At 43.2% G+C, this 144,179-nt stretch overlaps 2 protein-coding genes across 2 annotated transcripts in view; one reads left to right on the top strand and one right to left on the bottom strand.

Annotated features, from left to right (window-relative positions):
* SMIM13 (small integral membrane protein 13) overlaps nucleotides 1-14,462 on the bottom strand; it is a 16,504-nt gene extending 2,042 nt beyond the window's left edge. The window contains exons 1-2 of the mRNA XM_050941679.1: nucleotides 14,069-14,462; nucleotides 1-1,745 (exon numbers count right to left, since the gene is read on the bottom strand). The exon at nucleotides 1-1,745 is cut by the window's left edge and continues 2,042 nt beyond it. Of these exons, the coding sequence (XP_050797636.1) occupies nucleotides 1,552-1,745; nucleotides 14,069-14,144 (270 nt within the window). The 5' untranslated portion in view covers nucleotides 14,145-14,462 and the 3' untranslated portion in view covers nucleotides 1-1,551. The remainder of the gene's footprint in view (nucleotides 1,746-14,068) is intronic.
* Nucleotides 14,463-42,594: 28,132 nt separating this feature from the next.
* ELOVL2 (ELOVL fatty acid elongase 2) lies at nucleotides 42,595-130,195 on the top strand. Its single transcript, XM_050941643.1, has 8 exons — nucleotides 42,595-42,733; nucleotides 83,876-83,939; nucleotides 92,295-92,482; nucleotides 108,938-109,015; nucleotides 110,583-110,754; nucleotides 118,431-118,555; nucleotides 122,731-122,865; nucleotides 129,293-130,195. Exons 1-8 carry the CDS (start codon nucleotides 42,731-42,733, stop codon nucleotides 129,419-129,421), a joined length of 894 nt encoding a protein of 297 aa, XP_050797600.1. The 5' UTR covers nucleotides 42,595-42,730; the 3' UTR covers nucleotides 129,422-130,195.
* The last annotated feature ends 13,984 nt before the right edge of the window (nucleotides 130,196-144,179 follow it).

Here is a 144,179-nt window from a genome sequence, read left to right as displayed (position 1 = left end):
GAAGAATGTTTGTCAGCTGTTTGTCATACATTTCAGTGAATACTGTCATCTTCAAATCCTAACACATTAGCTTTCAAACAATATCCACAGGTAAATTAGAATATAAAGGTAGTAAAAATGTGCTCTTCTCCCAGACATAGGAGTCTATTCTAGCAAAGAGCTAAGCATTGCTATTGTCACTAGAGGTTCAAGAGAGTTTATCCACCAATGTAGGTTTCATAGTTGGTAGTTTTAAGACATTTTCCTGTACAGCAGAATCTGAATGCAGGGAAAACCATTAAGAAGAAACTAAACAAATCAACAAATGCATCCAAAGTTTATGAAAGGAAGTCAGATGAGCTTGTCCCAAAACAGACAGACACAGACACTGTTCTTTTTGTAGCTTCATCCCCCTACATACCACTTCAGAGGCAGCACCTGCTTATTCTTCCTTTTTTGACACATATCAAACACTAGTTTAAAGTTGCAAGATTGCTGCAATGTGGGATTTAATTTTGCTTGAAGTATAATGCAAAAAAAAATAATAATAAATTAAAGGATGTTCACCTGGAGTACAATTCAGGTAATGAAGAACTGGGAGAATCTGCTAAACTGCTGATAAAACAAGTAACCACCACCAAACATGAGGTACTAAACACATTGCTACAACACTATTAAAGTGGTGTCCACCAAATTGGTCACAATTTCTTCATAATAAGTGGCATCAGAAAAAAAATCTGGTACCAAATACCTGATGTAAAAACGTTTACATTCTAAACTGAGTTAGAACTGTGCTTGCCACTTTAGGATACTGAACAGTGAAGATACTTAACCCACACTGCACCTTCCCATCTCCAGTAAAAATGGAGTTAGAGGTTCAGATGACAAAAACACAGAAGCCTAGCAGAACAGTTTTACCTGTAACCCTTCTTGTGTCAAAACCAGGAAACCGGGTACGGTCACCTGATTATGTTTTTCTTTAAGGAGATAGTTACAACCTCCACATGTGTATCTAGTACTAATTCTCTCACGTATAGAAAAGGTTACTAAACCTCATTTTAGAATACCGTGCAAGCAGGATATCCTTTGAACATCTTTCAAGTTTACATGCACTGACAAATTGAAGAATATATATATTTATACAGCTGAATGAAATACAGAAATAAAATTAAATTTTACTACAACTAGTTGCAGTGCTGTGAAATAAAAATAAGTTAGCAACCATTTCAAGTCTGAGATGCTTACCATGTTCAGACTAATGGAAAGGCTAGGCCTATGGACCAGGAAACAGAATCCGTTTGCAAGGGTGAGAGCTACAGCAGCTCAGCCTTTTTCAGGCTGAGAGATTCTCCCCCTACCTTATTTTTTCTAGTTCTATATGGCTTACCATTAAAGCCCTTCCTGAACCGCCACTAAAGTAGTGTATATCTGAAATCCAAAAGTAAAAGGTTCACAGATATTTGGTTTTTTGGAGTCCATTGTTTTCAGTAAAACCAAACTGCTGAATCACACAGTGCAGCAGAAGTGTTTAATCTGTTCATAGGTCACTAATGAATGCCCAGAGGACTCTTTTTAAGTTGCTTCTTCTGCTGGTGCCCTTCTTTGCCGTGCTGATTTCTGTCTACCTCTCTGTGGAGTGGGTGGAGTCTCCTGTTCAGCTTCAGACTCTGAAGGCTCATTATCCCCCTGCTGGGATCCTGTGTCTCCTATCAACTCTCTCAGGAACTTGAATTTAGATAAAAACAGTTGCCACACCACATACCAACCTATGGGAGACAAAAAACAAAGTTACTTGTTTGTTATACAATAATTTTTCGAACATACAAAAACTCAGGCTACAAAAAGTGCATTCATCAACAGCTTACCAGCACTCAGAAAAGGATTACCCCTTTCCAAACATTTTAAAGTGATCTACAGTTCTCAATTTGATTCAACTGGTAGAACCTTTGTCTCTGGACCAGAAGAGGCCAAGTTCAAATTCCAGATTAGGATTTGATCTCCCTATGAATGTTAATATGTCAGCATAGCAAGAGGGGGTAATGAATATTGCACAATTATGGGTATCATCCTTTGAGTGTTAAAATGAGGTTCCTTCTCCTTTCTTGACTGACCATGGTGCTTTTTCATTGTAAAAAGATACGCCAAGCATTTCCAGCCTAAACTTGCTCACTCAATAAATAAACTAGAATTTAGATTTAGTATAAAGCACAGCTCTGTTCTAGAATCAGATTGACAAGGTTTTCATTCTTCTAGCACTCAAAAATATTCTGAAGTGATACTTCAACTGGAAGAGGTGATCTCTTCAGTTCAAAAGTCTTGCTTAAATAAGGTACTACCTCATTTACCCTTCCAAGATTCCATTACAGAAAAGTTAAAATGATCAGGGAACACAATTTAGTATTGCACAGCTCCTCCCACCCCCACCTCCATATACAGGGAAGGGACTATAAAAGGCAATTTAAAACATGTGCTGTTTAATCAGAACACCACTTTACAGTAGCAAGTCTTCATTTTTAATGCCCTGCACAGCCTATCCCCAATCTACCCATTATCTTGTCTCTATTCATATACTTCAATTGCAAGCTCTCTGAGGAAGTGACTGTCTCTTTGTTATGCATTTGCAAAGTGTCCAGAACAATGGGGCCCCAATGACTGGGACTCTTAAATGCTACCATCATAATTAAGGCTGCAAGTTTGTCAGAGGTCACAGAAGTCATGGATTCCGTGACTTTCCATGACCGCCGTGAATTCTGCAGCAGTCAGTACACCTGGCTCCGGGGTAGCTCAGGTAGCCCTTGTGGCAGTCATACCGGCAGTTGCTGGGGCAGTCTCAGGAGACCGCCCCACCCGCAGCAGAAGAGTTTGGGTGTGGGACGGGGGTGGGGCACGGGACGGGGTGAGGCGGGCTCTGGGCAGCCCTTACCTGGGGGGCTTCCCGGAAGCAGCAACCTTCCCCTGGCTCAGCTGCTAGGCAGAGGCATGGCCAGGCAGCTCTGCGTGCTGCCTCTGCCTGCAGGCACCACCCTCGCAGCTCCCATTGGCCGCAGTTCCCAGCCTACAGGAGCTGCGAAGCCAGCGCTCTGGGCAGAGGCTGCCTCAGTCTCCTGCCTCCTGCCACACGCAAACTCTGCTGCTGCTGGGGAGGTGCAGAACCAGGTAGGGAGCATTCTGGCCCCGCCAACTCACCCCCACAAGCACACGGGCCGCCCTCCCCCAGTCCCACCCACCCCCAAGTTTTAGTCAGGAGGTATTTTTAGTAAACGTTATGGACACTGGTTTGAAAAATTATGCTATAGAAAAGTGTTATTTGTTATATTAGAAATGTTAGTTTATCCTGCTTAGAGTTAATCATTAATACTTTGACTCCTGTCATAAACTGGGAAAATCCTGTCAATTCCAAATTCAAGTCACTGGCCTATATGAATTTTAATTACCTTTAAAAATCTTGTTTGCCCAGAACTAGCGGAACCAGTCCTGATTATTTATTTTAGGTGTCACCAGAGAATGATAATAGACATCCTTTAAACGTGGACAATAACACAAGAGTCATCAAGGAAGATGACAACAATACACAGACATCTAGAGAAACAGTGACTGTGAAAGATGATAGTTCTCTCTCTCTCTCTCTGAAAAGGTAGATTTTAAAAAGATTATTTTTTGTGCCCTAAGATCATGCATACCACAACTGGCTCTACAGACTCTGTAGTTAAATCCTATTTCCCTCACTAGCCCAATTCTTATAGAAAAGCAATCAAACAATGCAAACGCATGTTAGTTTTTACTCACAGGGGAGGGGGGGAGAGAGAGAGAGAGAGAGAACACTAAGTGTGTCAAATGGAAACAGAAAATTAACAGCAATATACATATTGCTAGGATTAAAACTGTACTCATTGCTACTAGTTTTCTATTTTCATATACATTTAATATACAAGAATGAAACTCAGAATTTTACAATTAAAGAAAACCTATGAAGCAGCTATGAATCTCCAATTCTAATAGTCCTCATTCTTGCCACTAAATCAGACAGATTTAATTTTTTTTACAAGATGTAATATACTTTATTAGACCTTACAAAAGCATATATAAAGAGAAAACAGATAACAAATTATCTATTTTTTTCCCCCTAGAAGCCCTTCAAAGAAAGCCAATTCACACCATAAAGAGTACAGTTTTAATTCTAGGGACAGCACAAAACAAGACATCAAAATATTTAGCATCTTCCACAAAATAGCATAGGGTGCTTTAGAACAGCTCATTTAAAAGATGAACGAAAAGTACTGAAATGTATTTAATACCCTAGATTACCAGCAAAGTGGAGCACTGAGCACATCACTTGGTATTACACAATAAGTGTTCCTTTTATCTTTGCGAATTGGGCCATTCATCATATAAATGACCATTGGTATATCTACAAAACTCTCAAGTTTAAGACAAGAATTTGGACATATTAGATAACCAGCCAATTCAGACCTCACTGGGCAACTAAGAATTTACGGTCAGCTAAGTATACTGAATCACTATACAGATTTAAAAAGCAGCGCAGGATTTTACAGAAAGCCAATGTCATGATGCTAAAGAAATGGCCAATTTGAAATCTAGTCATTTATATTAAAAAAGTTAGAAATACTTTGAGGTACGACACTTGCTCCCAACTGCCACTGCCAATTGTGGAGGTTTTATAGCCATTTTCTTCTCCCACAGGTTCTCTCCCCTTGTTGCTGTGTAAAAGGCCCTCTTAAACATGTAAAACTGACTGACTATACAGGGGAAACCCTGAAAGTGTCCCCACATAATGTAATCAAAGTGGATAAAGCCTTTTTCATTAATTGCTTTCAGTCACAGTCTAAGTTCTGATTTAAGGAAGTGTTATCTGAAGCAATACTAAATAAAAAGACTCAAAGAAGAGTGATTTTTAATTGTGTCTCTTTAAAAACATAGGTGTTATACTGGAATTGCTGAATGCTTGTAAGGACACAAACTGCTCCTTAGATATAATGTGGTCAGGATGAAAATTGACAGTCAAATCAGATTATGGAAAAAAACACAGAGGCCCATCAGCATTTTCAAGTATCTCACTGAGAATGGTCTCAATCTGGCAATATTATGTTGATGGTACAAAGATAGCCTAGTGACAGATTTTAGGTATTTCATCCTTATAATTCAAACATGTATCTCCAGACTACTGATACTTGGGAATATTAAGAGCATTATCAAATGATAATCACCATTCATCAATGGTGGGCAGCCTGCGGCCCACAGACTGCACATGGCCATCAGGGTAAGACATTGACATTCCACAGGCATGGCTCCCCGCAGCTCCCAGTGGCTGCAGTTCGCTGTTCCTGCCCAACAGGAGCTGAGAGAAGCAGCAGACAGCAAGTCCCTACAGCTCACTGCTCCAGTCCCAATCCATTCCCCTTGACTGGGGCTGGTTGAAGAGCCTTATGCCTGTCTGGCAATGAGAAACAGCTGCCAGCCATATTAGCCAAGGGCTATAAAGGCTGGCAGGAGGGAAGCCAGAGAGGAAGAAAAGAGAAAGGCTAGGCACAGAGGTGCCGGGGCCTCGGCCTCTAGACTGCTGCTGGCAAAGTTTGACTGTGAAAAACCTGTACATAGATAGCAAGGTGGTGGTGGGAAACAGCTATAAATAAAGAGCACTGGTGTCTACACCAATCTGAGGGAAGTAGGGGCAGAAACCAGAGGGGCCCACTACGACTCGCTAAATATGGGGGCTTGTCTGCGATCTCAAGCCAGCACAAGAGTTTGGCGACCTGGAGATGGAGGTGTCCCTGCAATGGCTAGTGAAGCAGCAGCAGGAGATGCAAAAGGTGCTGCAAGCCTTCTAGCAATCCCACCAGCTAGAGAGGCAGGCCTCACTCACCTGGCAAGTGGAGCAACAGAAAACCAAGGTAGATAAAAATCAATTATTTAAAATAATAATAATAATAATTTTTAATTTAAATCAGATTTTGATAAAATGCTTTTTGAGGAAGAATCTATCTAAAGATAGCTTTAATTCAGATACATTATAGTTCAAAGAATATTACATGAATATACATCATGGAATAGGAATTATTAATTCTATAGTATTAGACAGTATATTCATGTAATAGTTAAGGAAAGTTTTGTAAATGAGTTCCAATAGCTCATGGATTAGGGACCCAATCCTATGGGATTCCAGGGGCTTCTGTATAGAAAGATTAACCTAAATAATCTAGCTACCCAATCGGACTCAGTGCTAAGTCTAGAAGATACCATCAGAGATGCTTAATTTTACAGCTCTCAAACTGTGGATTTGTGTCTCCAGAGGTAACATGCTTTAACAGCAAAAATATTTTTAAAGAAATAAATAAGAGGTGAGAAATAATAGATCTCAAGCCTATTGTCCCTCTGCAAATTTGTGTACACAGTCAATCCCTTACCTCTCTCTAAAAGTGCAAAGTTTCAAAAAGTTCAATGAATAGAAGATTGTTGGGGGCGGAACAGATCTGGACAACGAGAAGTCTGCCTGTCCCTCCCTTCTCACATTTATCTCCAGTAGCAACAAAAGTGAAACTGTTTGAGCAGCATATCCCAGAAGTCTTGAGGTCTTTCTGAGTATAGCCTTCATTCACTTGAGATCTACCATACCATTCTCTCACTAGAAGGGAAAATCTATAATGGCAGCAGGCCATAAATGAGACACAGTTTGAGAATATTTTAATGAAGTTCCTCTACCTGTGAAGAATATGTATTAAGGTTATAACAACCAACAAGAATGCACTTTTATGTAGAAATCCATGATTAAATGAAGTCTTACTGACTAGTGATTTAAATAATGATTTAAATCAAATCCACCCTGACGAAAACCCTGCAGGACTTTATAAGGGAGCAGGCCAATGTGCAGCAGCAGCTCTTCCAGAGACTGGGGAGTCCCATGAGGCGTGATGATGCCTACGCGATGGGATTGGATCTGTGTAAGATGGGCCCTGCAGATGACCTGGATGTCTTCCTCTGTACCTTTGAGAGGGTAACCCTGGATGCGGATGGGACTGGGTAACCTTGGCCCTACGGTTGGCTCCCTATCTGACCAGCGAGGCTCAAGTGGCTTATATGGTGCCGAGCAACGACCAGGCCAAAGATTATGAGGCAGTGAAGGTGGCCATCCTAGACTGTGTAGGCCATCCTAGACTGTGTAGGGCAAAATACAGACAGAAGTTTGCGGCACTAAGCCTTCGCCCAAAAGCTGACCCACTGGGCCACTTGTTGGTTGCAGCCAGATACCCAAATGGTGGGGGAAATCCAGGACCAAGTGATCCTGGAGCAGTTTTTACAGGGCCTCCCTGAGAACTTGTGAGTCTGGATCAGACGACACCAGCCGGACACCATGGAGGCCGCAGTTAAGTTAATTAAGGAGTATGCGGAGGCGGACTTCCCCCAAAAGGAGGGTCAGACATGCTGGGAGATGGAGTGGGAGAAAAGACCCTGAGAAAACCCCCCACCCCCAGAAAGGGCCTGGAAAGGAAGAAAGAGGAGTCCAGGCGAGCCCCCAGTCACCCCATACAGCTTGTACTGGCAGTATGGGGGCCAGGACATAAGAGGGGGGACTGCTCAGAGATGGAATGCAGCCTAGCTGAATTTTGCAGCTGGACTAATGTTGGAGGGAGGGGGAAAGGACAAGGACTAGCCACCATTCTGGGACTAGCCAACAAGGGGCGGTAGCTTCATTGCTGGGAAAGTGTCTGCTGCCAAAGAAGCACTGTCCACACCAGCACTTTTTGTTGTTAAAACTTTTTTTTTTGGGGGGGGGGGGCGTGTTTCACACCTCTGAACAACAAAAGTTTTGATGACAAAAGTGCTGTGTAGACATAGCCATAGTCTCTGTGCCTGATCCCAATTTTACAGATGGGGAGTAGATACAGAAAGACCAATAGCAGTGCCCTCCCTCGCAGCAGTGTTGTGAGAATAAATGTTAAAGAATTGTGAAGGGCTCAAATACTATGGTAACATAGGCCACGTACATGCAATAGACATAGTATGTGTGGCTTGGCTCCACAGGGTTCTTTGAGCTTGATTTTTCCCTCAGTGCAACTTTTCAAATACAGTTCAGGACTATTTCATTCCCAAAAGGAAAAGAATTTATCCCCTTGCTAGCCCCTCTTTACAAACACGTTTCAAAGACAACTTCAAAGGAAAGGGCATTTTCTTTTTAACTGTCCTGAGAAAGCCTAAGAGACCTAAACCAATATTGTCTATGTCTACATTAGAGAACTTACAGTACAAATGACCTTGGTATCCATGCAGTGGCGCTGCTATAAGATCTCTTGTGTTGCCTTTCTATGCCAATGGGAGGGAGCTCTCCCATCAATATAATTAAACCACCCCCAATGAGTGGTGGTAACTTCTCCCGCTCCCTAGCACTATGCACAGCTGGCATTTATGCAGGCAAAACTTATGTCACTCGGGGGGCGGGGGGGCATTTCCACACCCCCGAGCGACGTATGTTTAGCCAACGTAAGTGGTAGTGTAGAAATGGCCTCAGACTTCGACGGTCTGCGAAATTGAAGAGTTATGAAACAACTGAATGCAGCATTAAAGAACAGCTTGTGTCTTAAGAGCGTTCCTGTCTACAACTGAATTCAGCCTTCTGAAATAGGGGACTTCTGTGTACTCTCTCAATGTTTGTTAAGTCTGTTTTGGGGTTGGGTTTTTTTTAGGCAAGATGTAAGTCAAACCACATCCTGCTAGTCAAAAGTTCACTATAAATTTTCAGCACATATCAGAATGTACCTCTTTGCAATCACAGTGTAGCTCAATGTGTGCCTATTGTGAGAAAATAAATCAAGTACAGACAACAAATGCCCAAGTTAGTAATATCAGAGTTCAGCTTTCCTGACACTTCATCCTAACCTCACTTCCTGGACTGTTTGACATGAGTTGCTGTTATAGGGTAAGTGTTAAACGAAACTGTATGATGGGGTACATTATGGCACAAAGAACATATGCAAAGAGACACGAAGTTTTGGATTCCTGGATTGAAGCTCCACCCAAGACTCCTCATTTGGAACTATGGGGCTTGAATTTGAAGGGTCGTCTGTCTCATACCAGTGTACCAGTGTACCAAATCAGTGTAAAGGCTATGTTTATTTGCAAATCACCAAGATTTAATAGTCACCAACCAATGAGAATCAACCCTTTTTTTTTTTTTTTTGGAAAATAACTAAAAATTACAAAAGCAAAACAAGATTAAAATTGATTTAAAGCAAGATTTCCTGAACAATACCACCCCCCAAAAATATCCCCAGACCAAACCCCACAGCCCCACACCAAAACAAACCCCACAATTTTAGACACGTGATCTTAGCAATGAATGCTAAATATCATTTTTCACTCTGCTCTTCCAACATCATTATGATAAATAATTGATACTGTATTTTTTAACAACTTATAGGAGATGACTGAAAAATTCTAAAGCGTTTGTAATGGAAAAAAAGATTCAGCAAAAGTTTTCCTGATGTTTTGCATACATAGCTAACTCTGCAATTTGAATCTACATGTATTCTCCCTTCCCCAGGCCATGCACGCTATGGTTTTGTATGTGAATTAAAAGTATTGAAAAAGGGCCTAGAATAGTTTTAACATCCCAGCTTCCCCACCAACTTTGCTCTGACAGAAAAAGGTTTCTCCTTTACTAATGGCGTCTAGTCCAGGGGTTTCAAACTCAAATGACCACAAGGGCCACATGAGGTCTAGTGCACTGACCTGGGGGCCACATCACCGACACCCCCACTCTTGCTACCCCTGGCCCCACCCCACTCCACCCCTTCCATGAGGCCCCGCCTCTTCTCATTCCTTCCCCGCCCCTTTCCATCCCCTTCCCCAAAGTCCCCACCCCAGCGCTGCCCCTTCCCTGTCACCAGGGGGTGCAAGAGGGGTGCAGGGTGTGGCAGGGGCTCAGGGCAGGGAGTTGGCATGTGGGGTGAAAGAGAAGTGAGGGGTATGGCAGAGGGTCGGGGTGCAGCAGGTGACTCGGCAGGGAGTGCAGGACAAGTGTGGGGTGTGGCAGGGGGCTCAGGGCAGGGAGCTGGGTGCAGGAGGGATGTGGGGTGCATCAGGGGGCTCAGGGCAGGGAGTTGGTGTGTGGGGTGCAAGAGGGGTGAGGGGTGCAGCAAGGAGTTGGGGTGCAGGATACAGCAGGAGGCTCAGGGCAGGGAGTTGGGTGCAGGAGGAGTGTGGGGGGCAGCAGAGGGCTCAATGCAGGAAGTTGGGGTGCAGGAAGGGTGTGGGGTGCAAGCTGCAACCCAGTGCCACTTACCTAGAGTGGCTCCGGGGTGGCAGCGGCACGCATTGGGGGCCAGGGCAGGATTCTGGCCCCGTGCCGCTCCAGGAAGCAGCCGGAACCACGGCCACTGGGGGAGCGGGGGTGGGCACAGGGCTCCGCTGCTGCTCCTCCAGGTACCTCCCATGAAGCTCCCATTGGCTGCGGTTCCCTGTTCCTGGCCAATGGGAGCTGTAGGGGCAGTACCTTGAAGCGAGGCAACACAGGAACCCTCTGCCTCCTTCCCCCCGCCCTACTCTAGCCCGAAGGGACGTGCTGCCAGCTGCTTAAGGGAGAAGCGCAGGGCTCGCAGCAACACGGGAGGCAATCCTGCAGGCCAGATTCAGCCCACGGGCTGTAGTTTGCCCACTCCTGGCCTGGTGGTAGGCCGAGGAGTGGGGGGGCGCAGGGAGCTTGGCAGGCCGCACAGAAGAGCCCTGCAGGCCACATGCAGCCCACGGGGAGCATGTTTGAGATCCCTGGTCTAGTCACTACCTGACTCAAGTGAAATGGAAATAAGTTAGCTTTATTACTACTATTACAACAATTGATATGGCAACTAGCATTGTGGCATGTAGGCAAATTGGGCCCAAACCGGTACAATTGAAATCAATGAGAGTTTTAACATTAACTTCAGTGGCAGTAGGGTTAGGTCCCTTCTGAGAAGAATTAATCTACTGCTGAAGACTTAACACTCACAGAGAAAGAATTATAGCAAGAGGCAATACAAATATTTAGACTATTTGCCAACACAATGCACTTGGAAAGAGTGCCCGGTAAATCATTTTTCACTCAAGAAAACAGTTATTACCAAAGACTCTTCTACAGTAACTCCCCAGTTAACGTCCTTTCGCTTAACACTGTTTCAATCTTAAGCACCTGTTCAATTACAGAACATGCTCCATTTAAAGTTGTGCAATGCTTCGCTATAATGGCACTGGGCTGCCTGCTTTGTCCACATTGGCAGCCCCCATCAACTCCCCTAGGCCCTCCTCCCCACCTCCCACCTGCAGACCAGCGCCTTCCCCCTCCTCCTCCTGCTCAAAGCAATCAGCTGGCTTGCTGTGTTCAGGAGGGAGTGGGGAGGAGCGAGGACTTGGCATGAAGGCTCCCCCTTCTTCTCCTGCCTCCCGAACGCTGCAAACCAGCTGATTGCTGTGGGCAGGAGGCGGGAGAGGGAGAGGGAGTCTGTGTGCTGAGTCCTCGCTCCTCCCCCATGAACATCGCAAGCCAGCTGATTGCCACAGGCAGGAGGGAGGGGGAAGGAGCGAGAACGCTGCGTACCTCTCCCCTCCCTCCGGCTTGCAGTGTTAAGGAGGCAGGGGGGAGCCTGCGTGCGTGTCCTCACACCTCCCCTCTGCCTCCTGCAGGGCAGCTGATTGCTGCGGGCAATAGACAGGGGAGGGAGGGGGTAGGAGTGAGGATGCGGCATGCAGAGTAGGGCGGGGGAAGAAAAGGCAGATTAAGGGGGGGGGCTTAGGGGAAAGGGAGGCATGGGCAGATCAAAGGTTGAGCCTCACGCCCCTGGTGCTTGCAGAGTAGGGGAAACTGCTGCTGCGCAACGTGCTTCTCCTAGCCTACAGTACCTTCAGCCTCCTTACCTGCCTCATTGTCTCCAGTGCCAGTGGGCTGTGCCTGTGTGGGGTAAGGCTAGGGCACCTCCCAACTATAGTACTGTACTGTATGGCAAAAAAAATTTCCCTGGAACCTAACCCTTCCATTTACATTCATTCTTATGGGGAAATTGGATTCGCTTAACATTGTTTCGCTTAAAGTCGCATTTTTCAGGAACATAACTACAACATTAAGTGAGGAGTTACTGTACTTATGTTACTAGAAAACTCAGAGTCCAATCCTGCCACCATTCAAACACAAGTACCCTTACTCTTGTGTGAAGTCTTGGCAGGACAGGGCTCTAAAACAGTGATTTTCAAACTTTGGGTCACGACCCAGTACTGGGAGGTGGAATGCAATGCACTGGGTCTTGCTCAGCCATTAAAATCTAGTAGTCCCTACCTGTTCTGACACAATGCTGCGCCCTGGAAGCGGCCAGCAGCAGCTCCAGCTTCTAGGCAGGGGGGCCACAGGGCACTGGCTCTGCTGTGGGGGGTGGGGCCTGCGGGTGAGGGTCATGCAGAGTCACTTCTGCCTAGGAATCAGACCTGCTGCTGGCCGCTTCCAGGGCGCAGTGCAGTCCGCGGTGCCAGGACAGGTGGGAAAGCCTTTCTTATCATCCTTGCTGCACTGCTGACCAGGAATCACCTGAGGTAAGCCTGCACCCCAACCCCGCACTTCAATCCCCTATCCCAGCCCTGAACCCCCCAACCCAGAGCCCCCTCCTCCACCCCAAACTTCTCATCCTCAGCCCCACCCCAGAGCCTACACCCCCAGCCCAGAGCCCTAACCCCCCTCCTGCAACCCAACCCCCTGCCCCAGCCCAGAGCCCCCTCTCACACCCTGAACCCCTCATTCCCAGGCCCACCCTGCAGCCCTCACTCCAGCACTCTAACCCTCTTCCCTAGCCCTGAGCCCCCTCTCACACTCCAAACCCCTCATCCCCAGGTCTGCTGGGTCACAGGCATCAACAATTTTCTTCAACTGGGTCACCAGAAAAAAAAGTTTGAAAAATACTGCTCTAAAACTTCCTGTACTATAAGTTCAACACAGTTAAGTACTGTGGGATTTTTAACACCTGTCAAGTTCAAAAAAACCAGCTCACAAGTTATTATTTTATTATCCTTACCAACAAATGATCTGTCCGGATGGAAAGCTGTCACCTAAATATGTAAATAGCCTGTGTAACCTGCATTGCCTGTACATATAGTGAGAGACAGGATAAAGATATGCCTGACTCCTAAGACAATGAAAAGAACAGCTTCCTGCTCCGGGTACACTTTCAATATAGTGAAACAACTACGAAGTCACTGACAACTCTAATTCTCTGTCTATAACCCGTTTCCAAATTATTAAAACATTCGTTAAATTCAGTCAAAATTTTACTTAAGATGAGGAAGCTCCTGTCCTTTCAGCATTTTTAATCAATGTAATACATCATTTTATTTTCTGACTAAGGTAAACAGCATTTACACACAGAATTTAATAAGACTCCTAAGTTCTTACTACCTGTTATATATGGGGAGAGAGAGAGGAGGATGCTGGTGTAGCCTTCTGCCTGAATATTATAGAACAATCCTATTCTTTCAACATCACTCGTTGCATGCTTTTTAGTAAGGTCTGCACTCCAATCAACGTTTCCCATGGCAGTGTAAAGAAAATGAGGAAGCTGACCAGATTGCATTTTACAGAGCATCCACAATTCTACTTTTGGTTTCTTTGATTTTTTAAAATACAACAGCCACCTATAGAGTATCCTTAAGTGCCTATCTTTATGGGACCCCATAAAGGTCCTTCCTTTAGTCTCAAATTAAACTCAAATTGGTTTTTTTGGTTGTTTTTAATTTAAAAAGCTGTCTTTAGTAGGAGGCTTTTTCAGTCATTCATTGGTATTTCTATTGCTCTCAATACTGTCCTATCAGCAGTGCATAACTGTTCAGCAGCACGTTCCCCCAAAGGCTGTGAACTTCAGATCAGTGTAGTGAATTCAGCTCGGGGAACATTTCAAGGCTCAAATGTTTGAAAACAAGCGAAGAGGGCGCTGTGGGCGAGACCCTCAACAGGGCACCATGTTCCTCCCCCTTCCCTTCCCCGGGGAGGCCGAAGAGGACTCCGCGGGGAGGGATCGGGGCAGCCCGGGACAGGGACACACACACAGGGCTACGGGTGTGTACTCACCGCACAGCATGAAGAGGAGCACACAGGCCAGGGTGGCCACGATCACCAGCAGCGTCAGCCCGACGCTCTGCCACATCTCGGCTGGCCGGAGCGGAAGGCGCTGGGCGCTGTTAGCCGCAGGGAGGGCGCAGCAGCATCCCCGCGGCGCATGGAGCGGGGAGACCGGCCGCACGCGCTGCACCGGAGGAGGAATCCAGGCAGGGGGCTGAGGCTGGTTATGAGCCGCCCCCAGGGCTCAGGACGGCGGGGCCAGGCCGGGGATGGGGGAGGGGCAGGCACAGATTTAGGACCGGGGGGGGGTGGCGGCACAGAGACCCCGGGGGCACAGCGAGGGGGAGGAGGAAGCGCCCGGCCGCCTCCTCAGACCCGCCGGCGAGGAGGAAGAGCAGCTGGCACCGCGCTCCGCTGCCGGCTGCCTCTGGAGGGAGCCGCAGCCCCGCGCCCCGCCCCGCCCCGCCGCGCCGGAGGCGGGGCTGCGAACCCCCAATGGCAAAGGCTGAGCGGCGCCGGCAGCTTTTCTCCCTGACAACCCGGCGCGAGAGCACCCCAGTCCACGGGCGGCACGCGGCAGGCTGCGTAGTAACGCGTCACTGTGACGCCAGCCAGCAGCGCAGGGCACGCTGGGACTTGGAGTGTAACGAACTGCTGCTGTTGCCCATGTGAACTACGGCTCCCAGCGTGGCCTGTTCGGTTGAGGGTAACGTTTCCCCCGGGGCGGGCGTAGGGTGCCAGCTGTCCCCATTGCATAGGGACAGTCCCGATTTTTAGGTCTTTTTCTTACATAGGCTCCTATTACCCCATCCTGATTTTTCACATTTGCTGTCTGGTCACCCTAGAAGGGACCTCAGGAGGTTCTAGTCCAACCCCCTGCTCAAAGCAGGACCAATTCCCAACTAAATCATCCCAGCCAGGGCTTTGTCAAGCCGGGACCTCTAAAACCTCTAAAAACCACCACCTCCCTAGGTAACCCGTTCCAGTGCTTCACCACCCTCCTAGTGAAAACGTTTTTCCTAATATCCAACCTAAACCTCCCCCACTGCAACTTGAGACCATTACTCCTTGTTCTGTCATCTGGTCAGGACCAGCGCTAGTGTTTTTAGCGCCCTAGGCACTCGGCCATTTCGCCGCCCTGTGCACTGGTCTGCGGCTCCGGTGGAGCTGCTGCAGCTGTGCCTGCGGTAGGTCCACTGGAGCCGTGGGAGCAGCGGACCGTCCGCAGGCACGACTGCGGCAGGTCCACCAGAGCCGCCTGCCGCCCCTCCCCCCCAGCAAAATGCCACCCCCCCAATAATCCTGGCGCCCTAGGCAATTGCCTAGGCCGCCTAAATGGAAGCGCCGGCCCTGCATCTGGTAACACTGAGAACAGTCTGATCCATCCTCTTTGGAACCCCCTTTCAGGTAGTTGAAAGCAGCTATCAAATCCCCCCTCATTCTTCTCTTCTGCAGACTAAATAACCCCAGCTCCCTCAGCCTCTTCTTGTAAGTCATGTGCCCCAGCAGGGCTGCCCAGAGGATTCAGAGGGCCTGGGGTAGGGCCAGGTCTTTGGTGGCCATTCATCAGCGGGTCCTTCTCAGCGGGAAGGACCCACCACTGAATATAGTTGAACGATGAAGCGGCGCCAGTAGAGCAGCCTAAGTGCTGCAGATCGCCGCTTTTTTTTTTCTATGCCATTTGCGGCGCTTGTACTCATGGATGGCGCTCTGAGGCATCGGCAGCACTTCAGTGGTGGGTCCTTCACTCGCTCCGAGTCTTCCGCTGCACTGAAGGACCCACTTCCCTTGATCTGCTGGCAGTGCTCCTACTAATACAGCCCAATATGCCATTGGCATCTTGGCAACGAGGGCACACTGCTGTCTCATATCCAGTTTCTCAACCACTGCAATCCCCAGGTCCTTTTCTGCAGAACTGCTGCTTAGTCAGTCAGTCCCTAGTCTGTAGCAGTGCATGGGATTCTTCCTTCCTAAGTGCAGGACTCTGCACTTGTCCTTGTTGAACCGCATCAGATTTCTCTTGGCCCAATCCTCCAATTTGTCTAGGTCACTCTGGACCCTATCCCTACCCTCCAGCCTATCTATCTCTCCCCCCAGCTTAATGTCATCTGCAAACTTACAGATCATGAATAAAGATGCTGAACAAAACCAACCCCAGGACCGACCCCTGTGGCACGCCGCTTGATACCAGCTGCCAACTAAACATTGAGCCGTTGATGAGCCTGACAATCTAGCCAGCTTTCTATCCACTTTATAATCCATACTTTATCTTGCTGGCAAGAATTCTGTGGGAGACCGTATCAAAAGCTTTGCCAAAGTCAAGATAGATCACATCCACCGCTTTCCCCATATCCACAGAGCCAGTTATCTCATCATAGAAGGCAATCAGGTTGGTCAGGCATGACTTGACCTTGGTGAATCCATGCTGACTGTTCCTGATCACCTTCCTCTCCTCCAAGTGCTTCAAAATGGATTCCTGGAGGACCTGCTTCATGATTTTGCTGGGTACTGAAGTGAGGCTGACTGGTCTGTAGTTCCCCGGGTTCTCTTTCTTCCCTTTTTTAAATATGGGCACTATATTTGCCTTTTTCCAATCATCCAGGAATTCCCCAGATCACCACGAATTTTCAAAGATAATGGCCAATGGCTCTGCAATCACATCAGCCAACTCCCTCAGCAGCCTTGGATGCATTAGAGCCAGAACCAGACCCATGGACTTGTGCATGTCCAGCTTTTCTAAATAGTCCTTAACCTGTTCTTTCACCACTGAGGGCTACCCACCTCCTCCCCATACTGTGTTGCCCAGTGCAGCAGTCTGGGAGCTGACCTTGTCTGTGAAGACTGAGGCAAAAAAAGCACTGAGTACTTCAGCTTTTTCCACATCATCTGTTACTGGGTTGCCTCCCCCATTCAGTAAGGGTCCCACACTTTCCCTGACTTTCTTCTTGTTCCTTCTTGTTGTGTCTCTGATGTCCTAGCACTGGCTCCTCGCTCTGGCTCAGCCTTCCCCTCACAGTGTGCCTAGCATTAGTGCTGCACCAAGCGGCCTTCACCCTTCTAGTAATGCAATACACCCCTACCCTCATTCACACTCACACTGCAATGCATCCCACCTCACTCCTCACACTGCAATGCACCCTGCCCCTCATTCACACTCACACTACAATGCACCCCCACCCCTCATTCACACTCACACTGCAATGCACCCCTCCTTACCCCTCACACTCACACTGCAATGCACCCGTTATAGTATAATTCCCCACTCTGAACCTTAGCGTCCAAAAGATGGGGTACCAGCATGAATTCCTCTAAGCTCAATTACCAGCTTAGGACCTGTAGCGCTGCCACCAACCAGGAATTCCAGTGCCTGGTACACTCTGGTCCCCCCAAAACCTTGCCCGGGGACCCCCAAAACCCAGACCCTCTGGATCTTAACACAAGGAAAGTAAACCCTTTCCCTCACCGTTGCCTCTCCCAGGCTTCCCCTCCCTGGGTTACCCTGGAAGATCACTGTGATTCAAACTCCTTGAATCTTAAACAGAGAGGAAAATCCACCTTCCCCCCTCCTTCTCTCTCCCCCTCCCAGACTCTCCCTGAGAGAGACAGTAATCCTAACACAGAGAGAAATTAACCTCTCTCTCCCCCTTCCCTCCTTTCTCCCCACCAATTCCCTGGTGGATCCAGACCCAGTCCCCTGGGGTCTCACCAGAATAAAAAAACAATCAGGTTCTTAAACAAGAAAAGCTTTTAATTAAAGAAAGAAAAAACAGTAAAAATTATCTTTGTAAATTTAAGATGGAATATGTTACAGGGTCTTTTGGCTGTAGACACTGGGAACACCCTCCCAGCCGAAGTATACAAGTACAAATTAAAATTCTTTCAGCCAAATACAAATTTGCAAATAAAGAAAACAAACATAAGCCTAACTCGCCGTATCTACCTAGTACTCACTATTCTCAATTTATAAGAGCCTGTATCAGAGAGATTGGAGAGAAACCTGGTTGCACGTCTGGTCCCTCTGAGCCCCCAGAGTGAACAACAACCAAAAACTAACAGCACACACAAAAACTTCCCTCCCTCAAGATTTGAAAGTATCCTGTCCCCTGATTGGTCCTCTGGTCAGGTGACAGCCAGGCTCACTGATCTTGTTAACCCTTTCCAGGCAAAAGAGATATGAAGTACTTCTGTTCTATTAACTCTTACTTATCTGTTTATGACAACTCCCACCTATGGTGACCAGGTGTCCATTATTGGACTGGAACACCCAGTCAAAAAGGAATCCTGACAGCACCGGTCAGCACCACTGACTGGGCCATTGAATGTTTGGTTTGCGGTACCACAGCAGGGCTGGCAGGCTTAGGGGTGGAGAGTTATATGGGCCTGTGGTGCCTGTGCTCCAGCAATAGTCACGGCCTGAGGGCTCAGCTCCACCAACGTTTGGGGCTGGGTCTCTCCCCCGGCCCCGCCCGCCACCCCCGCGTACCTCCCCTGGAGCATTTTCTAGCCCCACCTGCCACCCCTGAGCAATTTAAAAGGGCCTGGGGGCCCCCAGCTGCCGCTGCCACCACCAGCAGTCCTAAAGCGGCTTCCTGGCCAGCCTCGCACTGTGCCGCTCCTGGTAGCGTCTGGAACGGCCCTACTGCCCTGGAGAGAGGGGTGTGTGTCTCCACATGCTGCCCGCACCCCGAGCGCCGACTCCACAGCTCCCGTTGGCCAGGAACTAAGGCCAATAGCTGCGGGGATGGTGTGTGCGGGCAGCGGTGCATGGAGACTACCTGATCCCCCCCACCTAAGAGCCACTGCCAGAGGGGTGTGCAGGTTGCTTTTGGGAGCTGCCTGAGGTAAGCGCTGAACCCCTTCACTCTTTCCCACACTTCTGCCCCAGCTCAGAGCCTGCACCCTGCACTCAAACTCCCTCCCAGAGCCTGCACACCTCCAATACCCAAAATCCCTGCCACAGCCTTAGGCAGGTGTGGGGGAGGGCGGGACTTGAATCTGTTCTGGGCACCATCAAAAATTATACAAACCTGCAGCCCTTGGCAGGCTCCCTGCTAGTTCCATGTGGCTCCCGGGTCAGGAAACAGCCAGCATGTCCGACTCCTAGCCTTAGGGGCTGCCGGGGGGTCCTCGTGCTGCCCCACTCACAGGCGCTGCTCCCATTGGCTGGGTCAGGGCAGAGGAGGAACTAGTGCCACTTGCGAGTGCTCAGCAGGTGGCTGTTGAGGGGTTGTGTGGCGCGCCCCTCTCCTGCTGGTTCCCGGCCCTCTTGTGCTTCTCGTGTGGCTGGGCTCGAGCTGCAGCACGTGCCCTGCTGTGAACCGCAGTCTGTCGTCCCCTTGCTGGCACCCAGGAGTTGGAGGTATTTTTATCCCCTGCTCCGAGTGCTGGGAATGGGGCTGCACCCCCATCTCCCTCATTACATCCCTCCCCATCCCAACCCCCTGCACCCCAATCCTCTTGTCATTGCATCCCTCCCCTGTCCCATCCCATCCTGCCCCCCCACACCTACCCATCCCAGCTCTTTACAGCACTCTCCCACCCATCCTCTCCACCTCCCAGAGCCACCACCCCCATGTGTCTCACCCCTGCACCTCATTCACCTCCATACACTGCTGCACTCCCATTATGTCCCTACACGCCCATGCCCCCCACATCCTCATGCACCTGTAGCCTTCTGCCTCCCGCTGCATCCTCATCCACCCCACACACAACCCACACCACCTCCTTTCTCCTTCACTGCCCCCCCTCACCTCCACCCTGCTCTCATGCTTGGCCTCTTTCCCTCTCCACCCTTTCTTCCACCCCACCTTCCTGCCTTCCTGGGTGGGTGATTTAGGCAGCCCCTGGAAAAGTGTATGAAAAAGTGTCTCTGTGTAGGTGTAAGCGGGGGAATGGTCCCGCTATTGTGGGGAACTTTCCTGGCTTCTGCACTACTCTGCTGAAGTGGGCTAGCGAAAGGATCTGAGTCCTCGCTCCCACTTCCTTTACCCAGAGGCCTCCCTGCCCTTGAGGGCTCCCCTTCCACTCTCTTGTCTGGCAGAGTCCTCGTAACCCCAGCAAGGCTGGGCCCAGGATTCCTGGGGGGCTCAACCCCCAACCCTGCTGTGGTCACCCAGAACAGGGGCTAGGGTGTCCCCACTCCGGGTACTCTCTTTGCACTGCACACCTCCCTGACTCACTGATCACATCATACAATTTAAAGCAAATACAAGTTATTTAATTAACAAACAATTTAAAAAAAAGAATACGGAAAAATGGGAAAGGTTAAAGGAAAACACATCACCCCGCTCTGTGGCAGGGACCATCACAAACAGTGTCGCTGGACATCAGAGCACTTCACAGTCTGTTCCTTGTAGGTCCCAGGCCTCCTTCTCAGGCCCTGGCTGTGCTGCAAGGACGCTGCGGGTTGGACACTTGCTCTGGCGGTGGTCACACGCTCCCTCAGGCTCTGGGTGGCAGGACCCTTCTCCCCAGTGTCACCCCCGCTCTGTCAGGGTTACGATCCCCCTCCAAGTCTGATCTGCAGAGACTCTTGGCTGAGGCGTCTCCCTGTGCTGGGCCCACTGCCCAGGGTCCCCTTGCTCTCCCCAGCTGCTCACCGCACCCAGCTCCGGACTGCTCCAGCCCCAGCTCCACACTGCCTCAGCACAGCTGCTGCTGCTGCTGCTCTGCCTTCAGCTCCCTGGGCTGCTTCTCTGGCCTCTCTGGCTCCAGTTGCTACAGGTCTGCTCCCAGGGCAGGTCTGCTCTGCAGGCTGCTTCTGTGACTCTCTCTCAGCTCTCACCTGCTTCCTGGGCTGCTTGTCTGGCCCCTCTGGCTCTGGTGGCAGCAGCTCCCCTCCCAGGGCAGGTCTCTCTCTCTGGGCTGTGCTCTGGCTTTTTGGGTTGCAGATCTGCTCCTAGCAGCTTAGCTTGGCCCGTGCTCTCTCCTTAGCTCAGCCCCACTCTGTCTGACCGAGGCAATTCCAGCTCCCATGGAGGATGGGACCCACCCTGGCCTTCTGTCTCCTTGATTTGCCTTCCCGCCCTGTCAGTCAGGCTGACCTGGAGCACTGGCCTCTCGCCATTGTTCCTGGGGACTGTCAGTCTCAGGGTCCTGATTTGCCATCGATCCCTCCCCTTTTAGTGCTGGGAGCTAGCAATCAAACACCCCTACTGAAAGTTAGTAAAGGGATAACAGTCCCCTTACATAGGCAAGTATGTGCATGCATTGTATGTGTATAAGGGACTGTGTCTTTGTGTAGGGAGGTGCATGTATTGCCACATGTGCATATACTGTGTGAATAAAATTTGCAGCCTAACTCTTTGACTTTTATTCCTTTTGCTGGCTTGCACACACAAAAATGATGACCTAAAACATGTGTATATTCATTTCATAACAAGTTTTTAAAAGAGAAAGGAACTCTAAAGGAAATGTATTACTTCTTTAAAAGTGAATGTTGATGACTAGTAATTGCAGAAGAGCCAATGTATCATACATATCTCCCCACCTTTGTGTAACTACATTATCAACTCTTTGTTACAGACTCTCTCTTTTTACGTGTATGTCCAGCACCCTGGAACCCTGATCTTAGTTGGGGTCTCTAGGCACTAAACAACAATTGTAATAATAAATAATGTGGAAGTATATGTGTTAGTGCATGCTAGATGTGTACACATGAATATACATGTGTATCTGCATGTAGGTGTGGGAGTCAGTTTCTACAGATTTATTTATATAGGTATCTGCACAGGTGTGCATTTCTGTGGTTGTGCTCTGTGGATTTGTATTTGGGCTTCAGGAGTGGGCGTTTAATGAACCCATTACAGCTGTGATCTTGTGTGGTCCTAATTCCATACATAAAATTACAATAACTTTAGTGAACAGAAAACATGGAGCTGGTTACAAAAAATGGAAAGGGAAGCGGAAGGAAAGAATCATGAAAACCTTTGTGAAATTTCATTTTTTAAAAAATTCCCGTTTTGGACTATTTTGCTGCCAGCTCTAGCCTCCTATAACAAATAAAACCTGAACTTAGCTAATACATCCGTCAAACCAATAAATGTGCCCGTTTGGGCCTTGCAGTGAAAATGAGCATGTGAGAGAGGGTGGAGGAGAGCAAGCAACAGAGGGAGGGGGGATGGAGTGAGTGGAGGTGGGAGAAGCTCAGGTGGAGCGGGGGCAAGGGTGTTTGGTTTTCTGGAATTAGAAAGTTGGCAACCCTACCCCCACCCTCGCTCACACTGAATCCACTCTTCATCTCTCACTGAGTCACATAGCAATGCACCCCACCCTCTCACTCCCACTGCAATCCACCTCCATGCCTTCATTCCCACTTCCACTGCAATCCACCCCCACCCCTGACATACACGACGCAAACCACTCTCATCTCTCATACACACACTCCACTCCACATACCCCCCTTGTGCGTGCACACACATACACACACACTGCAATCCAAACACACACCTCACTCACACATACCAATCTACACACACTTCTCACTCATGTACACACACGCCTCACATACATTGCAATCCATATGCATCCCTAATTCTCACACACTGTCCCTGTGTAACACTAAAGCTGAGGGCTGGAAAGTTATTCACTGAAGGAAGGAGGAAAAAATGGGTGGTGGTGGTGGTGGGGCAGGGGTTTGCATTAAACAACCATAGCCATAGAATGGAATGTGGAGCAAAGTGAGGGTTTGATGAATGGTTAGTGTTTTTGCAGAACACAAGGGACAGCTGAGGGTATTCAAATACAGCCCCAGAAGCACTTCACAAACAGACAGCAAAGCCATGGTTGGTGCCAGCCCCTGAACACAGAGTGGATCGCTTCTTTCAGTTGCCTCATTACTGTTTTGCTTCTGCAGTAATTTATACCAAGGTTTGTTAAGGACAGAGGTTATCTGATCTCTGATTAATGTTCTTCCAATTGTCCCTCTCCCTCCGGCCTCCCATATCTTCTCTATAATGTGACAGCAAAGTCGGTTTGGTTCAGCTGTCACAGCACTTTTATTTCTGTGCCAGCAGGATATAGGTGAATTCAAATTCCACAGGATCAGGGTTTTTGGCTCCTTCCACCATAGTCACTAAAGTGAAATATCAGGCAACTCTTTCCCTGCAGAGAAACTCTAGAAGAAAACTGTAGTTATAAACAAGGGTAAGGGAGGAGGTGATATGTTCCAGTAACTGAAGCACTGACCTAGGAGTTAGGAGACCTGGGTTATAGTACTGGATCTGCCTCTGACTTGCTAGGTGACCTTGAGCAAGTCATCTTTGCCTCATTTCTTCAACCATAGAATACGCCAAGACCCTCCTTTGTAGATCGTGTTGAAATCTATGAATGCATATACTTAAAGTATTATTAAATGACCGAACATTTGCCTGTCTGAATTGCACACTGATAGAATTATTATCCAGGAAGATGCCACTGTTACAATCTCAGGGTGAAACATAAGAACGGCCATACCGGGTCAGACCAAAGGTCCATCTAGCCCAGTATCTGTCTACCGACAGTGGCCAATGCCAGGTGCCCCAGAGGGAGTGAACCTAACAGGCAATGGTCAAGTGATCACTCTCCTGCCATCCATCTCCATCCCCTGACAAACAGAAGCTAGGGACACCATTCCTTACCCAACCTGGCTAATAGCCATTTATGGACTTAAGCACCATGAATTTATCCAGTTCTCTTTTAAACGCTGTTATAGTCCTAGCCTTCACAACCCCCTCAGGTAAGGAGTTCCACAAGTTGACTGTGCACTGTGTGAAGAAGAACTTCCTTTTATTTGTTTTAAACCTGCTGCCTATTAATTTCATTTGGTGACCCCTAGTTCTTGTATTATGGGAATAAGTAAATAACTTTTCCTTATCCACTTTCTCCACATCACTCATGATTTTATATACCTCTATCATATCTCCCCTTAGTCTCCTATTTTCCAAGCTGAGGAGTCCTAGCCTCTTTAATCTTTCCTCATATGGGACCCTCTCCAAACCCCTAATCATTTTAGTTGCCCTTTTCTGAACCTTTTCTAGTGCCAGTATATCTTTTTTGAGATGAGGAGACGACATCTGTACACAGCATTCAAGATGTGAGCGTACCATGGATTTATGTAAGGGCAATAATATATTCTCAGTCTTATTCTTTAGCCCCTCTTTAATGATTCCTAACATCCTGTTTGGTTTTTTTGCCGCCTCTGCACACTGCGTGGACATCTTCAGAGAACTGTCCACGATGACTCCAAGATCTTTTTCCTGACTCGTTGTAGCTAAATTAGCCCCCATCATATAGTATGTATAGTTGGAGTTATTTTTTCCAATGTGCATTACTTTACATTTATCCACATTACATTTCATTTGCCATTTTGTTGCCCAGTCACTTAGCTTTGTGAGATCTTTTTGAAGTTCTTCACAGTCTGCTTTGGTCTTAACTATCTTGAGCAGTTTAGTATCAACTGCAAACTTTGCCACCTCACTTTTTACCCCTTTCTCCAGATCATTTATGAATATATTGAATAGGAAAATCATCCTTTCCTCTCTTTCACAACAGCTAAAGCTTCTTCATGTCCTGATTATTAGCTCTCAATCTTTTTCTCTCTGGCCATTCCACAATCCATATAACCACTTTCCCGTCCATTCTCTGGGGTTGGCTCTTACTTCACATCAAGTTTGAACTTCTTATGCTTCCTTTTCAAGTCGTGCATAACTCCACTGCTGCCTACCTTCCCAATCTAGTATTTTGGTACATCTCACCCCTCCCACTTTGCCTTGCCAACACGTGCCTTAATGCACATTTTCTCAGCTTTTTCCACCAATGACTTTGTACTTTCCCCCCCGCCAACTCCTAGTCCTCAAATTCCCAATTCTAGCCCACTAGCCACTCCTCACACTTCATTCATGAGTCTTCCTTAAGCATCTCTTCTTCCCCAATGCTAAAAAAAAGGCAATAACAGCTACCATTTATATATAAAAAATCCACCTGAACCTATAAGGACCTTACTGATATAAACCTTACTGATATAAACTTTGTCCTTCCACCATCATACTGTCTTTCTGTTTGTACCATAGAGTACCTGGCACACTCCTGGGGCTATTAAAATATTTTGCACTTGTATAGTGTTTTTCAAACAATCTCAAAGTGCTATACTAACATTAGTTTAATTAATCCATACATCCTCCTGCGGAGGTATTATTAAAGGGCCAATTTGTTTGGAACAATGTTTTACATTTTGGAGTGATATAACACTCAGTAACTGTGGCAGCAAGAACGCAGTTCCAGGAAATAAAATGAAAGACCAAAGCAGTTCATAGCATGCCTCCTCAGGTTGCACCACACAGATGGATAAGTTTATAATTAACATCTGTTCAACTTGAAAAATGAACTGCATTTCCTTAAAGCACCCTCCATGCTAGAGGGGAGAATATGAAGTGCACAGACATCAAACTGGAATGTAAAGCAACTGCAAAGGTAATTGCTCTTAAAAGAAAGCTGGGAAAGACTAGCTTAGCTTGTGAGCCATTGCAGCAGGAATGTCTGCCAACAATCAACAGTTCTCAAACACAGACGTTCTAAGCCTTTTGGTAGTTAACATCTCTGCCAGGCTACAATGCAAGCAACATGAGAGTAAGACTGCTACATGAACTGAACTGAAAAGAAAATTTAGTCTGAATATCAGGGGGAAAGGCTTCCCTGTTGCAGTCTATTAATTGCAAAGTCCCTCACCAGACTTCTAAGGATACTAAGTAGTCATGGGATTCATAGACTCATATTTAAGGCCAGAAGGGACCATTATGATCATCATTCTTGTCTGATCTCCTGCACATCACAGGCTGCAGAACCTCACCTACCCACTCCTGTAATAGACCATCACCTCTGGCTGAGTTACTGAAACCTTCAAATGATGATTTAAAGACTTCAAATCAGGGGTGTCGGAATGGGAGGGCAGGGAGCCAAGACCCCCCTACTAGGGTTGCCAACTTTCTACTTGCACAAAACTGAACACCCTTGCCCTGCCCCTGCCCCACCCCTTCTCTAAGGCCCCACCCTGCTCATTCCATCCCTCCTCCCTCTGTTGCTTGTTCTCCCCACCCTCACTCGCTCATTTTCACTGGCCTGGCTCAGGAGGCTAAGGTGGGAGAGGGGGCTCCGGACTAGAGCAGGAGGTTGGAGAGTGTAGGGAGAGTGAGGGCTCTGGATGGGGTTGCGGGCTCTGATGTGGGGCTGTGATGAGGGATTTTGGGTGCAGGAGGGGGCTTCAGGCTGAGACAGAGGCGTTTAGAGGCAGGAGGGAGATCAGGACTGGGGCAGGGGGTTGGGGGATGGTGGGGAGTGAAGGCTCCGGCTGAGGGTGCGGGCTCTGGGGTGGGGCTGGGAATGAGAGATTTAGTGTGTAGGAGGGTGCTCTGGGCTGGGCCTGAGGAATTCAGAGGGCTGAGGGGATCAGGGCTAGGGCAGGGGGGTGGAGCATTGGGAGGCAAGGGCTACGGCTGCGGGCTCTGGGGTGGGGTTGGGGATGAGGGATTTGGGGTGCAGGAGGGTGCTTTGTGCTGGAATCAATGGGTTTGGAGGATGGGAGGGGGATCAGGGCTGGGGCCCAGGAGGGGGTGAAGGGTGCAGGCTCCAGGCAGCGCTTACCTCAAGCAGCTCCTGGAAGCAGGAGCATATCCCTCCCTCTGGCTCCTACATGGAGGGGCAGACAGGTGGAGGGGGGACCTGCCGGCTGCTTCCCAGGAGTTGCATGGTGTGGAGGCTAGCAGGGAGCCAGCCAGCCCCACTGCGCAGCGTCACCAACCAGACAGTCAACGACCTGGTCAGCGGTGCTGACCAGAGCCGCCAGGATCCCTTTTTGACTGGGTGTTCTGGTCGAAAACTGGACAGCTGGTCACCCTACCCCTCATATTTCTATTACTCCAGTTTCCAAGGTCATCCAGATCTTTTTGTAAGATATGCTGGTCCTTCTCTGTACAGACGCTCCCCTACTTATGCAAGCGTTCCATTCCAGAACACCTTGCATAACTCAAATTTTGCATAAGTTGGAAACATATCTCTTACCGTTAAGCAAAACAAACAAAAAACAACCTCCTATTTCTAGCTTATGGAACTTTTTCTGTAAGTGCAGATTTGTGTAAGTTGGGTCTTACATAACTTGGGGAGCGTCTGTACTGGCAATTCCTCCCAACTTTGTGCCATCTGAAAATTTTATTAGCATATGCCTACTTTTTGTGCTAAGGTCATTAATAAAAATGTTAAATAAGATTGGTGCCAAGATCGATCCCTGAGGAACTCCACTAGTAACCTCCCTCCAGCCTGACACTTCACCATTCAGTATGACCCAGTGTAGTCTCCCCTTTAACCAGTTCTCTATTCACCTTTCAATTCTCATATTAATTGCCATCTTCTCCAATTTAACTAATAATTTCCCATGTAGAACAGTATCAAATGCCTTACTGAAATCCAGATAGATTAGCTCTACTGTATTTCCTTTGTCTAACAAAATCAGTTATCATTTCAAAGAAAGAGATCAGGTTGATCTGGCACAATCTACCTTTAGAAAAAGCCATGTTGTAGTTTATCCCAATTATCATGTAACCTCTGTGTCCTTTACTTGCTTTTTCAGAATTTGTTCCAAGACCTTGCATACAAATGAGGTCAAATGAATGGGCTTTTGGTTGCCCAGATCACCTTTTCTTCCTTACTTAAAAACAGATTCTATATTAGCAATTCTCCAGTCATAGGGTACAACTCCCGAGTTAATGGATTCATTAAAAATCCTTGCTATTAGGCTTGCAATTTCATGTGAGAGTTTCTTTAATTATCTTGGATGGCGATTATCCGAGCCCCCTGATTTGGTCCCATTAATCCATTTGGAATGGCTTACATACAAGGAGAGGCTAAAAGGATTAGGGCCGTTCATCTTAGAAAAGAGACAGCTAAGGGCTTATGATAGAAGTCTATAAAATCATGAATGGTATGGAAAAAGTGAATAGACAAGTGTTATTTACCCTTTCCCACAATACACAAACCATGGATCACCCAACGAAATTAATAGGCAACAAGATAAACAGATAGCTAAGGGTTAATGTCTCTTTCACCTGAAGCACCTGACCAGAGGACCAATCAGGAAACCGGATTTTTTCAACTCTGGGTGGAGGGAAGTTAGTGTCTGAGTCTTTTGTCTGTCTGCCTGTTTTCTCTGAGCTTTGGAGAAGTAGTTTCTACTTTCTAGTCTTCTGTTTCTAAGTGTAAGGACAAAGAGATCAGATAGTAAGTTCTATGGTTTCTTTTCTTTGGTATTTGCATGAATATAAGTGCTGGAGTGCTTTGATTTGTATTCTTTTTGAATAAGGCTGTTTATTCAATATTCTTTTAAGCAATTGACCCTGTATTGTATCATCTTAATACAGAGAGACCATTTGTATGTATTTTTCTTTCTTTTTATATAAAGCTTTCTTTTAAGACCTGTTGGAGTTTTTCTTTACTTCAGGGAAATTGAGTCTGTACTCACCAGGGAATTGGTGGGAGGAAAAAATCAGGGGAGATCTGTGTGTTGGATTTGCTAGCCTGATTTTGCATTCCCTCTGGGGGAATAGGAAAGTGCTTTTGGTTTCCAGGATTGGGAACGGAGAGGGGGAGTCACTCTGTGTAGTTTCACAGAGCTTGTGTCTGTGTATCTCTCCAGGAGCACCTGGAGGGGGGAAGGGAAAAAGGATTATTTCCCTTTGTTGTGAGACTCAAGGGATTTGGGTCTTGGGGTCCCCAGGGAAGGTTTTTCAGAGGGACCAGAGTGCCCCAAAACACTCTAATTTTTTTGGGTGGTGGCAGCAAGTACCAGGTCCAAGCTGGTAACTAAGCTTGGAGGTTTTCATGCTAACCCCCATATTTTGGACGCTAAGGTCCAAATCTGGGACTAAGGTTATGACAGGGCTTATGATAGAAGTCTATAAAATCATGAATGGTATGGAAAAAGTGAATAGACAAGTGTTATTTACCCTTTCCCACAATACACAAACCATGGATCACCCAACGAAATTAATAGGCAACAAGATTAATACAAACAAGAGGAAGTACTTTTTCACACAACATAATTAACCTGTGGAACTTACTGCCATGGGATGTTGTGATGACCAAAAGTATAATCAGGTTAAAAAAAGAACTAGAGAAATTTATGGAGAATAGATGCATCAATGGCTATTTGCCAAGGACAGGGATGCAATCCCATGCTCTGAGCAACCCTAAACATCTCATTGCAGAACCTGGGAGGGAAAGATGGGGTGAATCACTCCAACTGCCCTGTTCTGTACACTCATACCTTGGTACTGGCCACTGTCAGAGACAGGATACCAGGAGATGGGCCATTGGTCTAATTCAGTATAGCAGTACTTATATTTCCTTTTGTCTATTCTTTTGTTTCCTTCCCCTGTCTTTGATTGATACTACTATATCACCTTTTACCTAAGAAATAGACTTTAGATGCTTTCCCTCCCATGCTTCCATTCCATTCCTCCTTCATTGTGTGCTACACTTATCTTTTAAGTATTATCTTTTAGCCTGTAAGCTCTTTGGAACTTTCCTTCACTGTATGTTTTGTACAGAACCTAACACAAAAAGACCCTGATCCTAACTGGGGCCTCTGTGTGCTACCATAATAATGAATACAGTAAAAGCTGTGTTATCTGGCACCTTACCAACCAGAAAGCTCTAGAAAATGGCATTTCTGATATCCATTAAAAATCCAGTTGGCGCGGGGCCGGCAGGCTCCCTACCTGGCTGCGCATGGCTTCCCAGAAGCAGTGACATGTCCCTCCCTTCTGCTCCTAGGCAGAGGAACGGTCAGGGGGGCTCTGTGCGCTGCCCCCACCCCGCCTTGCCCCATCCCAAGCACTGGTTCTGCAGCTCCCATTGGCCAGGAACCATGGCCAATGGAAGCTGTGGGGGCGGTGCCTGTGGGCAGCAGCAGCATGAAGAGACGCCTGGCTGTGCCTCCGCCTAGGAGCAGCAGGGACCTCTTGCTGCTTTTGGGGAGCTGCCCGAGGTAAGCACCACCAGGATCCAGCATCTGAAAACCCCTCATACACCCCAACTCCCTGCCCTGTGCCCCATCCCAGACCCATACTCCCTCCCTCTTAGTTTACTGGAATTTTTGACTCACCAGCACCCCCATTCCGCCATCTGCTGGATAACAAAGCTTTTACTGTAATACCACTGCTGCGAAGAGGTGATGACATTAACTATATCTGCACAGAGCCAGAGTAACTGACTTCTTATACAAGTGAAGTGTTGATGAGTTGGGCAGGTAAAAAAATCCACCTTCAACCCACAGCCAACTTTTTGAAACCTGAGAGTTCTTTTGGCACCCAGATTTATGTCATTAAGATGTGTAAGACATTTTCTGTCTCCACCCACAAGTCAAAGTGGGTTGAGAATGCTCAACGCATCACAAAAGGTGTGCAAAGCCTAAAGAGTAGAAAATGCAATCTTTTATGAGATCAGCTTCAGTTTTTTGGAAACAGAGCAAATTCTTGGCTGGCTTAGACCAAGAAGGTAAAAAAACTTACAGTAAAAAGTAAGAAGAAAAACGTCTTTTGTTTTAATATGCATAGTATCAAACGGTTCAGTTATCTGCAATCTGAGCCACAGACTTTTCCTAGATATTGCTCCATCACTTGTCATGCATTTGTTGCAGTATCTAAAATTAAAATATATACAGTACCATCTTCTTCCAACAGAGGGAGCTAAAACACCAAATTTACATATGAAAAGCAGCAAGCTGCTCTTAAACCAAGTACTCATACAACTACTGCTTCTAGCAGTCATTTACTTTATTTTTATGTTATATATAGCTATGATTTAGCTATATATATATATATCACAGCACGTACAACTTGGAAAAAGCAGCATAGGAGAAACAACAATACAAAAGGGCTGAAGGCGGGGGAAAGTTAGAAGAGAAAATAAATGGTTTAGCGGATTGATAAGGTGCAAAAATTGTTAGCTTTAGATTGCTTGTTCAATTATTTTTACCAGACTTACGTGAAGTAACTTTCAGTTCCCTAAGGAAGCTGATTGTTGCCCCTCTCATTGGTTGCACCGGAGAGATCTAGGTGTCTGTCATGATTGGGGCTCAGCTGTAAAAACAAGCCATGGAACCGTGGCCAGGGATTCAGACAGGGAGAACATTATGAGCACTATCAAAAAACCAGGGAAAGTTCTTCTATTACGATAGTTCTATGAATGAACTTCTAGCATGAAGCGTTATTAGAACTCTCAAGACTATACTAATTTTTTGGGGGGGAGGTTTTATATGTGTGTGTGTGTATATATATATAGATATAGATATAGTTGCATTAAAAGAGCAATAAGGTTGCTGTCATAAACAAATAGTTAAGAGTTAATAGAACAGAAGTACTTCATCTCTCTTTTGCTTGTAAAGGATTAACAAGATCAGTGAGCCTGGCTGTCACCTGACCAGAGAACCAATCAGGGGACAGGATACTTTCAAATCTTGAGGGAGGGAAGTTTGTGTGTGCTGTTAGTTTTAGGTTGTTGTTCCCTCTGGGGGCTCAGAGGGACTAGACGTGCAACCAGTTTTCTCTCCAAACCAGGCTCTTATAAGTTCAGAATAGTAAGTACTAGGTAGATAAGGCGAGTTAGGCTTATGTTTGTTTTCTTTATTTGCAAATGTGTATTTGGCTGGAAGGAGTTCAAATTTGTATTTTGCTGAAAGGATTTTAATTTGTACTTGTATACTTAGGCTGGGAGGGTATTCCCAGTGTCTATAGCTGAAAGACCCTGTACATATTCCATCTTAAATTTACAAAGATAATTTTTACTGTTTTTTCTTTCTTTAATTAAAAGTTTTTCTTGTTTAAGAACCTGTTTGTTTTTTTTTATTCTGATGAGATCCCAGGGGACTGGGTCTGGATTCACCAGGGAATTGGTGGGGAGAAAGGAGGGAAGGGGGAGAGAGAGGCTGATTTCTCTCTGTGTTAGGATTACTTTCTCTCTCAGGGAGAGTCTGGGAGGGGGAGAGAGAAGGAAGGGGGAAGGTGGATTTTCCTCTCTGTTTAAGATTCAAGGAGTTTGAATCACAGTGATCTTCCAGGGTAACCCAGGGAGGGGAAGCCTGGGAGACGCAATGGTGAGGGAAAGGGTTTACTTTCCTTGTGTTAAGATCCAGAGGGTCTGGGTCTTGGGGGTCCCTGGGCAAGGTTTTGGGGGGGACCAGAGTGTACCAGGCACTGGAATTCCTGGTTTGTGGCAGCGCTACAAGTACTAAGCTGGTAATTGAGCTTAGAGGAATTCATGCTGGTACCCCATCTTTTGAATGCTAAGGTTCAGAGTGGGGAATTATACCATGACAGTTGCAAAGTCAAGTGCTCAAAAATTAGAAAATATTAGAATGAAGGTAGCTTGTGCAAGTTTAATTCAGTCCCCTTGTGCGTATGCATGACGACAGTCTTTAATTACATGATCATATTCTATTTTTTCCACAGAAGCCTTCCTCATTTAGTGTTGTTTGACGTGTGTTTGAAACAATTTTGAGCAAGATTTGTTGGGAGTGGCTGGTCACTACAAAAAGTAATTTTCCCTCTGTTGATATTCGCCCCTTCTTGCCAACTGTTGGGAGTGGGCCCCATCTACCCTGATTTACTTGGCCTCATTAGCACTGACCCCCCACTTGGTAAGGCAACTCCCATCTTTTGATGTGCTGTATATTTATACCTGCCTCTGTATTTTTCACTCCATGCAGCTGATGAAGTGAATTATAGCCCATGAAAGCTTATGCCCAAATAAATTTGTTAGCCTCTAAAGTGCCACAAGGACTCCTCATTGTTTTTGCTGACACAGACTAACATGGCTACCCCTCTGAAACCTGTCCTCATAGGGTTGTGATAGCACAAGCGCTTCTAATATATTTTACTGTGGAATATCATTAGAACTAACTTAACTCAAGTGCTAGTCACCATGGTATCTGGGTTTTGTCCCATTACAGCTTTCTGCACGAACTTTTACTTGAGGATAGAAGGTATGTACATTTAGGATTTAAAACAGAGAGAGAAAAGGTAGGTAAAGGTAGAAATTGATCCAATAAACATGTTACCTTATCTGCCTTGTCTCTCTCATATCCTGGGAGATTTAAAACTGGCATTATTGCCTTTTAGGAATATGCAGGGTGACATAATATAAACCTTTCAAGTTGTTCATGCCACTCTCCAGAACCAGTGTCTCATTTTCTTAAGTGCTGGGATTTGTATATTTCAAGAACAGATATGGGCTAACTGATAAAACTTTAATAATAATAAAGAGTAGGATAAATCCTGCAAGCTTGACTCAGGCAGACACTCCTTTGATATCAGTGGGAATTCTGCCTAAGAGCTAAGTGAGGATTATTGAATTTGGCATTATTACATGTTTTAAAATAGTTCTCAGTCAATGTTACACTAAGGGAGGCAGAATGGTCTAGTTGATAGTGCATCCCTCTGGCACTCAGGAAAGCTGAAATCTCTTCCCAGATGGGGTAATAGCCTATTGACAATCTTCAGCAAGTCATTTTGACCCAGATCCTCAAAGATATTTAAGTGACTAAAGGAGATGGGCCACCTCTATAAACTCTCTCAAGGCCAGGGGTGGCACTGGGGTTACACCTCACGAAAGCTTATGTTCAAATACATTTGTTAGTTTCTAAGGGACCAAAAGTACTCCTGTTCTTTTTGCGGATACATACTAACACAGCTGCTAATCTGAAACTTCACCTTGCTTTACCCCAGCTGAGTGCCATCAAGTATGCTTGTTCAGATCAGGGCAAGGAGAAACCAAACACACCAAATTAACATTTACATGTCTCCTTTTAATGAAGCCCTCTGAAAGGAGCACTGGAATGGCAGCTCAAAAGCCCTTGCCACAGGGACCACATTCAGAACTCCAAAACTTAAAAGTCTCTATCTAATCAGGCCAGTCATCGGGAGCTGGCCTGAGACGATGGGTGGTGGTGGTGGTGGTCATGGTCTCATTGCCAATTACACAACTTCCAATCTCCACTCCAGTCAGCTTCCTCTTCTTATCAAAGCAGGCAATCACCTTGATTATATTCAGGCTGTGAACTCCTGGCTGACCATTAAAGGGGTACACGCCTTCACAGTGCCTAATCTCCATTGACAAAAATTTGGAATGTCCAGGACAATCTGTAGCTACTCTGTGTAGTGGGAGAAGGCTAGAAGATTTTCTGCTTGTATCTCCTGAAATTCACTACAAAGTCCCAGTACCTTATATATTAGAGATGATAACTATGGATATTAAAGCCTTTGGGCTCTCCAAGTTTTCAAAGCTGAGCAGTCTGCTACTAAAACAGATTCGCATGTAAAGATGGGTCAAGTTATTAGTAATCATAAAATGAACAGTGATGTCCTTGAGCTTCTCTGCTGTGAGGGCTGTTAGTATGACACTTTTCCTTTGTAGTGTATAGAAACTGCTGATTGAATAATACATGAGCTGCAAAATTATCAATGGCCCTGTACTTTAAACTGGATGGAAATGAACAGGTATATTGCCATTATGAAAAAGAAAAACCAACATCCCCGAAAATGAAGAACAGTATTTATTTATTTGGTCTTAATAATTAACAGTTACTAAGGAGGATCTTCTGTGATGCAATAAATTCCTCAGGCCAGACTGAGACATGCCCTTGTATGAGTGAAGGAAGTGCAAGAATGCTCCACTCCTGTACAGCACCAGCAGAAGTCCAGTAGCAATCCCAGGAATCTCCCCCTCCTGTTACAGTCAGCAAATGGTCCAAGAGGGCATGAGGAGGAGGCAGGCCCAGAGGCCCCACCACACCAGCCAGAATGGGCCTCGAGCACCAAAAAAGCAACCTGCTTCTTCCTCATGAATCGTGCAGAGTGTGCACAATCTATGCTTACTGTGCAGCTCTGGGAGATGGTGTCTGTCTTGAAACAATCTGGATGCTCCCTCATGTCGCTGTGCAGCCATGTAGCCCCTTAAACACTGCTTTATGTACAACTGCACAGATTTAGCCCTTGGCAACTTAAGTTCTGAAAGATGAATGAACAGTTCATTCCTCACCATTGTATTCTTCTGAAATAATATTAGTAGAAACCTACAAAATCCTGGTAATAAGCCAAACCCTGGTTTCTTTATATATGGTAAAACTTCTGGTGACTCAAAAGGGAATTTTCCCCTGTAAATGCAGGATCAGTCCCTCTTAGAGTATTACTATATAAAACTGGACAATTAATGTCAGGTTTATTTATTGTAGGTCTGTGCAGACATGTGCCAGATCTGGTGCCAAATCCAGCAGTCTCTCCTCAGTCTTTACTTGAATTTAATGGGAATTTTATTTGATTAGTAATTGAGGAGGGACTACAGGATTTGGTCCTCCTATTTTACTAATGGAACAAGTCCACTGTTGCTATAAATATTACAAAGGCAGATTAAACTGAGGAAGAATTGAAGGTAAACTCTGCTATTGCTAAAGTATACATTCATGTTCCTCTTGTATTAAAATGAAAAACAAAACCATCCCAAACCCCATGCAATAAAAAACCATTTCTCAGATTTAAAAATGCTCATTGTTTTGAAAATACGCTCATGGCTGTAGATTGGTCTGATGGTTGGCTGTACTCAAGTCATGTTGACCTGAATAGTTTTTCCTACACATATTGGGGAAAAAAAGTAATCACTGCAACAGAGCATATTAAATATCAAAGACTAAGCCCTGTGATGGCTACTGCATATTTTCTTTTTATTCTTTCAGTCCAATATTTTTTGTAGTATCAGTTACAGAAGCTTCATGTAATTGTCTTTCCTCAGAAAATACAGATGTTCAGTATAACCAATGAAAGATATCACTCTTTCCTATTGTAAAACCTGAAGGAGTGGGCTCAGGTAGGGAAGAAAGCTATGAGGATCCATTGCAGCGGGTTAAATTCCTCCCTGGCCAGAGCTGCTATAGGAACAAAGAAGCTGCTCAGTGTGCCCTCCAGCTCCAGGAACCCTGCTCACCAAGATATAATTCTACATGTTGGCAAGGGCACTATGCAGAGCAGTGCAGATTACTCCTTTGTAAACCAGCACACAACATGGTGCGGATAGCATTAGTCAGTTAGTGAACTGGACATATGCCCTAACTGGCAGATAATGGCAACATGGGGCTCCACAAAGGGACTTAGGCATCCCAACACCACGTGTTGCATTGCCTAACTTTTAGGCACCCAGTGAACTCTGCAGCCCCAGGTTTGGTGCCTAGGCACCTGTATACAACACATGGAAGACTTAGGTATCTAAGAATGGGATACACAGAAGTCAGCACACTGGTGGGGAGCCACCTAAACTAGCCAGTAGTCCAGTCCTGGAGGAAGAAGCTGTCTCTGCTTGAGATTCTCAGTTGTGAACCCTGTCCAGGAGTTAGGCACCTAAGTTCTTGGGGTTTTTTTGGCAAGAAATGCCATGGAGGCAGCAGTGTCCTAGCTTATACCCTGTAGCCTGGTGGTTAGGGTACTGAGACTGGGGTTCAATTCCCTCCCAAGAACCAAAGAATAGCCCTACTGGGTCAGATCAATGGTCCATCTAGCCCAGTATCCTGTCTTATGACAGCAGCCAACGCCAGATGCTTCAGAGGCAATGAACAGAACAGGGTAATCATTGAGTGATCCATCCCCTTTCATTCACTCCCAGCTTCTGGCAGTCAGAGGCTAGGGACAGTCAGAGCATAGGAAGCCTGACAATCTTAGCTAACAGCTTTTCATGGACCTAACTTCCATGAACTTATCTAATTCTTTTTTGAACCCAGTTATAGTCTTGGCCTTCACAACATCCTCTGGCAATGAGTTCCACATGTTGGCTGTGCATTACATGCAGAAGTACTTCCTTTTGCTTGTTTTAAACCTGCTGCCTATTAATTTCATTAGTTGACTCCTGGGTCTTGTGTTATGTAAAGGAGTAAATAACACTTCCTTATTCACTTTCTCCACACCAGTCATGATTTTATAGACCTCTATCATATCCCACCTTAGTCATCTCTTTTCCAAACTGAACAGTCCCAGTCTTTGTAATCTCTTCTCATATGGAAGCTGTTCCATGCCCTTCATCATTTTTGTTGCCCTTCTCTGTACTGTTTCCAATTCTAAAATATCTTTTTGGAGATGAGGTAACCAGAACTGCACATAGTATTCAAGATGTGGGCGTACCATGGATTTATATAGTAGCATTATGATATTTACTGTCTTATTATCTATCCCTTTCCTAATGGTTCCTAACATTCTGTTTCTTTTTTTGGCTGCCACTGCCTGATGTAGAGAAGGGAGTTGAATTTGAGGAGAGTGCCCTCATCAATGGACTATGGGATGTTCTCTTATAGGTCTCTCTCAATCTTTCCTGTTGAAGTTGCTCCACTCGGTATAAATAATTAAACTCACGGTGGGCTAGTCTAGTAGTTAGGGCACTCACTTAAGAGGTAAGAGACCCAAGTTCTCTACATCAAGCAGAAAGGGGAATTGAACCCAGGTTTCCCCCAGGCTGAATATTTCCTAACCACTGGGCTAAAGATCATAAGGGAAGCCACCCATTCTGCCTCTCCACTCTGGCCATTGGGTGTGGAATTAGATGTGCTCTGAGAATATCTCCCACCTTGAACCCTGCAGGCAAGAGGCAGGACAATGCCTAGTTTGAAAATCCCATTGGGGTTAGGGTGAGATATGTGTCTATCTCACAAGGCTGTGTGCATGTTCACAGACAGTAACTCAGGCACCTAGGGTGCCTCCAGGGTTAGCTGGCAGCTGAGCAGGGCTTTTGAGGATCTTAGTCATGTCTAAAAGGACTTAAGTGTCTAAGACCAGCTTTTATGGATCTGGGCCATAGTGTACAGAGCAGCAGAAGAGCCAATCCAACGCTCAACAACATTAGAAAGCGAGACAGCCCACTTTTGTGAGGCATGCAAGTATTAGAAGTTTCCTATTCCCTCTTCTCCCTCTAACGCATCCATGCAGCAGAAGGTGAGTTCTAGCTTAGAGTGTGAGGGAGACATTCATTCATTCTCATGTAACATTTAAAGATTTAACATATGTACAACAGCGGATTTTTCTAATGCTTACATCCAGTGAGATATAATTAACAGTACTAGACAGACACTATGTAAATATATGTTCTTATTTTACTTACATAATTTAGCCTTCTAGCCAACTGCGGCCTTGTTTGAACAATACCGTACTGCTGATATGTGTGCAGTTTTATCTGGAGGATTGATTCCTATTTTGTGTTATCTGTAGGATTCAGAAAAGCAGAGTCGAACTCCTAGTATGTGCACCAGTGTACCAATACATAGAGCACGTAGGGTTTTCAGACATGAGGCTATGTCTACACTGCACACCTTACAATGGCATGGCTATGCCACTGCAGCTGAACCATTGTAAGGTGTGTTATGTAGCGACTCTTTATCATCAGGAGACAGCTCTCCCAGCAACAATATAAACCCACCTCCAATGAGGGGCGGTAGCTTCATTGCCAGGAGCATGGCTCCCACCAACAAAGCACTGTCCACTTCAGCACTTTTTGTCCTTAAAACTTTTGTCATTCAGGGGTGTTTTTTCACACCGCTGAGCAATAAAAGTTTTTACGATGAAAGTGCCAGTGTAGCCAAAGCCTAAGACTAAACAGTCTGGGTTACACTGGTATCATTTCAAAAAAATACATCTTGCTTTATTTGGCACAATGGTTCTGGACTCTCACTGACTGTTTGGCCAGCAGGCCCTCTGGTTAGAAGGCAGTCCTGTATTAAAGAATGTGGGTAATGCAGTCCTGCTCAGGCCAGCCATGCAACCATTAGAACCAATGTCCACCAAAGGATACATGGAAACATAAAACATTCCAGAAAACCTACATTTTGTCTTCCACCAGGGCCAGTGTGCTGAAATAAGAGAGTATCTGTTCTTGGGTGATTATAATTCTCTTGAAGTCTTGCTACTTGCTGGAAGGAGAACAGCAACACAGGTATCATGAACATACTCAGCAAATCCTTCTTTAAATTTATATCTTTAGTGGGCCAATTTCTACTTTCAATTTCTCTAAATTTATAGTGGGGTAACTCCATCAACTTCAATTAAATTATTTCAGGTTTAAATTTTAAGTGAGAGCAAACTTCGACCCAGTAATTTTTAGAATACCAAATCTTGGACTAATTACGTAAAATACACACTTGACTGGGATACATTTAAAATACATGTACACTTAGGGAAGCTTTTTCTATTTTAAGAGATTGGTACTTTAAAAAAAAGAGCAGCCAACTCCTTATTCAACTTTTAAAAGTGATAGTAACTTCTATTACTCTTTCAATTGAAGGGAAATTTCAATTATGTTTGCTATGAAAGTGTGATTAATTAATCTGAGACATTACTGATTTAAAACAAAAATCAAGCCATTATTGGAAGTCAAAAAACCCACAATGTTAATGAACATTAATAATTATGTTTCAGCCACAAGCAAGTCAAGAAATTAAAACTGATACTTCTTCATATAGCAAATTTGATATGGCTATATTCTATTAAAAATGCTGAGATTAAACTGGAAGACAGAACCTCTGAATTATGGGGAAATTGCTATCTGGATCACAACTTTGTGGCTCAGGCCCATCTCTAGCACATGTAGCTGAATGAATCACATTCAGCGGTTAGTATGGTGCTTTTGTTAGTCATCTCCCACTTACCCTGGGGCAATCCACCTCCGACAAAAGAGCCAAAGCAGTAACATTATGGAATGAAAAGGCCAATTTTTTGCTTATGTGGCTATTTCTTTGTGACCAAAACAACTGTCTAGAAGTGACCAGTTCTCTCTACAGCGCAAGAGTAACCTCTGCATTTAGTAACTCATCAGGAATCAAGTGAATAATCTAAAGTGAAGATTAATAAAATAAAGCTATCATTTATAAGCTGTCATGGGATAAAAGGGAAGGTCCTTTCATGGACTGAGAACTGGTTAAAAGACAGGGAACAAAGAATAGGAATTAATGGTAAATTCTCAGAATGGAGAGAGGGTAACTAGTGGTGTTCCCCAAGGGTCAGTCCTGGAGAAAGGGGTACACAGTGAGGTGACAAAGTTTGCAGATGATACTAAACTGCTCAAGATAGTTAAGACCAAAAGCAGACTGTGAAGAACTTCAAAAAGATCTCACAAAATTAAGTGGGCAACAAAATGGCAAATGAAATTTAATGTGGATAAATGTAAAGTAATGCACATTGGAAAAAATAACCCCAACTATACATACTATATGATGGGGGCTAATTTACCTACGAGGAGTCAGGAAAAAGATCTTGAAGTCATGGTGGACTGTTCTCTGAAGATGTCCACGCTGTGTGCAGAGGCGGTAAAAAAACCAAACAGGATGTTAGGAATCATTAAAAAGGAGATAGAGAATAAGACTGAAAATATATTATTTCCCTTACATAAATCTTGAATGCTGTGTACTGATGTGGTCTCATCCCAAAAAAGATATACTGGCACTAGAAAAGGTTCAGAAAAGGGCAACTAAAATGATTAGGGGTTTGGAGAGGGTCCTATATGAGGAAAGATTAAAGAGGCTAGGACTCTTCAGCTTGGAAAAGAGGAGACTAAGGGGGGTTATGATAGAGGTATATAAAATCATGAGTGATGTGGATAAGGAAAAGTTATTTACTTATTCCCATAATAAAAGAACTAGGCGTCACCAAATGAAATTAATAGGCAGCAGGTTTAAAACAAATAAAAGGAAGTTCTTCTTCACCCAGCACGCAGTCAACTTGTGGAACTCCTTACCTGAGGAGGTTGTGAAGGCTAGGACTAAAACAACGTTTAAAAGAGAACTGGATAAATTCATGGTGGTAAAGTCCATAAATGGCTATTAGCCAGGATGGATAAGGAATGGTGTCCCTAGCCTCTGTTTGTCAGGGAATGGAGATGGATGGCAGGAGAGGGATCACTTGATCATTGCCTGTTAGGTTCACTCCCTTTGGGGCACCTGGCATTGGCCACTGTCGGTAGACAGATACTGGGCTAGATGGACCTTTGGTCTGACCCGGTAGGGCTGTTTTTATGTTCTTATGAGGGTGAATCTCAATAAGTTGACTCGGTATAGAGAGCATTCAAGAGTATGGCTGGCTAAACAAACTACTTGAGTCTGCAAAGCTGGGCTGGAAGTCACATAAGCACAGGTTTTTGTGTGAGATAACTAGCACTTTCCATTTCTGGACAGGTAGCCAATATTGTGACGATAACCGTCCCAGTACATTTGTCATATCTCTGGATGTGGTTGCAGCAGGATCTATGAAGTGAAGCAGTAACAAACCCATCCCCCCAAAATGTTTGTGGTTTAAAACAGTTGGCTTTCATTTGGCGGAAATGATCAGGTAGGTTCTTGCTTTGGATAATGGTATGAACATATATACTTCAAATACACCTTAATTATGGAGGTTCATTCTGTTGTGTGTGCACCAGGAAAAGCAAAAGAAAGACAAACAGATAATAATAAAAAAAGAAAATCCCTGAGAGCTGGTCAAAATTTTCAGACAAAACATTTCCCGCCCCCCCCCCCCTCAGCAAACTCCATTTTGTCAAAAGTCAAAACTTTCTGCAGGAATGTCAATGTCAATTCAATTTTGTTTCAAAAATAAAGTCAATGAAGCATTTCAATAATCACAAAATATTTATTTTCAGCATTTTCAGAACACTATTTAGATTTTTCATTTTCAAACTCGCTTATGTTTTGAAATGTATTTTGTTTTACATTAAACAGTTTTTAACCTTAAAGTCAAAATAAAAATAAAATATTTCTGTTGACTTAATACCTCTCCAGCAGTGACACTTTCTTGCTTTTGAATACAGGAGATGATCGCAGGCAAGGAGTAACGAATGGTAGCAAAATTATTTTCTTTCTTAATTATTATTTTCTCTTTACGCCTGACACGTTTGTTTCTGTTGGCTTGTGACATTTCCCCTCTGTCGTTTGTGGAAACCTCCTTGCTGTAGTAAAAACTGCAGCACAGATAAGACTGCGCAGTGCCTGTGTTTTGTCGCTCAGATCTCAGCAGCCACAATATTCTTTCCTGCCCGCTAGACTTGCATAGACCTGCTGTGCTGCGTGTTTGTGGTCACCTGCCACCTAAAGGCACCCACGCCCAACCACACACCTGTAGCTGCTTTCCAGTCGCTATAGGCATTAGCCCCCTGCCACCACAGGAGAATTCCCGGGGCTAAAGAGCGTACACGAGACAGGCTGTTATCTACAGCCAAAGGTCACCAGCTTGCAGGCTTTGGCACAACTACGCAGCTGACCACATTTAAGGGGATGCTCTCGTGCACGCTGCTGCTGCTAGGAGCTGTCCTAAAGCAGCCACAATAGCCAGCCACCCTCTTCTGCTTGTGCACCTGCCTGGCCACCCAGCGCTTGCGAGGGGGGTGGGAAAGAACGTTCCCCGGATCCGCCTCCCCTCTGAAGTCAGCAGCTCCCTGCTGCAGGGGGAGGGGGAGGGAGCATGCAGAGGCCAGGGCTCTGCTTAAGCTGGAGGGCGGGGGAAGACAAGGTAGAGAAGGAGCTGAGTGAGAGCGCGGAGCGAGCGGCGGGCGGAAGGGAGCTGGATACCCTGGACAGCGCATTGCTTCTCTCGCCCGCCACAGCGCCCGCCTGGCCACCGCACCCCTCCCGTCCGCAGCATGGTGAGTGAAGGGGCCGGCCCCGCGGTGCTTGGCGAGCCGATGGAGCCCAAAAAGCGGCTGGGAAGGAGGGAGCCGGGCAGCCTCAGCAGCTCGCGGCCGCCGCCGCGCTGCGCTCGCTGCCTCCCATTGTGCGGGCAGGGAAGGGCTGGGGGCGCACCCCCGGCTGCAGCGGGACCCGCTCAGTCCGCGCAGGCAGCGGCTTCACCTCCCCCCTCTCCCCCGGCCCACCCACACCTGGCCCGGCCACTCCGGCCCGTGCCCGCAGCCAGTGGCCACGCGGACCCCCCCGCGGCGCGCTCCTCTCCCCGCACGCCCAGCTGGCAAGGGGCCGGGAGCGCGGGGAACAAAAGGAAATGGCTGGTGTGTGTCTGCAGAGGGGGCACGTGGGGGAAGCGGGCTACACCCCCCCACCCGAGCTGGCAATGTGCAATTCACACCACCCACGACATGGACCTTTCCAGCCTGGGCGGAGCGCCCCCAGCCCCTGCCTAGCTCCCCCTCACGGCACAAGTCAGGGGGCCCAGGACTTCCCCCGGGGCCCCTGCACTAAGCAGCCCGGCGTTGGTCCCCTGCGATTGAAGCTTCTCCTGTGGAGAGGCGGTTAAACTCTTTGGCCTTGATCCACCGCGCCACTGGCACCAGGCGACCCTAAAGCCGGCTTAGCCCTGCCGGATTGCCCCCAGAGGGGAGGATTGCGCGGGTGGGGCGGAGCTCCTGTGCAACCCCCAGCCCCTTCCTGGAGCGAGTTCAGGGAGGATGGCCAGGGGAAGGGCTGCGTGGCTGGGGTATCCCTACTGTCCAGCAACCCTATAGCTGGGGTCTGAGGGAGAGTAAAGGACATTTTAAATACGCTTTCTTCCCCCTCCAAAGTAAGATCCCGGGTCGGATCAGATCAACTCCAAACTGAGGAAGTTTAGATCTGAATTTGGGATCTGAGTTCATCTTAAAATGGAATCAATTAATTGTGCAAGTTAAGTTCCTGGAGCACTCAATGTCTTCATTTCATGTGTAGCTCACTCTAGCCACCCCACTATCCACAGCACTTGAAGGGTTTGTGTATTTAGGTTTCTTGATCTTCATTAGTGGATAGGGCATTAGTGGGATGAGATTCAGAAGACCTGGGTTTAATTCATGGCTCTGCAACTGGCCTATTAGGTGACCATGGAGCAGTCAAGTCCCTCCACATGCTTTGGTTTCCCCAGTGGTTAAATGAGGATAATTGACCTCTTTTTAAAACTTCCTTGAGATCTAAAACTGAAGAGTGCTGTAGAAAACTTGGCATTAGTATTGTGTTATTTATATAGTGTGACTCTCTTCAATTAAGTGTCACAGAGCATTTTAGTTTGTATTTAAACTAGTTTGGATTGAACCTAGAATGCCAACTTGCTTTTGTGGTTTACCTGAAAATGAAAGGCCAGTAAATGTGCTTCATGAATATCTCAGGGTGTGATTTCAGAAGGAGAAACAAAATGAGAAGGAAGACTCAGGCCATGTCTACACTACAAAATTGTGTTGACCTATCTTACATCCACAGCCACAGCAGTTATTAAATTGTTTGTGTCAGCGGTGAATGTCCTTACTAGGAGTGCTTGTATCAATTGTATTGTCAGTATGGGGCATATTGGGATGGGTCCTGAAAGCCAGTAACAGTCAGTGTAAGCAGTGCAGTGTCGACACTATCATTGTGTCGACTTCATTGCATTGACCTTGACTCTATGCCACTCAGGGAGGTGGTATTACTGGATGAGCGTAGTGAGGCACTTATATCAGCGGGAGCCAAATTTAAGTGGAGACACTTTTACCACTAGGTTGAGACAAGACAGCTTATATCAATCTAACCATGTAATGTAGACCAGACCTTAATCACAATGCCAGTAGGTGGTGGTAGGTTTGCATTTAGTTAAAGCCTCAGACCTGCCCCAATAGAGAGTCATTAGTTAACTTAGGGGAGGGAGTCTTCTACCTCAAGGACATTTGGTTAGCTTTTCACCTGTAATGCCTATAAGGCCTAGATTGACAGAAAGGAAAGCTCAGCTTCCCAAAAGTAATCTAACAAAGTTCCTGAAGAGTATTAAAGTGAAAGTCAGTATTTTGGACCTGCACTACTTTGACTGAGAGTCTGTCAAGTGTGTTTTAGTGTTAGAGATTCTATTGTTTGAATATTGCAATGACTTTACTGCCACGGGCCTTTATGAAAAAAAGTGACTGGTTTTATTCATAAAGAAAGGTTAATATAATGCATAGCTTCAATTCCAGTTATATGGATTTCACAGGGTTCACTCTAAAGAAACACAGCAATATAAAAACCTATTAAACTGATTTTACAAAGTTCTTAAACCTAAAACCTCAGTCTCTACTAATTCCATCTTGAAACTGAGTCCTTAATTCCGCATCTTCTTTATTTCCAAGTATTCAGACTAATGTACACACATTATTGATTATTCATGAAGGTATGTTAATACATATTTCTGCATTAATCATGCATAAATACAGTTTTTAGGGGAACAATTTTTTCATGAATATAAACAATAATTTTAACACTCACTTTTGGGATGCAAGAGTGTGAGAACTACAAAGTGAAGCAATTCTTGCACCCATTGCAACTGTGAGGATATTCTTTTAAAAATTTCTACTTTGCATGCATATTCTTCAGAGGAATACAAAGCACTTTAATAACTGTAATGAATTCAGCCCCACAGTAGCCCTGTGAGTTAGGGCACCTATGACCCATTTTACAGATTAGAAGAATGAGCGACAGGGAAGTTCAGTAATTTGTCAAAGGTCTCATCACAAATTTGTGGCATGGTTCAGAACAGAACCTAATCATGTGCTTTATCAACAAGACTGTTTTTCCTCTTCAATGGTATGCATGTTATCTGATAAAAAGCCATCTCACATGCATAAAAATAGTTTGAAAGCAGGTGTTTCAGCCATATGTGAGGTCGGAAAGACAGCCATCACTTTTGAAGGTGTATAGGCCATTGAAATGAGCAAGTTAAAGAAGAACTAACTTGGTTCTCCCTTTGAAAGGTTCATGAATCCAAATGTTGTGTCTTTAAAAATGGTGTCCAAGTGATCCTTTGTGAGTCTTGTTTAAGTTGACCACTTAAGGGCCTGACTGTACCTGACTCAGACCTAGGAAGGTAGGAAGGAAACACACACTATACTTACGGGATGGGTGATAGAGACGGTGCTTGTAAGGTATACTGCTTGGGAGCTGCAGGAGGAATTCCAATTGCAGTACTTACAATAGTGAAGAGCATGGCTTAAAAGCCACAGTCTTGCCACAAATGATTAACCCTTTTCCAACAAAGCTTTTTAAAGGGTATTAGGTCTGATCCTGCTCCCATTGAAGTCAATGGGAATTTTGTCTTTGCCTTTAACAGAAGTAGCATCAGATCCAACATCTGCTATATTTTTAGACACAGATGCATATGCAGCATTCAAAAAGTGGGCCTGATTCACCGTACCATTACTCCAGTTTTGCTGCAGTAACTGTTGAAATCAGCTCCAGTGGAGTAGCATTGTGCCCACAAGACATATATTTGCACATGAAAATGATTATGTATATGGGTGGATATATTTTGCAGTGTCGCCTATGTATAATGAATATGAAATGGAACAGTTTCATTTTCCTTATATTACCCAGATATATTCTTTGGATAAGCTCTTTAGTAAAAGCCAATCTACAATCAAGGATTGTCACAAGATCATTGCATTTCTTCTGCATTGGAGGGATATGGGTGATAATTTCTCAAGGAGGAGGAATAATTTGCCCTCCATACTTGTAGAGTATATAGACATTAGAATCAATAACATACGTTCCTGTAGTTGTGCAGAACAAAATTAAGCCAGTTCCAAATCTCAGTAATGCATTACTTAGAATAACGTGATGATGACTGCAAGTGAGCCTTGTGTCCCAAAGAATACCGTGCAATGTGTAGTGTTGAAAGTATGAAGATAATGATGTACAATACAATTAAAGGCCAGGTGTGCAGAACTGGTGAATCAGGTCACAGGACTCCCACTGAGATTTTCTTGATAATCAAAATTAAACACAGCTGTCTGAACCTGTCAAAGTGCTTCATTTTTTTTCTCATTTGAGAGCTGATTTCAGATCAGTCACATTGGTATAAGTTTAGAGTGACTCCAGTTACATCAGAGCAGTTACTTTGGATTTCCATTAATATAATAGATATCACAGACTGATCCTGAAATTCTTTTCTGGTTCACACAGTGGTTAAATTAACCTTTGAGTGAAAATGAATGGGTCTTTGGATGTCTGGTCATCAGTATACAGAAAGCCAAGCTCTGAGTCCCATGTGTATTTGGTATGTTCCTGTAAGCAAATGTTATCTATTCTTCTGCATCTGTATAGATCTGTAAGAAGGTGTTCCATTTTCATTTCTTGTCACAGAGCTACTTGCATTGCAAAAGGACTCGGCCTAATGATAATGACTGGGGGGAAAAACTCAAAGTAGTATAAAAATTCATCCTTGGGTTTGTATCAAGATGTGGACACATGCAAAATGTAATAAAAATAATTTACTGTGGTTTGCTTTTTCATCAAGAGTGAGAAAAAATTAACTTTAATGGGAGCACGGTCGGAGCAGAAATCTTGCCCGAATAAAAATTCCCACTGGACCAAATTTATTTCTGAAATAAAATATTTATCCCTGGTGTAATTTCAGACTCAACAACTTCAATGGAATTTTTGCCAGAGAAAAGACTGTATGTCATTTGCCATTGACTTCAATGGGGAATAAAAAAAAACTAGGACTTTCCTAAGAAGGTCACTATGTTGGCTAAAATATAACTAGGACTGTTGATCCATATTTTGGTGGTGATGCTGTCTTGCAGACTTCAGATGAGTTAGGGGTATGGTATAGTGCCAATGCTGTAATAGTGAACAGGTGCCTTAAAACAAGTGTGGTAACTCAAATGATAATGACTCAAAGCTAAATGTGCTACCATAGCTAGTCAAAAATCAATGGAGAAAATGGATTATTGCCTAGAGAGTAGTGAGCACTAAAACACTGTTCTTCTGTCTTTTTACACTGGTGTAATCAATTGTTCAGGCCAGCAATTTTATTAGGTGTCCTATTTAGGAAGAAACTTGCAGCCATGCAGCACATGTCTGCTCTCACTTGAGTCTAGTGTCATTGACCTCACCGTTGTTGGGTCAATATGATAGAGCAGAATTTGGCCCACACTGTAGAAAAATGCTTATTTTTTTCCTTTTATTTTGTTGAAGAAGCAAATCTAAATATAGGAGGTCAGCCTACATGATTATGAGGGTCCCTTCTGTCCTTGAAGTCTATGAGTGTTTGAGCTTTTGCTACATTTTGCCTATACTGAACTCTTGGTATGCAGCAAAGGATATACTGGGCCGGATCCTCCTCTAGTATAACTTAGTATAGCCCTAATGACTTCAGGGGATATACGCCAATTTACATCAGTTGAGAATCTGGCCCACAGTCTTGAACTCTGAAGTTGTAATGCTTAGTTGATTTGTCCCTTTCATTTGCTTTGGGTCAACGTTGACATTCACAGAGCAATAGGTGTGTAATTGGGTGGCGTCTTGTAGCACCTTGTGTACACAGAACATGAGTAACACCGTTAAGTCTGAGCATGGGGATGGTTCGCCAGTGCAGAGCTCTACTAGATATGGCCATGGCTGTACCCATCAGGTTGGCAAGATCTGACTCTACAGGAACCACCAGTCATCACCTGGGCTTTTAAAAGAGGCCTAAGAGAATTAGGTGCTCAATTCTGATTGGAATTCAATGGCAATTAGGTGCTTAATTCCCTTATGCGTCATTGAAAATTCCAGCTATCAGGTTTGGGGGTATATGTCAATGGGCAATATGCAAAGCTATTACGTAAGAAAGGCTGCACTGAACATGAGCAGCCTCCTCTCTGTATGCATCAGGAAAATATAAGGAGAACCCAAAAATCTTGTCTCATAATCCATTAATGTTTGTAAAGTGCTTTGAGACACTCTAGTAAAGAGTGCAGCAGAAGGGTAGAGTAGCATGTATTTTATAATGCAATGCCTTGGCCATTTTACCACAATGTGCTGTAAACTGGCCATTACCATGCGCTCTCTGCACATCCCATCTCCATGCACTAGCATTCCTAGGCATTTATACAATGTACCATCAAATGGGAGAATCAGATGGGTTTCTGTTTGGCAGAAACCCGCTATTCACACAGGACCCACGTCAAACAAAGATGTCTCTCTGCCTCAGTAAATCAGAAATAGTCTTTCCGCCCCACCAGTCCTTCCATTCATAGAATCATAGAAGATTAGGGTTGGAAGAGACCTCAGGAGGTCATTTAGTCCAATCCCCTGCTGAAAGCAGGACTAACCCCAGATAAATCATCCCAATCAGGCCAGGCCTTAACCTCTAAGGATGGAGATTCCACCACTTCCCTAGGTGCTTCACCACTCTCCTAATGCACTAGTTTTTCCTAATAGCCAACTAGACCTCTTGCATTGCAACTTGAGACCATTGCTCCTTGTTCTGTCATCTGCTACCACTGGGAACAGCCTAGCTCCACCCTCTTTGGAACTCAAAGTCCAAGACAATGTATCAAGTCTACACAAATTGTTACATAAATGCAATGTATCTTTTACACACTTACACTCAGAAACCACAATGGCATAGGAATATTAATGGGTGAGGATATGTTTGGATATGAAAATTCCTTTCTGAAGTTTAAAAACCATCATATTTTACACTTTACATAGATTTCACAAAGAAAGAGGAAGAGATGATGGCAGAATCAGTACTGAACACATTAAAGAGATTATTTATACTGCCTATCTGCATTATGCATAGAAGCCAGAATTTGGTCCAGTGCTTCTCCGCTGTATTCATAGAATATGCTTTCTCTGGTGGCCAAAAATCTCACTGGTAGTTTTAAAGACATTTTTATATCGACTAACCTCTAGAGTGGCATCTTGACACAAACCCTCAAGGCCATAGGCCCAGTTCTCCAGTGCCTTTATAGCTTGTATAATTATTTACGCAAGTAGAAGTGGTTGTTAAGAGGCTACCACTCTGATCAGCTACCTCACATTGTACAGCTATAAATGGCTACACAAAGATCAAACCAGTGGCGAATAAGGCCACCATGACTTTTAAAAGAGATCTGTGGATATTTTAAAGTGAAATAACTGTAGGGTTGTATGCCAAGTGACTAGATAACCTGAGTGACTGAGATAGTCAGCACAAATTATTTTAAACTTTTTTTTACCTGTTTCATGCCTTCCATCAGAATAGAATGGTATTTCTGATTCTAACGGTTAAAAACACAGCAGTTATTGTAAGGACATGGGTTGCAGTAAATTCTGAGTTTGCTTAAATATAAAGGATCATTTTATTCCCTGGTTTAAGTCTGTTGAAGGCAATGCAGTGACATCAGGGGTGAATTTGGCTTAATGTTTCTTAGAGTCGGGCTCCACTATACAGAATGTTTTATTAATCTGTGCATATAACACTGGTTTAAAAGCTAAGCTGTTGCTAGGCATTTAGAATTAGTTAATAAATCTGATACAGTTGGTGTCTAAAGTATGTGAACAGTGATAGAGTAATACTTGTTAACCGCGAGTCAGGGATTAGTTTGTAAGGGAGCGGAGGCGGGGAAGGAAAGGAAGGTAGGCACCTTGACTGGGATTGGAATTTACTGACCATTTAGAGCCAGGAAACAAAGGTGATGGTTTCTTTTTGGTGGCCTCAGAGGAGGGCAGTAGTAAATCAGAGGATTTCCCTGGCTTCCCATCCTCAAAACAACCCGTCCCTCTATTAACTTGCAGTCAAGTGTTACTTTGTCTCACATACTTCAGACTCCAACTGTATCATATTTAACTAACACTAAATGCCTAGCAACAGCTCAGCTTTAAATCATTTTTTTTGCATATTTCTCCTTGTTGTTTTCATCCTCATTTGCTAAAACTGTGGACCACAGTATTTAACTCAGACTGCCTCTCGGCGAGCTTCTTATGGCTTCCTACCCTGCACTGCACTGCTCTGCACTGCAACTAGGAATTTGATAATTGCCATACAGCAGTGATATATTTAAGAGTTCAGTATCAAATCAAGATTACATAAAATTGTGTAAGTTATTGTTTTTCATCTATTTAGACTAAGACCAGCCAACTGAAAATGGATTAAGGTTATAAAGCCCAGTTGTGTAAGTGTAGGAGCTTTACTCCTACTGTTTGCCAGTGTGGGGACTTGGCCCTAGGACTGCAGCAATAAACTTCTTGAAGTGTCTCCATTTCCTGCTCCAGCCCATGGACCAGCCACCAGTAAAGTGGGGGAGTACAGGTCCACAAGCTGCACCCTTTTAAAGGGTGAAGAAGTAGCTGTGCTGTCATTCTGCTCTTGACTCTTCACTCTCTTTTATGCCATTGGGATTCCATTGAAGTCAATGAAGTCACACCATCGTAAAGTTGGTTTAATAGTATAGAATCACTCCAAATGTGTCAAAATATTGTGCTTTGTAATTTGGGCTCTTTCTCTCCTTCCAAGCCTCTGCTTTGTATATGGTAAGATGGGAGGGCTTGAATCGAACACTGAGCTTCCACTAAGGCTCCATCCATCGCTAGTACTTTTGGAGTTCAGTTGTTGTGGGCACTGGGCAGGAGTGGGAAACTTTTGCAAGTTTCTGTAATTTAGACAAGGCCTTAAAAATGTGTTTAAAAATACAATTTTGTGAGAGATAAGGGTAAGTTATGTTGGACCGTATTATAAGATCTTCTAGTGAATATTGGATGACGCTGGAGCTATTTCAGTTAGAGCTGGTTGGGAACTGAAAATTTTGTTCCACAAGCAATTCCAACATTTTACATGTTCCTCCCGCCCCATTGTAAATCTGAATGAAATGTCAAATTTCAAAATTGATCATGAAATGAAATTTTAGAAAAAAATTGTTTTGGGACAATGTAAACACTGTTTCATTTTAAACTTTTCATTTAATATAAAAGAATTTGAAAAAATAATCAGTGTCTTTATCTTATTTAAATTCTTCATTTCTATTTTTATTTATACAAAATTTCATTGAAAATTACATGGTCCTGTGAAACATTTAGATTTCTGTGGATAGAATTTTTCTGAATGGGGGGAAAAAACATTGTCAGAAAAATTTTAACCAGTTCTAAAAATTCTATAAAGAAATAAACTCTTGTGCAAGTGGTGTCTACTAGACAATGACGTGATCTTTGTGATAATCAGACATATACTTAGCAATGTGTTAATATTGGAAGCTTCTGGTAAAATGTTCTAGAGGTTGCAAAAATAACATGGAATTATAACTTACTAGCCAAGGCAAAAATTATGCTTTTTCAATCAACACATGGGACTACAAACTCTCAAAAACTGGATTTTGTTTGCCTGTGGAATGAGACCAATTGTCAGAAAATGAGAAAGTTCACATGTCCCAGATTTAAAAAATTAGTACATTTGGGATGGCAGATGCTTTATGAGCATTTTACTTATAAGATTAGTGACAAACGTTGAAGAATTTTCAATTGCTAGGAGGAATTTTTCCACTTATACAAAGGAAGACAGTTGTAAAACTGATAGTATATTACAAAGGAGCTGTTGGGGGAATGGTGTGGCAGACTAGATTTTTGGTTTTGTAAAAGTGTGTTGCTTGTCTGTAGTTATTTTTTGTGTGGTATTGTATCATTGTTAAAATAAATAATGGCCAGAAATAGTTCCATTGATAGTGCATGTACTTTCTATGAATTTTATACTTAAAGTTGAGAGTGAGGAAAATTCAGCAAAGCCAGTGGTTTCACTGGTCCTTATAAGTTAAGTTGTCTTCTTGCCTGTGTAAATGGCTAATTCTGTTATCAAGTAACATACAAGCCAGGAAATAGGAGACATGGGCAATGGATACTCCAATACACACAAGAGTAAGTCACATATACTAAAGGGGAAAAAAAACTAGTCTGTATTACTATTGCCATGGAAGAAAGCTATCACATGCAGAGTAAGTAATCTGATTAAGTTACTTTATTTTAAAGGGAAGGGTTGATTTCCTTTAACTCTGTCAATTCTTGTCTTCATTGATGGTGAGATGGTTTCAGTCCAACACTTAGAATAATAGAAGATTAGGATTGGAAGAGACCTCAGGAGGTCATCTAGTCCAACCCCCTGCTCAAAGCAGGGCCAACCCCAACTAAATCATCCCAGCCAGGGCTTTGTCACGCTCGTCCTTTAAAACCTCTAAGGAAGGAGATTCTGCCACCTCCCTAGGTAACCCATTCCAGTGCTTCACCTCCCTCCTAGTGAAATAGTTTTCCCTAATATCCAACCCAGCTTCTTTTCCACTTGCTGCTTTTAGTTTTTATGATACAACAGACCCAAATAAGTGTTTAGAAATAGATTTAAGTCACTACTAGGGCCATTGTCTACACTGATCAGGTAAATAAGAAAATGCTATTTCCTTTTAATAACGGTCAAAAGGCAGATACTGGGATGCTCTGTTACAAGAGTCATCACAGTAGTGTCAGGTGGTTTTAACATAGATTGTTAAACCATGTGTACCATAGACACATCTCTTCATGGCTTGGCAACATGTATTATGATTATGCCTATGTGCTACATATCTACCCTGTACTTACGAGTGACCTGCAAAGGTGGCGGGAGGGAGTGAGTTTATGCCCCTTTCTACTTTTCTATGATAGAAGAAGGCCAGAATGTCTTTTCTTTCTCCCCAGTTTGGTTTATACTTTAAAAATTCAGGTCTCATCTATCCTATTTTTCCTGGAAAATTTTATAGACAGCTGGTCAATTTGATATTCAGACTAGACAACAGGGAGATCTCCCACAAAGCCACAGGATTTGGAGCCCTCCCTCACTGAAAAGCTCTACAAGGAATGGGAAGTTAAGTGCAGATCTTATCAATCTATGGATATGAGTTATGGCTGGCAAGTTGTCCCAGGGCCCAAAGGCACTCATATCCACAGATCCATCTGGAGGTGGCCTCACCAAATGGAGGACAATGAGGAGTATTTAACTTTGGGGACTTGTGCTTTGACTGGACATGAGATATACTAAGGGAGTTTGTTCAGGCTGGGTAGGAGAAGATACTTCCAACTCCTATCTAATCATGGGTTGGGGGGAAGAAGCAAGGAGAAGGGGGCTTGGCAGGAGAGTGCAAAATTCTCAATTACAGGATAAAGAAGCCACATGAAGCAGTGGATTAAAAAAATACACACAATGGAAAGATGCACAGGAAAGTTGGGCAGGAGAAAGGAAGGGAATGGACTGGCCAATGTTAGAGGAGAAGAGCTGGAGGATAGAAGGCACCATGTTTCAGAACACAAACCACGCACAAGAATAGAAAGTCTCTGGCCAGGCCTAAGAGATCTCTGACCCCTGGATTGGAATACTGTGATGTGGGAAACTGAGGCAGGAGAAATGCTTGTAGAGTTTACTTTTTGTATAACTCGGTGTATTTTGTATGTGATTAAATAAAGAGCAATAATTTGTTATATGCTGCACCTACCATGTGGTCCCTTGAAGATGTAAAGCAGGAGGCTCACACATGGGTGGGATTCTGGGAAAGGGTGTGTTTTAGCTACAGGAGGGCCTGAGGAGTCAGCCTGATTTCAGGTGCTTGTAGCTTTCAGTATGGGTGTTGGATAGAAGATCTGAACCCCAAGAGTGTGCCTAGGGACCCCAAGAGGGAAAGTGGCTAGAATCTGTTCAGACTCTGCAGGGCAGGGAAGGGGCTTAGCACCTGGGAACTCAACTTTTGAATCCCATCCCAAAAATCTGATGAGCAGAGATAGTGTAACATTCTGGGGTGCAGTCCAGACCAGCGAGGGGTTGTCACCACCAGCCCTGTAACCTCACATGCCTCAAAATGTTCTGCTGCTGTGGATCTCTTGACTAGATGCTTCCAGCCAGCAGACAAGCGTGAAGTATCCTGAGTTTCTGTGTGCTGTGCAGCTGGGTTGCTGCTTTGACCTAAGCAGCCTGCCTACAACACAACAGCCCCCCTCTAGTCTTTATCATCAGTCACCATCAGTGACCTCAGCACACTCCCAGTTCTGAGTTTTCCCCAAACCATGTATTCTGCTGTTTCTAGCCCTCTCCTGGAACATTTGAGAGCTATTAAAGTCGTTTGTTCCTTTAAAGTTACAGTACCTAGCAGCTTGCTTCATTAAGTAGAGTTAACAGTCACTTTAAATCAAACAGCACTGGTAGGGTGACCAGATCACAACATTAAAATATTGCAACACATTGGGGTGCTGTAAGCCCTGCCCACAGTCCACCTCCACTCCTCCCAGACTCTGGCCCAGGTCCCGCCCCCTCCCTCCTCACCCCCCGCATGCCCTTCCTCATCCCCCCGGTCCCCTACTGGCTTGCTGCATCCCTCCTCAGTCCCCCACCCACCGCTTGCCTGTTCACGCCCCCGCCTGCCACTCACCCCTACGATGCTGACTTCCCCTCTGCCAGGTGGCTGCTCGCCCACCCCCACTTCTTCCCACCCAAGCATCTGTCCTTGCTCCGCCCCCACTCCACCCCCTTCCCCCAAGTCCCCGCCCTTGCCCTGCCTCTTTTCTGTCTCCTCCCCTGAACATGCCACATCCCTGCTCTTCCCCCCCTCCCTCCTGGAAAGCGCTAAGCACCATCTAACAGCTGTTAGGTAGCAGGAAGCACTGGGAGGGGGGAAGAAGCAGGGATGTGGTGCGCTGAGGGGAGAGGAGGAGAAGCAGGCGAGGAGGGGGGAGCTTGGCTGCAATTTTCCCCCATGGGTGCTCCAAGGTTATTTGCTTTCTATTTATAGCTTACATGACATCCTTTTAATACAGCTATGACATCACCGAGCTGGGGTACACTGGACTGGTCAGGCCAGCTAAAACTCACTGCCAGATAGCAGTGAGCCACGGACCCTCTCACACTGGGATGCTGTTAGGATTATAGGGGGCTTGACCAGATCTGTGAAGCACAGCTCCTGGAGTCATGTGATTACATGATACTCAGTTTTCAATTTTTAAAAAGTTTGTTTCTAGCCCTCATGGTTGTGGGGGGAAAGCTGAAAACTGTTGCTCCTAAAGTCTCAAAAATCAGAGGGCAAATACGGAAAACCCAGAAGTATTGGCTTAAAACTCATGATGTGAGATTTTACACTAATCTCATGAGTTTGGAACCTGACTTAAGATTTTTGAATGCTTGGGTTGGGCAATACTGCATTCTCAGCATGGGCCAAGGACTGAACCAGGGGCATTACGTCAGATAAATTTGGGAAGGGGCAAAGTTGCATGAGCATATAGAACATTACATGTGATTATGTTATATCCTGCAAAGCCAAGGGAGAGGGGAGGCAAAAGTGGAGTATACAGACTTAAGAAATGTTGGGTAGGGGGAAGCAAACTAAGTTCTTGGTGCTGGGAGGACAACTGCCCCCCTTGCCCAACAGCAAATGCTTTTGCTGCCTGGAACCTTAATTACTATCTACCCTTACATGTGTTCCACCAGACAACAACAGGCATGTCGATACTGCAAACTTCCCCACTCTACGTCATCTCTGTCTCTGCTACACCTGCTTCTAGACGGCATTTTGGTCAGCACAGGTCTCAACTCTTCCCTTTTCACTCAAAATTCACTGTAGACTAGATTCTGCCATCTTTTTCAGGTTGCGTAATCTGGTCCTAGATGAACAAAATATAGGGGTGAGAAAAGAAAAAAAGCAGTTTCTCTTGTTACATGGTAAAGATTTAAAACTTGTTTGTAGTAAAAGTTATGTTAATAATGAAGTAAGTTCAGTTTAATTAGAATGTGGCTGCATCCAAAACCTGCTGTGAGCTGTAGTTTGTGCCTGATTCAAAAGGATACATGAATTCTTGCATGGAAATATACATGCATCCAATGTAGTCAGGTCTGCAAATCAGTTAACATTTAGATTTCTAACCATATCTGCCCTTGCAAATTATTGTTCTGGTAATTTTATGAATGCAAAAAATAGTTGCTGAGTTAAGGTTTGTTCAGAAATTTTTCCCTTAGCAGAATTATTGACCTGTAGAAAATATCAGTTAGAGGTTTCATTGTAAGGGTCACATACCCATGGTATTTCTGCAACAGAGATTTTTAAGGTGGCTTGTTTGAAAAGGCTATTAAAATACAGGATCATCAAATCTCTCCTGCAGTGCAGCAAAAAAATGGGCCTTAGATATCACCCCTTGCTTAAATGAAGACCTGCTGTACTCTGAGCAGGAACAAGAATCCAAGGCTGTGGTTCACAATGCCCTTTCCTTTTGTCCAAGGGAACATAATTCATCAGTGAAACCCAGGGTTGTGAGTTCAATGCTTGAGGGGGTCATTTGGGGAGTGGTCCTGTTTTGAGCAGGGGGTTGGATTAGATGATCTCCTGAGGTCCCTTCCAACCCTAATAACCTATGAAATGATCTTGTTACATATTTTGGAACAGATCTTCTAATGTGGTCAGCACCTGTCATTCCCATTTGAGTCTCCCAGTTGATGACAGAGGTCAGGATCATCTCAATCTGTGCTTGTGGGACAAGTGACTGTCCCAAGAAAAAGTCAGGATGATGCCCATGATCTTGGGACATGTGGCTACCCTCTTCCCCTTGAACAGCACAGACATCTGCAGAAGTCATAGGGAAACAGCTATAAATAAAAATTACAAAATAAAACATTGGAATCATCTCTGCCCTTGTAGGCATGGACTGAATCATGGTTAATTATAGTTCTTCATGGACTGGCTTCCAAATAACTTTTTGAGCCTTCAGTTTTGTTTACACCTTTATGCTTGCTAAAGTCTGAGAGGAGGAAATTGTTGGGACTTGCAGGAGAGGTATTGGCCACATCTTTTCCTCTCTGGCTCCATAACTATGGAATGACCTCTCTTGATTGGAGAAGAACCATTCAAAAAGATCTCTTAAAGCAAGTTTAAAATCTTAAAAATCAGACTGGCTGTTTCTTTTTAAAGTTGTTCTTCAAAAAATACTTAACCTGTTTTTGTTTTATCATGAAGCATTTAGGCTTCTGTCTTTGACCAAATTCAAACCCCATGTAGGCAGATGCGTCTCCCATAAAATCAATGTGGCTGAACCCATCATATTTCAGTTGAGGTGTGTTAGCATACACCAGGTCTGAACCAGACTCTAAATGCCACCAGCTAGAATGGTGGGGGAGGGAAGAAAGGATTTTACAAACACTTCAAACTTAATTGCTTTTTGATATGTTCACTTGGATTTTCATAAACATTCATGTGAAGAGTGTTATTGTTTGCCAAATGCAGGCGAATGGCTGTTCTCTGCATATATTCACATATGAACCAGGTTGTGATGGATTTGAAGCTGTTCTGTAACTTATGAATATTGTACATTGACCTGGTTATTGAGATGTTTTCTGTATTGCTATATTGATTTCATAGAATGGGAAACTGTCTTGAAAAAAAGTAGGATGGAGAAGAATAGCTCAAGAAAAGCCTCCTCTCTGCAAGCACTTAAGGGTTGTTAAAGGACAATGCCAGGATTACTAACTGAAGAATTTTTTTGCCTCCTCTCCAGCTAGCCTACAAAACTGGTTTGAACCAGGGCAGGAAAAGGCCCATGAACACAGGAGAGATTTAGCAGGTTTAAAAAGACACTGACTCAAGAGAGTAGGTAGTCGTTTAGGGAAGTCAGGCTGATAGACACCCAATGGGTGCTAGTCTGTCTGCCTAAGTTACCATCAGGGAATGATGAGCCTTTAGGTAAGATAGATGTGTGAAGACTGCTGTTTTAAAAGCCATGTTCCTCTAAATGCTTTGTTCCTATTATTAAAATAAACAATACTTTGGTTTTAAGAAGGAAGATCTCTGTATACACCACTGGTTGTGGGCTCCCAAAGAAAAGAACTTTAAGGACATGAATTCAGTGGGACCTGCTGGGTAGGCACAATTTGTTCCAAAGGGTACTGTAACCCAGGGTCTGGTCTAAGAGTGGGAGAATTGTGGAATTCCACCCCAGGAGAGGTAAAGGCATGAGATCTGAGCGGGGTGGGCACTTGGAGCCCAGAAAGGAGACAGAGGTGAGGGTAGCCTTTTAACCATGACAAAGGATATTTGCTACTGATCCTGGGAGTGCTCCCTTCTTCTTCATAATGCTTATCATTCAACTAAAAAATCAGAAAAAATTAATGTAACCAATCACATAGCACCACTAACAAATACTAAATAGTCAAACTAGTTGGTGTATAATCTAGGATATTCATAAAGTGTGTAAGTAAAGGATGTTTGTTCAGAACTTCTTTATATAAACGTGTGGGGGGGAGTTTATGGATAACTAAAGTTAAATTAGTAAAATTGTTAGAATATGTTGAAGTTGGATGAGCTACTTATGAAAAATATATTCTCTTCATTTCAAGTTTAATCATATTAAAACTGCCATCAAGCCTAAAGAGGATCAGAAGTATTTTGTTGCAGAAATGAAGCACTTAGACAAAATATCTGAACAACATTAAATGCATAATTTAATAAAATAGCATTTTGCAACAACAAATACTGGTTTATTGATGCAAGAGTCACATGACCTTCTATTTAGTTTTGTGCCTAGCAAGACAAGTTACTTGTATATTCCATCCATCCATCCATCCATCCATCCATCCATCCAAAGAACATGCAGATCACTCAAAAGCAAAACTGCTCTGGAAGGCATTATTTGCAACTGGTTTTCCAATGAAAGGAATGCCAAAGCCTTGACACACTAATCCCCTTTGAGGTCTATGCCAGCCATTCACTCTCTGCCAGTTTGAAAGCACATTACGTTTTGGAATGATTCTGTCCATGCTGGCAGCAGAACTGTAGGGAACAAGGTTGCTTTACTTGAAGTTGGCTGTGAAAATATACATCTGAGGTAGGAAAAGGAAGAAGCAGAACTTGAAAGACATATGTTGTGAAGTGTCACTTGAGGATTCAAACTAATTCTGCAGAAACAATAACCTCTGCATCTTAGACTGTCTGGCCCCTATTTTTTAAATATATTTAGGAGAAAAAGATGTGGGTTTAAACAGCTTTTCTCAAGCTGCTTGTACAATGAGGTTTTTGGTTCACCTTTAGTTGTGTATGTTTTAAAGGAAACCTGAGAAGGAAAGGGGGAGAGGAAGAAGATGGTGGAGGGGAGGACATGGGTTTACTTTTTTTGCTTCCTTATTGCATAGTAATTGGTTGAAAACTGTTTTCAAAAGAAGTTGTTCTTCCTTGAACCTTCCAAAATATCATAAATGTCCAGTGAACTGCCAAGAATAGCTCTCTCAACATATATTCAATGTAATCAATATATTCAAAATGTAATTTCAATGATATGAGCCACTCTGCTGGCACGGGATAAGACATCACACAAATTCATTTCCTCCTTTTTACTGATTCCTGAAGCCAGTGTCCAAGAGTTTAATCAACACCCAAAAATACTGGAATCTTTCAAACAAACCACACACACACACACACACACACACACACACACACAAAATATGCTGGAGGTAATGTGGAAATGTAGCAAGCTTTAGTCATTTCTGGTGGGATTGTCTAGAGGCCAAAGATTATTATGGCAGAATTACAGATCATTTCAGGTCAAAACTGAGAAGTCTTCCTGAGGACCCACTAGTGAATCTTGTAGGTCTTACTTAGAGATGAGCCTTTCAATAAACACCACACACTTGAATTAGAAAAAGAAAGTGCTACCTTCTATTAGTTCTTGATAAAAGGGAGTTTGGGACATAGCGGTAATGAAGAAACTAATGCTTCAGAGAAAAGCATAACAAGGGAGACCAAAAGCTAACTTCTTTAGGTAGCTAGCTTCCTTTATATGAATTTTCAGGTAAGGTACATCTGTAAAAACCAAAACCTTTAAATATTGTAACTAACAGGATGTTATTTTTAAAACTTCAGTGAAGACAAGCATAAACAGCAGCAAGAAATACAGAATAGATTCATGGCAGTCTCATCTTGGCTTATGCTGTCTATCCACCAAGATCACCTGTAGGTCTATGGGGATGGTCTCTTCTCCCTTCAAATGAGGGATCTGGAAGCTTTGTCACCAGTTCATGTTGCAATTCCCATGTGAGTCCAGCTGCCTCATTGTTTTATCTGTCACATGTGCATCCTGCCATATTGCTGCCTTTTTTTGTATGATTTTGGTGTGCTACCATGTCTCAGATCATGTGTCACAATGTATGTAGCACAGTAAATTTAAATACAAAAAGCAATAGATGACAGCTGCACCTTCCCTCCCCACCAACAACCTCTGAATCCCTAACTCCTGGCCCTACTCTCCTTTAGTAGGGCGTGTGTACCTGTGACAGGTTCTGTCAGCGATAGTGGATGCACACTGACACAGAGACTTTCCTGAGACCATTAACTCATTTCACATGTTGTAGACCACTAAATGACTATCAGACTGGGTTGTTCTGATCTAGTGACTTAGAAGTGAAATTGAAAGGTTTTGTATGTAGTAGGAAATCAATGGTGAAACCTCAGCTGTTCAGCTCTATACCTGAGAGTCCAGGGAGGTCCCAAACACTCCAAATTTCCAGCTCATTTTAGATTTAATCTGTTTCTATAATGAGCAAGACAGGACTTCAGAAAGTTCAGGAAAGACTCTATACATCTAGGCAAGATTTAGATACACCTCTACCCTCAATATAATGCTGTCCTCAGGAGCCAAAAAATCTCACTGCCTTACAGGTGAAACCACATTATATCCAACTTGCTTTGATTCACCAGAGTGCACAGCCCGGCCAGCCCAGAGCACTGCTTTACCGCATTATATCTGAATTCATGTTATATCGGGTCGTGTTATATTGGCGTAGAGGTTTATTGGCAGGAAGTGATTTAGTGAAAAGCAGCAAAGAGAAATAATCCTATCCCTTTAAGGGACAAATAAATATAAACAGACTTCCTCAATTAAAGACCCAAAAAGCAAAGTTACAAAGTATGGCTTGCTTTGGCTGTGGTCCCAAGGTGACACCGTACAGCGTGAGTCAACTCACCAGAATTTCTGAAAGGAAAAAGTAGTGGGGAGGCTGCTTCTCTTCTCAGCTGCACTTCCTTCCTATACAATGTTCTGCTCTTACTTTCTATCACCACACTCAGTCCTCAACCTCCTCTGCCACTCATCTCCTATCTTTGGGGGGGGGGTGGAGGGAAAGGAAGGATTAATTCTTCACAGTTGGCCCTACTCTGCAAATCTCTGCCCTCAGGGCAGACAATTATAGTCTTTCCTGTAGCCAAAAAGAGAGAGGGTTAACCCTTTGCTTGCCAACTTTTGGGGAAGGTCTAAACTGGGTTGACAACCTCTGGCACGTGGCTTGCCAGGGTAAGCACTCTGGCGGGCCGGGACAGTTTGTTTACCTGCCGCGTTGGCAGGTTTGGCTGATTGCGGCTCCCATTGGCTGCAGTTCAATGAGGGTGGCAGGAAGCCACGGCCAGCACATCCCTCGGCCCACGCCGCTTCCTGCAGCCCCCATTGGCCTGGGATGGCAAACCGCAGCCAGCGGGAGCCGCGATCGGCCGAACCTGCCAAAACGGTAGGTAAATAAACTGGCCCGGCCCCCCAAGGTGCTTGCCCTGGCAAGCCACGTGCCAGAGGTTGCCGACCCCTGGTCTAAAACATCCTGTCCCAATCTCATTAGCAGTCCACTGACTCACCTGGTGCCTGTTTAACTAATATCTTAATTATAACAATTTAACCAGAAGAGCTGTGCCCCTTTTCCAGATTTACTTCATTCTGAGTTTTGAAAAGATCTATAAATACTAAGGCCCAAGTACTCTAAGATGTTTAGTTGCCGAGGGATCTGGGGCAAGAGACCCAATCCTGCCACTGGTTCCAGACAGATGGACCCTCACTGATGTCAGTGGTTCTCTGCACTGGTACATGGTCAAGTTACAATAATGCAATAAAAGTTTGTAATCTTAGATCCTCTGGTTTCTCATTTGTATCTTCCCCTTTTCCCAAAATGTATCCTATAATCTAGTTAGTTTTAATAAAATCTCTCTCTTAAAAACTGTTTCACCATTAAATATGTCCAGATCTGTCTGGAAATATGTCTGTTTAGCTAACATTGAGAGGGACATTGCCAAGTGTGATTCTGATAACTCCCAGTAATTATTTTTACAAGCTAAGCATACCTCAATGAACAGTGTTTTACAGTGAACTATAATATTACCTCCTCTAGGCAAATGCAGACATTTATGGATTATTTGTAATGAAACAATCAAATAATAATTGTTTAATGATTACAGCTGAGATCTGGACCCCCTTACTGTGGTCCAAAAAGCCACAATACCACAATGGAGGAAAACGGTCATGCTGGTTAAAAAACTGGCCTGATTTAGAGAGTAAGTGAAGGCATCTATAAAAATTAAATATAAATCAGAACCTAGGAACTGTAAAAAATTGATAATGGAAACAAAGGGACACAAGAAACTATCTATGCCCAGCAGAGTTGAGGATATTAAGAAGGGAGTTTTTTATTTAAATTAGGATTAGTTTTATTTTGTTCCTAACAATGGTATTGGTCCATTGCTATGGAAATAGTAGAATTATCAATAAAGATAAGATGCAGAAAAGGCAGAAGTGTTCAATAAATATTTCTGTTCTGTATTTGGGGGAAAAACAGATGATGATAATTGTGATGGGTTGGACTCACCTGTCCGGCATGCCACTTGATGTGCTGGGATCTCACTGAGCCCACCTGTTCTACCAGCCTGGGTTTCCTCACCCTGTTTATGCTATGCCAGGCCCTCAGGCCTTCTCTAGCACACACACACAGGTAAGGCCATACCCAGCTGTAGACACAGAATGAAGTCAGCTCTGTATGAGAGGATTCAGCTTGAAGTTCACCCAGTACTCACGTGCACACCCTGTTTGGGGAGTAAACCCCAAATAATATTGTTTGCGCTGTACACAAGCTCATAAAAATTGCCCCCTCCACCCAAAGTAGAGAGAGAGTTGCACAGTTTTTGCACCTCATCCCATCCCCCCAGATATGAATTGCACAAACTGGGTTTTGAAATGAACAAGAAAAAAGTTTTACAAAAGGTAAATTTTAAGTTATTATAAGGGATTGCAAACAGAACAAAGCAGATTACTGAGCAAATAAAACAAAACATGCAAACTAAGGTTAATACACTCAAGAAACAAGTGGCAAAATGTAATTTCTCACACTCAGTGTTGTTTTAGGCAAGTTGCAGAGTTTCTGTAGCTTAGAGTTCCAATTTTTTCTCTTTATAGACTGGTCCTCTGTCTCAGCCTGGACTCAACCCTACCTTTCCCTCCAAGTGTTTTACCAGTCTCCCTTCTTGGGCAGTCAGTGGGAGAGAGCCTGAATGCCTTCCTTCCCACCCTTAAATAGAATTTACATAAGGCGGGAAGCCTTTGTTTCCAATGGAAAAGTATCAGCAGTGTCCAAGGTGGTATTTTGTACCAGGTGACCTTATCACCTGACCTTGCAGTGTCAAAGCAACCATGAAACAAGGTTTATTTGCAGTGTCCACAGGAAGGAACTCCAGGGAAGATGGGAGAGCCACATCTTCAAAGACTCATTGTCTAACCCTAAAGCTCATGCTCCAAAACGTCTGTTAGTCTATAAGGTGCCACAGGATTCTTTGCTGTCTAACCCTAATGGTCCATTAAGGCTGATTGCTTACTCTCTGGTGGGCATTTCCCAAGCACATATCCACATAGTCGTAATGGTTACATAGACAATATTCCTAACTTCAGATACAGAAATGATACATGCATACAAATTGGATAAACACATTAAATAAATCATAACCTTTCCAATGATACCTCACACAACCCGTCTTCCATAAAGCATATTTTAGTTATGCCATATTCATATAATAACAATATTTCTATGGAGAATATGGGGGTGTAACATCACAGTAATCACATCATATGATGATGATAATGCTCTTTATATTCCACTAGTATCTTGGGATGATGTTAAACAACAGCTACTAAAGTTAGACATTTTTAAATCAGCAGGTCCAGATAACTTGCACCCAAGAGTTTTAAAAGAGCTGGCTGAAGCATTCACTCTACCATTAATGTTGATTGTCATTGAATCTTGGACATTGGGGAAGTTTCAGAAGCATGAAAAAAGCTAATGTTCCAATATTTAAAAAGGGTAAATGGGATGGCCTGAGTAATCATAAGCCTGTCAGGCTGACATCAATCCCAGGCCAGGTAATGGAGTGGCTAATGCAGGACTCGATTAATAATGAATTCAAGGAGGCTAATATAATTAATGCCAATCAAGATAGGTTAATGGAAAATAGATCCTGTCAAACTAACTTGATATCTTTTTTGTTGAGATCACAGGTTAAGCTGACAAAGGTAATAGCATTGATGTAATACACTTAGACTTCTGTAAGATATTTGACTTGGTACTGTTTGACATTTTGATTAAAAATAACTAGAATGATATAAATAACATGCACACATGAAATGGATTAAAAACTGGCTTAACAGAGAGGTCTCAAAATGTAACTGTAAATGGTGAATCGTCATCAAATGAGTGAGTTTCTAGTGGGATCCGGTGGGGATCAGTTCTTGGCCATATGCTATTTAACATTTTTACTAATGACCTGGAAGACAATAAAAAATCAGGACTGATAAAATGTGCAAACACAAAAACTGAGAGAGTGGTAAATATTGAAGAAAACAGGTCACTGATACAGGGCAACTGGATCGCTTCATTAGCTGGGTGCAAGCAAACAATATGCCTTTTAAAATAGCTAAATGTAAATATATACGCCGACGGACAAAGAAAGTAGGTTATTCTTACAGGATGGGGGAGTCTCTCCTGGAAAGTAGTGGCTCTGAAGAAGATTTGGGGGTAATGGTGGATAATCAGGTGGACATGAGCTTCCAGAGTGACACTATAGCCAAAAAGGCTAATATGATCTTTGGATACATAAACAGGAATTTGGAGAAGGAGTAGAGAGGTTATTTTACCTCTGTATTTGCACTTGTGTGACTGCTGCTGGAATTCTGTATCCAGTTCTGATTCCTGCAATTCAAAAAGGATGTTGATAAATTAGAGAGGGTTCAGAGAAGAGCCATGAGAATGATGAAAGGAAACATGCCTTATAGTGTTGCCTTAGAACAGTGGTTCTCAAAGCCAGTCCGCCGCTTGTTCAGGGAAAGCCCCTGGAGCACCAGACTGGTTTGTTTACCTGCCGCATCCGCAGGTTCGGCTGATTGTGGCTCCCACTGGCCACGGTTCGCTGCTCCAGGCCAATAGAGGCTGCGGGAAGGGCGGCCAGCACATCCCTTAGCCCATGCCTCTTCCTGCAGCCCCCATTGGACTGGAGCAGCAAACCACGGCCAGTGGGAGCCGCGATCGGCCGAACCTGCAGAGGTGTCAGATAAAGAAACTGGCCCAGCCCACCAGGGGCTTTCCCTGAACAAGTGGTGGACTGGCTTTGAGAACCACTGCCTTAGAAAACATGTCTTACAGTGATAAGCTAAATAGAGTGAGCTCCTTGAGTCGAATAAAGAGAAGGTTAAGAAGTGACTTTATCACAGTCTATAAATATCTATATGGGGAACAAATATTTGATAATGGCTCTTGAATCTAGCAGACAAATGTATATCATGATCCAGTGGCTGGAAGTTGAAGCTCAGAATCAAAATATGATGTAAATAATTAACCATTGGAACAGTTTACCAAGCATCATGGTGTATTTTCCATCCATGGCAATTTTGATATTGATTGGATGTATTTCTTAAAGATATCATCTAGGAATTATTTTGGGGAAGATCTATGGACTGAGTTGTACAGGAGGACAGACTAAATGATCAAAGTGGTCCTTTCTATGAATCTGTGAAAACAAATCTTTTTTGGAAATTCTTTAAATTCTGGAGTTCCTGTGATTCTTTCACTTTTAAAATGCACCTAAATATTTTTGAGTAATAACCCTTTGTATAACAAAGTACCAAGTTTCTGTTGCTTCATGTAACCCAAAGCTATTTGTTCATGTTCAGGAAAGTGAACATATTGAGGTAGATTCTGCCTAGTTTACACTCTGTTTAACTTATTGACTCCAGTGGTTTTGCCCAAGATGCATGTCAAGGCAGATTTAGGCCCAGTGGGTGAGATCCTCAAAGGTAGGGGCCTAAATGCCTTTGAGAATCTTACCCAAGGTACTTTGGGGGAAATTAATTGACCCAATTCTATTCTCCATTCATGGATACAAATCCCAAATATGAGTGATTTCAAGTGGAATAAAATGGGACAGAATTTGGCTCAGTAGCTTTAAGACAGGATTAACTGAGGAACTGTTATGGAGTTTGAAAAAGTAGCCAGAAAGCAAACACACACTTGCTACTGCTGGCTGCAGTGTTGCCAGTTCTTGTGGTTTATTACAAGTCTCCTGATACTTGGTGTATTTTAACAGGGGCAGCTCCAGGCCCCAGCATGCCAAGCGCGTGCTTGGGGCGGCAAGCCGCAGGGGGCGCTCTGCCGGCGCCGTGAGGGCGGCAGGCAGGCTGCCTCGGCGTTTTGCCTGCGGAGGGTCCGCTGGTCCCGCGGCTTTGGTTGTCCTCCCACAGGTGTTGCCATCGAAGCCGCAGGACCAGCGGACCCTCCACAGGCAAACTACCGGAGGCAGCCTGCCTGCTGTGCTTGGGGCTGCAAAATCTCTAGAGCCGCCCCTGATTTTTAAAGGCTGAGCTGCTGGCATTATGATGTAACTAAGTGAGAATTTCTGCTTTCATTTTTAAACAAGTTTCTGGCCCTTATGGTTTCAGGGAAAAGCTTGAAAATGTGATCTTGAGTGACGATTAGAGACAAGGAAACCAGAAAGTGACCCCCCCCAAATGTATTATTTTTGTAAAATCTAATGAATTTGGGGACTTGACTTGTTTTCACACCCTTGGGACTGTGACAGTACTGTCAGGGTGAAAGTGAGCCGGTACGAGCTGGTACTCTGTGTTGGGACTCCGCACTTTAATGGCCCTGCCCCTTTTGCCTCCCCTGTCGGGGGCCCTGCCGGTAGGGTCCGTACCAGCAGGGCCACCAACGGTAGGAGGTGGGGGCGGGACAGGCAGCAAAATTAAAGCGCTGCCGCTGCAGCACTTTAAGGATAGTCCTTTGCTACGGCAGCGCTTTAATGTTGCTGCCCCCCTCCATTCGCAGGGCTGCTGATGGGGCGGGGAGAGTGGGGAGGCAGCAATGTTAAAGCGCTGCTGCGGCAAAGGACCCTGCAGCACTTTAACATCCCTGCCCTTTTTGCCCCTCCTGCCCCGCTGATGGACTGGGGTGGTTGGTGTGGGAAAGGGAGCAGCTGCCCTGGGGCCAGCGATTTAAAAGGGCCTGGGGCTCCGGATGCCGCTGCCCCTACCGCAGCAGCGGCGTCCAGAGCTCTGGGCCCTTTAAATCAACACGGGAGCCCCACCCCTTCTGGGGGCCAAACCCACCCTGTACCAGTAAGTGTCCTCAGTTACTTTCAACCCTCAGTACTGTGGTTACTCAGGAAGTGCAAAAAGGGCTCTGTCCTCTAGGACCTACCTGCACAGGACTGTTACTGGTTTCAGTGGGGTTTCTGTGCACAAAGGGTTTGCAGGATCAAGCCACACTGGTGACTTTTTAGAAAACAATGTTTTGTGGGGGAAAAAATGATGGTGATCAGGCTGTAATGCAAGAGTATGGCACATTTGGTGTGCTTCAGGTTTTATTTACACCATTTAATGAGGAAGTAATTCTGTTGACCTTAGTGGATTTGCACAAGTATGAAAGCAGTGTGAAAGTACTACCAGGCCCATTATTATTACTTGTGAATTTAAGTCTTGTCTGTCACAGTATGCATCAGTCCATCCCTCTAGGTTTTTGTATTGCGACCATCACCACAGTAGCTAAGAACCTTGTTTAATTAAATAAGCTTTAAACCTTTCTAATGTGCACATATTAAGTGATGCACATTTCTTGAAATCTTTTATAATGAGGAAAATAAATAGTGCTGAGTAAAATTTAGACTTCAGAACACATGACCAATCATTTTCACAAGTGGGTAGATATAGCAAACAGGAGGTCATGCTGCATGCATTTTAATAAGTACAGTTATTTTCATTACTTTTGGTTAAAATACATTTTTCATGAATCCTGAAGTGAATAAGTTATAAAATAATTGAGTTTGAGACAGAAAAGTAAGGTGTTAATTGCATGTATATTTCCCAGTTTCTCAACATTTTGTTTTTGAAACAGCTCTCATCCAGTTTTAAATTCTTATTATATGGTCCACTGGTTGTTTTCAGTCTATTAACATTGTTTTCTTTCTCCTAGTCATGTCTTTAAGGCTAATTAGCATTGTAGGAGGAGGTGTTAATTAAGCAGCTAGCAATTTGTGTGTGATTAAAGGCTTTTCTGGGTTATTAAAATATTCCAAAAAAAGAAAAAGTCAAATTTAAAACCCAAGTCTTAGGTAGGTGCACAGGGTTAATGCATCATTCTCTGGATTTCTGGACATACGGCCAGATCAAGGTGATACTTTCACAGTGTTCCAGTGCTGGTTGTGTACGTAGAAAGTGACTGCTTTATTGTGAACTCAGCTCATTAACATTTTAATGATTAGGTCTCTGAGCAGTTGCTGTGTAGAGCTTTCTAAATGGTTGCTGAAATTTGTCTCCCATACAGGATAAGGAATAATGAAACATTGTTTAACTACAGTCAGCATAAATTAAAAGTGTGGCAGAAACTTGAAAGAAGCAAGTCCTGACATGGATATATGTTCCGAGGGATTGGAAATTCTAGCCACATCGATTCAGATACTTTTGTCCTCTCCATTGCCATTTGCTTGCAGTAGAAGAACTGTGCCCACAACAGTAGAGCAGGCTGCTTAAGGTCAGAAAAAATTATGCAGTGCTAGCTATGGAGCCAGAGTCAGGGAACATGCGGTAGGAAATCCTTTATGATCCTCCCCAACTGTAACAGGAGGGGTAGTCTCGTGTACATTAATCCTAGTCTTGGGGACATAGTGTTACATTACAGACAGCTGGGACAGCAACCAAAAAACCTAGTTCTTAAACATAGAGTCCCCTTTGTCTCATTGCACTACTAGGAATTGTGGGAAAACTGAAGCTGTTCATTTTTTTTTTAAGGTCATTGTCTAACTAGCATAGGGGTTCTGTGTACAAGCTTAGCATCTACTATGCCTCTTATGTCTGAAATGTGTTGCAGTGAAAGAGTGAGAAAAGATACACACTATGCTAGAACTAATGTGTCCTGTCTCTCCTCCCATCTCTCTTTTTCAAGGTTGAGAGTGAGAAATTAAACCTGGAATCGTGTATGTCAATTTGCAAAAAGTACATTATATTCCATGTGCTTTAATTATTCTATATGATAAAATTATCTCAGCAGCAAGAAAGCCAAATCTCTACATATGTATAAAGGGGGTAAAAAAAACCCACACACAAACCACTTAGACACAATGTAGCATACATAGGAAACTAAGAACACTCCTAATCTTGTTGTTACCCTTTTCTTCCATCTCACCTCTCACACTGTTTATTGCTATTATTCCTTATGTTAAGCCATAATGTAGACTGTGAGCTCCTTGGGGCAGGGACTGTGTGTATTATTTATCATTAAGGCACTAAACACATTTTGGGTGCAACATGCATAAACAGGGAAATATTTTATATTATTATGTTCCAAATGCAATTAATCTGATTCACAACTCTTGAATGAGCAATTAATCTACACTACTTTGACAGAGTTGTTTCTATGTCATACCTCTTTATATGCAGCTGTCTATATTCTGTGTAACGATAACTTCTAAGCACTGTTTCTTCATTTTAGCTAGTTTCATTCTGTTATTAAGCCCAGCTGCTTGAAAACAGATTAAACTTTCTTAAGGCAAATGTAGGTGTATATTCTGATTTTGGTGAGCATGCATAACTCCTAGTGAAGCCAACAAGAGTTGAACATACTCATTCAGAGAAGAATCTAACAAAATTATCCTTTCTGTAAAAACATTGCTGTGATTCTTCAATTGTAGCACAGGTGCCCTTATTTTCCATGCAAGAGCTTTCTCTTATCCAACCTTATTCTAAGCAGGGCGGGTGCCAAAGGACTATTCCTTTCTCTGAGAAAGTGACCCACTAACTCAGGCGGGTGTGACTAGGCAGAATTTTCACCTACCTTTTCATTTTTGACTGTTGTTTCCCCCCATTTAATCCCAATGCAGTGATACACATAGAGACACACTCACAATATGATCACTGACACAGCTATATATAATCACTGATGTTATATTGTTATTCAAAAGTAGTGGTTACAGAGTTTGTTTTTTTTAAGTTAATCATTGCTGCCATTTTCTTGAGAACTGACATGCCACATCTAAGATGCTACCCAGAGAAATTTTCTATAATTACAAATTAAGCTGATGTTCCACTATGAAGTAGGTACAATAGAGTAGGATAACTTTTAAAAGGATTGCATTAATCTGCTTTGGAGCCCATTTCATTTTGCAACGCTAATAATAAGTAAGTGGATAGATGATGAAGATATGCTACTAGGGCTATAAATACTTATTTGACATATATACCATATTAGGCCATAACGATGATACCTTTTCTTTCATTTTATCAAATAATGTCTGAGATTTAAGGCAGATGAGATCCTATTTTGCCTGATGTGACTGCTATGTCTAACGTTAATGATTAATATTTTTCATTTAGTAACTTTAGCAGTAAAACAATAGGAATGGAGAACATCAGTTATACCATATAATTATGTTATACAAATTTAGACACAATAAAAGCAAGAAGCAACAGGAAAGTAATTTTTTCCACATAAAAGAGAAAATATCATCATCTGGTCTTTGAAAAAAAAATCAGTTAGGAAGGTTATACAGTCAGTTAACAGCTAAGACACGTATCTACAAGGATTTAAGGTCTAATTAGATACCAAGAGCAACAGTAAATATTTCATTCACACTCTACTTACATATTATTCAATGAATCAATAGCACAAGAATTCTCTAACTTACTATTTCTAGCATTTAAAAAAATCAGTCGGCTAGTCACATTATAAAACCAATAGTTCTTCCTGCCAAATTTCATCTGACAATGACATGGATAATAAAGTCAAAACTTAGGGTTGATATATTGAATGTGAGGAACTAACACAATCAAATGTTTATAATGGTTCGTGATTGGTTGAGTGAAGTCTGCAAACACAAAGACCTTGTGTCTAGGAATAAGCTTATCTGAACATTGACAGGCAAGTCTCAGTATTCATTCACCAGGTAGATAAAAATATTGCTCTGCTTCTTAGGATCTAGTTCTCCTCTGCCTTGCCTCTTGTATAGTTATTTACACTTGCACAAAATGAGTGTAAAAATAGCTACCAATGTGATTGGTTCACTTCTTACACCCACTTTACACACACTTTTTGCATGTATGGTTGGCTGCACAAGGTGCAAAGGAATGTAAAATCAGGCCCCTTATTATCTGAAGATTTGAACAAATTTTTTTATTACTGACATTGCTCCCTTCTTTAGACATAAATATCAAGATTTTCTTTTGCAGAATGTAGCTCAGATCCATGAGACATGAAAGGCCAAATTCTGCCCTCAGCATACCCACTACAAGACAGTAGTGCTGCATACCTGTAGTGGAAAGTTATAATTTTGCCATTTGTGTTTTAATTAGTGGTTCACAAGTCATCTGCCCATAGCGCACACTCTACTGTACAAGCATGGCCTGCAGTTTCCCAGCTCTGTTAGTGTTGCAATTTAAGTATTGGACTAAGAACATGGGGTATGTAACATGGCAATTCATAACTCACACAAGTTGGGCAGGTTTGAGTTAGCTAACCTAAATACTTTTTTAAGAAAACAGGAGAAGACAAGCACTTTGCATTTTCTCGTTCTCCAACAAGTTGCCGTGTGAACTGTATGTGTGGTTCTAAAAGGAAAACCAGAGGTTTGGGTGGAATTTTACACCTGGTAGTAATTAGTGGATGAAGAAGTTTAAGAGATCTATCTTATGTGATATGTTCATGGCATACTCAGAGCAATTACATAAAAACATAAATGCATGGCAACCTTCCAGAAACAGCAACACTGTTTTAGTTCTTAAAATCCAGAACGTTCACACACAGAGAAAAAGCAGGCCGATACCTAAGGCAGAGAGAGACAACTCACCCCACCTTGCTCTAGGCTGGCCTTTGGCAGACTGACTCTCATCTCACACTTCCTTACAGAGTGTCCTAGGCTGCAAGCAGGGCCAGGAAACCCCCCTTCTGATTAAAAGGGATAGCTTGTGTAACCCTTCTGCCCCTCTGAGTTGGCAGCAACAAGGGCCGAGTTCAGTATCCAGGGGTTCCGTTTCAGTAACACAATGCATAACCGGCTCGAGCCCCCACCCAGTGACCTGGGACACTCACATACCACACCCCCCTGGGCGCCTCTAGGAGGCAATACTTCCCCTCTCGCAAGCACGGAGTCTGAGTGTAGCAAAATCTTTTTAATAAAGGAAGGAATTAATGCGGCATCCCATTGGAGAAACACCACAAACAGGGTTATAACACAAACCATAAACAAAAACCCACCTCCAAGTACGTTTGGCACTGTCCTTTTTCCCCTTAGGGTTTTAAGTCCAATCACCCCAAAGTCCAACAACCCAAAAGTCTCTGGTCAATGCCACCCCAGAGTTTGAAAGTTTATCTGTAGAGGTCCCTCCCCCACAGCCTGGATAGAAAGGGGCACCTTACGTGGTCCAGGGCCAACTGCCCTGCCTCTCCGTGGGTTCTGCTTCCGCCTTCTCCACGAACTGCTCCGCTTTACCAGCCGCTCCACACTGCTCCTCCAGCCGTCCTCAGAAACTGCTGCGCTCCACCAGCTGCTCTGCTCCATGAGCTGCTCCAGTTCTCTCTGCAAACTGCTCGGCTCCGCTCGCTCTGTGGGCCGCTCCACCCGTCCCACAGCTACTCCGCTCTGTCAGCCGCTCTGCTGCCACCAGCTGTCCCGTGATCTGCTCCAGCCATCCCCACAACTGCTCCACTCCGCCAGCCGCTCTGTTCCACAGCATATCTTCAGGCTCCCCCACTAGTTAGCACAGTACTCAGTGCTCTCAGCTCAGTTATTTCAGCTCTTTAGTGATCTCAGCTCTTAGTGGGGGAGCCCCAGTGCAAGTGCACCACTAGCCCAAAGTGATTTCAGCTCAGTAACCTGTATTTAAATTCTTAAGGGAATAAAAAAATCAACTCTCATATTCCACAGTGGAGAGAGGAGGGGGTGCAACTGGTGCTTCTGGCTCCACAAGAAGACTGCACTGCCAAGCACAAACACCTGTCCCCAGCCTCTCTCAATTCTCTGGGTTTTGGAACCCATGTCCCATGTCTAGCCAGTACCACCCAACTGAGGGTGAGCAATTTGTCACCAAGCAGTCCCACAGCTTGGGAGTCTGGGATAGGGTAGGCGTGCCTATGCAAATACACTCTCTGAAATTCTTTCCACCAGATGTCATTGTAGAGCTTATCCTGACTCTGCTTACACTTGTAATTTTGACAGTTTTAAATATACCACATTATCTAATCTGTCTCCATGATTATACCAGGTTAACAACTTTGGTCTTTCAGCAGAGACACAAACCTGAAGTGCTGACCACTTTTAGAAACTAAAGAGCCTATGCTACTTTTAAAAATGTAATATAAATATTAGCAATAATTGGCATTTCTATAGCACTTTCTGGTCAAAGAACCACAAAACACTTAGTCGTCCCAATACCCCTAGTTAGGTTATGTTCCCCCCTTGTGGATGAGGTAAATAAGACATGAAGATTACCTAATTGATCCAGGGACACTAAATCAAGGACTAGCCTCATAGTTCTGGTCAGATTCCAACTTGGGCAACTAAATTATTTAGTCCCGGCTATTTGCAAAACCACCTTTCTCCTCATATGATATCCTTCTGAGCAGCTGAGGAGCTTGAGCTACCCTGCTTTAACTGGCAGAGTGCTACTCATCGGTTATTTTTGTTTTGTGGTTCTGCCTACCTAAATCCCTCCTTTTATTATCCCCAAATTTATTGCACAGTGTTTCCCAGCTACAGAGACCACCCCACCCCTGAAGTCCCTGCTCCTCCTTTTTCTGTAGCTGGAAGCTGCTGTCACTTGCTTCTGCCCTCAGGAGAGGGCCCTTATAGAGCCAACCGGAGGTCAGCCCCAGTACATGCCAGGGAGGAGCTACCTCAGGCTGCAAGGGGAATGGCTTCAAGTGTTTTACGCATTAAAAGGAATTGCTGTACAAGTCACTTAACACATTCAACCATGTTAAAGTAGTAAGTCATTTCTTGAATTTGCTAGTATAAAATTAGCGGTACATGGTGGGACTTTATGAACTCCACTCGTGCAGCTGGAGTATGATTCATTTAATTTGGTTTTATCAGTTCAAAAGGAAGCGATAATTGTGGCAGTTAGTGACCCTCTGCTGTAGCACTGTTGAAACGAAAGCCTGCAACAATGGGAGTATGGTCTGCACGTTGTTGTTGTTTGTTTAAGGTTAGGAAAAGCTCTTGATAGAGTTAAAAAATGGCACAGAAGCACTTATAGTTTGATCTTCATTTTGTGGGACAAGTTTTTAGGGTCAGGAAAGTGGGGAAACTCAAAAGGAGATTTTAAAATGTTTAGGGTTTTTCCTTACATTAGGTTATCATCAGCTGTTGCATATCTCACAAATATGACAGGTTCAATCAAGTGTGAGAGAGAGCGCTCTATCATGACATAAGATTTTGTTCTAGAAAAGCATATAAAAATATATCACTTACTCCTAATAGATTCAGGTCTGTGAAATTAATGAACAAATGTTAGCAGCCTATATGCAGCTCACACCTATCATTAAGGACTAGATGGACCTCTACTGATACTGAGCCCTATACTTTGTAGCTCCCTGCACCTGTGGAGGCTGCTGTATCTAGAGCGAAATTCACATCCCAGCAGTGTTTCAACTGCTGCTCTTCCTCAGAGGTTATTCCAGGAAAAGGGAGGCTTAGCTTCTGAAAGGCATTCCATAGAAATCCTACCAGCAGAGATGATGCATAACTGTTGATAGTGGGGTGGCACAATTGAAAGGTGCTGGCGCTATGCAGTGGGGTTCAGGGAAGGGCACATAGACCCTGGCAGAATTTGGGAGGGGACATGTGAACCTATGTGCCCCCCCATGTATTGACCCCCTTTCCTTAGCCAGCACAGTGAACCCCCCAGCAGAGGGGAGGTTGTGGTCTGCTTGTGCCACTAATGCTTCTCATTGTGTGGCTCCACTTTGAGCCAAAGAGGCTTGTGTCAAGGAGGGTGGTCGCTGCTGCTTCTTTGCCAAAAAAAAACACAAGGACCTTCTTGGATATGCAACATTTATGACCATTTCACACACTGGGGTGAGGGGGTTGGCAGGGAGAAACAGAAGTGTTGAGCTTTTATGATAAATAGTGAGCCATTTGCAGAAGCTAAACTCATGTATACATTCATTCAGTTGCTAGTAGTAAAGGTGCTGGTTTGGTATTTTTACTCCTTTGAGCTTTTCTGTTGTATTAAAGGAAACTGATATATTTCAATCTTTAAGTTACATGGATTTTTTTCTTACTGTCAAAATATGCTGTATTGTTGTGCTATATATATTGTATTATATATATTGAGTTATAGTCAAGGATGGGATCCTGTAGTGCCAGACTCTCAAGAAAACATGAGCCTTGTCCCAATGAAGTTGCACTCTAATTTATGTGATCTTTATGAAGTGGTTGCTACAGAATTTGACTAAATTTTACTACAGCCAACAGCTCTGATGAGTTGTGCTCCCTTCCGCTTACACTGACAGAGGGGCACAAGTATTAGTGGAAACTGGGCTGGGCTGCAGAAGGGGGATGCATGCCTCTTTCCAACAACATGCCTGTTTCAATTCCTTGCTTCTTCTCAAGAGAGGCTGCCACTTGTCCCAAGTTAGTTGATGAGGTTGTTGAATGTCACTGTTCAGGGCAACTGCACCTGCGCTTCCCCCTCATGGTCCAGAAAAGGCTCCAGCTCTCAGGCTTCCAGCTCCCCCACAGTCACCGTGCTTTTGTGGAGACATGTAGCCTGAGGAATGTACATTTCCTTGATACTATGGTGATATTCCCAGCAAAAGACAGACTTCTTTTGCAGGCCTCTTTTGCTTCCCTCCTCAGAGATCGTACACAGTGTGCTTGTCACAGCTAAGTTGCCACACAGCTCTTTCTAAGCAAACACACACATTTATTCTTAAAGTAAAGGCATCACAGAGAAACCATATTAAAAACATACACATGGTAATAAGCTTACCAGAGATCACACCCTCACTCCCACCAGGGCTCTGGTCAGTGATTAGTCCTTGAAACCCTGCACAGAGATTTTTTCCTGTGGTCACAAGTTTTGTTCCAGATCAGTCTAAAACGTTGGCTTGCAGATGTGAAAAGATGCATGAGTCCAATATGCTTACTGTTCTGCCTCTCCAATTCTAATTTAAAAATAGGTATTTGAAATAATGAAGTTGCAAAAGTAGCACCAGTCACTGGAACCCTGTAGCGAATCTGCAGGGATAACATGATTTTGTTTGCACTGATCCAAGGAGCACATTTGCATAGTAAGGCAAGTTTCTAACTCTTCAAGGAAAAGAAGGGACATTTATCAAGAGGAGAGAATACTACTATTTCATCATCATAGACTTTGGTAGCACCTGGACCATTTTAAGAAGGAACACAAGAGTGGGACCATGTGACATAATTAAGAAAACTCATACAGCAAAAAAGAGACTCTGGAGAACAGAGACTAGCAGATGATACAAATTAATTTAAGAAAGAGAAAGCACATCTGAAGATTTATACTAAGAAATCCCTTCCAGCTTGTGCTCCTAGCAGGGAGTGCAATCTTTCAGAATATTTCATGACTGAGGCTGTATAAGTACTCCTTACTCCCCTGAAAAGGCAGTGGACCTTCTCACATAAGTAGGAATTACTCCTCTGACTAACAGTTCTCAGTTCTGGGCCCAGTGTGAGTGGATCAGAGTGCTCCTAAATCTGTTCTTGCTTGCACTAGATGTGATAGGGTTGGTGGCCTGCTTTAAGCACTAGTTTCTTGTGTTTACCAACCTGATGAGACCAACACTGAAAACAAGAACACGTAAAAGATCCCATCCTTGATTAAGTGATACCAGCCAGAGCACCAGGCATTTAATAGAATATTGCTTTCACTGTGAAATGAGCCGGGAGATCAATATACCTTTTGTGGCATTGCTTTAAGACTTGCCATTAAAAGTAGAAACCCAGATTCCTTTACAGCCTACTCTGAGATGCCCACTGACGGGCCAGTAACATCTTGAAAATGGTGGGTCTACTGCATAGGAGGACAAAAGCAACAGATACTTCCCACAAAGAGACTCCCCAAACTGCTTGGAGTATGCTGCACAATGTATCCCTAATATGGGTCTGTATAGCTCACTACAGAGTAGGGGAATATGAGCATAACTCCATATCCAGCAGTAACTTTATGCAGTCCAATTGAACAGGTACCTTGGCCTTATTCCATGCTGGGGTGAGGAATATATTTTCATAATTCCCCCTATTTCCCAGAGGCAAATGCCAGCTTATTCAGGCTTTGCTTAGGCTCAAGGTTGGGCCCAGTATAAAGATTTTAAGGCTCCTGTAAGAGGGCTCAATTTAAGCTGACATAAATGATCAACATTTTTACTTAGATTTTTTCAAAAACTGATCAAGACAGCTGGCTGGTGGCAAAAAGTTGTGTGGCAATGTAATCTCTTCTGAGCTAAAACTGAATGGCACCCTCTGAAAACATAGACAGCAAATCACTAATAATAAATCAAGGTGAATCAAAGCAAGCTCAAATATATTCTGAAATTCAGGCCATATGAAATACTACATCTCTTACAAGGTTATGCTTTTAAATCTAATGCAGCTGAGCAGGAAGAATGGATTATTTTTTGGTAGACGTAAATACATTATGAAACTACTAAACCGCATGAACTAAACCATACATTAGGAAACTCTAAACCAATGCCAGGGTGAGAGGAAAGGGAGCTAGCAACACTAGATGCTGCTCATGATTGTATTTATTAACATCTTACGTAATACCTAACTTGCATAAGAGATAGGAGAAAGCAGAACTAAGACTAACGTTGATAATTAAGCTATCCAATACATGTGTGCTGGTCAATCCTGTTAGACTGCGTCTCATAACTTCAAGAGACAAAATGGGTGAGATAATATCTTTTATTGGACCAACTTCTGTTGGTGAGAGAGACAAGCTTTTGATCTTACCCAGAGCCCTTCTTCAGGTCTGGGAAAGGTGCTCAGTGTGTCACAGCTAAATACAAGATCAAACGGATTGTCCTAAATACTTATGCTAAACATATTCTAAGGGACCATTCAAGGTGAAGTGACAGACAGGTCGAATTTGGATACTTCTATTGAGCATCCATGGCCAAACAGAACCCTTTGAGTTTATATTTGCCCGAGACATAGCTACTTCTATATATTTTTCTTCCAGCTTGCCCTGTCAGAGAGACAGAAAAGGAGTTTCCAATCTAGAGCATTTGATGATACAATGCTTGCAGAACAGATGTTCATTGGCAAAGTGTTCCTATTTTTTATTCTTCTATATAAAAACCTATATTGTATGGACAGTATATGGATTTTTTTGCATAGCTCATGTTGCCTTTATAGTAATACCGATCAGGAAACCAAGGCAACCAGGAGACAGAAGTGTAAATGTAAGGCAAGTATAAGACTGATTTTTCCCCCCATACTGATTGACCTTGATGCAATGTTTCAAATATAATCAGCATGAACATATCAGATAAGCACATTTTATTGCTACTGATTCATTTCCACTTCTGTTCCAAAAATAAATACCTCATGAGAAATCTGTACGTTGCATACTGTCTTTTAATGGCAATTTTTCATCCTTTCAGTTGTTCGCACCAGTAAGGGGTTTTTTTGGGTGGGGGGGGCCGGGGAAAGAGGGATGAGAAATGGGTGAGAAAATTGATGATAGTGCCAATATCAAGAGTTGTGTCCTATAAAGAGAGGGAAGAAAATAAAATCTGTATTAATCTTGAGACTGGTAACTCAAGCTTCTTGGCAGATAAGAGACATAGAAATGATTTGCCAGAAATGCAGACAAGCAACACAAATGTTTATGCTGCAGACTGTTTCTGTTTTCTTGTATTTTTACATACAATGGGCTATGTTTTACTATGTCTCCACAGCAATCACTGAAGAGTTCTTCCAGAAGCCACTGGCATAATATGGCCTACTAATTTATTTTTAGAAAGTTTTATTTTGATTTCTCAGTAATTTTTCAAAGTAGTCATCCTAGTAGGCAAATAAAATGTATTCTCTTTTTTAACTTGTGCATGCATAGGACTTGGTCAGCAAAACATCAGTCTCTGAATAGCTCAGAGATATGCTAAGGGGTCAAGAAGTGTGGAAATCCAGGGAGACAAAGAGAGAGGCATAATTCTCCTGTTCTGCCTCTTCCATTAAGATGGCCTGTGTAAATTAAGCCAGCCATTGTTAACAGCCTCCATAAATTAAGATGGCCTTTGGCATGTTTAGTACTAATGGTACTAATCTCCTTCTTGATATTTTCATAGTTAGCTCATTCATTTTTGCACCTGTACAAAAACACAGTATCACTTACAAATGCAAAACACACGTGATCCTACAAATGTATTTCATTTACAATGCACATATCAATTATGATTTTTCTTCATTTGATACACTGTCCATGCATAATCCCTCTTTTAGGCATGGATAATTAAATGTAGGGTGCATTCTGATTTATGAAATTACCACTGAATTGCACTAGTTTTATGAAATTTATGAAATTTCTGAATTGCACTAGTTGGCCGCTGACATGGTAGTTTGTTTCAGAGGAGTAGCTGTGTTAGTCTGTATCAGCAAACACACCAAGGAGTCCTTTTGGCACCTTAGAGACTAACAAATTTATTTGGGCATCAGCTTTTGTGGGCTATAGCCCACTTCATCAGATGCATGTGGTGAAAAATACAGTAGGCTTTATATATATTACAGAACATGAAAAGATAGTTGTCGTCTTTCCAAGTGGAGGATCAGTGCTAACAAGGCCAATTCAGATCAAGGTGCAATCTATTCCCAACAGTCCATACAAGAGATCCACTTCTTGGACACTGCAGTGCAAAAAAGCAATGGTCACATAAACACCACCCTATACCAGAAACCTACTGACCGCTATACTGGCCTACATGCCTCAAGCTTTCATCCAGACCACATCACAGGATCCATTGTCTACAGTCAAGCCCTAAGATATAACTGCATTTGCTCCAATCCCTCAGACAGAGACAAACACCTATAGGATCCATATCAAGCATTCTTAAAACTACAATACCCACCTGGTGAAGTGAAGAAACAGACTGACAGAGCCAAAAGAGTACCCAGAAGTCACCTACAACAGGACATTCCCAACAAAGAAAGTAACAGAAAGCCACTGGCCATCACCTACAGCCCCCAACTAAAACCCTCTCAAGTGCACCATCAAGGATCTACAACCTATTCAGAAGGATGATCCCTCACTCTCTCAAACCTTGGGAGACAGGCCAGTCCTCGCTTACAGATAGCCCCCGCAACCTGAAGCAAATACTCACCAGCAACTACACACCACACAACAAAAACACTAACCCAGGAACCAATCCCTGCAACAAACCCTGTTGCCAACTCTGTCCGCATATCTATTTAAGGGACATCATAGGACTTAACCACATCAGCCATACCATCAGGGGCTCATTCAGCTGCACATCTACCAATGTGATATATGCTATCATGTGCCAGCAGTGCCCCTCTGCCATGTCCATTGGCCAAATCAGACGGTCTCTATGCAAAATAATAATGGACACAAATCAGATATCAAGAATTGTAACATTCAAAAACCAGTAGGAGAGCACTTCAATTTCCCTGGACACTCAACAACAGACTTCAAAGTAGCATTTCTTCAACAAAGAAACTTCAAAAACAGATTTCAACAAGAAACTGCAGAACTGGAATTAATTTGCAAACTGGACACCATCAAATTAGGCCTGAATAAAGTGGGATTGGCTGGGTCACTAGAAAAAGTAAAAAGAACGAGGCGTACTTGTGGCACTTTAGAGACTAACAAATTTAAAGTCATTTTCCATCTGTTAATATTCACCCCTTCTTGTCAACTGTTGAGAATAGGCCACTTCCACCTTGATTGAATTGGCCTAGTTCGCACTGACCCCCAACTTGGTAAGGCAACACCCATCTTTTCATGTGCTGTAATATACACACACACACTTATGCCAAATAAATTTGTTAGTCTCTAAGAGATGCCACAATGACTCCTCATTGTTTTTAACATGGTGGTATAAGAGATCACTGATGGGAGCTAGCATGGCATTTTCCAAATGAAAATGGGCCGAGTCTTCCCTTTCATAAAACTTTAAACAAACGGGTCTGGCTAGCTCAGAGATATGATGATGGATGAGAGTTTCTAATCTGTGTCATTTGACCAAACTGTGGTGGCTCAGTAGTGATACCTGTTCGAAATTAGTTTGCTAATCTCAGAATAAATTTCTTGACTCTGTTTCACAACCCACCACCTTGCTGGCAATATCAGCAGAAAACCCCAGACCCGGATGGAACTTTCCTCCAACTTTAGAGGTCACTTCCAGCTCAGTGCAGGGAAAACTTTGGCTGCTGGTATCGGTATCTGGTCTACGGGGAGATGCCAGTCTCTAGTGCCCCCCCATCAAGCACCTTTCAGAAAGGCTAAACTTCTCAGCAACAAGATTTGCCTTATCTCAGTGATCCCTTTGATTGGAACCTTTCCCTTCATTTGTAAAAATAAAACTAAAAAATGAAATTGGTTTTTGTTCTGGTTTTGTTTTACTGAGATTAGATGAACCATGCAGCATTCTGTAGAGATTAATTTCTTCACCCCAAGGTGCTGCAAAACCTGTCCCCTTCTGAGACATTTCTCTTAGACCTGGAGCAAATGATGTGCAAAGATGAGTGGAGAGAGGTACAACATTTATTCCCAATAACAAGCCTATTCGTTTTTAACACCTGGAGTAAACCAGATCTTGCCCTGTGATGTGCAAATGCACTGGCGGGTAGAGAACTTAAGAAGTTCTCCTCCAGAGCAAAACAATAGTGCAGCAGTACAGCATTGCTGTGCAACTGTCAGGAGAATTCAGAGGGCACAGCAGGACATTTTGGCTGGCTGGTCTCCTATTCTTTCAAGATTGTGATCTCTTGCAAGGCTTTGGACTTTGGACAGCAAGCACGGGAGTATATGAAGCAACAGGTGTGAAAAGGATAGCCTTCTAGTTAATGCAGGGCACTAGAACTCAGGAGAGCACTCTTCAATTCCCAACTCTGCCAAAGACTTCTGGACCGCCTGGGATAAATCAGAGTAGTTCTATTAACTTGGACCTTGGGCAAATCACTTAGTCTCTCTGTGCCTCAGTCCCTCTCCTGGAAAGTAGCAATAATGAAACTCAGATGCTCACATTGTGGTGATGAGGGACTAATGGTGTGGAATATGTAGATTTTTCAGGTGGAAAAAGAAAAATTTTCCCTCTTCAAAACAAAACATCAATGCATTTAATTAGTGCACAATCACACTGAGGCTGACAGCCATGTGGCTTCATAAAGCAGATCAGAAATACTGAGTGCTCTTTTCTCAAATATATATTTTAATGGAAAAACTCAAAAAGCAAGCATTGCTGGGGTTTAAGGCCACGGTACTTTCTACACACTAAAAGGCACCTGTTACAGATTAGGTTCATTTAAAGGCGTGCTCATTTTCATTTCTAAAATCTCCATCTAAATTGCATTTTCCTCCTCAGGGGTCTATTGTGGTAGGTACATGCTACTTCCACTAATGGTGTTAATGGGAGCTGTGGGTGTAGCCACAGCAGAATATAGCCCTAAATCCTTTCATGTTAAAAGAGCACTTTTTGAAAATGGGGATTGTTGTCAGGTACATTGAGACACTTGTGTGTAAAAAGGCTTTCTGCAACTTTATTTTTGTATTGTATTTTCTATGCCAGGCATGAGATAACAAGTTGTCATGTGTCTTTCTAGGAGCAGCTGAAGGCTTTGGACTGGGAAATAAACAAATTTGTGGATTATATGTTTGGGCCTCGAGGTAAGTGTGCTTTTCAGGACTCAAAATAATTGATCTTTTCATGTGCAGACAAAAGCTGTTTGAATCATCTTCAGATGCAATATAATAATTGAAAATAAGAAAAGCAGTTGCTTTCCTGAAGACAGTGACCAGCATGTTCAAAGCCGACTAGAAATTTTGAATGCCTTACTGCCAACACCATAAGGAGGCCAAGCTGGATTTTCTGAAAGTGCTGAGCACCCACCTTCTGGAAAATCAAGCTCTGGAGTCTCCTGGAGTGTTCTGGAGTCTCCAGCAATTAAAGATTAATCTTTTTAATTAAAGATTATGTCATGTGATGAAACCTCCAGCCAAAACTGGCAACCCTATCAAGTGGGGCATTCCAGAACTGTGTTATTTAAGAAAAATGTCTTTAGCACATAGTATAGTTAAGAAAGAAAAAAAAATGTTGAAAACTCAGGAACTCTAAATTATGGTATCAAAAACAACCTTAATTCTACCTCATTCCCTAGCTAATCACACAGCACTTGTTTACACCCAGATGTATCCCATTACATCATCATCATCATCCGCATTTCCATTGTAGCCCACAAATAATACCCTAAGTGTTGCACTACAAACCATTTCTCCACTTATCACATTTGGGCCACTGACCCCAATACAAAAGTTTCCTTCACTTCAGCCGCCTAAACTGTTGGCCATATACATAGGGTAAGCAGGGGTGAAAGGCACTTTCCTTCCACCCCTAAACACAGCCAACACACCCCTAAACACATATGACCAACCTGGCCCAGAAATAACTAAATCTGGAGGAAAATAATGATTATAGAATAAACAGAACATACTTCTGTTACTGGCAGCCCTCCCTAAGTATTCGCAGAATATGTAGCTGTGTTTTCATGCACTCAGATGCTATGGTAATGAAAGCCAGATAAACACAAATCAGACACTACATATCTGTGGTTTTCCTGTCTCATTAATACTTGCATGGTATTGGTCACTCACGTTATATCTCCTCAAAAATATGTATAATAATGTGAGCTGGTCAAAAATTTTCTTACGGGACTGTCTTCCATCAGAAATGCCAACATGGCAAAATCACAGCGTTTTGTAAAAATGTATGCATTTGGTCTGAAGTTTCATGGAAATTATTGAGATGTTTGGCTTCAATAAAGTCAAAATGTTTCATTTTCACTTTGTTTTGATTTATCATATTATAATAAAACAACTCAAACAAAACAAAATAAATATTTTTTTCATGAAAAATTCTAAGATTTTGACTTTTCATCCTGAATCAATATGAAACCAGACTTCAGAATCTCCAAATTTTCTGCACAAACGAAATTCCATTTTTTGACCAGCTGTAATAATAATCCCATCTTCATGTGGTTCACCTAGTGAACAAAGAGACTAATCCTGAGAGATGCAGACCACAGTGAAAATTAAGGGTATCCAGAACCCCCCAGAATGAAATCCAAAATATCAGCAAACCTAGTGCAGATTCAGAGGTCATTTCTTTCATACCCTTTCTGTTCTTTGGGTACTTGCTCTAGCTATCACTTGAGGAGGTCAGACTTGCTTCCTAAATCAAAATATAAAGACCTACAGCATAGGGTAATTGTAAAGTATAAATTATATTCTAATACATTTTCAGATGCCTGATGATTGTATTTCATCGAGTTAATATTCTTCAAATCTTAGCATTTCTTCCTTAAAGGGAAAATTGTTACAAGGTTCTTAAAAACTGGAAAGTAGTATTTTTTTTTATTCCTTTGGGAGTGGCAATCACCTCCATCAACTGTGAAGCATCTATGATCTCTGCAAAACTTTGGCTTGCACAATTTCTGCATTTCTACCTGAATCTATTTTAAAAAATGAATAGAATGACTTCCTAGAAAATACTTGTAAAATAGGCCTTTAATACTAGCAAGCTAGTGCAGTCCAATAACCATGTGTGTGAATGTTTTGTTCCTTTTTACATATATAAAGGCTATGCCCTTTCATCCTTCTCTTTCCAATGCCTCCAGAGCCAAGTCTTTGAGATGGATGAATTGCGGTTAATATAACCGCACAGCAAGTATTATAGCTCCACTGGGTCTTCAGAATGCACTTCAATAAAACAAGTACTGCCTGTGCCAAGTCACTCAAAGAGATTCACATTTGGCATTTGAAAGGCAAAGTCTCACAGGAATGACTGCCATTTGAAAGTAATTGAATATTAATAGCCAGAGAAACAAAACCCTATGAAAACATGTGTAGCGCTCAGAGAGATGGTTCTAAAGACATTCATGCATAGACACACATCCCAAGGAACTTACTGGAGGAGAAATAAAATGGGACTTCAGTCCCTCAGCTTGGCAGGATCTAGTAACACTCTACTTCCACATTGGTTGCTTCAAATACTTTCCTGAGTTCACCTGTGCTCAAATGTCAGGATTTCTCCTTTTCCACCATTTATTGCTGAGCTGTCTCCTTCCAGTTGGGCACAGGACCTCAGTGGCATCTTATTCTAGCTCTTGGGGCTGATCTTGGTCCTTACTATGACCAATTTTCAATCAATCCTACTGCTCTAAATTGCATCTTTGGACACAGATCGGCACCCAGAGACACTGCAATCAGGGACACTTAAAGGTAGTTTACAGGTGTCCTCTTCCTTGGCCGTGTTGGATGCAGAAGGGCCAAAGCCAAAGATACAGCCTTTTGACTTGGGCATATTACCCTGTGTCCAACAGATATACTGTTAGCTGTTCTTTTTATAAATGTGCTGAGAGGCCTTCAGTTATGAACACTTCTAGGTGAAACCATTATTTGCCTCCAAATCCCTTCGACACAGGTATCTATGTAGTACTAGTTTAACCCAGCAGAGGGTAAGGTTACAAGTTATTTTGAAGCACCGCATTACTGGAAGAATGCTCCCATGTTGCTGTTTTGTTCTCAGCTGGCAACAGGCTTACTTTTCATCTCCTTTTCCTCCCTCCCTGCTACGGACATCTGCTAGCAAGAATAGAACTACAGTGTGTTCTGAGAGGTGCTGCAGTGGAACAGCCAGGGCCAGTGCTTCCATTTAGGCGGCCTAGGCAATTGCCTAGGGTGCCAGGATTATTGGGGGGCAGCATTTTGCCAGGGGGAGCGGGGGCTGGCAGGCGGATCCGGTGGACCTTCCGCAGTCATGCCTGCGAAGGGTCCCCTGGTCCTGCGGCTCCAGTGGAGCTGCCGCAGGCTTTCCTGCAGACGGTCCGCTGCTCCCGCGGACTGGCGGACCCTCCGCAGGCACGACTGCGGCAGGTCCACCAGAGCCGCGAGACCAGCGCGCGGGACGGCAAAATGGCTGTGTGCCTAGGGCACTAAAAACACTAGCGCTGGTCCTGGGAACAGCAGCCCAAGTGGTGCAATTTGATACTATATTTCTGAATTTACCAGTAGCGTTAAACTGTGCAATCGTTAGACCAAGTAAGCCACTGGACATAGCTGTGCTAGTACAATTACAACTAGGAACGAGTGCAATTACAAATTGCAAATTGTGTTTTAAAACACTACGAGGACAATACTATCAATTACATCACATCTCAAACACTAGCATTGAAAATATTATCTTGTTTGTCTATGGTCCCATGCAGTAGCATGCACTTCTACTTTAGTGGTCTGTGAATGTAGAATGACACAATCCAGAATAACATGGCACCCTGTAAAATGGTTATATAGACAGATGACTCACAAGAAGTTGCTAAAGTAGAGGGACTGACCCCTGAAAGAGAAGCGCTGATAAATTCTAGTGAACTTACCTAAAAAGCCAAAAATAACCAGCATTACAGGCTTCTTTCTATTAGCTATTTTCCACTACTTTCTGCTCTTGGTTTGACAGCAGGCTATCTGAAATAAACGACTACTCTGTAAATCCAGCTTTTTTTATTTTGCTTTATTTTTAATCAATAACTATTTAGGTGACAACTAGGGCAGTTCCAGGGGCTGGCAAGCAGGGCAATCCCCCTGAATGCCAACTTCCAGGCGGTGCTGAACTGCTGTGCCACACAGCTTTCCCTCTCCCTGCTTTGCTCCCACTTGGTTGAATTTGGAGGGGTGGGACTGACACACCAAAAGTGTTTTTTGCACTTTATAGGCCAAACATTGCTTTCGAAAAGCAATTTCCATTGGTGGTGTTGAAAGCTGGCTAACACAGGCTGTGATCTTGCACTTAAAGGCAATGGAAGCTCTGCCACTGATTGCAACGAGTACCATCAAGCCACTGTGTGGCTTTGTCTCCGTCTGATGGCTACATCTCATAAAGCAGTTTAAATTGGCTGCAGCTTCTGAATTAATCCTCCTTTTGGCTCAAGAAGTAGAATAATGCTTTTCATCCACAGATCACAAAGCACTTTCAGAGGAGGGTTAGCATCATCACCCCCATTTTACAGAGTGGGAAACTGAGGCACAGAAAGATGAAGTGACTTGCCCAAGGTCCCCAGAAGACCAGTAGCAGAACTGGGCATAGAACTTAAATATCTTCAGTCCCAGCCCTGTGTTCTCTATCCATTAAACTGCGCAGCTGTGCTTTTAGATCCACAGGTCCTTAGTTCAATCCCAATATGCCACACTGAGGTGCTTGCCCTTATTTGCTTTAGATTTTCTTTAATGTATACCATAACAGGAAAGGCTCTCTGCTCAGAACACAGTGACCATTCAAGTGTAAGGATCAAAATGGGGCTTGCTTAATTTGATCCTTTCAACAGGATTCCACTATGCCTCTCTAGTACTGCAGGTGCATTTATTAGTTTTTATATTAAGGAGACAAGAGAAAAATTAAAAAAAGAAAGGATAGTGACATAGTTATGTGATGTGGAATGACACTAGTTGCAGGAATGACAGCCAGTGGTTGAGTTTGTTTTATTCATGTACAAAAACAAATTTAAATTGGCAACATATTGAGAGAGGATATAATTTTTGAGCGGTATTATGAAGTCATACTAACATACTCTTATAGGATATGTATTTTGCCATTAAATATTAACAGCATCAAAAACCAGCTCCAGAAATCCATATCCTTAGCCACTAAGAAATTCAGATTCTGCCCAGATACAAACAGACCCTGCTGTAAGTGACTGAGTTAGAACACAGAATATCTAGCCACCTCTGAATGTCCTGGATAAAGTCTCAGTGCCAATATTTTGCCACTGCTTCATTGGTGTCAGGATTTCACTCCCTGGGTCATCACTATTTTTAATTGGAAATGGGTTAGTTTCAGATGGAATCTGAGCTTGTGCACATCTCTCTCACCACAGATTGTGTTCCAGTGCTCATGTAGTGCAGTGTTACTCATTGCTTTCATCTGGGATTTAGTTGTTAGTTTGACAGTTCTGAATCATTCCAACAGTATGTCACACTTTCCCACATAACGTAAGTGGATGAATTTGAACCTGTTTGAACATAATGGAGCACTGAGTCTGACAGATGGTAGGCACTAATGTCAACTTCTCTCTCTTTTTCTTATTCTTTTTGTCAAATCCATACATTTCCCACCAACTCCCCCCCCCACCAATGATATAGTGCTGTTTTTCTAAAAACAAAACAAAACAAAACAATCTAAACAAACAGCCCAGCATTTATGAGCCACCTTACTAAGAGGAAACAAGTGTGACTGTGTGCACATAAGAAGAGATAGTGGGAGAAAGGAACAAGTTTTAATTTCAAGCTTCAAGAGGGAGCACTGAAAACCAATAGTAAGAAAGACTTAAAAAGTATGTTGATAAGTTGCCTGACAGCGCAGCCATAGGTCACTTTGCAGTTATTAAAGTGTTAGAACATGAGCTGTGCTCCTTTAGCAACAATGGGAAAACTTGCTTTCTGTGCCCAGAGTAGAAGCTGCTTTCATCACTTATCTAATTTTCCACTTTAGTTCAGCTCATCATCTGACTTCTACCAGGTTTCAGAGTAGCAGCCGTGTTAGTCTGTATCCACAAAAAGAACAGGAGTACTTGTGGCACCGTAGAGACTAATAAATGTTTTATTGTAGCATAAGGTTTCGTGGGCTACAGCTCACTTCGTCAGATGCATGTTGTGGAAAATACAGAAGGAAGTGTGTATGTGTGTGTGTGTATGTATATATATATATATATATATACATACACACACACACACACAGAAGGAAGGGGGGGTGTATTTTCCATTACATTCATCCGATGAAGTGAGCTGTAGCCCATGAAAGCTTATGTTACAATACATTTGGTTAGTCTCTAAGGTGCCACAAGTACTCCTGTTCTTTTTTATTTCTACCAGTTACTTTTCCTCTAGTTGCAAAGATGGTTTCTGGTTACCTTCTCAGTCTCCTGTGGAACTCCTTTGCTCTGGAGACTGCATGCACATGTAAACTCTCTTTAGAAATCAGTCTTCCAAAGCAGGCAAGACTGGTGTTATCTTCCTCTATATTACATTTTCTCTTTTTTCTAAAAGGTACATTCTATCAAGCTTTGTATGGCTTGAGTTTAATTTACCTTTGTTTTCTTATGCCTTATCTCTTTTGCTTGTATTCTCATCCTATGCATTGGATCATGGCCCAAGATCATCTCAAATACATCAGGTCATCTTACAGAATGTCAGAAAGCTTTTTCCAATGCTATCCTAACTGTGCCTTTGCACAATATGCTGTCTTGGAACAGACAATGCTAGTGCTAGGAGACATGCTGGATATTTATTAATTACCACATCTAAGAGATCACAAACACATTTTCAGATTCCAAGGAAGAAAACAGCATTCTAGCTTGCTAACACAGAACGATCTGAACTGACAAAAGCAAGGAAACCCCAAACAAAGGATGCAGCTCCATTACTAGCTGACTGTACTTTTTAGGCAGATTTATTCAGCAGCTTTCTCAATAGTGAGAATGAAGATGCTTCTTGGGAACCAGTTGGGGGTGGGGAAAGACAGACGCAGAGTCTTCCAGCTTTAATAGATCTGGCTGACAGTCTGTGCTTTGAAGAGCTTGCAATCTAGTTTATGACAAAATTCAACTAATGAATATAGAATGATAAGTGGGAAGCAGGGAGGGAGGCAGAAGGTGATAGGAATAAGAACATTTCTATCGGCTTTCTGTTCACCATGGGATAGTTCTAAGTCATTTAAATGTTAAAAATAAGGTTTTCTGATGAAAATGCTTTTAACAAAACATTAGAAAATACCTTTTTTCTCAAAAAAAAAATCTTTAATGTTTGATTTAAGTATCCCCCTGAAGCGTTTTCAAGCCCAGATTTTGAAGTATTGTGCAAGAGTGAACAAGTGCAACTGTAAACTCTCATCTGGTATTTTATTATCCAGTTTAGCAAAATGGAAAAAGTAAAGATGAATGGTGAAACAAAGAGGGTTTTTTAAATAAATCTAAATGATTAATACTACAACTGAGGGTCGTTTTAGCATACTGTATGATTTTTTTAAACCATAACTCATGGTTCAGATAGATAATCTCTTTTGGAAAATTGGACAGACTTGAAAGAGAATAGCATATATGATGAAGCAATTTCATTTACCCATAAAGTCTGTTGCTGAAGGGATTTTGCTGTAGTAAAGATTGCTTTTCCTGCAAACTCAGTCTTTCCAATTGCAGATCTTGGCAGAGGGGAAATCATCCTTATTTGCTCCTGGAATCCCTTTGTTCACCTGAAAAAGAATGATGCTGCAGATTTGGCATGTGAGGCTAGATCGTGCTCTTCCTATTCAAACAAGTGTTCTTATTACTGTCAATGAGATTACTTGTGTGAATAAGGCAAGCAGGATTTGGCCTGAGTGCTTCATTTTGGGATCAAACAAGTGTACCACATGAGCTAATGAAGGAGCAAGACTTTGGTTTAAACAAAAAATATATTTGCTACTCAGCAAAACAAACACTGAAAAAGAAATGACAAGTGAATAGATTTAATGTGTTTGAAAGCTTTCTCCTATGCAAAAGCCCTCCAGTAAGTAAATAAATAACATATGCATGATAAAAATGAAGAAAGTTGCTACTGTCTGTGAAGTCAGTTTTTCAAATGTGCATTTTTGCGTTTATAATACTATTAAAAATGCAGGTTATTTGTCCAGTGAACAGCCTACGATTTGGTATTTAATTTAATTTTCATTTTGTATTTAAATTTTAAGCACGGACCTATGTTGAAATGAATAGAGCATTTTTCAACCCATTAATGTACATAGCATATCCTTTGGAATGTTACCTCAGGTAATTTGCAATATTATAGTAGCCATATTGGTCCCAGGATATGACAGAGACAAGACAAGTCTTGGCGCATTCCCACTTGTGCCTTTAGCAGACACTCTTCTGAATATGGGCAACCTCCTTTTAGCAGTACTGAGCAAGCCATTTTTAATTGCTCACTGCATTTGTTTCTGTTCAGATTCCAGGGTCAGAGGATGGTTCCTGTTGGATTCTTACCTACCCACATTTTTCCTTACTGTAGTATATCTACTTTCCATATGGCTGGGTACCAAGTTTATGAAGAACAGGCCTGCATTTTCTCTCAGGGGTCATCTTATTATGTATAACCTTGGAGTTACAGTGCTTTCCTTGTACATGCTCATAGAGGTAAGTTTTCTTAAATGCACCACATCAGAGAAAGCCAAGCACTAAGTCATTTTTCACTACGGAAATATTTTAGTAAAACAACTTCCAAGGTAATCTGGGCTTTCAAATTGCAACCTCTTTCAGCCAGTTTAACAATTGATCTGTGAGACTATGGAATAATTTGACTCGTATAGCACCGTCTAGCCATGGATCTCAAGGCCATCATTAAAGAGCTATGCCTCACACCTAGTTAGTCAGTTTCTGCTAAAACAGAAAGTTTGCAAATAAGCATTTGAATTTTGAACTATGGCTGTGCCTTTTTATTCACCATTTGTGAACATTCCCATGAATTATACAATGCAGTCGTACCAGGATATTAGAGAGACAAAGTGGGTGAGGTAATATCTTTTATTGGCTCAACTTCTGTTGGTGAGAGAGCTTGAAAGCTGGTCTCTCTGACCAACAGAAGTTGGTCCAATAAAAAAATATTACCTCACCCACCTTGTCTCTCTAATTCCTGTTAATTGTTTTTTTTTATTATTATTATTTGCATGTATATCTGTGGAATGGTTATTTGTTCAAATACCCATATTTACATGTGACTGAACTGATTTATGTAGAAGAGCATGTGCAATATTCATTATTTGCTATTCACTGTCATTTGTTTACACTCCTGTTCAACAGGGTTCTAGCATCCAATCAGGAAGTGTGTAGTGACCAATCATGTGTTATGAAAAGCAAAAGTTCAGCTTCCTGTGATAGTTTGGGAACCCCTCGGCTGACTGTTCGGTGACTACTTATCAGTAAAGAATACACTTTCAGAAATTATAATCTATGAATGAACAGAAAAGAGAGTTCAATTTGCCTGGTGATTTAGTCAAAGTGAATAATTCAACCAGCTCTGAAGTGAAGTAGCATGTTTTCTTATTTTACAAATGGGAAAAATGAGACACAAATTAAGTGACTTCCCCAGAGTCACACAGGAAATTTGTGGCAGAGCTAGGGATAGAACCCAAGTAAGCCTGATCCACAAGGACATTTTCTTACCCATTTAGGTGACTTTTGAGAAAATATAGCCTTGTATTCTTGCATCCATATTCACTGGGATCCCTTTTAGAAAACTACACTGGTCTAGAAAACTTCATAGAAACATAGGTGTGGTTCCATTCCCAAACGTCTCTCAGTTGAACAAACTAAGATCTTGGCTATAACACCCAATGCTGACCCTGGCTTGCTCAGACATGTGCTCATAATGGACACTACTGAGTGAGTAATGAGAGAGATTTTGAGCAACTCATCCTCCCTTGGCGGTTAGAACATGTACAACTGTTGAGAAATGGCAACAGAAGAATAGTGGCCCCTGCAGAAACACTTTGCCCTGAGCTCATCACAAAGACAGAGAATAGGAGCAGGGTCTGAAGTACCAAATGATACCAGTTCTGTTAACCACAGTTCTAAACTGTCCCACATTTAAGATGTGTTGGGTTTCTGAGTAATTAATTGTTATGGATAATTCTAGTTACTTGACCTTAGCGTTAACATGCTAAAATTAATCCTCACATGTTTGTTTGGTAAATAACCCAGCTTGATAAAACAGGCAGGCTGAATTACGTGCTTGTTTTTGGAGTGACCTCTAGAGGTGACAAATGACATTCCAGGCCTTGTTCAGACTACCCTCGCAGCATTCCAGGCTTTCCAGTGCCGTGTAGGGCACCAGGATCGAGTCATCGACAAGAGAAAAACAAATACTGATTGTTCTCTCAGCAGAATGGCAAAACATTGCTTTGCTCAGAAGTCAAACAAGGCCTCATGAAAACTTTCAAGTTTGAAAGGAATTAATTTCTTTTGATCTTAACAAGAGGCAATTTGTCTGATCAAAAACTGTGGGCTCAGTTCTGGCTTGTGCAGACACACTAGGGGCTAATCCCACATGAAGAGGCTCATCCCATTCGGAATTCACACTGGCATCAGAACTGGTATCATTCTTATGGGTGCATGAGGAATGCAGGATCAAGCACAAAACATGGGAGAAATGAGTACAAGCCCACTTACTGGATGGTTTGGCCACTATACAACAATTTGACTCCTTAATAAAAGTAATACTTCAGGGGTTAACATTTAATTTGTGATAGAGGCACACGGAATGTTATCTAAATAGTAAGGTTCAAAGAAAATGCAGCATAGTATGCAAGAAAATCAGACCCCCTGCTCTCCTGTGTCTGCAGGCAGGCTCAGCCCTCCACTGAGCAGGTGAATACATTAGAACTTAACAGGTGTAAGTCATACAACTAAAGTACACATGATTTTCAATGTAATGTATCTTTGCTGTAAATGCATTGCAGAGACTTCTGTTAGGTTGTCTGATCTTTCACCTTCTGAAGATTGTTTTGCTGTTCACAATACTAATTTGTCAATGCCCCTCTAATTATTCATCCAGGCTCACTTCTGCAACCCACAGCTCATCAGCTTGTGTGTCCAGTTCACACACACAATTTCTGTTGTTCATTAATTACAGTGACAGAGCTCACCACTCCATATTCTACATCTGTTATAGATCCATTTGTGGACACCCCTTAAATCATTTCCCTTACCTTCTAACCAACCCTGGTCCCAATGCCTCTCAGAACTCCACCTGGCCAGCTCTGAGTTGTGTCACTGGCATAGGGTCCTTAACAAATAATATGCCAGAAGCAGCTCCACTGCACCTCTTCTCCACCTGTCCATTCTTCCTACGGTAGGTGGAGAGGGCACAGAGATGCAAGACTCAACCACAACAGAGGCAGCTTCCCTCCAACAGGAAATTCTGTGCTGGGCCTTTGCAGCTGGATTATGGATCCGAAGTGCTTGCTGGGTAGTGCAGGGGGCTCATAGCCCAGCTTGAATATCTGGCTCATGGTCCGAATTTCATCAGTTCACTAACAATTGGCTTATTTTTTTCTTCCCAAAAGATTCCAATTTTTAAATTAAAATCCAAATGCTGATGGAAAGATTTTTTTCAGGGCAGTGGTAGTGGTGGTGATGGGGAAGAACCAAAATGCAAAATCTCTGCCCAACTTTAACCAAAATCCTAAATTGTACCCAGAAATGAATAGACAGCCAGAGCAATCTGGGGAGCACTGCAGTAATATGCTATCTCCGGAAAATCCCATCCAACAGTCAGGTCTCCAGGTGTTGCACTGGACATAGATAACTCCAGCAAAATTCACATCAGAAAGAAACTGTTACAACTCTCATGCTACATAAAGACAGTAACAAGAGACACTTTCGACTACAGACAACATTTGGGACTCCAGTAGCCCTGGAAGCTCAAAAAGAATCCTGAACTGTGACTAACAGTTGGAAGCTAGATTCCCTTAATAATGGGAGCAGCCATGAAATCTGCCAAGTTCTGGAGTTGTTTCCCTCAGTAGTCAGTGCCATCTCTCTCCTTTTTAGATTAACCCTCACCCAGCATGCTCTTATCCACATCCTACCTTGTTCAGGCACTGAGAAAACTGAGACACTGCACCACCTGGGTCAAATCAAGAAGAGGTGTAGAGTAGAGAGGTGTGTCACCAGCATATGGCAGGCACTGCATCTCAGGCTGCCTATCTACCCTGTAGCTTCATACACTGATTAGTTCATATGCACCAGTGAGGCATGTGAATTTTAAGTGAGGGGAAGTAATAGACTAGAGCACCATACATCAGAACCCTGTCCTCAGAGTAACAGTTAACATAGCCCCTTGGGATCTATCTGAGAGGAAAGAACAGAACCACACCTGAGCAAGTCTATCACGTCTTGCTTCACAATCAAGTCAAGATAAAAGGTTGCCAGTATAGCTAAAAGCAGCACTATGAGCATCCTCTCTAGGAGGACATCATCAACCAGAAAGTTCACTATTACAGACAAGCCTGAACCCAGATTGACAGGTATCAAGACAATCTGAGGATTCCCTATAGCACCAGGAGTTGCCTCCCAACCACTTTTTCAATTACTTTACCCAACAGAGGCAGAGCAGAGACAGACCAAGCATGATATTGCAGTCAAGTCATAAGCCTTATTAGTTGGATTGTGTTGGTCTTTGCAAGCAAACTTTGGAATTACAATGGCATCTCATAAATTGGCACTAATGAGCAGAAAACCCATTAAAATATTTGAATTTGGCACAATAGTGAACAAGATAAATAAAAACAAAAAAGGGACACTGCATCACAAAATATATTTTGTTCATTTATTTTGGTAGCTGAAATTTTAATTATTTGCTTCAGAACATGCTGCAGTACATTTTGCTCTCTACTCCACCTATCCTGTTAAATCTTTGCTGAGAAGCAGTGAGAGACAGCAATTTTAATACAGCAAGTTAAGAGGAGGGCAAATCTGTGAGGTTTTAGTGTATATGCAGACTCTCCTGGCACTTTAGTGAAAGCACAGTGCTAGAGATCAGAATTCAGATCTCTACAGAAGTGCGCTGAGTCTGAAGTAAGTGGAACCTTTTATTGGTACTGAGAGGTCATCCTTCCCCACAGCAGGTGATCAAAGCAGCCTTCATTGACTCTAGAGTGGGCTGAGGAAAGGGAAATGGAGGTCCCATTGTCACAAAAAGGAAAATTCCGGTATGCATTACATGACTGCAATTATTTGTGTGAGGACCCAATCTTGCAAGCTGCTGAGCACTACTGACTGAAGTGGGAGTTGATTGTACTTGGAACTTTATAGGATCAGAGCCTTATGGAAGAGTCCTATGTAATTTAATAGGGATAAAATCAATGGGGCTGTACGAAAGTTACTGACTATAGAATTTAGTGGAGGATGTTGATATCCATCTAATAGAGGTCTGATTGTCAGAAATGCTGAGCAGCTACAGCTGCTATTGACTTTAATTGAAGTAGTGAGTATTTGACATCTCTAACCCAGGTTTTAACCCCAACCATCCTATAACATTCTATAGCAAAGGTATAAATGTCTTTATTAAGTTCAACAGGATGGTTTAAAAACCCCCATGAAAAGTTGCCCTTTTCATTAAATGATACAGGACAGATTAACACAGATGGGGAGCAGTAAAGTGGGTAACAAGACCTGGCCAATAAGGATCAGTGTCTTAGTTGTGTCTGAGTCCAAGGTTCACATAAACTGAAAGTTTACCAGGTGTGCTAAGCGTAGCTGCTGCTAATTTCTCTTTAATTAATGCAGAAAGGCCTTGTTCAGTCTTGTAAGAGGAGAAGCAGCAGGAAAGGGAGGAGGGAATCTGGAGAAAGCCAATTAAGAGCAATCTTTTATAATTTGGGGGGAGGAGGGGAATCAAAATTCTGCATTTAAAATCATTTCCCATAGTTAGTGAAAGGTCACTGAGGCACAACACAAAGCAACAATGTGTGAAATGTAAAAATGTTTCTATGGGGGTGAGAACCCTGCATGGTTACGGTTCCTTTCTTCTGTTCTTTCTTGAGCTGAGTTAGGAAATCTCAGGGGCTGACTTTGCTGTTTTCAGTAGCCCTTGTTCTAGCTGAACACTCCATCCTTATTTCTCTGTCTCAGTTCCATGTGAAATAAATTAAATGTGTCTTTCCTACTGTCCTTTTGAGCTCCATATTTTAGGTACAGCATGATATTTACCTCTTTCCTCAACAAGGCAATGTCAGATTTACAGCCCAGCTCTTACTGACTTCAGTGGGAATTGTATCAGGTATCCAAGGGCTACCTTATATTAAATCAAATACAATGAGCTTTTCAAATGCAAGATATGCTATTCTGAATAGCTCCTGTAACCAAGAAGGTTTAATATTCATATAGCACTTCACATCTTCGAGGTTACTTGCAAACATCAGCTAACTAATCCTCATTACCTTCCCCCTCCTCTGTTTTAGTTAAAGCAATATTAAACCATTTTAAATGTGGGGAAATGGAGGTAAAGCAAGGTTATGCGACTTCTCAAGGCCAAACAATCAGTGAGTGGCAGTACTGGGATCAGAAGTCAGGAATCCCTGTCCCCCAATCCCAGGCTGAACACTGTTGCCTCCCTAGGCACTTTACAGCTGTCCTGACTATAGAGAATTTCAGGTCTTCAGGACACTTGAGCAGTAATCTTTAAGTACTCGCTGCACTGCTTCTCGGCTGCCTCTGTAAAACCTTGGATTATACTGTGATTCTTTGAGACTCATCTAAAAATAGGCAACCTACATAGACACACTTCCATGAATACCATAGGGTAAATTTTCATCTAGACATGCAGGGATTTTATTACACAAGTCCGCAGGTGTTGTACAAGTAAATTCTACACCCAGAAAGCATATCCAAGACCTTAAAATAATTTTTTTGTTCAGGAATTAATCACAAAAGAAGGATTAAAAGGTCTTTTCCCTGTTTATCTACTGAAGAGGCGTGTTAGTAAACTGCAAGCATCCCTCCGTGCCCCACCAGCATGTCTCAACCTCTTCCTGATGAGGCTACATCTCAGGTAGTTCAGTCTCCAAACCCAGTCAGTCTCAGGCCCCTGTATACAGGTGCTGCGCATAAAAGTGTTGATTAATGTTGAACAATACATATCTCATTTTGAACTATTTTTCCTGTCGTTTTTAATCAACTGACGGCTATACCCTCTGAGCTCTCTTTGTTCAAGAGCCACAAATAAACCTGTAATTTTTTTTTAAAAGTATTTACAACCAATGAGAAACTACTGTTCAGAAGACAAGAAAAATAGATGTTTCTTCACCATAGAGCCAGTGTGCGTACAGCTGTCACTTTCCTACCTTATGGTATGTCTGCATACAGTGTGGTGGTAGCAGGGGTAGACATACCCCTTCTAGCTTTAATCTAGCTAGCATGGTAACATGATGCAGCACCACAAGCTTTAGCCCTGGCTAGCAACCAGAGTATGAATCCCTTGGAGACTCCATGTACTCCCTACTGAGGTAATTCAGACCTGATCTGCTAGATCCAGTTGTATAGACAGCAATCTTCTGTGACTGCTTAATCCAGACCTGGAGTTAAGAGACAGTGTGGTGACACCAGCTAGCTGAGCCTGGGGGAGCTAGAACTCCAGGGAAAACAACAGTGTCCACTTGGCTCAATGAACAGTCACAGTTATATTCATTAGCATCCTGTCTCTCTTCACATGCAAGACCGCAACAGATCCCATCATTTGGATCAAACTATTTGGCAGCAGCACTTCCTGTTGATAACTGACATGAGCTGCTGCTTCTGGCAGGAAGGGTTTCTTGTCTCCCTGCTTCTCTGTTTTCCTATTCGTCTCTTTCCTTTTGTTCTGTCTGCTTCTCTTCCCCCTCCTCATCACCTTGTGCTTTCTTTTCTCACCCCCTTCTTCCCAGACTCCCTTCCCTTTTCTCCTTCTCTGCTCTCTGTTTCTCCCTATCCCCTCTCCTGCTGGCCTTTTTTTCTCTCTGTCCCTGTTCACCTTCCCCAGTACTCTGCCCCCACCCACCATGGGTTTCCTAATTACATTTTTTAGGAAGTAAAATATATATAAAAATGCATAATGCTCCTTTTCAGTGGAAGCCGGATGGTACTAACATCATCTTAAATAAAACTAATTGAGACTTCCTTTTGTCCCCAGTATAAATACCAAGTCTGACATCTGTCCTAGCTCATCATCACAGCTGAGAACATGCTGCAAGAGCCTGGGTTTTTAGAAGGGCTGTAGCAAGAAAAACAAGAAAGATTGTGCAGGAGATGGAATCTGGAGTCAGTAGTCAATGGGGAATCCATCTGGTGGGAGGCTGTTTATGACAGAGGCCCAGTAATTATGATACTTGGATGCAATGCTTCTCTCCTCTCCTTATGTTCTGGGACAGGGGAAGCAACCTGTGGCTGTTGGACATGTGTTTAGGAAGCCACGCATGGGAGGTTTGCAAGGTGTTCCACTGCTTACCCACACAGCTAAAAGCAACTGTTCTGGTCCAGAAATCCAGTGTTAAAAAAAGTCCATATAAAAGTCACCAGTATTGTAGTTCAGTAATTAACATGTGATTCTCTCTTCTAATCTAGTATTATAGGATAATGCATGAGAAAGTTGTGATTATGTGTCTGTAATCCCATCAAGGGGGATCCGATGATGTATTAAACTCCAATAGTTACTTTTGTTGCTTACTCTAGCATTCAGCCAGTGGAGAGATTTCAGCATCGGTCTCCAGCATGGCTTAACCTGCCTCAACAGTGTGTCTGTACTGACAGACACAACTTCAAACTATAACAACACAATTACTCTTTTTAAAACAGGCAGGAGTAAGATTTCTGGACCAGAGCTGTCACCGTGAGCTTGGTCCCAGTCTCCTTATAGTTGAGTTTTTGAGTAAAGATGTATATATGTTTATATTACAGTAGAAGCCTATTAATCAGAATATTGAGCTGCAGTGATAAATGAAAAATGTACCACTGATCAGGATGTTGCAGTTAAGCAGAATGGTTTAGTTTTATGTTCACGTGGCAATGTGAATCTTCCCCCGCCCAAGTGACCCTTTATCTAAAAGAAACCAAGTAATAAGACATGACCATTATTTCCAGAGGGGGGAGAGTGCCACAAAAGCAGAACATTTTAAGAAGTATTTCCTGGAGAGAGAGAGAGAAAGAGAGAGAGAATTATTACATTTGGGGAAAAACTTTTACTTCCTTAGCACATCTTCCACTTTCCCACAATGTCTGTGTGTCTGACATTATCTGAAAGCTTTTCAGGGCAGGGACTGCTCCTCGTAGGTGCTTGAACAGCATCCTGGGGCACCTACTTTGATGGGAAACTCTGGCTGCTACAGAAATACAGAGTAAGTAGTAACATTAATGTGTGGCTTCAGCCATACAGAAAGGAAAGGAGCAGTGAAGTCAGGACACCTGGTCTGCTGCTGACTCACATTGTAACATTGGGCATGTCAGATAGGGGGATACTGAGGCACATAAGATCGGTCAAATAAATATAAAACAGCAGCTGGGTGGGAGGGTTAATTGAACCCTCTACTCTGCGTGGGCAGCTGCAGATCCAGCCCACATCCCTCTCACCCCCATACATGCCGTCCAGACTTTAAAAAGATCCAGAAAGGATCTATTAGATACTCCCCAAAAGGAGTCCCAGGCTTAAAAACTATGTCACAAAGCAGAATGACATTCCATTGCTGAGGAGACTTCTTGTCCATTCCCTGAAGGAGACAAGATGGTAGCTAGGCCACCTAAAGAAGAGAATGAAGAGATCACCGCTGCTACCAAGCTGAAATGAAAGAGTTTTAAATAGAGATTAAGGCACTCACAACCAATTTTCACTCCAAGCTGCTGGCCATTAAAAAAGGCTGACCTAGGTGACAGGGACAGTGCAGCTGAAATTGGACTTGGGGGTGGGGAGATTGCTTGGTGATGCTATAATGAAACTTTAGGCCAGAACCAAGCAGCTGGAGACACAAGAGCAAGATATGATCTAGAACAGGGGTTCTCAACCTTTCCAGACTACTGTGCCCCTTTCAGGAGTCTGATTTGCTTTGCATACCAAGTTTCACCTCACTTAAAGACTACTTGCTTACAAACTTGGACATAAAAATACAAAGGCATCATAGCACACTATTACTGAAAAATTGCTTTCATTTTGTCTGTATGACATTTTAGTTTGTACGGACTTTGCTAGTGCCTTTTGTGTAACCTGTTGTAACACTAGGCAAATATCAAGATGAGTTGATGTACCCCCGGAAGGCCTCTACATACCCCAAGGGGTATGTATACCCCTGGTTGAGAACCACTAATCTAGAAAACTGATAATATAGGGAATTCTGCAAGAATGAACAGTAAGAGCAACTAAAAGCCCCTGAGAACATGAAGAAAGACAATCTTACTGCATGGTGCAGAATATTAGAGAGGTTTTGAATCTGAGCCCAGTAAGAGATAGGGCCCTCTTTCCCTTTGCCCTCTAGGAACTGTAGGGAATCATAGCATCAATGCCAAAAGTTCAAAAATCATGAGAGTTAGGTCCCAAACAATCAGAAGATTTTTTTTTTTAAATTAACAGTTGGGTTCTTTGTCTTTCCCTACTGGTTTCTGAGCCACTAGAGTCACATTTTTAAGATTTTCTCTACCATCAACAGGGCTAGAAATTTACTTTTACTTTTTTTTATTTGACAAAAGCTGAGATTGTCACATTCTCACTTGTCTCCAGGTGCCGGGGATCAATGGCTCCGTGTCTAGTTGGCAGCCGATATCAAGCAGAGTGCCCCAAGGATCAGTCCTGGGGCCGGTTTTGTTCAATATCTTCATTAATGATCTGTAGGATGGCGCGGACTGCACCCTCAGCAAGTTTGCAGATGACACTAAACTGGGAGGAGTGGTAGATACACTGGAGGGTAGGGATAGGATACAGAGCAACCTAGAGAAATTAGAGTATTGGGCCAAAAGAAATCTGATGAGATTCAACAAGGACAAGAGTCCTGCACTTAGTGCATAGGATTCTTCCTTCCTACTACAGACTAGGGACCGAATGCCTAGGCAACAGTTCTGCAGAATAGGACCTAGGGGTTACAGTGGACGAGAAACTGGGTATGAGTCAACAGTGTGCCCTTGTTACCAAGAAGGCTAACAGTATTTTGGGCTGTATAAGTAGGAGTATTACCAGCAGATCAAGGTATGTGATCATTCCGCTCTATTCGGCATTGGTGAGGCCTCATCTGGAGTCCTGTGTCCAGTTTTGGGCCCCACACTACAAGAAGGATGTGGAAAAATTGGAAAGAGTCCAGCAAAGGGCAACAAAAATGATTAGGGAGCTGAAGCACACGACTTATGAGGACTGGCTGAGGGAACTAGGATTATGTAGTCTGCAGAAGAGAAGAATGAGGGGGAATTTGATAGCTGCTTTCAACTACTCTAAGGGGGATTCCAAAGAGGATGGATCTAGACTGTTCTCAGTGGTAGCAGATGACAGAACAAGGAGTAATGGTCTCAAGTTGCAGTGGGGGAGGTTTAGGTTGGATATTAGGAAAAACTTTTTCACTGGTAGAGTGATGAAACACTGGAATGGGTTACCTAGGGAGGTGGTGGAATCTCTTTCCTTAGAGGTTTTTAAGGTCAGGTTTGACAAAGCCCTGGCTGGGATGATTTTGTTGGGGTTTGGTCCTGCTTTGAACAGGGGGTTGGACTAGATGACCTCCTGAGGTCCCTTCCAACCCTGATATTCTATGAAGTAAACCTCAAATAATGCAAGATTCATGATAAAAGTCACAGCAGTTGGCTACACAGGCATTACCATTATGTCATTACCATTATGACATAACAAAAAGATCTGCTGATGAAGAGGCTGCATACAGTAATTGTGAGAAATAGCAGAAGAACACAGGGCAGGGGGGAGGATGTAAGAAGCAGTAGGAGCTTCCTTCCCATTGAAGCTTTATCTTCTACCTTTGGGGCAAATCTTGCAACTGGATCCAGGTGTGCCACCCTCTAACTCTAGCTGCAAGATCCCACAATTTCATGAGCTGGGGAAGGGAGGCACATAGAAAAACAACAAATTATGAGCAATAGCAATACTTCCTTTCTTCTTGTTTTCATTAGCAATATGAGTGGTTGAAGCTTTTAACAAAGCTGGTTGCATTTATTTGACCCAGCCGAATACATTCCTTACTGGAACGCCTAATATCACCCTCAGTAAAGCCATATCCTACTCAGAATGCTTTGTTCAAATGAGATCCTATTACTCCAGTCCTGTACCTGTGCCAGTCAAGGGCAAGATGACAAACTGGGGTTCTTCCAGCATGTCTGAAATGACAAGGTAATGTTTAATCAGCTAATCCAAGAAAGCTTGTCTGTAAGACTTCTGTTTTTTGTATAGGCAAGGAAGTACCCATTCAGGCTCCTATGTTCCCCTCTGCTTTGCAGAGAAAGGCAAAGCTATGGGAAACTGTTAGGAAGGGCATTGAGAGAGGCTGGACAGAAAAGCAACTAGGCACTAGCATCCCACCCCCACCAAGTAATTGCCTCTGCCAAATGCAACATGGGAGCTCAGCTCTGCATGTTCAAGGCGATGTGTAGAGCGGGGACAATTGATGAGTTAGGGAACCCCCATTCAGTGCAGTAAATTCTCTGTTAGAGGACTCTAATTTAGTATCCATTTTGTATTGCAACTCCCTCTGTACTGTTTAGCACAAAATCCAGGAGGGGGTGGGATCAGGAAGATGATGGAAAGCCAGCCAGTAGCAGCATGCCAGTGCAGAGTGCTGTGCTGGGAGAGAGGAATGCTGCAGTAGAGGGTGGGTCAAAGGTCTTCTACTGGTATAAGTTTTCCCACAGATCATGACCCAATCAGAGCCTTGCTGAAAATACACCTGCTTTTTCTACAGTGCCGCCAGCCCCTCTACTTTAAGGGGAAAACACAAAGCCACAGGTGGAATAAACCTGTTGAGACCTGGGGGTAATTTTCCACCCTCTCTTCCACGAGAGAGGAAGTGAGTACACACAGGCCAGAGAACACAAATTCTGGAGGTACATGGTAGAAAGCAAAAAATGGGAACTGAAGCTCTTTGGCAGAGCATGTTGTGTGACATCAGCTGCACTAGGCATTTGCAAAGAGTTCTTCAGTTGGATATTCTAGGCAATGGTCCCATTCTGCCCATTTTAGTGACCCATAGCATACATTGTAAACAAGACCAGTGGTATTTGAACTGTTCTAAAGGAAGGGGAAAAAATCTCCCCCCCTCCTTTTTAAAAAAACAATACTGATCTGGAAAAGTATTTAATTATTATCACTTCATAAATCCATGTCTTTAACACCCATCCTTGCAGCACAGCAGATGCTCTAAAGCTTGTTTTGGCTGTAGGCACCGGACATTTTAAAATTAAAGGGACAGCACAAGACTTCTGTTCATTTATATTTATAAAAAACATGTCCTTTCTGTTTGCCAGTGCTTTAGATATATTAAAACTGAAAGTTCTGAAACCATTCTAATTTAAATTTTCACTATTAATAGCATCGGTTTACATTTGAACTTCATTCAGTTTGAACGATGCAACTGGATCCGTTCCCCTCTCGGAGTTTCACTGTCAAAGCATAAGGTGGCACTGCATGGTTTGCAAACTCTGCTGGAGGCTTTATTTAAATAAAAAAAGGTAGTGGTGGAGCGGGGGACACTCTGGTTTCACTGACACATTATGGATTAAGATATTTCAATACATTTTATAATATTTTAGAAAACCATTCTCTCTCCTTAAAATAAAATATCCTAAAAGTGGGGACTAAGACAGCTGAGAGAATCCTTAAGAGATTTAAAAACTCAGTTTTCTTGAAGTAAAGCAGTACAAAGTGCTTTTTGCTTTTTCAGATGAGAAGATGGGCTTGATTGTGGCTAAGTCAAGGACCAGAAGTCAATCAATTTGAGTTCCATTCCAAGCTCTGCCACATACTTCACTGCGATCATAGACAAGTCATTTGTGGACTGATTTTCAGAGGGGAAATCAGTGGGACCTGCAGGGAGTCAGGGTACCTCATACCTGTGACCACAGACACAGCTGACAATGAGGATTAAACCTGTGGCTTAAGGAGGACAAACCCCTACCCCTTGAGCTAAAGCAGAAATGCTTTAGTTGGGAAAAAGTAGCAAGCTGCTAAACTGTTGGGTCCTGCCACTAAAGAAAGATATTTCCATATATTCTAAGCCAAAATATTTCATTGCCACCTCTGAAAAACAAAGTAATAATCTGCCTTTTGGTCTATTTCATAATCTGCCTTCTGGAGCTGTTGTGAACCCCATAGATTCTCAGATAGAAGGTGAATGTAGTGTAAGGTCTAAGGTTTGTTTTCTTCAGTTAGGGATTTTTACAGTTCTGTACTGGAAATAACAGTAACTTGTAGAAGTACTTGGGTCTCCACCTATTCTACTTCAGGGATAAGCAGCAGCATACAGAACATGGGCCTGCAGAGCCAAGAAATGTAAATAAATGGTTTGCCAGAGAATTAAGAAGTCTCTTTTTTTCTTATTGTTCCCAGTATTTTTTTAAATGCCTGTAAGTACATAGAATGAGCCCCTTGGGTTTCTCACTAGAAAATGGGTGTGTTATGATAAAACAAACAGTATAAAAGGACATTTTCACAAACAACTCTTTATAGAAAGATATTAAATAACCCATTCTCACCATCCTTAAAGATCTGTTCTGACCGAACTTCATGGAACAGTACAGCTAAAAGGTTGAGGTATTTTGTTTCTTTGCATATTGATTGAATAAGACATTACATCACAGTTGCTTAAATGTCCAATGGGAATAGCAATGATTTCATCCACAGACAACCATCGGGTTGTAGATAGAATAGCTATTTAAACTTCAATGGCAAAACTAATTTGTAAACTATGAAAATACTGTAGGTTTGCTGCACAGTATGTGTATTTCTGTTTGATAAGTATGATTCACTTTTATGTATACACACTGTAGGAAACATTGTCCTAAGCCTCCTGTGGTGAGGAGAGAGATACTGGCAATCATTGAGTAGAGGGTTTCTCATGGGGCATGTCAACATTAGGTGTGGCAGCAAAAGTCAATACAGTACTAAGCAGTTCTTGTCATTGCACTACCTACTAAAGTAAGGTGACCAGATGTCCTGATAAAATTGGGACTGTCCCAATTTTGAGAAGTTTGTCCCGTGTGCCGACCAGAGTACAGTCAGGACACCATTTGTCCCGATATTTTGTTTCTGGGTCTTTGGCGGCGAGTCCTTCAGTCCTGGACTGTCTTCAGCGGTATTTTGGCAGCAGGTACTTCTGTCTTTGGCGGCAAGGTTTATTACCCGCCGCTGAAATACTGCCGAAGACCGTCTGCGACTGAAGGGCTGTCCTCCGAATTGCCGCCGAACTCCTGGGTGGGTGAATGTAAACAAACAAAAAATATGCCCCCCCCCAGCATTCCCGATATTTTCACCTTAACATTTGGTCACCCTATACTAGTGTACAGGAACGGTGCTTTTTGAACAGCACCTAAAGCTGATCAAAGGCAGAAATGACCTTCAGTAAATGGCAACATGCATCAAGACACAGACTTTACCTCAGCTTGCTCTTCAGAAAGAAGAAAAACAGTCCTTTAGGAGACAAGCTACTGTTTTTTCCCTCATCTTTCCATCCCTCCTCCAAGGGCCAGATTTTGTAGTCTGTGTCACAAGTCTGGGCAACCGCACTGGTATTCCCCCTCGGCAGGCAGTAAGGACACCCACTCTAGGTTCCTGGCTCCTCAGTCATCACCTCTCTTGGATTCAGACCTGAGACTCATTCCCCCCGAGCAAGGTTTTTCCAGTCTGCACAGTTCCTTGCCTACACTGTGCGTTCCCCCGCAAGCCAAACCACCTAAACGGACGTGCGTCTCTGCACCATGCTTTCTCCTCAGAGGCTATAAACAGCACAGTTGCCCACACTTATAAATTACCACACAAGTACATTTATTCTTAAGATGAAAGTTTTACAGAGCAGACATAGTAAGAATAGAAGACCCTACATGCATGCTAATAAGCTTACCAGAGACCACCCCACCAAATCTAACAAGGGTTCTGGTCAGTGACAGTCCTTCTATTCCTTCTACAATAATTGGACTCCTCCTTTGGACAGGTGGTTCTGACCATTTTCTGGAACAGAAAGAAGGCCTTAAATCAGTTTAAATTCAGGCTGTTTATCCAAAAGTCCTTTGTTTGATATAGTCTCTGGAGAATCCAGTTTGAACCAGTACGTGCAAGCCTCTCCAAGTGGCTGTACCTCCCTGGAGGTGTTACAACCTGAGTGGATTTGTCTAGTCACCCACATTGGTCTTAGTTTCTGGAGGAGCTGTGCTCACCTTCCCCCCCCGTGTGGACTTCCAGAGACCCACAAAATAATCACAGCAACACCCTTTGCATTGCTACATTTGTTTTGTAGTGTTGCATGGTGTTAACATCCCATATTTATGTGACACTTTAATGCAGCATCAGGATACTCCTATGAAATTATTTTAACACTCTTTGTCACTTCATTCAGTACAATATAGAGTCTCTTCTCCTGGGAGAGATATATATGAATGATATGGGAAAACATGTATTCTCTCCCTCCTCCCCCAGCCCAAATACACTTTGTTTGGATGAACAGGGAAAGATATTGGCTGCACCAATAATCTGTTTAGCACTTCTGCTGCCGTGCATGCGTCAGATAGAACAGCTCTACTCAAAACATAGGCTTTCTACAAAAAATGCACATGACTTCCTAAAGAGCTGTAGGTTGAGAAGCAATGTTAGAGATAACCTATCTATGATAGGTTTGAAGTGTCAAGTCCAGCAAAATGAGAAAGGCAGGGTTTGTTGCATTGTATATTTCCATCACCACCGTCTAACCTTTTAATTCCAGAACTGAACCCTATTCTGACATATGCAAATAGACTATTTTAATAGCATCTGTTCGTGGGATGAATCGGCAGTGGCCCAAATTCTGTGCCATTTCCACTGCAACACTGAGCGGAAGCACAGAGGAATATGAATGAATACTTTTGTTGAGTGATTTTTCTGTGTGTGTTCTGTTCCAGCTTATGCTGTCCAGTTGGGAAGGAGGCTATAACTTACAGTGTCAGAACCTTGTCAGCGCAGGAGAAGCTGATATCCGGGTGAGGCAGAAACAGCAACTCAGTAACTAAAAGATGTTTTGGTCTATTTCTCCATGGGCTTTGGTGCAATTCCCTTGCATCACTGGCCTATTTATATTTTAGCATTAGGATTTTAAAAAAATGATCTTATTTCTGTTTGTTACACAGTGGGATATGTACATGCTGATCCAGGTTGGATGTATCTTCATTCCCCAGTACAGGGTAGAGAACAATGTGAGAAGTATATTTTTGTTCTGGAAAGGCTTTTACAAAAGTTTTCGTCCACTATTTCTGGCTCATCTGGCATTGCATCTTCATTAATTATCAGAACAGATACTAATACAAAATGGAAATGTTTTCTATGGAAAAACTAACTCCTTTAATTAAATACCTATGGTGAAATTGTCCATGCAAATTTGGGTTCTTATGGGTCCAAACTAGCACCTGAACCAGCCTGAACTCTGGGAATGCTTGGATTCAGATTTTGCCTCTTCACCTCATCTCTAGCCTTGGCTCCTATTACACACCTTAAAATTCAAAGTTTTGTCCTTCTATAGTTCCAAATTCTCCATGAACTCTCTCACCTGATATAAGCCACAAAGTGTCCTGTGGCACCTTATAGACTAACAGACGTATTGGAGCATAAGCTTTCGTGGGTGAATTCCCACTTCATCAGATGCAGGCTCGTGGGTATTCACCCATGAAAGCTTATGTTCCAATACGTCTGTTAGTCTACAAGGTGCCACAGGTCCCTTTGTCGCTTTTTACAGATCCAGACTAACATAGCTACCCCTCTGATACATGTCACCTGATCTAGTTAATCATTCTTCCTTTTCATCCTGATACTTACTTCATTCTTCTATTTTGGCCCCCCTTCTCCTTTTCTAGGACTTTCTACATTTTGTTTTGCAAGAGTCACTCAGACACATTTTCCCATCTATATAATGTTTTTCTTGCTCCTCCCTCAGAGATACTACTTTAATTTTTCTTCTCTCCCTCTTGGCTTATAGGCTCTGTGAATCTCACTGCAGTACTCTGCATTAAGGGTCCTGTGAAATTACCATATTCTGGGCTGGTATTAATTGTCATATCTCCCTATGGAGGATCTGCTCCACTGTGTCTCTTTTGAGAACTTGTATATTACAACACATTTAAAATATTTAGTCATTTAATTTTTTTCAGATCATGTTTGAAAAGTATTCCAATAGCAACAGTCCCTAAGTCAGTTGCTGCTCAAGTATCCCACTAGTTCATTATGCTTCACATTCTCCCCACTCACGTATCTGCCTGTGAAGTCCCCTAGAAAAAGGCTATTGTAACTTTTTGATGCAGATGAAGAGCAATGAGAAAGCCTTGCTTTGGAAGTTTAGATCATGAAGCATTTTCATAAAATCTTCATTACGTGCAAAACAGATTAGAGGTCTAAGAGTATTTAGGGAATAAGAAACATTTGGCCAAATCCTGCCATCTTTCATCTGTGGGAAAATGACTTCAATGGGAATTTTGTTAGAGCAAGGATTGATTAAGGATAGCAGAATGTAGCCCTTGACGAACAGACCTTTTTTTCTTTCTTCTCTTGCTCATACAGGTGGCCAAGGTGTTGTGGTGGTATTATTTTTCCAAAGTAATTGAATTCATGGACACTATTTTCTTTGTACTGAGGAAGAAAAACAGTCAAATTACTTTCCTTCATGTATACCACCATGCCACTATGTTTAACATCTGGTGGTGTGTTCTGAACTGGATCCCTTGTGGACAAAGTAAGTGTTTCTATCATTTTCTCAGCAGTACGTTAAGGGGTAGATGTAGGGGATTTGTACACAGCTATGCATTGCAATCGTAGTAATATTAGCTACCTGCAGACTTATTCACAAATCCCTGCAAAATCAAGGTGAGTATATAGTCATATAGATTTATTTTCAGAGGTGCTGAGCACCTGCCGCTCCTATTGAAATAAAAAAGAATTGTGAGTGCTCAGGATCACTGACTACCAGGCCACCAAACTATTGCTACATGCTCAGATACTAGAGTTATGAATAAGGCTACAATTTAGTCATGTGTATTTTTAGTAAAAGTCATGGACAGGTCATGGGCAATAAACAAAAGTTCACAGTCTGTGACCTGTCCATGACTTTTACTATAAATATCCCTGACAAAATCTTGTGGGGGAGGGGCAACGCATTGCTGGGGAGGCACTGCTTGTGGGGGATACCCTGGGAGGTCACTGCTGAAGGGGTCCACTGATTGGGGGGGCACCCCAGGGCCAGCAGCACCAACTGGCAGGGGCTGCTGAGCAGCAGCTGCTCTGGCAACCCCTGAGACCACTGCTGAGGCAGGGGGCACGAGAGTGCTGCTCTGGTTGGGAGCTGGGGCCCAGGAATGCTGCTAGGGACTGCTGAGCAGCAGGTGCTCTGGCTGCCCCTGGGACCACTGCTCAGGCAGTGCCTCAGATCAGCTGCCCAGGTCTACCTAAGCAGCGGCTGCTGTGGCTAGCCCTGGGGCCATGCCAGCAGCTGCAAGTATGGCCGTTCCCAGTGTCGCCCGAGTAGCTGGCCCTGAGATCAGTCACACTGGCTGCTGCAGAAGTCATGGAGGTCGCATAAAATCACAGAATCTGTGACAGACCCGGTGTCCTAGTGATGAGCACAGTATAAAGTGCCTAGTCTGACAGATTGGTTTAAGGAGAATCAGGTCCTATTTCATGCAAGTGTATCTTCTTCAAATAATATAATTGAGAGAAGAATCTGTCCCACAAGATACTTAAGTCAAAATAATGAAGTCAATGGGAATTTCACCCCTGCTGTATACACAACATTCAAATGCTTATATATTTTTGACTTCTTGCACTAGCAAGATCTTTTCTTTATAAATGTGTAACTAAGCATCTGTGACCAGTATAACTGATTTGAAGACATTTAGAAGTATGCAGGCCAAACTGAAAAAAAACTGCGTACTCAAAACCACTATGTAGCAATAAAGAGAATATTCAAACTCCATCCAGGGTAGGCAAAGCCCAGTTTGTGTGCTTATGAGGAACTGCCATTGCTTACTATCTTAATGAAGGTTTATGCTCCCCCCTCAAGTGTTCCTATTTCTTGTGAATATTTTAAACAATAATTTAACTTTTCAACTTCACACACTACTGAAGAATCGTAATTACATTTGTTACCCAAACTTTGACAAGTCAAGAACTCTCATATTCTCAAGACCTCGTTTTGAATAGGCAAGGGTCTGATCCTGCTCCCCTTGAAGTCAGTAGCAAAAATTCCCATCTATTTGTATGGGAAGAGGATTCAGCCTTAACTTCATATGAGGCCTGGGCTGTTAGGAGAGAAAGGGACTATGTCTGCTCTCTCTTATACAAAAGTAAATCAGAATGAACTCTGCTGAAGTGCAATGGAGTCACACTGTTGTAAAACTGATGAGAAATCAGTATCAGAGTACACCCGTACTTGGCAGTGTAAATGTAACATGTTCACTGTCTCTTAAAAACATTTCTCTCTTTGAATCGCAGACCCTACATTCATGAATTTGGCTTGTTTTAGAGTCCTATTCTGAAGACTTGAAATTTGACTGCATAGTTGATAGGAAGTCACAGTGATGCAGAGTAATGTGCATTTTATCCAAGTGAAACCAGATGTCTTTGTGACAGAAAATTGGCCTTCTCTAGCTTACTGCACATCAAAAGTCAGGTATAATAATTATTGTTGTAGAATATATCTGCTATTATCAGATCATGTTCATCTTGACTGGAAATTGTCATTCTCACAGTCTCCTCTCATACCAAAGGGAAATAGTGATAGTTAGACACTGCTCTCACTGCATTCTGGCTTAGAGTGGAAAGCAGAGAATTATTTCTAGCATCAAATCAAGAACATTCCTGTTAGTGGGTAAATGGAGTGAATTTTTTTTTCTGTAGCTTTGTCATCTAAGTTGAAAAGAAAATTAAATGTTTTAACTTAGTTTTTAAGCTTTGGTTCCTACATCCCTCAGAAGGGAAATTATCTCAACCTATACAAAATTCAGCAGCTCTATTTTTAAAGTAATGTGTTATAAGTTCTTATTTTTAATAGTGTAGGACCCAAGTCTCCACTGCGTAGTGCAGTCACTTTGATTGTGTGAAGTAGGTGTAAAATACTCCCACAGACCCTGTGGAGAATTGATTTGGCAATGATTTACACACACTGTACAGGTATCAAGGACTGCTTATGGGCAAGGCAAATTGACATGCCAGCCTCTGTGCTCTCTTCTATGGCTAATGCACAGGACCTGATTCTCCACTCTGTTCACCTCTTATACAGCAGCATAATTGTAACAGAGAATTGTGATGCTTCCTGGGCTACCCCCAGTTGTGAGGCACCTCGCTTCCACCTGCCCTTCACATGAGGAAGCCTTGTCCGTGCCTGCTGGAGGTCAGCTCCCCAACTCCACTGGCCACATGAACACAAGCGCACTCCTCCAACTCCACTGGCCACATGAACACAAGCGCACTCCTCCAAGCCTCACAGGCCCTGCTGTCTTTTTATAGGTTCACACTGGGCACATTGCAACCCTTGAGCACCCACTCCACCCCAAGCATCTCCCTGGAGCGTCTAGCCCCTGTTCCACTGGACACTCACCGTATTCAGATTCACTGAATACCACTTCCATCTGAGATCATTTCTCCGCTTAACCCACAGGGCTTATGTCATAACATTTTTTCCCAGATCTGGACCTTAGCATCCAAAATATGGGTGTTAGCATGAAAACCTCCAAGCTTAGTTACCAGCTTGGACCTGGTACCGCTGCCACCAGCTAAGAATTATACAGTGCCTAGCTCACTGTGGTCTCCCCAAAACCTTCCCTGGGGGACCCCCAGACTCAGATTCCTTGAGTCTCACAACAAAGGGAAATAACCCCCTCCCCTTGTTTCCTTGTTACTTCCTCCCAGGCTCCCCTCCCTGGATGACCCTAGGAGATTCCCTGCTTCCAGTCCTGGAAACACAAGTACCGAGAGAGCTAATCTCTTTCCCCCCCGCATCCAGAGGGTATGCAAAGTCAGGCTTAGTAAATTTAACACAAAGAGATTTTCCCCCTGACTTCTTCCTCCCACCAATTCCCTGGTGAGCTGCAGACTCAATTCCCTGGAGTCCCCACTAAAGAAAAACTCCAACAGGTCTTAAAAAGAAAGCTTTATATAAAAAGAAAGAAAAAGACATTAAACATAGTCTCTGTATCAAGTTGACAATATACAGGGTCAATTGCTTAAAAAGAAAAATGAATAAACAGCCTTATCCAAAAAGAATACACTTCAAAACACTCCAGCAACTACACACATGTAAATACAAAAGAAAACAATATAAACCTATTGTCTTACTATCCTTATACTTACAACTTGGAAACAGAAGATTAGAAAGCCAGGAGATAGAAAAATCACTCTCAGAGCTGAGAGAGTCAGACCCAAGACAAAGAACAATGAGCTCACACCCAAAACTTGAAAAAGTCTGGTTTCCTGATTGGTCCTCTGGTCAGGTGTTTCAGGTTTCTCCTTTCCAGGTGAAAGAGACATTAACCCTTAGCTATCTGTTTATGACAGCTTAGCTGTAGCTTTTCTGCCAGGTGCAGTCTGCAACAAGGACAAGGAGGTTCCTCTTACCAATCCAAAACAAAACCAGCTCGAGCCCCCTCCCAGTAACTGGGAAAATTAACTACCGCCTGTAAGAGGCAGTACTTCCCCACTTGCAAACTCCAAGTCTGTGTGTAACAAGGGAAAACTTATTAAAAAGAAAGGAAACCCAGCATTAATTTGGGAAAACACAGCAACCAATTCAAAAGCATCTAACCATAAGCAAACACCCACCCCACAGTACTTTGAGCCATGTCCTTTACCTCAGTTTCCCAACTTACAGGAAACAAATGTCTCTTTAATACACCACTCCCCTTATCCTCTACTGCACTCCACTCACAATTGGTTGCCTTTGGTCAGCTACTGTTATCTCTGCCACCTCTAGCCACTCACTACCACCTCTGCTGCTGCTAACTTTGCCACCACTCAGCTCTGCTGCTGCTACTTGCCACTCTTGCTCTTGCCTCTGCAATGTTGCATTCTGAGGGTCCACCATAAAACCCAGCTCTTAGTGATCTCACTGAGTAGGGAACACATCTCAGCTGCTCTCTCTTCATTACCTTTCACTGCAACACTGTCTCCCCACTGGGTCTAAAACCTAGTCTCTAGACCTGCTCACTAGTGATTTCAACTCTAGTAACTTCTGAACAGAAACAAGGACTCTCTGGGGAGTCCAATCAGCTCTGTCTTTAGACACTAAAAGAGGAGAGCTCAAATGGTGTCTAGGACTCTTTAGGCAGAGTCCATATCAGATAGGAATACCCATCCCACCCCCCATCTCATTTTCACTGGGATTTGATATCCCTAGCCCCTGCTTAGCAAGTGCGTGTCAGTTTAGGGTAACCCCCTTAATCAGAGCCTGCAAAGCACAGTTCTGCTCATACAATAAGGATGATGATTCTAAAGTGAATTGTAACCCAAACCAGCCAAACTTGATCACTTTGGCAAAACAGCTCTGTCTGCTGAATACCTAGGCAGAGTGAGTGTGTCAATGCAAATATGGTCTGCTCCTGAAACCTGTTCCCCCACTTCATCATTGGATGTCAGGGGACAGCTCATTCAGACCCTGCTTACATAGATATCAGTGTATCAGCGCAGCAGGTCTCCTAGGTGATGGACCCAGTGTGGGCTTTGCTTCCCAAGATATACAAGTCACATCCTTTGTTTTCATTCATAAACAGGACACCTGCTGGTGCTTTGTTTCTTCCTGTAGATTCTCTCTTGTAGACACTGCAACCTTATAACTGGAACCTGGGCTCAAGGCAAGTTTATACTACCATGCTACATGGGTGCAGCTGCACCACTGTAGTGTGTCTGGTGGAGACATGCAATGCCTCCACCTCCACAAGAGGCATAAGCTATGGTGGTAGGAAAGCATCTGCTGCTGACAGAGCGTGGCCTGGACAGTGCTTAGGTCACTGTAACTTGCGTTGCTCAGGGGATGGCTTTTTCACTTCTCTAAGTGACGTAAGTTACATCCCCGTAAGTGGTAGTATAGACAAGCCCTTGGTCAGTAAATAGGTCTCTACTGTGAGGTAGACAACACACAATACCTCCCGGTCTGATCATGAGTGTGTCTATTACCACCTCCCTGAAAGGAACACATCCGATGCATGTCACCTCTTGGAGACCTGCCTTAACTCCAAGACCTTAAGAACACAATTTTCAGTATAGAGACATAAGTCCTTAAATATTACCCCACATGCATTTTGCAGTGATTACATCAACCAGTGGGCTACTGGCTCACAGTGAAAATCTTATATGTCACCCTTTAGTAAATTATTATTATGCGCATACATGACCAAGGGAATTCCTTTAAAACCCTATGCACCCTTGGCACCGAGAGGGCCCTGTGTCAAAAATCAGACCCATTTGTTCTCTGACCAAATATTAACATTCTGTAGCTGCTGAACATTCTACTAACAGAGTTAACACATGTAGCATAGCAATATTGCTACTTCCTGCTCAACTATCCAGGCAAAAAAGGTATAGAATAATTTATCCACATCATGCAAATGCTAGAATTAATATTCAGTTACTGCAATTGATTGTAATGGCGAAATATTGTTTAGAGCCAAATTCTGAAGTCCTTAAGCAAGCAAAACATTAACTGAAGTCAGTGAGAGGTTTTCCTCAATTAAGGACACAGAATTTGCCCCGAGTACACGAATTGTACTCGGATACAAAGAGTAAAGCTCTCACTGCTGTGTTCAGTAATAGGAGTCCTGCATGTTCTTTTACCTCCCCGGGCACTAGGCTGCTGTTTATGGCAATATAATCTAAACTAGCTGAGTGTTTAGAGCTTAGAATGACAAGACAGACAAAGGATTTTTAGAACAAAGTGAAGGGATGGCCTGCCATCTAGAAAACAAAAAGGAAGAAGGCAGAAAGGAAGCCACACAGAGTAAAATATACAGCCTCTGACATAAAAGGAAAAGAAACGGGTGTATGAGGCACTTCTCAGGGCACCCAGGGCCAAATATCATCTTGTTCCCACTCACCTCCCGCAAGAGAGAGACTTGCCTGTGCCGGCTAGGCATTAGCTCTCCAACACAACCAGCCTGTCAGCCACTCTAGCACTCTTCTCTATACCAGCCCTGCAGGATAACAGTAGGTGTACCCCAGCCTCTGAGTTCTTTCCAAAGTGTCCACCTGTGGTAACAAGCCCCTGATCACTGGATACCCCCAGAAATCCCAGAGCCTCCTTTCTCAAAGGAGCAGTGTACCCCAGTTTACCTTAGATCACTGCTTCCGTACCAAGAACGGCACTTGAGTTCAGTTACAGTAAAAAAGGAAACTAGTTTAAGAAAGGATAGAGGTTCAGTCAGAAGCAAGCGTAAGCCATGGAAACAAATAGTTACACACATCACAAAACACAAACTAGGGCCTACATTTATTAATAGTCTCCTTTACTATTTAATGGAGTCGATTCTCACCCCAAAGTTCAGTCTTTTGCAACGCTTGCTAGCTCCAAAGAGCCAGGACCCAATCTCTTATGAAGCACCCCTACTCATCAAGGTACCTCCTCAGTGAGTGGATCCAGCATATCTTTCTCCAGCTTGTGATATATTCAGTTTTTATTCACAAACAGGGTGATCCCCAGGCTGTCACACTTTCCTTTTCACTGCCAAGTGGTTTCAGTGTTTATAGTTTGTCTTTGATGGTTTTCCATTGACTTTTCTGGGTTGGTGCAATGATGGACAATGAAGCAATGTATTATATAATTGACTAACCTGGGAAGGGCGACAACTCTCTCCTGCTTCAACCAACCATCACTGAGACATTCTCTTTGTAAACCACTTCTACTCCAAGACCATACTGGTATAATTTTCAGTATAGTTACATTGTTCCTTAACTATTCCCTGTACACACATCCCGGAATGATTACTGAAAGCTTGTAATTTATGGATACTCATAGAGATAGCACATGCTCGCCTTCCTGAATAACTACAGTGAAAGCAGTGTGCACACCCTGCCTGAGACAGGAGTTGCTTGCAAAGAAGAGTGAACCCTTTGCTAGCTGGTACCAGTTGAACTTGTGTCACAGTGTAGTAAGACTTTTTTGTGGTGAGGGGGTGGGGGAAGGGAATGTCAGCAATCTCTAGTGTGGAATCCACTGCAAGTCCAAGAATATCCTGACCAGAAGTGAGCAAAAAAAAAAGTAAAGAGGAGTATTACTGGATGCAGTGGCAGAACGCTAGTGAGACCACTTGTAGATCAGTAAAAGCCCCTCCCTGTAAATTCTAAGAAAATATTTCCTGGTAGAAAGTCCTTCACCCCACCCCCAGTGATACCACTGAATAAAATGTGTTCTTTGTTGGATTCTTACAGGTTTCTTTGGACCCACTTTGAATAGTTTTATCCATGTTCTCATGTACTCCTACTATGGATTTTCTGTCATTCCTTCCATGCGCAAGTATCTGTGGTGGAAGAAATACCTCACTCAGGCACAACTGGTACATTTATATTTCACTTTCTCTTTACTTTTAATAGATTTTTGTCAAAGGAGGTGGCATAAAGCTGTAACCTTGAATATACATCTTTTGAAATGTGGGAAAAGAAGGACCTCTGATTCAAATTTCTGTACCCAAATTCAACCCCAAAGTATGCGTTTCCAGATTGGATCCAAACGCAGAAATCTTGTGAAAAAACCTCATAAGAGTTCAGTATGATCAAATTCAAATTGTGCTGCCAAATCCAAATTCAGCCTCAAACACTAGAATAAACTTAATATGAACAGGGCCTACGGAGCCCATTTTCATAAAGAATATGTTTATTCAGTACTATCTTAATTCATCTGAACTGAACTCACGGGGTGGAACAGGACTGAAGTACTTAGCAAGTTATTTAAGCACGATGATAGAATGTCCAATTGCTGTGGCTTTTAAAGTGTGGTTCTTCTCTGAAAAATAACTACATACAAAAGGCATTTTATTATACATTAGACTTAGTCCCACAGTTTATTCAATTACAGCTGCTTACTTCACGGATGTGTTTTTTGCTTTTTACTCCTGTTAGAGCTGCTAAGTCAATACAGCTCTGGCTCACACAAGACCACTAGAATTGTTAAGCTAGGTTCTCCTGTAGAATCCTTGTTGGTGATACATGAGCCAGTGAGAATCCAGCTTGACCTGTCTACTAACGGAAGTTAAACACACACACAGAAAAATGAACAAACATCCCTTTACTTGTTAAGTTTTCAAATATGATCTGGCATCACTGAGAAACAATCAATCAATGTGCCCTCCTCCCTCCGTGCCATTTTTAGGAAGTAAATTTTCAGAGCAGAACTATTCTTTAAGTAAAGCCTGTTCATAAATGCAAAAAGGCAGACATATTAACTTTACTTAAAAAAAGATACCAAACCTTATTTTTAAGGCTAAGAATGTGAAATGGAGTTTTGCACTTACCTTAACAGCCATTTTCATTCCAGATTTTTGTTGTTGTCGTTATTGTTTTTAACATAGCACATTGATTCTACTTATGGTTTAATTCTAATTTTAATTGTTTTAACCTTGTAGGATTACTGTCAGAGACAAGCTTTTTAAAAGTGGACTATCTTGTCAGCATAAAAGAAAGATTTGCACACTTTTTTGGCTGCCAATCTTCTTTCATTTAAAAAAAGTCTGGCCTTTATTCTGTATGTGTTTCAGGGTAAAAATCTTAGGATACATTTGCAAGTAAATAGAATGGGCCTGATTCTTGCTATCAATACAAGTTCACTGTGTGCAGTACTTTCCAGGATTGAGCCAGTTAAGATTCAGATGTAGCAATAGTACCATGCAGTATACTTTGACAGTGTCATGTTTGGGGATACAATTCAGACCAGTGTGGAGCTGTGTCACCACCTGCCTTGTAAAGCTGGGTGCCTGAAATGCCCTACTGTTGTCCCTCACAAACTGGATGTCAACAACCAGCATATAAAGCATGCAGGTCACATCCTAAGTGTCTATGTGCCGTACATCCCTGGATCAGCAACTTTGACTCTCACAGCCAGCCTACAGCACAACAGTCTCACCATAGCTTCCACCAGCCTTGGTTACTACTACCAAACTGACCCCAACACACTCCCAGTCCTGAAATTTTCCCAAAACCATGTACCCTTTAGTGTCTGGCCCTCTCAAAGAAATAAGGTTAGTTGATCCTTTAAAGAGAGAGACACAAAAGCACATTGCAGATTATTAATTTAACTGGGGTACATAACCCTTCCCTTCAAACAAATCACTGAGTTGATTTATAGTAAAAATAAAACAGATTTAGTAATAATGGGACAGATTAAATGATGTCAAATAAAAGGAATAAAGTTATAAATGGTTGCAAGCAAATAATAGTGAAAACATGCATCTAAATGTCTAAAACTCAGTTTAGTCAGGTACAGACTTTGTTCAAGATGGTTGATCTCATCAAATCTTCCTTCTTCCCAGCCATAGCTGACTTTTCCTCAGTCAGGACTTTCCACAGAAGTACAAGATGTTGTCTTCCTAGGTGAGAGATCTTTGTCTAAGCAGCTCTCTCATCTATATTCAGTTCCCAGAAACTTCACCACCCTGTTGGCCAAAGGACCCATTTTTCTCAGCTTGTAAGACAGCTTGTGTCTGTCTAGTGATGGATGCCAAAGACGGTTTGTCTTTGCTTATATCTTCCAAAGTTCAATTACCTTGTTTCAAGAGGCAGGATGACCTCATGCTGTTTTTCCTATACCTAGGAGGATGGAAGTGGAGTTTCCATTGTTTTGATTCCACCATGCTTAAATTTAGATAGGTGGGAACAGCACAGCTATTTACCTGTCTGGCGGAGATCTGTTTCTCCCTTTGATTGGACAGGTTGTACAGTCTAATATCAATGAGTATCCATAATTCCTTATAAAAATACTTATATAAAATAAAACCCCAGTCTGTCATAGGCTTTCATAAAACAGCTGAGTCAATGAACTTTGTATACATTACTGCATTATAAATCAATTGACTCAATGGCTTGTCACTTGAATTTCTAACCCCCTGTGCGTACAGCCCAGATACAGTTTCTCTTTCTTTCCAGAAGCTGGTCTTCTCCCCTGATTGTTAGCTTGATAGCTTTGTTTACCTAATATGTAAACAGACTTTCACTGTTTCTGCCTGTTGACCAAGCATTCCTTTGTATAGGACAGACCTATTTACCACCTTCCCTTGACAGACCTGGCTTAAACACATTTTAGTCATCATTTCAGCATATAGCCATAACACTTAATACATACCACATACATACATTACTCAAGAATATTACACATCAGTGAGATATTAGATTTCAAATGATACATTACGTGCTGCCTTTTAAAGAAATATCATGACACCAGTGCATGAGGTGATTCTAGGAGAAACTCCACAGATCATAAAAAACGCTCCCATCATTTATGCCCTTCTGCATAGAAAATGGACACTACTAAATCATGGTAAATGCATCACTGATTAAAAAGTCATAAAAGCTATCAATTCTGTAAGATGTTAAAATGATATACTTTTCAGATAACTTTCCTATAGAGCTTTAAAATTGTATGACTTTTTTTTTTTCAAAAAGTTGTGCATCAGCTACTTACGTGCACCAAAGTCTCTCCAAAACAGGAAATGTAGCTCTGGTACAATAAGAAAATGCAAAAATCACATAAAGAAGCAAGAGCACAAGACAAACACTCTCTGAGAAAAATCTGCTTTAGACTGGATAAAGTACACAAAGCCATGTGCCCTTTGTAGTCAGCATTAATACATCAAGAATTGTGTTGTTTCAAAAACATATCATGCTGCACTCCTTACTGGTAGTAGAATGTTCTCTACTTATTTACATTTTAAAAGAAGAAGACTTCTTTATTCTTATTTTGGGAACAGACACCAGCAAAAAGCTCTAAAACGGTCTTGTGAAAATGTGTATTCTTTGAATCAGGACTGCATCTTAGGTCTTTTGTTTTCCTGCACACTTAAAACAGAATAATGCCTCATTCTAAATAAAACTACATACAGTACATTGGTTCCATAGAGTACCGCATAATTCATTCGGTTGGATAGGGTCATATGATCCAGTTAATTAGGCCATGTTTGATAATCCAAAATAAAGATCTTTTGCAGCTCCCTCCCCATCTCATTTCTCCTTTATTTGCTGTATTCTTACACCTACCAACACAACCAACGCCTGCCTGACCCAGACTTCTAGTTTCTCCTTTAAAATGGATGTTCCATTTTCAGCTCAGTCTTTTGAAATGACTTCTTCAGGTCTCAGATATTCATCAGGTTTCTCTCAGGTTCTGCTTTAAAGATGATGCTGTAGGTGGCACAGTGTTCTAGGGGACATCCCAGCCCTATTAAAAGAGCATAGCTACCAGTTTGCCAGCCAGTCCTGGAAGAAAACTTGTGTTTTCAAAAGTATCTATAAAATGGCCAACCCTTAATTCTTTAGGCCTTATATGGGAATAATTCTGATAGGCTTAGAACAATGTCCCCAACATAATGCTCACAAACTACAAAAAAATTATAATCTGGAGATTGCATAGGAAATACCTGATTAAATGATCACCATCCTCTTTCCTGAAAATGCTCAAATAGTAACAAACAAACAAAAAAATCCTCATCTAAATGTATATAAATAAAATATATGTCTTTTACAGATTCAGTTTCTGCTCACCATTATCCACACTCTTAGTGCTGCTGTGAAGCCATGTGGATTTCCATTTGGTTGCCTCATGTTCCAGTTTTCATACATGGCCACACTGGTTATTCTGTTTATAAACTTTTATATTAAGGTAAGCTGGGGAAATTAAAACTCTTACACTGAGGTCTAATTTCAGGTTATATTTATTCATCAAGCTCCTGATTTGCTGATGAGTGCAACTCTGTGAATTTATACCACCATGCACTGTGCTACCAGAAATCAGAAATCTAGAATGTTTTGCCAAATGGACTGATCCATGACATAAGAAACCTTAATACAATCAAATTGTTAGCATTTTATTAAAAGAAAATACCAGATTTTTTTTGTTTTTGGTGGGTATTTATGTTTGTTGTTTTTTGTTTAGTTGGTTTTTTGCTATTATATAAAATATATCTTTAAAAACAACAAACAACAACAACAACGCAGTCTCTGCAAAATGCAAATTCCAGTCTCAAAGACTGAATTTATTGCTGTTTTAATACAATGAGCCTTTTATCACTGGATAACCTTGTTGTAATGGCTGCAAATTGAGAAAAATTCAGGCTAAGTGAGTGATGTGTATATTAAAATGCCTTATCCAATACCCGTGGAAGAACTGGGCATCAGATGGGGCCAACAATGAGCTATGTCTCAAATTACATCCTTGTAGCCAATTGATCAGATAAAAAAAATTTGGACCAATAGCCTTTCATGCAGGATCATAGTTTAATTCAACTCCCTAGTAGGTCACACATCCAACAGTTACCAGGTCTCAGATCCTATCTATACAATTTAAACAGTGTTCAATGTGTACTGAACAGGTTTTGAGGTATTAGTTTCATTTCACTTTTATTTTTAAAGGCATGCTTGGAAATATCCTAATGCAGAAGTAAATTGAAATACATTTACTATTTTTTTCCCCCCATCCTTACATTTTCTCCATATAATTTTTAAATTTTGATATGCTGATTCAGGGTACAAAACTCCAAGAAAGAGTGGAATTTTGATATCATTTTACATGTTTCCCCAGTCTAAACACAAATGCGCAGGAATATCTGTTTTTGGAAATTCTACATTTAGGCCTTGTCTACACTAGCAAGTTTCTGCACAACAAAGCTGCTTTCTGCTGTGTAACTCCTGAGGTGTACACACGGCCAGGCCACTTAGTGCACAGAGACTGCGCAGTTGCAGCACTGTAAATAAATAAATAAATATAAAAAAAATATACCTACTCCAGTGAGAGGCATACAGGTTTCTGCGCCAGGGCTACAGCACCACAGTGCCAGTGTAAACATCCTGGTTGATTACAGCACTGCAGTTAGCCTCTGAGAGGTGTCCCACAATGCCTGTTCTCACCTCTCTGGTCATCGATTCGAACTCTACTGCCCTGCCCTCAGGTGCTCCACCCCTTAAATTCCTTGGTAATATTGAAAGTCCCCTTCCCGTTTGCTCGGTGATGCGTGCAGTGGTCTCAGCACATCTTTCTAGGTGACCATGCCTGCTTCGTGCACCTGGCGATCCCCTGCTTGGAGCAATGCCGAGCTGCTGGACCTCATTGGCATTTGGGAAGAGGAGGCTGTCCAGTCCCAGCTGCGCTCCAGCCGTAGGAATTATGATACCTACAGATAGATTTCACAATGCATGACAGAAAGGGGCCATGACCGGGACACACTGCAGTGCAGGGTCAAAGCGAAGGAGCTGCGAAACGTCTTCCGCAAGGTGCGAGAAGCAAAACACCGTTCTGGTGCTGTGCCCACAAGCTACCGGTTCTACAAAGAGCTAGATGCAACACTCGGTGGCAACCCCACCTCCACTGCGAAGACCACTCTGGATTCTTTGGTAACTCGTGTGACAGTCAATGCGGACTGAGTCAGGAAGAGGAAATCTTGAAGGAAGAGGGGGACCCAGAGGCAGAGGATGACTCGGAGGCCAGAGATACATGCAGCCAGGAGCCCTTCTCTACCCCAGAGGTGGCTAGCCAGTCACAGTGGTCAGAACTTGGTGAAGCACAAACAGGAGAGGAAGCCCCTGGTAAGTGGCTTTGATTTTGGGAATTGCTGAAGTGAGTTCTTGGGGCCAGGAGGGTTGCAGAAAGCAGGCTTGTGTCTGTATGTTGCACATACCACCACATACCTAGTCTGAGCAGCAGAACAGGGTGTTGATTGACTCCCACACTTCACAGAAATCTGCCTCAGATCTCCAGGAAACTCTCTTGGAGCTACTGGGCAATCTGCTGCGCAGGTTCTTTGGCAGAGCTTCTTTGGTTCTTGCCCTATTAAGGGTAACTTTCCCACGCCACTCTGCCATCAGCCTAGGGGACCATTGCTGTACATAGGTGAGCCGCATAAATGCCAGGGTGGAAGCCACAGTCTTGGAGAAGACCCTCCCTTGATTCCCTGCTCACCCTCAGCAGTAAGATATCTTCCCACATTTTCCACAGACTGTGTTAATTATGGGACAGTAATGATTATAAGGTCCCCCCTACAGTGCTGCCTCTCCCCAAGAGCTACGTGCCCAGTGTACAGCAGGGTCCAGGAAGAGTGATTTCCCCGCCTCTGTGGTTCCTCATCATTTTGGGGGTCTTGTGGCTCATGTGTGCTTGCCTGGGGTCAGCCAGTTAGCGACAGGTATGTGAATAGTGGCTGCGTTTTAAATCACTGAATCAGTGGTCTGCGTGTTGCAAACAATACTACTTCTGTAAAATGTTGCACTTTGGCTTCACAGAGATAACAAAGAGGGAGGCTGGGCTCCCAAGGTTACTGCCAGCCAAATGGCTGCGCAGAATTAGAAAGCAGCTACGAAAAACTAAAGAGGACTTTCTGTGTGATATTATGATGCACTCCATGGCTGAAAAACATGAATTGAAGGAGCGGCAGGACAGCAAGAAGAGGGACCGAAAGGAGAACGTGGTGCACCAGAACGAAGCAGCTCTTAAAGGTTATGGAGCACCAAGCAGACACGCTCCAGGCGCTACTAGCACTGCCAACTAAGCAGTGCCACACCCATCCTCCCTTGCAGCTGCTGTCGCAAAACTTTCCCATGTGCCTTCCAGACACTGCAACACTCTCTTATCAACCTCCTGGCTCCAGTCTGTACCCGCTGCATTCCACTCCTGCCCCATCACAGTCCAGCCCTGTGGACTCCCATTAACCACTGCACTCAACACCTGTCCCTCTGCAGTTTAGCCCTGCTGAAGAACAGTACCTGCTGCACTGTACTGCAAAGGACATGGTTGCATATGATACCTGGACATACACAGATCTTTAACTGTCCCAGGACACCCCCACCTTCCCACATCCCCCACAGTGCTGAGGTGTTTTTTGTTTGTCTCTCTCCTCCGGTTGTTGTTTTTTTAATAAGAGAATTGTTTGGGTTTCAAAGCAATCTTTATTCCATCAACTGAAAGCAAACAGAGCCCTGCAAAGCAACAGGCAATTTTCTTAAGCCTTCATAGTGCATCGTCTGCACCAATCACAATCACCTCCAAGCATTACAAGCACTGCACTCCCAAGCATAGCAACAAATATTAGTGGATTTCAGCTTCCAAACTGCTTCCTCAAGGCAACCCTGATCCTTATGGCCCCATGCTGCGCCCTGGTCTCTGGCTATTCAAATTCAGCCTCCAGGCACTGAGCCTCAGTGGTCCAACCCTGAGTGAAGCTTTCACCCTTCCCTTCACAAATATTATGGAGCCGTTATAAGCATAGGAATATTGTCATCAGCCAGGTCCATTTAAAGGCAGCACCAGTGGGCCTTTAAATGGCCAAAAGCGCACACAGTCATTCTGCACTTGCTCAACCTGTTGAAACTCTCCTTGCTGCTTTCAAGGTGCCCCGTGTGATCCTTCATAAGCCACGGCATTAAGGGGCAGGCGGGGTCTCCCAGGATCAAAATAGACATTTCCACTTCCCCTACAGTGATCTTCTGGTCCGGGAGGAAAGTCCCTGCTTGCAACTTCTTGAACGGGCCAGTGTTCCGAAAGATGCACATGTCATGCATCTTTCTTGGCCAGCCTGTGTTAATGTCCGTGAAACACCCACAGTGATCCACAAGTGCCTGGAGAACCATTGAGAAATACCCCCTTTCAATTTATGTACTCGTGACCTGGTGCCAAAATTGGAGTGTGTGTACCATCTATCGCCCCTCTGCTGTTATGAAAGCCCATTTGTGCAAAGCCATCCACAATATCACGCACATTGCCCAGAGTCACGACCTTTCAGAGAAGGATGCAATTAATGGTCCTGCACACTTCCGTCAACATAAGTCCAAAGGCTGACTTTCCTACTCCGAACTGGCTAGCAACCGATTGGTAGCAGTCTGGAGTAGCCAGCTTCCACAGTGCAATCGGCACGTGCTTCTCCAACGACAGGGCAGCTCTCATTCTCGTGTCTTTGCGCCACAAGGCTGGGGTGAGCTCATCACACAGTGCCATGAATGTAGCTTTCCTCAGTCAAAAGTTCTGCAGCCACTGCTCCTCATCCCAGACGTGCATGACCATGTGATCCCACCACTCAGTGCTGGTTTCCCGAGTCCAAAAACGGCATTCCACTGTAGCCAGCACCTTCATTAATGCCACAAGCAATCTCATGTTGTAGCTACTATGTGTGGCGAGATCAGTGTTGAACTCTGCTGGCCTTTGTAGTTTAAGGAATAACTCCACTGCCACTCGTGATGTATTAAGGACAGCGAGCATCATATTGATCAACAGTGCAGGATCCATTCCTGCAGACTGAAGAGGCAGAGCGTGCAGTACACAAACTGTTGAAAGATGGCGCCAATTGTGGACAGAAATGCAGGGATTGCTGGGATGTGAAGCAGTGCATCACAGGGCCTTGGGACAGGACCCAGGATGCCCCGCAACCCCTCCACCTTCCCACAAATCTTAACAGCAAAAGAGGAAGAGATGCTCTGTGGGATAGCACTGCTCTGAATACTGATGTAAGTGTCGCAAATGTGAACATGCTATTGCGCAGACAGCTAGTAGTGTGAACACACAACAGAGGTTTCCCTTCAGCACTCTCTGAGCAGCCCTGTAACTGCTGGCAATGTAACTGCCAGTTTAGATGTGCCTTACCTAATCTTTTCAGGTAAGTCAGAGACAACACAATAGCCCCTGATCTTGTTGAAATCAGTATTTAGACTGATTAATAAAAATTATTATTATTATTAATTATTGAAAATAGATTAACTGCTGATCAGCACAGATGCCCACTTAAACTTGTCTGCATTTTCCTCAGTAGAATGCATGCCCATTAACATCTAGTTTCTCATTTACCAGTTGGGATGATAAAGAGGCCTATTGAGAGACCACAAACTGTTTTATGTGAGTCAAAGAAATATGGGTCATACATCCGCAAAACACTACTAGTTCTAAGTAAAGGACTCTGGCTAGAGGTTGGAGAGGCAGATGAAAGAAAAGGAACCTCTATAAATTTTTAATATTTTGGGGAGACTCACACAGAAAGAGCATTGTTAGAAAAAGTCAACAGGCATTGGTGCTTAGCTCTAAAAGTGAGCATCAAATTGAAGTGTCAGGTGCAATATATTTCTCAAGTTTGTAAATGAAAAATAATTTTAGAAATTACAGGTGACAGGAAAGTTAAAACGTACCATTTAAAAATATCAGCTCTACTGTATGGGCTTTGGAGCCTGCTGAGGTCTTAAAACAAACAGGTTGAGGTTTGCCAAAATAAATCAGTTAGTCTTTAAGGTGCCACCAGACTCCTTGTTTTTGTGGATACAGACTAACATGGCTATCCCTCTGATACAGTACTTGTTAAAATAAATGTTTGCTTAAAATAAAGATTTTTTAAAAAAAATCAAAAAGGGAAGAAAATTAAATGAGAGATATATAAAGTACAATCAATGAAAGGCACAGTGATGTGTATAATACGCACAGCACAGTAGCTCAAGGGTTCTGGTCTAAGCAGAAGTGACCCATCATCCTGTTCTATTAGGGTTCCTATCCTGCACCCATCATGGTGGTATCTTACAGCCATTTGGTGGCCTTTGTGAAATGTTTTACTTTTTCCCCTTCTAGGCTTTTATATGGTTATAATCACTCCAGTATCTGAGCACCTTACACTAGCCCTGTGAGGTAGTCAAGTATTAGGACTGTGACTCAAAAGATCTGGTTCTGCCATAGACCTTGGATAGTCTCTTTGTGCCTCAATTCTTCATATGGAAAATGGGGATAAGAGCACTTCCTTGGCCCGTGTTATTTCAGTCTTCGGGGCAGGGGCGCTTTCTTACTCTGTGTGTCCATACAGTGCCTAGCACAATGGGTCCTTTGCCTCAGTCGAGATCTTTAGGTGTTACAGCAATACCAGTAAAGACTTCCCATATTGTACATAGCATAGCTCCCTTAGTTCAACCTGTAATCTGATACGTATTTGCCTCTAGAGAACAGCTGAGAGCTCAAGTCAAACTTTTACAATTAATTGTAAGACGTAGTGTGTGTGTGTGTGTGTGTGTGTGCGCGCGAGCACACCTCTACTAAATGAAACCAATTATTTACCTTGGGATTTTGCTCTTTATAGACATACCAGAAAATGCCTTCAAGAACCGATATGAAGAAGGTCCCTCCTGTGACAGAAATCAGGAATGGTTTCCATAAAGACTACTTCACTGCAGCCAATGGGGTTCTGAACAATAAGAAAGCACAATAAGTACAGTAACTCAATACTACATTGTAGTATTTTTCCACTTTTTCTAAATTAAAAAAAAGACAGTTACAAGACACAGTTTTAGTGTAAACTCGGACTCAGTTTGGTTACATTTATCAGGTCTTTGTACCAGACATTTATTAATGTATTGCTATTTAGATTTTAACAGTGTGTAGCTTTAAGTGCTTTGTCCAAGATCACCATCAAAATGAGAACGGCCATGTGAGGCATCATCCCCTTCCCACATGTAAAAAAGGTACATTCGTCAATCTCTAATGTTGACACAATGCCTTACAAAAACATTTCACTGGGAAACCCAAAGAGTGGTCACATTTTCATGGTAGCCTTCAAAAGGTAGGGTTTTATTCAGACTAAAAGGTTTGGGCACATCCTATGTACATGGAGGGTCTCCAGAATACCTGTGTCATGCTCTGCTGACTTAAGCTGAAAGGCAGTGAGTGGTCAACCTGTTTTGACTAATTTAGTCAAGACCACTTATGGAAATCAACAGGATAGATAATTCATACCAGTGCTTGACTCCATTAGCACCCCTGTTCTGCCCCTTCACAGCCTCTCTCAAAACACACTCCATCGTGTGTCAGTCCCGAGGACATCAAACCTCCCTCCATCATCATAGAAATTTTTATTTCAGGAAAATAATGCAACTAATGGAACAATAATTAGTGTCAGTCCCTGTGCCCCACATTTACAATTTCAGCATGCACAGAAATATGCACCACACATTTGCTTTATGCACATAGGGCCTAGTCCAAAAAACTCAAAGACGACAATGGCTTTGTCTAGATTAGGGTTTAAAGGTGTGGTGTTAGATGCAGTTACCTGACTCCATTTAATTAACTCCTTTGAGAACTCTAGTGGAGACAAAGGAGCTGTACTTTAGAGCGAGCTAGTTGGTCCAGTTAAAGCTAGGAGAAATTTGAGTAAATTCTTTGACCACTTGTCACAAAAGCAGAGTTGACAGGAAAGCCCATGATTTTTAATTTAATTAAAAAAAATAACCTAGTGAGGACAAGCCCTTAAAAGCCATAAAGAGTCTCAAATGCATGTGAAGAAAAAAATACTAATGCACAAACAGCCTGCATATGAATCAAATTCCCATGCTATATGAAAGGACTCTGGAAAGTAAATTGAACTTAAGAGGAGTGAATCCCACAGAATCCAGGGCACATCCTATAGGAATTGCCATATCAGAACTGATCAGTAGCCCACCGGTCCAGTCTCCATCAGTCACTAATGGAGAATGCACCCTATGAAGATGTAAAAAAGTAGCAGATTGTGCTACTGTATTCTGTAAAGAGGGATGGAGGAGATTTCCTATCTCTAGCTATTAAACTGGTTGTGCCTTGAAGCACAGAGATCATTGTCCCTTGTAATTTTATCTGTACAGATATTATTCTTAGTCAAATAAATGCTAAACTGATATTAGTCAATTTTATTTTCTCTCACCAACCTATTCACCTCAGTAACACCCTGCAGCAGTGAGTTCCCTAGGTTAGCTGGACATTACTTTTTAAAAAGTATTTCCCCAAATCCATTGCATTTATTTAGTTTTGCATTTGCCCCTCTTATTCTTGTATTATTCCCGTATTCCTATCCCATCCCACCCTATTCCCGTATTATGAAATGGGGCAGAACACATCTCCTCTAATTCTCTTTTTCAAACTAAAGTAGTTCTAGCTTCTTCAAACCCCTCTTATAGGGAAACATTGCCAACTCAAAAAAAAACAACTCTCTAGTAATTTTTTACTACCCTTTACTGGATAACGGACATCAATACCAACCCCGCAGCTCCCACAAGTTCAGAAAGCTTTGTAGGAATGCTATTGACTGGCCCTTCCTCTCATCTCTGTTTGGCTTGTTGAGGTGAGCACATGAGAGAGCTGAGGTACTGAAGTGATGGGAGAAATTCCAAATCCCTGTCCTCAAATTCTCTCAGCTGGTCTGCCTGGAGACTCCACTCTTCTGGCTGAGCCCATGGCCCCAGAAGTATCACATGTAAAGAGACAGTCAGCTGCCTTAGGGAATATTGTATGCAGGCAGACACCAGTTTAAGTGAGTAGAGATATTAGTAGAAGGAAGAAGGAGCAGACACACTAGGGACTTGGGAGCAATAAGAAAAGGAGCAGATTGAGGTGATGGGGTAACATAGGAGAGGATGGACATTTTCGATCAGTGGGAAGAATTGCAAGGCAATGGGATGGGGTCATTTCAGAGTTCAGTCTGAATGTGTGCCTGCAAGCCCATGGGCCTGTCTGAAGATAGTCAGATCAGGGCCGTGCTTAGGCATATGCAGAACACGCAGCGGCCAGCCTCCCACTCCATCCTGCCCCCATTCCACTCCTTCCCCCGAGCAGCCCCCCACTCCATCCTGCCCCCATTCCACTCCTTCCCCCGAGCAATGCAGCCCACAGGATTAATGGGGGTACTGGAGCCAGCAGAAGTGGTCAGGCCCACCCCTGCACTCACCAGCAGCAGTGGGAAGCAGAATGACCTGACCCCAGCCTGCTCTGCCAGCTACCAGCTGCATTGCTGCAGTTCCCGCCACCATCGCTGCTGAGTGCGGGGGAAGGCCTGACCCCTTCCTCCAAGCCCCCTGACCCAAGTGTCAGGGCTGAGAGCTGGGGAGGGGAGCGTAGCGGAGTGGGCTGGGGCCGGGTCGCTCTGCCTCCTGCTGCCATTGCCAGGCCCACCGCTAATTCCCCACGCCCAGGGTCAGGCATCCCTGCGGAGGGTCCGCTGGTCCCACGGGTTCAGTGGAGCATCTGCACGCCTGCGGGAGGTCCACCGGAGCTGCGGAACTGGCAACCGGCAGAGCACCCCCCACGGCGTGCCGCTGTGCTTGGGGCGGCGAAATGGCTAGAACCGCCCCTGCCCGTACCTCCCTGCCCTGCTGCTGCCTTCTCACAGCTCCTGCCCATGCAGCCCTTGAGTGCAGCTCCTCTCTCCCCCACCTCAGAGAGGCCAGCCCCCCACATGGGGGGGTGCAGGTGCTTGCGCTGCGTAGGGCACCACCATAGATAGGGACGACCTTGAGTCAGATCCCTGATTTGGACCTCCTCTAGTTATGACTCTGACTGCCTGAATGCAACCATTATACTCAGGGCTGGCACTTCCATTTAGGTGACCTAGGCAGTTGCCTAGGGCACCAGGATTTGGGGGGGTGGCCTTTTGCCACCCTCGGCAGCTAGGGGGTCCTTCCACGCTCCAGGTCTTCGGTGGCAATTCTGTGGCAGGTCCTTCACTCGCTCTGGGACCTGCCGCTGAAGTGCCCCGAAGACCGGGAGCACGGAAGGACCTTCCTGCCGCAGAATTGCCACCAACGACCAGGGGCGCGGAAGGACCCCTGCCTCGGGCACCAAAAACCCTGGCGCCGCTCCTGATTATACTGAAGCAGAAGATTGTAATCCCCACTGCAGCACAGACAGCTCATTTAAGCAGCCTTGTTACTGTGCAATGTTTTAATAAATTAGATGACCAAAACTAGCTGCAGTAGTAGGGTGACCAGACAGCAAGTGTGAAAAATCAGGATGGGGGTGGTGGTGGTAAAATAGGGGCCTATATAAGAAAACAACCCAAAAATCAGGACTATCCCTATAAAATTGGGACTTCTGATCACCCTATGCAGTAGTCAAGTATTTACATAAATGGCACTGGAATATCTTCTAACTCCTGCTCATTGCATATCACAGCCACATCCTTGCTCCTCTTTGAGCTGATGTCTTCATTCTGTCCACAATGAAAGTCTCATCCTTCCAGGACATGTTAAAAAAACCCACAACAATCTAAATTCAGAATTAATCAGCATGAATGAGTAGCTTAAGTTGGCACTTCAGAGAGATTTTGCTTGGCAGTTCTCTCCAATAAACATTGTAAAAATCCCAAGAAGTGAGCAACTAGTCAAACGGATTCAAATGGGACGTTAGAGACAAGGTGGGTGAGGTAATATCTTCTATTGGTTGGGGAGAGAAGCTTTCAGTCTACACAGAGCTCTTTTTCAGGTCACTGAAAGACATGGTCCCATCCACCTTGTCTCCCCAATATCCTGGGACCAACATGGCTACAACAACACTGCAAACATCACATGGGAAGTGTGAGCTCTTTAAATGTGGGTAAAACTTTGGAAGACCTCGCAGGCATAGATTTTGTATGAGAAATGTCTTCAGCTGTGAGGGGCACAGACAAAAGCAGGTCAACTGACTAGATGCGGGAGGAGGCAGCTGGTCAATGAATAGAAGTAAATTCAAATGATGGGTTATTAGACTTATGAGCTAATGCCTAGGCACCACTGGTCACCAAAGCAGAGTTGACAGGAAGTCCCATGATTTTTCATATAGTCAGAGTTGTCACTCTGCCTCCCAGACATTACTAGAAGTCATTTTAGCCTCATATCAGGAGCAAGATTCCAGAGTCAGAAGGCATAATTATTAATTGGTGTCAAGCAAGTTAATCTTAGACCCACAATATAGAGGTAGGGCAATGAAGAGGTTTTGTGGCCCAACATGGAATCCTGAGTTTAGTCTGAATAGAATCCATAACCTTTGGGTGCAGAGAGCATGAATATGTTCCTAAACATTCACTTGACTGGCAGTCTGGAAAACATCAGCATTCAATGGTTAAAGTTTTTCCTGGGTTTGGTTTTCAGAGTAATTTAAAGATTGTCTTTTGTTTTGTTGAAACCTAATTTTAAAAGGAAAAAAAAAATTGCCTTACTTGAAAACGTTCAAAGGGCTGAAAAAAAATAGAAATATAGAAAAGCATCACCTTACCAATCCAAGCCACCAGAAAGACTGGAATCAGGTATATTCTGAGTTCTTTAGATGTATTTTAAACACCAAAATGCTGCAACTTTGAAAAACAAAAAAAGGTGGCAACTTTTTAAAACTGATTTTCCTGTAACACTTAACATTGTAAATAAACAAAAATTTTACAAATCAGTCTTTTCTTTGTTATTTGAAGCATAAATAGCTGGGGGTCAGACTATCTGAGGCAATCTTTTCCTGGAACTTGGACAGAGAGAACTCTTTGATGGATATTCACCTGGATGCAGATGGTCTGAGAAAAGTCCTCCACAGCTTCAAGTACCTCCTGCCCTCGAGCAAGTTTCATTGAGCAAATGTTTTAGGGTAATTGTTTGTTATGCTTCCCTTTGATGTCAGTTTTTCAGAGGAAGCTACCATTATGATTGTGAATGGGTGGAGTTCCCAACCCCACTCTGAATGCTAATTTGTGTGCAGAGTGGGGTTGGGAACTCCACCCATTCACAATGGAACATGTCTCCAGGAGCGCAGTATGGGACACACAATGCCACTTTCACACAAAGTGGTGACATAGTGCAACACTCATCTGATCAAACCTTGTCAGGGTATAGCTACACTTGGAGGTGTGCAGCACTGGGAGTTACAGCTGTCTTTGTACAGCTGAGTAGGGACAGCGCTGCAGTGTGGCCACATTTGCAGCACTGTTGGGAGTGGTGCATTGTGGGCAGCTATCCCAGCGTTCAAGCGGCTGCCACATGCTTTTCAAAAGAGAGGGGTGAGGGGGAGCATGGGGGAGAGGGGGGGGGATTTTTAGATCTGTCAGCTCCCTGCCTTGCAAGTTCTAAGGACTGGAACATACACATCACCAACCTGCAATCATTTTAAAAGTTTTGAGCCCTTCCCCCACCCCTCTCTTATTCACTAAATGCAATGGGGGCAGAGGGATAGCTTAGTGGTTTGAGCAGTGGCCTGCTAAACCTAGGGTTGCGAGTTCAATCCTAGAGGGGGCCACTTAGGGATTTCGGGATTGGTCCTGCTTTCAGCAGAGGGTTGGACTAGATGATCTCCTGAGGTCCCTTCCAACCCTAATAATCTATGATTCTATGAACAAATTATGCACTCCGAGCTCCAACACGGACTCCCCCTCCACCCTGTGGCTTCTCTACTCAAGCAAACAGCTGTGAACATTCCAAAGCAATTCCCCTGCCTCTTCTTGAGCAAATAGGAGCTGTGTTTGTTTTTTAGAAAGCAGCTCCGGGGAGCCCGGTCTTCCGGTTTGTTGTGAACAGGCATTCTGGGATACCTCCTAATACCCTGGAGGCCAATTACAACGCTTTTGGTGGCCACACCTGCAGAGCAGCGCTGCATCACCAGTGCTGCAATCATTATACCCCAAGCAGACCAGGTGTACAGCCAGCGCTGCAGCCAGAGAGTTGCAGCACTGGATGTGCCTTGCAGGTCTGGACAATTACTAAGTTGCAGCGCTGTAAACCCACTACCAGCGCTGCAACTCTCCAGTGTAGCCATGGCCTCAGTCTCTAAATACCCTTCCTCCTCCCACCTCCCCATTATGGTCAATTCACATGCAGTTTTAAATTCTTTGCCTCAGACCAGCTGGATATGAAGTCTGACAAGCCCAAAGAGACCCAAGACCCATTTAATTTGGCAGCACATTCATCAACTCCATGGGAACAAAGGGAGGAGATCTCCTCCCGCACGCTTACTCCAGAACACACTACAGAGCAGTAACAGCGTTGTTTCTGGTCACTAACCTAGCCTAAAGCTTCTACAGTCTTTATCCCTTTCCACTCCAGGGCTGCCCAGAGGATTGAGGGGGCCTGGGGCAAAGCAATTTTGGGGACCCCTTCCATAAAAAAAAGTTGCAATACTATAGAATACTATATTCTTGTGGGGGCCCCTGTGGGGCCCAGGGCCTGGGGCAAACTGCCCCACTTAACCCCCCCCTCCCCCGGGCAGCCCTGCTCCACGCATGGAGGAACAACTCTACATCCAACAATGGGCTTCTTTGCTGGGAGCTCCCATGGTGTGCAGGAGGTGTCAACCACCTGCATGAGCTCTTACCATCCTGCCTTCCCTCTACAGCAGAACTGCAATGATCCCACTGTGTTTGAGGCCCTGCCCACCTACAGAGGATTTGGGTCTAAGAAATTGTTTTTTCTTTTTTATTGTCAGACTGAATGAGCCTCAGAGTAGACAAGTGTCCTGGTTAGACAAACAGCTGCTATAGCATGGGTCATGTATTGCAGTTAGGAATAAGTACTACAGTGCGACAGTCTTTCAGCTCACTTCATAATTCTTTTGTAATCTATGCCATTCATTTATTACAATCATTTCCCCCTGCATTTTGTGTTACCTGCTATGATGCACATTGCCAAAAATTAGTGAAATTACTCCAATCCACTAACAAATATCAAACAAGCCAAGCAAACTTGGTGTACATTCACTTACATTTTTAATCTCTAGTGTAACTCTTTGCACACTTGAAAGGTCTTGGGAGAATTTACACAACAACAAAGATGTTGCTGGGCAAAAAAAAAAAAAAAAAAAAAAAAAGCCTCAAGTTTGGCTGGCTCAGCTTTTCTTTTAACCTCTCTGAGGAAAATGGCCAAAAGTGGACAAATGTATCCATCTGTAAGGTAACAAATTAAAAAAAATAAATTAAATAAAAAAAAAAAGTTACCCTCAGCCACCACTACAGGACAACGGAACACAAATAATGTTTTCTATAACTCTGCTGAAGCTCCTTTAAAAGAACACTCTCTCTGAAGGTGGAAATATGGTCTGATAATCGTGAGTGAGGATATTTTAAGATATCCCCGTTGTATCTACTGTGAAATAAATTCAACCACCACATCAAATGTTTCTGTCACTGCCTCTTGACAAGCTGTCTTACCTACTAGAACGCTAGCAGGCTGAAAGTTATGGCTTGAAGGAGAATCCTCTAATACCAGAAACAGACATGAGGAAGATGGAACTGCAGGTTTAACTTGATCACTCCTGGCTTTTGGCATTTTAAGCATTTCTAGGTGTGCTGACAAGACTAAATCCTCCTTTAAAAAGAGAGCAGTTTTCCAGCAAGATTTTAGTCAGAGGATGGTTTCTATAACTTTTGGGAATGGGTCAGTTTGCATTTTCTACCCTCAGATACAGTCCCAATCAAAAAAGTCATTGGACCAAAAAGGGTGCAGTGTCATTAATAAGATAATTTAGTCCTCTTGCCTACGCAGTTCATTAACATCTGAATTCATTGTACTGTACTGTAGCTCTGCAGGCACTTTCTGTCTCACAGGAACTTTGAATTCCCCAAACACTCCCTGATTATAGGCCTTGTTCAGAGGACAAGTTTTTACAAATGCTTAGATAGTTTTTTTTTTAAAATTGGTCCTTGCCTGTTGGCTGATCCTTTGATTCTCCATTGTTCCTCCCCTGCCCCAGGAATTCCCCCAGTAGGTGTTTGGTAAGAAAACCACATCAAATATAATCAACAACTTCAGATTCAAAATTAAAACAGAGGCAGACATGCAAGTCCTTCTACTATCTTTGATTGGTGTTTATGAACCTCTTCATGGGGGGCTGTAACCGTGAGACACACACCCCTGCAGCGCCTCCTGCTGGTTTCCTGGGAATTTGCTCTTTTTCCAGCTCCAGAGCGCCCTCTTCAGTCCGGCGTCCCGCTTACCACTGGCCCCCCATGTCCCTCCTGGACCCTGGTGCTCTTTATCCAGGGGTTCTGCCCACTGCAGCAACCCCCAATCTGGGTTTCCCCACTCAGGGGAACCCCCAACCCCCTATCCCCACCTCACCTCAGTATCAGGCTACTGCCAGTCACCATCTATCCCCTGTTCACTGGGGCAGACTGCAGTATCAGCCTACTCATCACATGCAAGAGGGAGTTGGACCTGCTGCCTTGGCCTATCCCTAGGCTGCCCTCGGCAACCTCAGTACCCTTCTGGGCCTTTAACAAGGCCTGCAGCCTGGATGGTTTCCAGGCCACAGCTCCCCAGCTTCTCTAGCCTTCCCCCAGCCCTGCACCCCTCGAGGTACCCTGTGAGCTCCTAAGCAGCCAAGCCCTTCCCTCTCTAGAGGCAGAAAAAGACTGACTGTTCCTGGCCCACTGCCCCCTTATAAGGGCCAGCTGGACCCTGACTGGGGCACAGCCCCCGCTGAGGCTGCTTCCCCCATCAGCCTTGGAGCTGCTTGCCCTAGCCACAGCCCTCTCCCAGGCTGTTTTTAACCCCTCCAGGCAGGAGCAGGGTAACCACCCCACTATAGGGGGGAGGAGGGAAGGAGGAGCAGTGGAGCAAGAGAAGGAAAGGACATGACCCAGAGAAAAGAGTGGATAGGCAAACCCCACATAACATCACTTTCACATGTTACCAGCCTTCAGGAAAATTAAATACTCATTCCTGAGGATACTCTACTTGAAATATTAATTCTCCTTAACATTTAACTACAACCAGAGGCCACATTCACCTTCTGCATGCCAAGATAAGGTCAGCCAGTCTGCGAGATAGGCTAAGGGAGAAAGGACAGAGAAGAGAGGTCTCCACTTACTAGTGTCCTACAGAAAAACAAAAATCAGATTGCTCAGGGAATAGCCCTCGTTCTTTAAGATTAGCTTTGCAGGCATACGCATTGCAGCTAGTGGTCTCAGCACCGTACTGATTGCAACATAGTAATGATTGTTTTGGGGGTGGGATGGAAGACAACCTGTTAAATTATTACACTATTGTTTGATGTTTTCTTTGCATGGGGCAAATTACTATCCAAAAAGCATTAAAATGCAGCTGTATTCAGCCCCACTGTAACCTTTCAAATGTCACTGCTAATTTGCACATATAGAGTGGATAACAGTTTGTAAATATTTCATTCCCAGAATTGGAAAACTGCTCTAGCACACAGCCCGCCTGTGTCAGAATAGCACAAAAGCATAAACTGCAAGCAGTTTATGCCAGCGGGTGGAAAGGAGGGAAGAATAGGTAACACTAATAAACCACTTTGGAAAGGATTAAGTCTGCCTGCTGCTCCTGCTATTTCCAGGTCACCCATCTCACAAGCTCTTAAAATTGCATCATGCAGCCTTTGATTACAACTGCTACCAGGGTAGACCAATGCTGAGATACATGCACACAAAACAAAACATCGATGGATGTAACATCATGCAAGATGTCTGCCACCTGGAAAAGAAGGTTTAAAAATGGAAGCTTGAACAAGAAGACAAGGCATGTACATTACACTCTAATAATCTTCAGTGTCATCAACAGATCATGTGGGAGTCAAAGTCAATTTGCATGTCAAGTTATTTCAGTCTCCAGGCTGATAAGCATCAGTGCATTTTGGTTGCATCTTTGCACCTCTTGAGCACTGATGTCAGCATGATCTTTCTTGGTTCACAATAAGGGTGAGAAAATTAAATTCTATTTCCCCTAAAAGGATGAAAGGAAATAAGGGAACTGAGTGAATAAATACCACTACCACCATCTATGGCTTTGTAAAGGGAACACATTCAGGAGAGCTGCCAAAGTCAACTAACTGGCTTCAAATATGAAATAATCATCATGACGCATCATGGCACAATGTTGCCAGCTAATCAGTTGGAGAAACCAAAGTTTCACAAACTTTCAGCTGGTGCCCGACACCACTGGATTAGTTCAGTAAGAAGACATAAAATCTATAGACAACAGACAGATAACTAAAGGATATTTAATATTTTACATGAATGAAAAGAAAAAATATCTAAGGGGATGGGGAAGAAAGGGGAAAAAAAATGAAAAGCAATGTAGGGTTGTCATCAAGAGACGCTCCCCTTCCTCTAATCAGTCATGAGGAACAGAATCATAGAATATTAGAGTTGGAAGAGACCTCAGAGGGGTCATCTAGTCCAACCCCCTGTTCAAAGCAGGACCAATCCCCAACTAAATCATCCTATCCAAGGCATTGTCAAGCTGGACCTTAAAAACCTCTGAGGATGGAGATTCCACCACCTCCTTAGGTAACCCATTCCAGTGCTTCACCATCTCCTAGTGAAATAGTGTTTCCTAATATCCAACTTAGACATCCCACGCTGCAACTTGAGACCATTGCTTGAGGCAATAGCTATTTATGACTTGATTTGCTTTCAACAGTAGAACAGTCACTGAAATGGTGTGAGATACATGATGATTTTCAGTGAGTAATTAGAAGAGGAATCCACATGGAGTCTGACTCCTCAATCTAAATGCTTAGAAACATGATGCAATGGCATTAGGAGCCTTTTCAGTCTGACTGTTCAATTAATTGGCAGTAAGAGATATGATACCTGAAACACATGGCTTCATTTCTCTACAAGAAGCAAATTCTTTCACTGAAATATTCAAAAAGAACAAGACTAGTAGGACATGAAAATATGGACAAGACAGAGAAACATATTTAAGCCTTTGAAAGCTCCATTTTCATGGCAATTGATATTAAACAGGAAAAATTAACATAGAATTCAAGGAAAAGGCGAGTTGTGTCTATTCCATCTGTCATAAACAGATAGTTAAGGGTTAATGTCTCTTTTACCTGTAAAGGGTTAACAAACAGGGAACCAAACACCTGACCAGGGGACCAATCAGGAGACAAGATACTTTCAAATCTCCGTGGAGGGAAGCCTTTGTTTGTGTTTGGCTTTGTTCTCTCTGGGCTCTGAGAGTGACCACACGTACCTACAGGCTCTCTAATCTTCTATTCCAATTTTGTAAGTACAAAGGCGGTATAGTCTTTTTATTTGTTTTTCTTTATTTGCAAATGTGTATTTGGCTGAAAGTAATTTAAATTGTATTTCTGCTGGAGGAGGCTGTTTCTCCAGTTTCTAGAAGCTGACAGACCCTGTAATATTCCATCTTGAATTTACAGTGATTTTCTTTATTCCTTTTTTTTCTTTTAATAAAAGTTTTGCTTTTAAGACCTGTCTGATTTTTCCCCTTATTGAGGCTCAAGGGAATTGAGTCTGTACTTAACAGGGAAGGAGAAGGGAGCAGGAGAGAAAGGGGGGGGGGAACCCACCTGATTTCTCTGCGTGGTGATTCAAGGAGTTTGAAGCACGATGATCTCCTAGTGTACCCAGGGCAGGAAAGATCTGGGAGGAAGAAAGGAGAAGGGGGAATCCCTTTGTTTAGATTCACGGAGCTTGAATCTGTATCTCTCTCCAGGAGCCCAGGGTGGGAACACCTGGAGGGGAGGAGAGGGGGAAGGAAATGGTTTATTCCCCTGTGTTGTAAGACTCAAGGAATTTGGGTCTTGGGGGTCCCCAGGGAAGGTTTTGGGGGAGACCAGAGTTTATCAGGCACTCTACTCTAAGTCCTGATTGGTGGCAGCACTACAGGATCTAAGCTGGTAATTAAGCTTAGGGGAATTCATGCTAGTACCTATATGTTGGATGCTAAGGTTCAGAATTGGGAATGATACTATGACACCATCCCTTTGCCAAAGCAAGTTAAGTCTAGTCTAGTCTACATCTGAAAGGGAAGTAAAACCATTTAATTACATCTTAGAAATAAAAACCAAGAAGTTATTACAGCTTTTTCTGGAGGAACAAGAGCAACTACTACAGCTTGAGTCAACAGGGCAAGCTTTAAGCAAATGCTTTGACTACTTGCAAAACAGGCCAAGCTCTACTGGTGACCTACTAGTACTAGTTCCAATAAGAGAGATCCCAATGCTCCCGTGAGCAGTAGATTAAAGACTGACCACCACTTGATTACTTAGGACAAAAGATATTGTTCATAGAGGTTTAAAGTCACCATACTCTATTCCTTCAAATTTTGCCATTGTACCATCATCATCATCCCCTGTATACCATGCAAACAAGCAATAGAAATATCAAACAATGATTCAAGGGAAAGGGATCATTTTAAGTCAGTTACATAGTTCTAGCGCAGCTCTCTGTTCACATCAAAATTGACATATTTCACTGCATGCAGTTGCATTTACTGCACTTTTTGTTCCTTCAGTCACATGAAGGATTTCTTCCCCTCTAGTTGTATTTTCCTCTAAAATTAAAGCATCTAATAATTTTTTTTAAAATGTGATGCTCAGGCAGGTCTGTGCAAACACACAGAGAGTATCAAATTCCCATGCTCAATTGTGTCATGGCAACAACCCCTCAGACCTCATGAAGTTCAACTATGTGTAGATAGTAGCAGAAGTGCTCTTCTCCTCCCTGGTAGCATGAATCATAAATGTTGGTTCCTTAAGTAAAGTTCACCTCTTGACCAGAGATATTTCTAGTACCAGGCATTAAAATAAATCAATCACAGGAAAAGTTATGGAAAAAGCAAGTTATATCTTGTTGACCAATATATACATATAATAATATGTATTGGTCACACACTACTATGTATACGTACTATGACAAAGTTCCTCCTCTACCTTGGTGGGTCCTGCACTTATTGGCAGATTTGCTCACCTCAGTGATCTTCCCTTCTGGTAGAACCCACAGTCTGGGTCAACTCCTCCTGTGTCTGATCAGGAGTTGGGAGGTTTGGGGGGGAACCCTGACCCGCCCTTTATTCTGGGTTCCAGCCCAGGGCCCTGTGGATTGCAGCTGTCTATAGTGCCTCCTGTAACAGCTGCATGACAGCTACAACTCCCTGGGCTACTTCCCCACGGCCTCCTCCAAACACCTTCTTTATCCTCACCACTGGACCTTCCTCCTGGTGTCTGATAACACTTGTACTCCTTAGTCCTCCAGCAATACACCCTCTCACTCTCAGCTCCTCGCACCTCTTGCTCCCAGCTCCTCACACACACTTCCTCTCCTCTGGCTCCCCCCTGCCTGACTGGAATGAGCTCCTGATTAGCCTGCCTTGATTGGCTGCAGGTGTTCTAATCAGCCTGTCTGCCTTAATTGGTTCTAGCCAGTTCCTGATTACTCCAGTGCAGCCCCTGCTCTGGTCACTCAGGGGACAGAAAACTATTCACCCAGTGACCAGTATATTTGCCCTCTACCAGACTCCTGTACCCCACTGGCCTGGGTCTGTCACAATATATATATATACACACACACACACACATACATATATATACACATACATACATATATACACACACACTTATTAAGCATAAATAGCATTAAGCACATTATTATAGCAGTTATATAGCTTAAATTGGCCTTTGATTTTTTTATAACCCTGCTCACTTATCCTAAGTATCCCATAATCCCTTGCACTCACTGAAGTAAATTTTAGCTTGAGCAAATAGGGAAGCTGTCAAGATCAGGATAGATGAGCACTTTACCATAACAATAGAAAGAGTTACTCTCACAGGCCTGTACCGGAATGTCCCAAAGAAAGGAGGACAAGGCACATGATTGTTCTACCCTATTACAAATCTAGGAGGTGTCTTCACATCCTTCGGCACCTGAAATGCATGTGTTCAGAACAAAAAGATAAGGGGCACACCATTGTACTAGAAAAACAAGGTGGAAAGCAGATTAGTTGAATCTCGTTTCAGATGATGTTCACAGTACCTTTTACTTGTGAGGTGTAACTTTGGAAGCACACCTTCTATGTAAGGTGAATGCAACATCACTGCATTAGACAGCTTCCCAGAGACTGGTATCGCATGGTACAGGAAAAGGGTTTTATAGCAATAAACCTGACTGACACTGGTTATTTCATATCCAGTATATCATATAACAAACCAGAGTGTGGTCAAACACTTGACAGAATGAATTATCAACAATCTACTCCATCCTTCTGGCAAACAAAAGCTCATTACCAACATCTTATCTATTCTCAGAGGCCTGCTCTGTTTCATTAAATCATCTCCAAATTGTTCTGTTACACATATGAAATTGGACCACTCAATAATGATTCTAAAAGAGATATCACAGCATTTATGTGCAAACAGAAATGTTACTGCACAATATATTAGGTAGTGTGTGTATGTCAGAAAATACAATCCCAGAATTTACAAAGCTGCACTGACCTTCCCCCAGG

The sequence above is a fragment of the Gopherus flavomarginatus genome, chromosome 2 (genome assembly GCF_025201925.1).
Source record: "Gopherus flavomarginatus isolate rGopFla2 chromosome 2, rGopFla2.mat.asm, whole genome shotgun sequence".
NCBI classification, from domain to species: Eukaryota; Metazoa; Chordata; order Testudines; family Testudinidae; genus Gopherus; species Gopherus flavomarginatus.
This window is presented reverse-complemented; position numbering and strand designations above follow the sequence as displayed.

Coding starts and splice junctions, on each gene's coding strand:
- ELOVL2 (XM_050941643.1), top strand. Junction 92,483..108,937: donor CCTTGTACATGCTCATAGAG/GTAAGTTTTCTT, acceptor GTTCTGTTCCAG/CTTATGCTGTCCAGTTGGGA. Junction 122,866..129,292: donor TTATAAACTTTTATATTAAG/GTAAGCTGGGGA, acceptor TGCTCTTTATAG/ACATACCAGAAAATGCCTTC.